Source organism: Trichosurus vulpecula, chromosome 1 (genome assembly GCF_011100635.1).
Source record: "Trichosurus vulpecula isolate mTriVul1 chromosome 1, mTriVul1.pri, whole genome shotgun sequence".
NCBI lineage: Eukaryota > Metazoa > Chordata > Mammalia > Diprotodontia > Phalangeridae > Trichosurus > Trichosurus vulpecula.
The window spans coordinates 59063878-59208056 of record NC_050573.1 but is presented as its reverse complement, the minus strand read 5'-3'; the positions used below and the strand labels follow the sequence as shown (position 1 = coordinate 59208056).

The 144179-nt window shown below is 43.1% G+C and overlaps 2 protein-coding genes across 7 annotated transcripts; one reads left to right on the top strand and one right to left on the bottom strand.

The window, feature by feature from the left end:
* Positions 1–37826: 37826 nt before the first annotated feature.
* SPPL2B (signal peptide peptidase like 2B) lies at positions 37827–100605 on the bottom strand. Of its 6 annotated transcripts, XR_005010256.1 has the most exons (16): positions 100358–100541; positions 85162–85281; positions 68803–68985; positions 67129–67218; positions 65924–66063; positions 60844–60986; positions 59965–60061; positions 58742–58858; positions 54923–55004; positions 52448–52522; positions 52289–52351; positions 51003–51102; positions 49046–49123; positions 44261–44474; positions 43169–43329; positions 37827–41129 (listed from the first exon to the last, which is right to left on the bottom strand). XR_005010256.1 is itself a non-coding variant. In XM_036757399.1 (15 exons), exons 1-14 carry the CDS (start codon positions 100403–100405, stop codon positions 43148–43150), a joined length of 1518 nt encoding a protein of 505 aa, XP_036613294.1. In that variant the 5' UTR covers positions 100406–100605; the 3' UTR covers positions 37827–41129; positions 43102–43147. The 6 variants fall into 6 exon arrangements, 5 of the variants coding, with proteins under 5 accessions (XP_036613294.1, XP_036613276.1, XP_036613268.1 ...); XM_036757399.1 differs by lacking the exon at positions 44261–44474 and having other exon boundaries at positions 43102–43329; positions 100358–100605; XM_036757381.1 differs by lacking the exon at positions 44261–44474 and having other exon boundaries at positions 37827–41042; positions 100358–100605.
* A 227-nt stretch (positions 100606–100832) lies between these two features.
* Positions 100833–111480, top strand: LSM7 (LSM7 homolog, U6 small nuclear RNA and mRNA degradation associated). Its single transcript, XM_036740992.1, has 4 exons — positions 100833–100913; positions 101050–101140; positions 108264–108335; positions 111146–111480. The coding sequence occupies exons 1-4, from the start codon at positions 100908–100910 to the stop codon at positions 111286–111288; spliced, it is 312 nt and encodes a 103-aa protein (XP_036596887.1). The 5' UTR covers positions 100833–100907; the 3' UTR covers positions 111289–111480.
* Positions 111481–144179: the final 32699 nt, after the last annotated feature.

The window sequence follows — 144179 nt, the reverse complement described above, 5'->3', positions numbered from 1 at the left end:
TGATGGACTGCGCTGTGTCCTTTAAGGGTCACCCTGGGTTGTGGCCAATCATGATTAGTCCAGGGAGTTCAAATCTAGCCTTAGATACTTACTAGCTGTGTGACCCTGGGCAAGTCAGCCTCTGTCTTCCTTAGTTTCCTCATCTGTAAAACCAGGATGATAGCAGCACCTACCTTCCAGAGTTGTTGTGAGGACCAAATACGATCTTAGCACAGGGCATGGCACACAACAGGAGCTTAATAAATGCTTATTTTTAAAAAACTGAGTGGCTCCTTTCTGACTCAGAGAACAGTGTTCATACTTTGTGAAGAGGTTATAGATTGTTAACACATTAACATCTCATCATCTCTGATTTGATCCTGTGACTACATCAGCTGAGTTAGAGGGGGACCCCCTCCCCGATGCACATGTAGGCGTATTCAAAATGTGTTCAAATTCAGAGTAAGGCAATTGGGGCGGGAGGGAGGGGAGGTAAAAAAACTTATAGGAAGGGTATTCATACAGGAGGTGACCCTTGAACTTACCTTTGAAACTAAAGATTCCAAGAGACAGAGGGGAGGAAAGAAGGCAATCCAAGCTTGGGGGACAAGCAGTACAGAGGCATAAAGATGAGAGATGTGGTTTAATATTTGAGGAAGAGTAAGAAGACCAATTTGGCATGTGTAAAGAGACATAATGTGTAATATCACTAGCAAGGTAAACTGAGGGCAGGTTTGGATGCCAAACAGAAAAGGTTGTATTTGATCCTAGAGGTAAGAAGGAGCCATTGGAGCTTTTTGAGTAGAGGAGTGGTGCGCTCAGACCTAATGGCTCCTGGATGTTGAAAGGCCTGAGGTAGAGAAAGACTTTAGGCAGGAATACCAACTAGGAGGCTGAAGACTGGAAATGGGATGGGGGCTATGAGGGTGGAGCAGTGTGAGAAGACCAGAATGGCACTGGGCTTGAAAGCTTGGAGACTGGAAGAATGGTGGCACCCTCAACAGAAAGAGAGACTTTCAGAAGAGGGGTGAGGCTTGAGTTGGGTTCTGGACACGTTGAGTAGGAGCTGTCCAGGGGATATCGAGTTATAAATGTCCAAAAGCCTCTTGGTGATGAGGGACTGGCACTTAGGAGAGACTAGATCAACAGACACATAGGTTTGACCATTATCTGCACAGAGGTAATAGTAATTAAACCCAAGGGAGACGGAAGAGTAATCAAAAGAGGGAGAAGAGAGAGAGCAGAGGAGCCAGGATGGTTCCTTGGGGTGTACCCCATTAGGAAGCAGGACACTGATGACGATCCAACAAGGGAGGAGTCAGACAGGTAGGAACAGTGCAGGAGCCAGGGAGGTGTCAGGGGCCACAGTCCAAGGTTCTAGAGGGAGGAGGTAGAGATGAGGGCCACAATGGAGGTGGCATGGTTTGGAGCTGGTGGCAAAATGCCGGTCACACAGTAGGCACTTAAATGCTTTTTGATTAAGTGATAAAAACAAACTTTAAGTTGACACACATGAGAAATTCTGAATGGCATGTAAACACACAAACATATTCACATGTTCTCCCAATCATTCATCACTGGGCAAAACTCAGAATCCTACAAGTCCTGGTCATTGGAGTAGCTCTCTGACCTGAGGCAGCTAGGGGGTGCAGTGGATAGAGTGCTGGATCTAGAGTCAGGAAGATCTAAGTTCGAATCCTATCTCAGACACTTCCTAGCTGTGTCACCTTGAACAAGTCACTTAGCCTCTCTCAGCCTCAGTTTCCCCATCTGTAAAATAAGGATAATAATAGCACCCACCTCCTACAGGGTTGTTATAAGGATCAAATAAGATGATAACTGTAAAATGTGTTATGTAAATGCTAGCTATCATTATCTCTAACAACAGAACTCAAATTTGGGCCAATTTGCATGTGTTTGTGGCTCGCCAGAGTTACCAGAAGTTTGCTAACATGGCTTCCCTAGCTGATGAAGAAGAAAAAAAATTGAAGATAATAAAAATGCATTTAATAGCTATAAAAAGCCAAATGAAAAGCCCCAAAGTGAGCATCCCAAGACATGATCTACCCAGCTCTCTGCATACAGAACTTCTCCATAAAGCTTCATGTTGCTGTTGCATAGAATGAAAAGGCCACAGTTTCTTACAGTTACCAGACTCGCTGCTATAAAAAATTAAAGTCAAGTAAGTGCTGTAGGGGACAGGAGAATCCCAGCAAGATCTAGCAAAGGGAAGTTTTTGGAGAGATCAGAGCTTCTCAGAACTGGAGAGCTGGAAAAAAGGATCAGCCCCTTCATTTTGCAGAAAAGAAAACAAGTCTAGAGAAAGATACTGTTTTGCCCAAGGTCACCCCGGGAGTCAGAAGTCGGTCACAGAGCCCAGGTCTCCTGACTCCAAGCTCTGCATTTCTAGGCACATCTTGGTACCATCAAAATATAGGGGAGGCTAGAAAGCGAGCTTGGGGGTGTTGACAGCGGCATATGGAGTTATGATGGCCATCTGGAGTGTAATTCACAGCACAGTTTGAGCAGATTGTGAATGTTTCCATACAGAAATGTTGAGAAGTTGGGGAGCCAGATGCATTAGTGAGTAAAACAGGCTCAGTCAAGAGGGAGGAATATCCGAAAGGAGAGATGAGAGGCCACTTCCACTCCTTTGCCTTTGAGCCTGAGTGCTTTTTCAGTAGAAACCATTCCAGCTCCATTAAAGTCATAGCAAGACCGACTCTCTTAAAGGCTCAGAAGTGTCATTCCCAGGGTGTAGTACTGGGTAGCCGTGACTGAGAATTGGTAAGATCGAGTCATATTAACCTTCCCTTTAGAACCAAGATCAACTTAAAAACAATCGTGGCCATTTTTAGAGTGATTTAAAGTTTGCAAAGCCCTTAGGCTCCAAGGATCAGAGAGTTAAAGCTAGAAGTGGGGGGCTCAACCCCCATAGTATGCAAATAAGGAAACTGAGGCCCATGATTAAGTAACTTGCCCAAGGTGATTGGATGATAAGTGGAAGAGTCAGGCTGCAAACCCAGGTCCTCTGGCTGCAAATGCAACACTTTTTTCCACTACACATGTTGCTTCTCCTACATTGATCAACTTTAAAGCATTTATTAGAGGCCTACTGTATGCTACCATAGAAGCATGCAAAGGCAAAGCTGAAGCAGTTTCTACCTTCAAGGAGTTTATATTCTAATAATGGGAGACAAGGGTGGAGGGGGTGGGACTTGAGGAGTCACAGGGATGGTGAGTTGAGCCATAGGGCAATTGATGGCTATGACTTTTCCAGAAGCAATAACTAGTACTAATGAACTCTGAGTGCAAATTAAAGTATAATTTTCTCTCTTCATTTTTCTTGCCTTTTTTAAAAAATATAGCTTCTACGGAAGTATGTTTAGCATGATTTCACGTGTATAATTGCTTGCCTTCTTGGTGGGTGAGGGAGGTAATGGGAGGGAGGGAGGGAGTTTGGAACTAAAATTTAAAAAGAAAAGGATGCTAAAAATAATAATAAATTGCAATTAAAAACCCCAACAAACCTAGTACTGGTTTGGTGACTGTGCCCAGAAAAGTATAAGGCAATAACCTGAGGAAGGGGCAGTTGTACATTGTCACTTGGTGTAGCTGATATCTTTGGAGTAGCAAAGGTAGTAATGATACAGTGAATGAATTCAATTTAACAAAGAACATTAATTTCCAAAATATTTCCTGCCTTCAGGCCTTTGTACAGGCCATCCCCTGTGCCTGGAATGCTCTCCCTGCTCAACACCACCTCTTAGAAGGCTTAGCGTCCTTCAAAGCTCAGCTCATGTGCTCGCATCTCGGGGAAACTCTTCCTGATCCTCCATGTTGTGAGTACTTTCTTTCTCTTTAATTTATTATTTATATACAATCTATTTTTAGGTTGTACCACCCCCCCCCGCCCTCCCCAGTAGAACATAGGCTCTTTGAGAGCAGACTGTCACTCATCTTGTCATTGAATCCTCAGAACCTAGCATAGTGCCTTCGTACAGCAGGAGTTTAAAAAGTATTTCCAAGTGGGGATCATTGGATTAAGTGTCCATTATATGCAGCTACATGCAAGACCCTAGGGGAAACATAACAATACATAAAGCAGAGTTCTGATCGTGTCACTCCCGTGCCAAAAGCCTTCAGTGGCTCTCTATTGCCTCAAAAGGGGCAGCTAGGTGGTGCCATGGTGCATAGAGTGCCAGGCTTGGAGTCAGGAAGATTCATCTTCCTGAGCTCAAATCTGGCCTCAGAACTTAATAGCTGTGTGACCCTGGGAAAGTCTCTTCACCCTGTTTGCCTCGGTTTCCTCATTTGTAAAATGAGCCAGAGAAGGAGATGGCAAACCACTCTAGTACCTCTGCCAAGAAAATCCCAAATGGGCTCAAGAAGAGTCAGACTGAAACAACTAAACAACAGAAAATCGCCTCTAAGCCAAAATATAGACTCCTTAGCTTGGATTTAAGCCTCTTGACATGCTCTCTTTTCCAGTTGGCTGTTCCCCAGGTTAGGCTAGCACTCTGGGCAGCTCCTTGCCTCCTCGGCTGTCACTGGCAAAACTCCATTTCCACCACTGTCAATCCCACACAGCTCCTGGGGCCTCCCGCCTCCCGAACTGCTTGCTCTTCCTCTCCATTTAACCGTCTCAGCCAGCTCTGCCTGGACAATCTCAGCTCCGGACAGTCGTTGGAAATCGCTGCCCCTTTCCTCCCTCCCAGGCTTCTTTTCTGCAGCCGCGCCAAAGTCTTCTTTTAGCTTTAGACCTCCAAGGCTGCATACCTCGGGTCTATAGTTTTGGTGCTTTTTAAGAGTCTAGCAGCAACCATTATAGCCAGCATTTATATAGCACTTTTAGGTTTGCAAAGCAAATTTACAAATATTATCTCGTTGGATCCCCGTGACAACCTTGGGAGGTCGGTGCTGTCATTATCATCCCATTTTACAGATGAGGAAACCAAGGTAGACAGAGGCAAAATGCAGGTACTCAGACTGTTTCCGGTCTGCTGACTTGAGGAGGATTCTTTTCAGTTGGGGACTGAGTCCAGGGTCAGACAGCTGGAAAGTATCTGAGACTGAGACTCCAGGCCTGGGGCTCTATCCACTGTGCCACCCAGCTGCCTGTGAATGTAGGTCTCTGCATTTGTCCTTTCCTGCTTCAGCTAGGTGGTGCAGTGAATAGCATGCTGGACCCAGAGCTTAGTAGCTGTGTGACCCTGGGCAAGTCACTTGACCCTGTTTGCCTCAGTTTCCTCATCTGTAAAATGAGCTGGAGAAGGAAATAGCAAAGCATTCCAGTATCTCTGCCAAGAAAACCCCAAATGAGGTCACAAAGAGCCAGACACGACTGAACAGCAAAAGGTTTTAGGTGAAAGAGCGCTGAAGACATCTATGATTTTGTGAGCCTCCAAAGGTCAGAATCATGAGCCATCAGAGGTCTAGGAGCCAGTATTTAGCCAGCCAAGCCCAGTCTGCCACCTGCTGAGCAGTGCAGTGGATAGGACCCTGGGCCTGGAGTCAGGGAGGTTTGAATTCAAACCTAGCCTCAGACACATAAAAGCTGTGTGACCCTGGGAAAGTCATTTCGTGACTTCTGCCTCTATTTCCTCAACGGTAAAATGGGTAGCCTTGCAGGGTTGTTGGGAGGACCAACGAGTTAATATTTGTAAAGTGCTTGGCACAGCACCTGACACATAATAAGTACTTAAGAGATGCTTGTTAATTGATTGCTTGATATTTAACCCCAAGTCAGCCACTTAACTTCCTTGTACTTCAGTTTCCTAATCTCGTAAATGAAGGACCTGATTAGATGACCCTTTCTAGCGCAAATTCTATGATTTCAGTAGAGTGAAGAAGTTCGTCCTCACGTTAAATGGCAGCCCCCCCCCCCCCCCCCCCCGCGCACCCCCATCCTCACTCCTCCGCACACTCCCCCAGTTCTGTCCTCTGGTGCCAAGCAGAACAAGTGTCATCCACCTTCCACATGATGAGCCTTTAACAACGTAAAAGGTGACTGCTGCGTCTCCCCTAAACCTTCTCTTTCTCAGGCTAATCATTCTTGGTGCTTTCAAACAATCTTCATCTTTTCTTCAACACGGCCACCCTCCTCTGGACCTGCTCCAACTTGTCAGTGCCCTTCCTCAAATGGGGCATCTAGAGCTGAATTCGATACTGTCGATACGGTTGAGCCAGGGCAGAGGACAGTGAGACTGTCACCTCCCTCATTCTGGCAGCCTGAGATCACTCCTATGATCACAGACCAAGCTCCTCCAACAAGGCTTTTCACTGGGATTTCATCTGTAGTGAACTCCCTTCCAAGGAAAGACAATTGCCTTCAGTGAGATTTTGTGTCTTCTTTCATTTGGGTCTTTAATTGGCTGATATCTTGGAGTGACTTCGGAAACAGACAAAGCAAAGGGACTGTTTCCAAGTTGCCTCCATGGCCTAAATGCATATCAAAGCTCAGTTCTCCTTCTCTTGCTCCTCCCCAGCTCACTATCTTCCTCTCCTACTCTCTCTCTCCTACTTTCCCCCATCTCTGATAAGGAGGTGGTCTTCTCTTTGCCAATCCTATCCCTTCCCAGCTTCTCTGGTACATTGCATTTTCAATCATCCCCTCCCCTTTGAATCTTCAACCTCCTCAATTAACTGGTTCCTTCCCTACTGGGTTTGAACATGCCCAAATCTCCCATTCTCAAAAAAAGATCCCTTATATTAAACTACTTTGTGTATATATATGTATATACATGTATATATCATGTATATATGTATATATGCATACAAAGTAGTTAAATACAAGGATCCTTTTCTGAGAATATATATGAGTATATATTATTATATATAATATATGTGTATATATACACACATACATACATATGTGTATGTATTCACTTTTTATTCATTATGTATATACATTAATATAAACTTATCTCTCCATTAAAATATAATATAATAAATATAATATAAATATAATCTCATTGTGAATCAGCATAGTTTAATTTTTTTGTATTTGTATTCCATGGTACACATGGAGAAGGAAATAGCAAAGCATTCCATTTTTTGGGCTAAAATATAGGCTCTTAATAAGTCAAGTTAACAAACATTTATTAAGTACCTATTTAATACAGCTAATAAAGACATGTTGATTGATGGGTGGATGGATAGAGAGTAAAAATAGAATCCATGTCAGGCTTTTGATCTTTCTGACTTTAAGCGCCCGTAAGCTGTGATCTAGTGGAAAGAACAAAGGACATAAAAGCACAGGACCTGGGTTTGACTCTCAGGTGTCATTTACTAGCTGTGTGACTCTAGGAACCTCATCTCCCTTCTCTGAGGGTCAGTTTTCTCTTCTGTAAAATGGGGATTATGATATTTATGCTACTCAGCCCCCACAGGGTTGTTGTTAAGAGAGTGACTTGTGAACTTGAAAGTATTATGTAAATGGGAGATAAGTTGTTCATTTACAGAATCACAGTTTGAAGGATTGAAGGGTCCCCAGCAGCTGCCTAGTCTGATCCACGCCCCAAAAGAATCCCCACCACAATAGAGCAGAGACATGTAGGTTATTCAAACAGCTGGCCGGCAGTTTCCAATGGGGGCTCACTCACTGCCTCCCCAGACAGCCCATTTCACCATGGGATAGGGCCCTAATTGTCAGAAAGTTCTTGCTAATTACTCAGATGGATCTATTATCTTCTCGATGTGGAAGTTTGGTCCAACAATGCAGGGAGAACCCCATCCATGGCCAGTCATCCAGTGAGACTGTTTTGTCTAAATTCTCCCATAAAGGTCTACACCATGCTGGGGTCCTTCCTTGGTTTCGACATCAAAATAATGACAGTGATAATAATAATAATAATAGAATTTATATAGCTCTTTAAGGCTTATAAAGTGGTATACATACATTAGGTGACTGGATAAAGGGTACCAACCTATCTTCCACATCTTAATACAAGTCATCAATTCAAATGTTAAATAGTAAAGGGCTAAACACAGATGCCAGCATACTCCATTGAAGACTTCCTTTCAAGTTGACATTACCATTACGCTTTGAGTCTGGCCACTGAACTGATTCCAAATCCATCTGACAGTACCATCTGGCCCACATGTCTCCATCTCTTCTACAAGAATAATTTAAGATATTGATCAACACAATGGCCAACCATGGCTACTGAGGACTCATGATGAAACGTCCTGCCTACCTCCTCTTAGAGAGGTGATAGACTCAGAGTGCAGATGAAAACTTTTTTTTTAACATGGCCAACATGAGAATTTACTTTGCTTGACTATACATATTTGTAACAGGGGATTTTATTTTTGTTGCTTAGTCAGTGGTGGAGGGTGTAGAGAGGGAGTTGGCAGAAGATGGAAGGGAGAGAAGTGATCTTTGTTTAAGAAATATGAGATATTTTTTTGGCTAAAATATAGGTAAATTATAGCTACACTATGCTTCTGATCTGTTTGGTAGGCCTATCAAAAAAGGCAATCTGGCTAGCCAGGCATGACCTGTTCTTGATGAAATCAAGCTGCCTCTTTGTAATCATTTCTTCCTTTATTTTTTTCCAGATGTTTACTATTTCTTTAGAGAAACCTGGAAAGACTTGAATGAACTGATGCTGAGTGAAGTGAGCAGAACCAGGAGAACACTGTACATAGTAACAGCCACAATGTGTGATGACTAACTTTGATAGACTTATCTCTTCTTAGCAATGCAAGGATCCAAGACAGCTTCAAAGGACTAATAATGGAAAATGCTATCCACATCCAGAAAAAGAACTATGAAGTCTGAATGTAGATTGAAGCATATTATTTGCTCTCTCTTTTTTTCTTTTTTTTTGTTTGTTTCTTCTTTCTAGTGGTTTCTATCATTGGTTCTAATTCTTCTTTGCAACATGACTAATGTGAAAATAGGTTCAATATGAATGCATATGTGGAGCCTTTATCAAATTACATGCTGTCTTGTGGTGGGGGGAGGGGAGAGATGGGGAGAAAATTTGGAACTCAAAATCCTATGGAAGTGAATGCTGAAAACTAAAAATAAATTAATTAATTTTAAAGCTAATCTATTCCAGAATTTCCCCAGGAATCAAAGTTGAGCTCACTGGCTTCTAGTTTGAAGACTTCATTCTTTGGAAACTAGAACATTTGTCCCTCTCCAGTCCTTCAACACCCATCCTATTCTTCATGGTTGTTCATATATCGCTGAGATTGTTTCATTGTTATATGTCTGTGAAACCTGGACAGTCTACCAGCACCACTCCAGGAAACTGAATCGCTTCCATTTGAATTGTCTTAGGAAGATTCTGAAGATCACCTGGCAGGATAAGATACCAGACACTGAGGTCCTCACTGGAACTAAACTGCCAAGCATTCAAACTGCTTCAGAGAGCGCAACTCTGAACGCAAAATGTCTACTTTGCCAAAAAGACTTTTATGGAGAACTCACACAGGGCAAGTGTTCACATGGTGGTCAGAAGAAGCAATACAAGGACAATCAAGGTCTCTCTTAAGAACTTTGGAATTGATTGTGTGACATGGGAGACATTGGCACAGGACGGCTCAGCATGGTGTGCCCACATCAGAGAAGGTGTTGTGCTCTATGATCCAAGCAGAATTGAAACAGCTCAAAGGAAATGCAGGATGCACAAATTTAGAGAATCCACCCCAAATGTTCACATGGACTATTTGTGCCTGACCTGTGGTAGAACACTCTGAGCTTGTATTGGTCTGGTCAGTCACAGTCAGACACACTGAAACTTGACTCTACCATGGTGATGTCATTTTGGTTCTCTTCAAGAACGAAGGACAACAACCAACCAACTGACGTTGGTTCAGCACTCATATCTCCCAGTTCTTTCTCCTTCTTTATCTTTTTCTGGGATATCATCTCTCTGTTGTCCAAATTTTGTTCTCCTTGGCAGAGAAAGCAGCAGCAAAAATAATAACTGATAGGCTTAGTTCTCTTTCTATTTTTAGGCATCCCCACCCCATCCAATCCCAGGCAGTCAGTCTACTCTCCTTTTGATCCCCTTTCTCAATCTAGCTGAAAAATTGTTTCTTCTTGTCCTTAGCTTTCCTCACCAGCCTTAGCTCGTTCTGATCTTTAGCCCTTCTGACACTATTACAAGAACACACTACACTTTTATAATCATCCTCTCTCACCGTCCCTTTTTTGGTCTTATATACATAGCTTAAAAATCAAAGTCAACTTGTGAGTGCTTCCACATGGCTATTTTGAGTAAATTGCTGGGTTTTTTCCCCTTGTCAGAATAATTTTCTCTTGTGTAAATCTGTGAATTTCTACAAGTCCATAAGCAACTATGCAAATGAGGTGCTTCTGAAATGTTCCATCCCCTCACGTGTCAGGCACCCGACCATATCGCCAGGAGAGACAGAAAGGGGGACTCCACTGGAACTCACCAGCTTCTGCTCAAGCTTCAGGGTCATTGGATTATAGATTCAGGTCTGGAGGCCACTGAGTCAAACCCTTTATTTTACAGATGAGGAAACTGAGGCTCAGAAGTGAGATTGACTGGCCAATATATAGCCCAAGCTCCACATATACAAACTGTAATTTCTCATAGTCCACAAGAGGCTCAGGACCTCTGAATATTGTGGGGCTATTTGAGCTTGACACTTTCACCCAGAATAACAGAACTCAGCCATGCCCCAGTCTATCATAGGAACTAGAAAGGACCTTAGAGGCTATTGACTCCAAACCTGTTTTATAGATGAGGAAACTGAGGTATACAGAGGGAAAGTGACTTGCCCTGGGTCGCACAGATGGTAAGTATTGGAAGCAGGATTTGAACTCTGGTCTTCCTGACTCTGTGCCCAGTGCTCTATCCACTGCGCCCCCAGCTGCCTCCTATTACTCACAGATTTCTATGCTAGTGCATCATCATGACACGATGTGGCTTGACCTTCCCTTCCATCATTCCCTTGCCAAGACAATAATCAGGGCCTTTGGAATCTCATCTATAAAATTTAATATCACAGTCCGTTAATGTCTGATCTGATTGCTTGTAGACTATTTTTTTTCCTGTTCAAAATTCAAGGCAGGTGTTCATGACATGTGGCTGGTCAATCAACAAGCATTTATTAAATGCTTGCTATGTGCTAGAGGCACAGTGGGGATAGAGAAATGGTCTTAGAATCAGAACGACTCATCCTCATGAGTTCAAATGCAGACTCAGACATTAGCTGTGTGACCTTGAGCAATTCACTTAACCCTGTTTGCCTCAGTTTCCTCATCTGTCAAATGAGCTAGACAAGGAAATGGCAAACTACTCTAGCATCTTTGCCAGGAAAACCCCAAATGGGGTCAGGAAAAGTCAGACATGATTGAAAAATGACTGGATAACAGCAAAAGGTAAAATGGCCAGATTAAGACTAAATCAAAAGAAAGTTGAGAATGAATGGAAGAATCATCCTTTTTTTTTTGGAGGGGGGGGAGACAGGGAAATCGGGGTCAAGTGACTTGCCCAAGGTCACACAGCTAGTAAATGGGTCAAGTGTCTGAGGTTGGATTTGAACTCAGGTCCTCCTGACTGCAGGGCCAGTGCTCTATTCACTGCACCATCTAGCTACACCAAATGGAAGAGTTATTTAAAACTGTTATCTATAGTTTTAAAGATAGCTATCATCTATCTATCAACCAATGAACATTTATTAAGTGCCAGGGACTGTGCTAAGTGCTAAGGATACAGAAAGAGGCAAAAGACAATCCCTGCCCTCAAGGAGTTTACAATCTAGTAGGTGAGACAACTCGCAAACAAATCTATAAGCAAGTTCTATACTGGGTAAATAGGAAATGATCACCAAAGGGAAGGTGCTAGAACTAAGAGGAATTGGGGAAGGCTTCCTGTAGAAGAAGGGATTTTAGTTGGGACTTGAAGGAAGCCAGGGAGGTCAAGAGTAGTCTGTCTGTCTGTCCGTCCATCTATCCAGCCAGACAAGCTTGTGCTTGTATATTTTCTGTACTATTGATGTGGTGTGACTCTAGATTGGAAGAAAGAACTTTGACATAAGGCTGTGTATCTGCCTGAAGGTGCTTTGAAGAGGAAAGACCTTTTCTTTTTTCCTTCTAAAGGACAAACATGGTGTGAGACCATCTTCAGAACTGACTCCGGACCTTTGTAGAGGGAACGAAAGACTTTAGAAGCTGTAGATGTGTAAGAGAAGGTGGCTTCTCCACATGTCCCTGATTTCTGGCTTGCATTCCTAGAGAATTCCTACTTGGGTGAGACCAGAGCTTCTTGAGGTGAGATCTCATCTCTCACTCATTTACTCTGTATATTTCTGGCATATTCTAATCTGTATAACTTCTCTGATTTCTGTTTGTTATTTGCTTGGCTAAAACCAAGACTCCCTGTTTGCCATTTATGGTGGTCTTTTGTGTAATTAGCATTCAGTGAGAAGGAGTCAAACTGGCAAGTGTTAGCTAAGGACCAATGATTGGGAAAGTGGCTTTTTGTTTTAAACCAAAATCATTTCTCTGGACCAGCAGTATGTAGTGGGGCAAATAGATATAACTTTTGTTCTATGTCCCTCTCAGAAGAAAGAGTACCCACCTTCATGGCCCCTTTTCTGCTCCCCTAGAGGCAGGAATCTCTGTCTCTCTTGGAGAGAGGTGAGCAAGATTCTAGAGATATCAATGCCTTTCATAAGTCACATTTAGACAAATTATGTGGACATATTTACAACATGTATATGTGTATATACACACACCTTACATGGGCTCACACACATCTTACACACATACACATAACAACATTACCAGGTGTCTGTTTTTGTACTTTTTTTGTTTTCTTTTGGGCATTTGAAAATGTTTTACTGCTCTGTATTTTTTGTATATCGGTTACTCTCCTTAACTCCCTCCTTCTCCCCAAATAGAAGCCCTCCCTTGTAATAAACATATAAACATATAAAGAATTCTTCCATTCTCAGAGTTGCTCAGAGAACAGGGAAGTGAACAGGAAAAGCAGGGAGAATTTAGGTTGCTCCTAAAGTTACTATTAAGACAAAAGGGACCCACTATCTGAGAGGTGTAAAAATCCAGAGGAAAAGGTCTATGTCTTGAGACTAACTGGCTTACTAATGAGTTCTAAAGTACACATGTATTTCTCTTTAAAAAAAAACACCCTAATAACTTAAGGAGACAGATAAAGTATTGGGTGATTATTCACTTAAGAGAGACAGCCCATTGTAGAGGATGGAAGGCTGGACCTAGAGTCAGGAGGACCTGGGTTCAAATTCTGACTATAAACACTTATATTGGAGTGATCGGTCACGGCTGAACACACCTGTACCCTGACCCCAACATAGTGATGGTCCTCTTTGAAAACAAAGGACAAACAACAATAAACGTATACTACCTGTGTGACTATGGTCACTTAGGTTCTCCGAACTTGAGATAATTCTCTAAGACTTATCTAAGTGAGAGATGGGTTGCAGTCTATTTGGGTGGAAAGGATTCCCACACCACCGAAATCCCTGATCCCTGACTTATTTATACATTCACTTCACAAAAGAGGTCAGTATTTGAGTTCAAGGTGACTAATCACCTGGTAAAAAGGATTCCCTGTGTCTAAGCTTAATTTGAATGAATGAATGGACCCAAAGAATAGTTATGATAAAGAGAAGTCACCTTGGTGGAGGGGCTCCAGGGGAGTGGCCCAGAGATCTGTTCTTGACCCTGAGCCTGGCAATGTTTTTATCAATGATATGGATGAAGTCATAGATTACACGCTTCTAGCAGGTGTGAGCTGAACACTACCTCACGGAGCTGGGAGTTTGCTCTGATTCCCCTGGGGAATGGGACTTAATGCCCTTGCTCACAACACAAAGACATTGACTATCTTTTGGTCCCTAAGATTAGAGTGCTTCGAAAATAGTTGAGTCAAGAGGAGCTGCCCACTGGTAGGTTTTAAGAGGAACAGAAGAGAAAAGTTACAACCTACTCTGTGCTCATCTCTCTCTCTTTATCTCTATCTCTACGTCCCCACTGTGATCTCATCACTCTGGGACTGTGCTAGCTCTGTCTTGGACTTCCAAAGGGGGGTGGAGTGGGGGTGGAGAATTTCCCTCCTCTCCCCTCCCCCTCCTCCTAGCAGGCATATTGCCTCCTTCCCCCCCTACTCCCCCCATGCTCACTTAACTTGAGGATTTGCATAAAGCTAGGGCTGGGGTGGGGGAGGGGAGGAGCAAGGAACAGCTGCTTCAAGTTGTAGCCTACTCAGGAACAAAAAAGTCCTTGCCAGGATAGAACGCAGAGTATGATGAAATTTAGGAAGGATAATGCTACACTTGGGTTTTAAAAACTCAATTTCAGAAAGACGGAGTGGAGGAGACAGGGTGAAAAGATCTGGCGACTTTAGCGGGCTGGAAGCTCAATATGTATGAGTCAATGATGCTAGGTAGAGGCCAGAGAAATGCCTAGGACCTGAGGCTGCATGAAGAGGGGGTAATGTCCAGGACTAGGGAGGTGATGGGCCCATCGCGGTCTGGCCGGGTCAGCTTTCCTGTTGTTTGTGCTCAAGTCTGGGTGGCACCTTTTAGGAAGAACATTGATAAACTGTAAAAGTTAACCAGGCATGTGAGGACCAACTGAAGGAAGAGGAGATGGTTATTCTGGAGAAAAGATTTGGGAGGGACTTTATTGTTGTCTTTTAGTATTAGAAGGGTTGTTCTGTGGAAGAGGCAAGGCTTTGTTTTTACTCTATACTAGTTGTCATGCACTTGTTTTTCAGTCATGTCCTACTCTTCGTGACTCCATCTGGGGTCTTCTGGGCAAAGATTCTGGAGTGGTTTGCCATTCCTTCTCCAGCTCATTTTACAGATGAGGAAACGGAGGCAAACAAGGTGAAGTGACTTGCCCAGGGTCACACAGCCAACAAGTGTCCGAGGGCAGATTTGAACTCATGATGAGCCTGCCTGACTCCAGGCTTTGCACCCTATCCACTGCACCACCTACTTCCCCCCCCCATCCCACCCCCTCGATCCCCCATGCCAGGCACTGTGCTAAGGGCAAGGGATACAAACACTAGCAAAAAGAGGCAGTCTCTGCCTTCAAGGCACTTACATTCTAATACGGAAAAACAACACCCAAGGGGAAGCTGAAGGGAGTTTGGAGTCTGGAGCAGAGCTGGGTAGGGAATGAAGGATGGCCAGCCTGGGCCCCTGTCTAAAATAGAAGCCCCCGGAGGAGCTTACCAAGGGGAGAAGGGGCCCAGAGGCCTGGAGGAAAGTTCTAGAATGAAAAGTTGATCCAGGAAATGAAGATTTCTCTATTTCCTCATCTTCTCCTTCTCCTCCCACATCTTTTGCCCTGATCTTGGCCCTGACTTTGACTGATAAACTTGCCTTCCCACCTCCCTTCTTTGGAATTATGGGAAAAAAGAGAGGCACTGGTGGAATGGAAATGACGGAAGAGCTGGCGCCACAAGGTCACAAATACTGGATGACTGAGCCAAGGCAGTGTGGGTGAACCAGGTCCAGGGCTTGTCAGAGGGGATACTGCATTGCTGCAAACCATTCAGATGGCAGATCGAAGGCAGTGATTCTTCTTTATACTCTTCCCCTTTCTCTTGTTCTCCTGACCGAGTGGATTCCCATCTGTGAGTTTGATGTTTCTCTTGTGCCAGAAAGCTTATCCTTGTTTCTTATCCCTCTGAGATATTCCTACAGTTTGCAGGTTGGGTCCCCAGAGGAGTGACTATTCTCAGAGTACAAGGGCGCATCCTGTAGAATCTGTCTTCTAAAACTCTAGATCTAAAGCCCCTACTGACGTTCTTTCTTTTAATAACCAGCCAGTAGAATCAATTAGCTCTTAGCAAAGGCATTTACTCAAATGGTATAGCAAAAACGTCTCTCCATCTAAATGGAGTATACTGGAATACATTCGTCCACAAATTCATACTTGGTCTAAGGAGGGAGTAAGCACAAACTTGAAGTGAAATGGTAGTGAGGAATACATATAATTAAGACAACTAACAACTCTAGAACTGCTAGACTTTGGTATCTTTCTTCATAGAGCCCTCAGGAAATTAATTGCTGAGCTTCTGCATTGCACTAGACTGCCTAGCTTGATCCTTAGTGGGCAGCATCTCCAACCTTGTCTTGTGCTGGGGTATTACCTAGGCCCTCTCCCTCAGGGCCCAGGCCCTGAGGTTTACCACCTCTCATAAAGGAGGTAGGAAGGCAAATTACCCAATCATATAACCTTTCCTTTGAACAACTCTTCCAGGCTCAAGATATCTTTCCCCTTGGGGAAATGACTTCTCCCTAATTTTTGGTGACCGTGATTACATTTCCCAAATCTTTACTAGACCATTACCAGGCAATGGTCATTTCCCCAATAATCACCAAATAGCTCTGGGGTTCAGGGTTCCTTCACTGTTGTTGTTTTAAGCTAAAAGTCTCCCTTTCATCTATGCAAATGAGTGATTGGGAAAAAAAATACAGAAACAATACATGTCCTGGTGGCAAATTAACAGTCTCAGCTGGCTTTTTCATATGCAAACAAGCCACTCAAAGCGGCACACTCTTTATAAGGCTAGAATGATCCACTCACATCTTTACTAGGCTAGAATGATCTACTCACATCTGAAAAGAGGTTCGCTTTCTACAAAGGGCAAATGTAGTCTAAGGGGGATGCACCCAGACATTTCTTCGTGTAACTTGCCCCCAAAGACCTACAGTTTTGCATAAGTCAGAAAGGGGGCAAGTGCTTTACTTAAAAATATTTACTCTTTTGTGTTTAACGTTTCACTTTGTCTCAAGCCAGTGACAGTGCTAAAGTTGTTCCTAAGTGAACAGCTAAATTGCAGGTGGTAGTATTGAGTGCCATGTAGACAGGCTGTTGGTAATGCTGGGGAGCAGAGGGAGATAGATTTAAACCCAGATATTTTCCTGAATGCTGATTCTGGCTGGGGAGCTGTAAATGAGAGTTATTGACTCATTTTTACAAATCCCTAAGGCAAAGAGGCATTTACTGTGCTTTCTCCCATTTACAAGGGTAGTGACCGGCTACGCTGGTATTGAGGTAGACCGCTGCCATTCCCGGTGGCATCGTGGATAAAGTACTAGGCCTGAAATCAGGAAGACCAGAGTTCAAATCCAGCATCAGATGCTTTTAGCTATGTGACCATAGGCAGATCACTTTGCCTCAATTTCCCCAACTGTAAAATAAGAATAGCGATAGCACCTACTTTACAAAGTTCCAGCGCCTGGAATGTAGTAGGTGCTACATAAATGCTTTTTCTCTCTCTCTCTTCTTCCCTGGTGTGGAAAAATAATTTTAATAGCTTGCATTCATATTGCACTTCAAGGTTTGCAAAGTGCTTTACATATATAATTTCATCTTACATTCACAACAACCCTGTGAAGTAGGTGCTATTTTATTATCTCCATTTTGCAGATGAAGAAACAGGCATACAGATGTTAAGTGACTCACCCAGAGCCACACAGCTAGGAAATATCTGAGGCAGAATTCAAACTCAGATCTCGCTGGCTCCAAGCCTAGCTCTCAATCTATCAGAATGGCAACATTGCTGCTACATACTATTCTTCGTTATATCACAATTGCTACAACAAAGTCTTTGAGAGCAGGAAATGTTATCTTCTATTACTTTTTTTCCAGAAGAGCCTGGGGATTGGGGAGCTCGAGAAAGACTCAGTTTCCCTCCCTCTGGGAGCACGCCACAGTTTGCTCTGTTGCCCCGACATCTTCCCGGTCTACCTCTTTTCCTCCTTCCCAAGCCTTGTACCCAGCACTTTCGAAAGTGGCTCAGGAAGGGGAGGAGCAAGCCAGCCTCAGCTGCTTCCCTACCTACAGGGTAATCAGGTGAGTGTAGTGAACACAATGAGAGGAGACAAGAGAGAGGTACTCCTAGGGAAAGTCCTGTTATTCCGCCCTCACCAAGCCTCAAGGGGAGTTGTTAGCTGAGGCGGTAGGTGGTGGAGGGAGGGGTATGGTTGGACTTCAGACTTATCTACCCTAATGACCCAGGGATAGAAAAAAAGTGTTAGGAGCCACAGGCTGATTTTCAAACAAAATGAAAGTAAAGCATTTCTGAAATTGTAATGTAAAGTCAAAGGTAAACTGTGGTTTGATATAAATACATTTCTCACTTATTCGGATTCAGAGGAGGAAATCCAAAGTCCTCATTTTACAGCTGAGAAAACAGCAACCTAAAAGAGCAAAGACTTTCCCAAAGTCACACAGACAATAACTAGCCTAACTTTGTATTGTGGTTAGGAAGCTGACCCTTAAAACCATGAAGACTTGAGACCTGAGTTCAAATCCTTCCCCCCCCCCCATCCCCCAATAAATCCTGGCTATGTGACCCTAGGGAAGTCACTTAATTTCTATGTTTCTCAGGTCCTCATCTGTAAAATGAGGTAATAATAGTACCTTCCTCCCAGCGTTCTTGTGGGAATAAAATGAGATCACATTTGTAAAGTAGTGAAATCATAGGTCTAGACTTGATTCTGACAAATTCCGGAATTGGTCAGTTCTTCCCGAAACCTCCCTTGTGAGGAAGGACTCACGTTCCTCTTTCGTCCCTCTCCAGGACCAGCTCCTGCCTCTCTGGACTTTTCTCTCCCCAGAAGCCTTGTCCTGAAGATGCCTCCCTCCCTCCCCACTTCCTTTGATTGGTCAGTTTGTCCTAGAACCTCCATTTTGAAAGCAGTAACGTTCACTCCCTCATTCCTCTCCAAGGTCTGCTCCTGATTCTCTGGACATTTTTCTCCTTCATATGATATCTTCTCCTTCCCCAGCCCCACCTCTCAATTTCAGCTCCCTTTTTGACATTTTCTTCCCTCATTAGAATATAAGCTCTTTGAGGGCAAGGACTGTGCCAGACACCCTGCCGGACATGTAGCGATAAATGCTTGCTGGCTTGACTTGACTTATTTTTCTGTCCCCAAAGCTCTTACTAGTTCATCTTCTTAGTAGTAAACTGCTTCTCTCCAGAGTACAATTTGTCTTTGCCTCTTACTGGGTGACTATGGGGCTTTTCCACAGCTTCAAAAAAAAAGTAAAGAGAAGAATCCCTATATCTCTAAAATTGGTCAAAACGGTTTTGTTGGTGTTGTTGTAGAGACAAAAAAACAAGACAAAACACTGGTCCACTTGAATGGAATTGAATATTCCATCACAAACTCTGTTGGAGGCAGGTGACATGCAGTGTATAGGTTTTGGAGTCATATGACTTCAGTTTATTCAGCCTTTTGCTCTAGTATGACCTTGGCTAAATCAGCAATATAATACAATACAACCAACAGTGGGACCTAGTGCATGCAAAATACTCTGCTAGAAGTTTTGTTGTTCAGTCGTGTCTGACTCTCCATGAGGAGAGTCCATGACCCCATTTGGGGTTTTCTTAGCAAAGATACTGGAAGGGTTTGCCACTTCCTTCTCCAGTACATTTTACAGATGGTGAAACTGAGGCAAACAAGGTGAAGTGACTCACCCGGGGTGACACAGCTAGTAAGTGTCTGAGGGTAGATTTGAACTCACGAAGTCTTACTGATTCCAAACTCAGTGTGCTATCCACTCCACCACCTAGCTGCCTGCTAGAAGTTAGTGGGATATAAAGATAAGTCACATTGTCCTTAAACTTATGCATCTCACAGTCTTTAATAGAGATTCAAGACACCAACACAGATAACTAGAATATAATACACAATATTACATGATAAATGCACAGGTAGTTACAAGGCAGTGAGATGTGAGGGCCGAAGGGAAAGGTTATTACCACCTAGAGATATTAGAAAAGGTTTTGTATAAGAGGTGCCTTGAACTTAAGGAATGGGCAAAGAGAGTACACCAATTTTCTCATCTACCAAATACAGATAGTCCTATTTGCATTCTACTAGGACAGGCTTATTATGAAGACAAAATGAAATAACTGAGTGTAAAGTACTTTGTTAACCATAATGTGCTATAGAAATAACGTGAATGAGATTATGAGCTATTATTCTTTAAGAATAGTGGAAAGTAGTGTGCCGTGGTGGAATGGGCATTTGATGGGCAATTTGGGGACCTAGTTTTGAATTCTATTTCCCAAACTTACTAGCTATGTGACCTTGGGTAAATCACTTAATTTCAACCTCAGCTTCCTCATATGTAAAATGTCTGTAGCAGTTGCGCTTGTAATCTAACCCATCATGCATTTATTAAAACAGAGCCTGTGTTCAGGAGACTGTGCTAGGTTCTGGGGGATAGAAAAACAAAATGATGTATAGCTCTTGCCTTCAAGGAGATTATATTCTATTAGAGGGATGCCGTTTTTTACATTTTTTTAAAATTTATTTTTCCCTAGGTACATGTAAAAACAATTTAAAATGTTTTTTTGAGTTCCAAATTTTTCTCTCTCCCTCCCTCATCTCCCCGCTCCCTGAGACAGTAAGCAATTTGACAAAGGTTATAAATGTTCAATCATGCAAAGCATTTTACCATATTAGTCATGTTGTAAAAGAAGACACATACCCAAAGGGGGGAAAACATGAAAAAATAGAGAAAGTGAAAAATAGAATGCTTTGATCTGAATTCAGACTCCATCAGTTCTTTCTCTGGAGGTGGATGGCATTTTTTTTTCCTCATGAGTCCTCTGGAATTTTCTTAGATCATTGTATTGCTGAGAATAGCTGATCATAGTTGATCATTGTACAGTATTGCCGTTACAATATTGTCCTGGTTCTGCTCACTTCACTCTGCATCAGTTCATGTAAGTCTTTCCAGGTTTTTCTGAAATCAGCCTGCTTATCATTTCTTATAGCATAGTAATATACCATTACATTCATATATCACAACTTGTTCAATCATTAATCTCCCAATTGATGGGCACAGGGGGATACAATTTGTAAGAAGATGAATATGTGTACAATCATCTGAGGATGAAGAGTGAGCCCCAACAACCAGGAGCTGAGGAAAGCCTTCCAATAGGAAACAGCACATGAGCTGAGCCTTGAAAGGAATGAAGGTTTCTGGGAGGAGGTGAGGAGGGTGCTCTGTGAACCTATGAGTGCATGCCAGTCATGGAGGAACAGCTTACGCAAAGACCCAGAGGTAGGATATGGAGTGCTAATTTTGTGAGTAAGATGGTTTGGCTAGAACCTAGGATAGGTGGAAGAGAATCATCTACGCTAAACTTAGAAAGACAGGCTGAGGCCAGGTTGTGAAGTTCCATAAATACAAACATTTATTCAACTCCCTGCTGGAGCGCTGGGCCCAGCTGACCTCTAAAAATTCCCAGGTTCCTTCAGGATGCAACTCAGGTGTCAATTTCCTACAGCTCTGAAGAAAATACTTTGTAACCTTCATGGCACTAGAGAAAGATGAGTTATTGTCATTCAATTCAGACACAAAACATTTTTCAAACTTTCATTGCAAAATTTTGGTGACAGAATAAGATAATACATGAAGCCAATAACTACCCAAAAAAGTGGGAATCATTCATTCATTGTTTAGCTCCGTTATGAGAAAGAGCAGATTGTTGGGTTCCACAGAGCGCTTGGACTCAGAGATGGCATCTGACAGGATGAAGCATGTTCCCTTGTAGAAAATAACAGAAGATACCATTGGAGCTCATTAGGTGCCTGGGAAGGCTGTAGACAACTGTGACTAACAGCCCAGAAATGAATGAGCGCTTATTTAAAGGAGAGGAGGAGCCACTGGCCTTTTCCTTGCTTTATTGTTCAGTCAAAGGAGGACTGAGAAGGAATGAAGCCTCAGGCTGGAGACCAGAACAGAGATACACTATGAACCTGGGATTTCATCACTGAGGGAACTCCCTCAGAGCATGAACATGGATCATAACCCCTGTTATAACTTCAGGCAAGCAATCAATAAGCGTTTACATCTTCGATCCTTTGCTCCAAATTCTGCTTCTGGGATCAAACAGAACAAGTCTTATCATTTTTCCACCCAACAACTAGTCAAATACTTGGAAAGCTACCACGCCCCTCCCTCAAGTGTTCTTTTCTCCAACCTAAACATCTGCAGTCCCTTCAACCAACTGAAACTGAAAGTGAGTATAAAAGAAAGCTAACCAGGCAACATGGAGTGCTCTCTGAACTCGGTGATCTATTTACAAAGTTCCCAGCCCCCTGAGTGCAAACACCCCTGGTACCATGCCTCATCACGCTGTTCCTATTCTCACCTCCCGTTAAGAACGACATCTTCTTCACCTAAACACCCCTGGCCAAAGTGAGGTTGAGGCTGAGACTGCAGCACCCAGTGAGAATGCTGACCCTCATGGACTCACTCTCAGTCCATCAGGGAATCTCTGGCTGAATTGCTGCAAGCTCTGAGTGTTTGAGCTGGTTGGTTGGTTAGTTGTTGTCCGTTCTCGAAGAGGATCAAAATGACATCGCTATGGTAGAGTCAGGTTTCAATGTAGCTGACTGTGTCTGATCAGACCGCTACGAGCTCAGAATGCTCCACCACAGGTCGGGCACAAATAATCCGTGTGAACATTTGGGGTGGATTCTCTAAATTTGTGCATCCTGCATTTCCTTTGAGTTGTTTCAATTCTGCTTTGCTCATAGAGCACAGCAACTTCTCTGATGTGGGCCACCATGCTGAGTCGTCCTGTGCCAATGTCTCCCATGTCACACAATCAATTCCAAAGTTCTTAACAGAGACCTTGAGAGTGTCCTTGTATTGCTTCTTCTGACCACCATGTGAGCACTTGTCCTGTGTGAGTTATCTATAAATAGTCTTTTTGGCAAGCATTCGAACAACATGGCCAGCCCATCGGATTTGCACTCTTTTGAATGCTTGGCAGTTTAGTTCGAGTAAGGACCTCAGTGTCTGGTACCTTATCCTGCTAGGTGATCTTCAGAATCTTCCTAAGCCAACTCAGATGGAAGTGATTCTGTCTCCTGGCATGGCTCTGATAGACTGTCCAGGTTTCACAGACATACAACGAGGTCAGCACAATGGCTCTGTAGACCTTCAGTTTGGTAGTCAGTTTAATATCTCTTCTTTCCCAAACTTTCCTTTGGAGCCTCCCAAACACTGAGCTAGCTCTGGCAATATGTGCATCAATTTTGTTATCAATGTGTATATCCCTAGAAAGGACACTGCCCAGGTAAGTAAACTTATCCACAGCATTCAGAACTTCTTCATTTGCTGTAACAAACATTCCACATATGGATGTTGTTGTGGTGGCTGATGGAGCACCTGGGTGTTTCAGCTACATCCCCACTGAAAGGCTGGATAACTAGGCAGCTCACATCTCAGCTCTTGGGAAGGAGGTGAGGGGTAAGATTTCCTAAATGCCTATTACTGATGCAGAATAATGGGATTTCAGAATTAGAAGGGATCTCAACAGTCCATTTAGTCCATCCCTGACCAGTGGTCAGCCAACCTCTGCTTGAAGGCTTTCACTGTCTCCAGAGGCAACCCATTCCTCTTTTAGGTAGTTAAGTGGCTCAGTGGATAGAGTACCAGCTCTGGAGTCAAGAAGGACCCGAATTCAAATGTGGCCTCAGACACTTAGTTGTGTGACCCTGGGCAAGTCACATCATATTGTTTGCCTCAGTTTCCTCATCTGTAAAATGAGCTGGAGAAGGAAATGACAAACCGTTCCACTATCTTTTCCAAGAAAATCCCAGATGGGGTCACAAAAAGTCGGACACAACTGAAACAACTGAACAACAGTAACAAAAATGTTTTGGGGAAGGTTTTTCTGTTATCAGATGAAATCTGCCTCTTTGTACCTTTGACTCCTTAGGTCTGATTTTGTCCACTAAATATGGGTGCTCTATGGCAAAACCCTGATCACTCTGCTCGAATGACAGCAAGGAACATAGAGCAGTGATGTTTAGGTGATTTGGCTACTGATTGGAAATCTGGGATGTGTGAGAGGGGGGAGTTAAGGATGGTACCAGGGTTGTCAGTTTGGGTGACCAGGAGGCTGGTGGTACCCTCCATAGGAATAAGGAAGTTTGGGGCTGAGGGGAAGAGAATGGTTCTGGTTTGGACTCATTGAGTTTGAGATGCTTATTGGACACATACTTTGAGGTGTCCAATACGCAGGCCATGAAGCTCGGGGACTCTAGGACTGGACAAATAAATCTGGAAATCATCAGCTCCTGTCCCACATTGCCAGCTGCCTACTGGACATCTAAAACCGGATGATCCAAAGGCATCTCAGGCTCATCATGTTCAACACTGAACTTGTTATCTTCCCTTCTACCCCCCACCCAAGCCCCAACTATTCCCTCTTCCAAACTTCTTTATTTATGTAGAGGGCACTGCCATGGTCCCAGAAATCACTGACTATTCTCTCTCCTCTTTCTCTCCCTCCTTCTGTGTCTCTCTCTCCTCCCTCTCTCTGATTCTGTCTCTCTCTCTTTCCCTTTTTTCTCTTTAATCTCTCATCTCTCTCTCTTTTTTTGGAGGGGAGAAGGCAGGGCAATTGGGGTTAAGTGACTTGCCCAAGGTCACACAGATAGCGTGTCAAGTGTCTGAGGCTGGATTTGAACTCAGGTCCTCCTGATTCCAGGGCCAGTACTTTACTCACTGTGCCACCTAGCTGCCCCTCTCTCACTCATCTCTCTCTCTCTCTCTCTCTCTCTCTCTCTCTCTCTCTCTCTCTCTCTCTCTCTCTCTCTCTCTCTCTCCCCTTTTGCTCCCTCTTTCTGTGTGTGCATCCCTCTGATTCTGTCTCTATTCTCCCTCCCTCCTTTCTCTCTCTCTCTCTCTCTCTCTCCCTTCCTCTCTCTCTGATATTTCTCTCTTTTATCTCATCTGTCTCTGTCTCTGTCTCTCTCTCCCTCTCCTCCATATCTCTCTCTCCTCTTTTCCTCCCTCTTTCTTTGTCTCCCTCTCCTTCTCTGTCTCTCTCCCTTTTGCTGTGTCTCCCTCTCTCTGTTTCTGTCTTTTTCTCTCTCATTTACCCTACTTGTCTCCACTCTTTCAATTCCCCCACAGCCAAAGCCTGTTTGTGAAACAGTTGTCTTTTGTACAGGTTGCAGTGTCTGCCTCTCCAGTTTCTTCCTTTCTCCTCTCCCATCAGGCTATAGTCTAGTCATGAAAACCTTCTCTCTCCCCTTGCCTCAACTCCCTGAAATAAATCAGTCAACAAGCTTAATGGAACTGGAAGAAGCCTGAGCTCTCTTTTCTATAACTGATTGTTAGATTTTCATGGGAATGTGTTTTTGTGGGGAAATGGTATTTGTAGCCATTAGAGCCTTGGGTCTTTTCAGCTCCATGATGTGTCCGACAGTAGAAGGGCCGAGGAATAATGTTCACTGTGGGTGAGGCCAAAGAAACTAATGAGAGCTTTTATATTTGCTTTAAAGTACTCATAAAAGTGTATGCCAACATAATAATGCTATGCAGAAATGCATTATCTTCTATAGAAGGCAGCTTGGAGGCACAGGGGATAGAACACTGAACTCTGAAACCAGAGTTTCAGAGTCCAGACCCAGAGACTTTACTAGCCTCACTGGTTGAGTCATTTTACCTCTTGGGCCTCAGTTTCCTTTTCTGTCAAATGTGAAGAGTTGCACTCATTGGCCTCTAAGGTTTCTTCCAACTCTAAATCTATGATCTTATGGTCCAAGATCCAATCCCTGATTTCCCCCCAGCCAGAAATGATTGCTGCTCTCAGCTGGCCTCAAAGTACTTTGTCTTCCTCTTATACAAATATCATTTTAAAACTTGTGTTCTATTTAGAGGGGCAGCTGGGTGACACCTATCTAGTGGATAGAGTACAGGGCCTGGAGTCAGAAAGACCCATCTTCCTAAGTTCAAATCTGGCCTCAGACACTTATTAGCTGTGTGACTCTGGGCAAGTGGCTTCACCCTGTTTGCCTCAGTTTCCTCATCTGTAAAACTGGCAAAGTATTCCAGTGTCTTTGCAAGAAAACCCCACATGGGATGACAAAGAGTGGGACGTGACTGCAAAATGACTGAACAACAACCAGTTCTATTTAGAGGGGTAACGAGACATTTTTTCAGCTAAGGCAATAGTGGTCGGGGGAACATAGAAACACAGAAGATAAAGGTATGTGTGTTGGGTGGGGGGGGTCTATCCCCCATCCTCTCTAGGGCTTGTAGAATGTGGGAATTGTGAGAGAGGACCATGGGGGATGGCATCTATGCCATATGGCAGCCTGGGCCAATGGAGGTCCATGGGGAGAGGTACAAGGATGCTGAGATGGAAGCCTTTCCCCTAAATGTCAACACCCTGGGAGAGAGCCCTATTTGCTCCTTCCTAGTTACAGCTCTCATATTATTTATCTGTGTATGCATCTTTACAAAGGCAGCTAGGTAGATCAATGGTTAGAGCACCAGGGCCTGGAGTCAGAAAGACCCGAGTGTGACCCTGGGCAAGTCATTTAATCTCTGTTTGCCTTAATCCACTGGAGAAAGAAATGGCAGACTCCATTTTTTTGCCAGTATCTTTGCCAAGAAAACTCCATGGACAGGCATTGGCATGCTATAGTCCACGACTGAACAAGAACAATGTCTTTAGTCAGTCAATAAACATTTATTAAGTGCCCACTGTATGCCAAGCACAGGCTAAGTTTGGAGGAGAGGGGGATACAAAAAGAGGCAAAAGACAGTCCTCGCCCTCAAGGAACTTACAGTCTAATGGGGGAGACAGCGAACAGATAAATGCAAACAAAGTATACACAGGATAAAGAGGAAATAATCAACAGAAGGATGTCACCAGAATTAAGAGGGATTGGGAAAGACTTCTGTAAGAGAAAATATTTTACGTGGCACCTAAAGGAAGACAAGTAGATGAGTAGGACGAGACAAATGAATTCACGATCAGGTTCCTAAAGGTTTTTATGGGGCCGCATATTCAGAAATGTCTATCATTTTAAGTAATTACACATTGATTTGAGGCTTTCCCCCCTATATTTCTATAAAGCCCTTGACTCATTATGGAGTGGAAGTAGCCCTGGGTTCTCAAAAGCTGTTCCAGGAAAATAGAAATCTAGCGCTTAGCAAAGCTTCCAGAACATTTGTTTGTTGTTCATGCATCATTTTTCAGTTGTGTCCAATTCTCCACAACCCCATTTGGGATTTTCTTGGCAAAGAGCTTGAAGCGGTTTGCCATTTTCTTCTCCAGATCATTTTACAGATAAGGAAACTGAGGCAAACAGGGTTAAGTGACTTGCCCAGGATCACACAGCTAGTAAGTGTCCGAGGCCAGATTTGAACTCAGGAAGTTGAGTCTTCCTGACTTCAGGCCCAATAACCTATCCACTGCACACACCAGCAGCTTAACAAAGGCTTGCTGACTTGACAATTTTTAGCAGGTTTTATCAAACTGGAAAAGCTTCAAGTCCAGGCCTGGTGAGAGATTCAAGAAAGCTATCTCCCTCCTAAGATGTATGTGCAGAGGCTTTGATCTGGGGAAATGGAGGAAGTATCCAGGTAGATCGTCAAGGTACTGAGAGATAGACTTTACCTCCCAGGGGTTCGCCACACTGGTGCCCAACTAAGTGAGGACTCCTGATTGGCTGTAGCCCTGTGGCAGCTCAGAACTCCCGAGCTCAAGCAATCCACTGGTGCCAGGCTCCCTCAGTAGCAGGGGATTATAGGCTAATAGGTGCACACCACTGCGGCCAGTGTCCAGGCTTATTTTCTAACTGCTATTTGGTGCCAACTTGTCTTAGGTCTGAAGGAGCCAGAAGTTCCTCCCCTGGCTCACATCCAAGGGTCAGAGTCTGCCTTGAAGAAGAGAATGTCTTCCATATTTCAATGTAATCTCAACATCAAAATCCTAGATGTGCCTTTAGCCCTCCACAGAGACCCATTAAAATCCATAATGGGAGACCTCTATATTAGCAGAGAGCCCAGGATGACTGTGATTATCGGCACCCATTTTAAGGAGCGAGTAGAAGAAAACATAAAATTAAATGCGGTGATACATGGCATCTACAGTTAGATGCCCCAGTGCGCATCAGAAATACGGACTGGATGCTTAAAAGGCAGCTAGCTGGCATAGTGGATAGAGCACTGGGCCTGGAATCAGGAAGACCTCAGCTCAAATCCAAACTCAGATACTGCCTAGATGTGTGACTGTGGGCAAGTCATTGAACCTCTGTTTGCCTCAGTTTTCTCATCCGTAAAATGGGGATAATAATCACACCTACCTCCCAGAGTTGTTATGGGAGCTCTGTTGAGATAATAATCGGAAAGCCCTTAATGCACAGTAGGTTCTATATAAATATTAGCTATTATCTGAACAAAAAAGGGCACTTGGGACTTAACACTGTACTCTCTGACATAAGGAACTGTTGCCTGTGTAAGAACATGGGCCCCAGAAAAGGACTGTCAGAGACCAAAAGGCCAATACTCTTTGTCTCAGGTTCTAACCACTCAACTGATTTTTCTACCAAAACTCAGAATGTTAAAAATGATAGAATTCTAGAATCCCAGAGAAAGCGGGAACTTCCAAGGGCATCAAATGCAACCTCCTCCCACCCCCAGGCAGGAATTCTCCTCTATCACAAAGTTTCCCAAGCTGTGTTCTGGTGACGCCCACCCTCTGCATTTCATACAATATGAACAGGATTCCATGAGAATATTTTGGGATTTCTTATAATCTGTCCTTCTAAAATTAAATATGAAAGTGCATATGCCATCAACTTACTTTCTTTATAAAAACACTGAATTTCTATGGCAATTCACTTCCCGTTTCTGGGACTCAGTTTCTCCATCTGTAAAATGAGGGGTTGTCTAGATAATCATTCTAATTCTAAATCTTACAATACAACTTAGTTTCAAAATGTATAATAATATATAATTTATATTTTAATTCTAAGAACTCTAACCTTCTCTAACCTTACATTATCCCGGAGGTACTTCAAATTCCCAGACTTCTCATGTCAGCATTTATAGATCTTGTCCACATATTTCAAGTCTAGTTGTGTTTGGGGATCAAGTTTGCTTGGGAAACATTGCTATGCAGCAACCCTGATATGTCACAAATGGTCACTCAACCCTCTGATGATTGGGAGAGTTCACTTTCTCACAAGGCAGCGCTTTTCCTCTTGTTCGCCTCAAACCTTCCCCTCTTCCTCGCTTCCCATTTCCTGCTGTGGATACCACCATGCTCCCATTCATCTACCTTCACAGTGTTGGAGTCCTTCTCAATTCTCCTCTCTCACTCTAGGTTCATATCTAATCAGCTGGGAGATCTTATTGATTCTGCTTCCATCTTTATCTTATATCTGTCCTCATCTTGCCACCCAAATGGCTACCACCCTTGTTCAAGCTCTCGTCACCTCTTTGCCTGTGTGAGGGTGGAAGTCAATGAATTCATTGAATAATGACCCCAAACTACTTAAAATGAATGTCAAGATACCTTAGCAAGGTATCAGATGAGTGTGAAAAACCCTGGAAAGCTATTTACACACATGAACCGGAGTGCCACTGATGATAGGATGTCCATTCTAACTGGTTGAAGGACCTGGTAGATCTCATGAGGCTTGTATAAAATCAGATGCCATTTTAGAATCAGAAATTATATCTGGAAGGTTAGAGTGGAAGGCTTCTGAGAAGGAATCACCTGGGGCAAGAAAGAGAGGAGAGTGCTTTGGCCTCAGCTTCCTCCCTACTTCCTTGACCAGAAGAGGACCTTGGGAACTTTGGAGGTTCAGAAGATCCCGACTCTTCTATCAGCATCCCAGCAGCATCTCCAGGACAATAGTGGTTGGTGGTCAGTAGGTGTTGGTACTGGGAGCCAAGCACAGACTCGATGCGATGAGGGCAGATTCAAGGTTCTACCAGGATCCCAAAAGAAAAGACACCCCATACCTATGGAGAACAGCCTGAAGACTCTAGCAAAAGGATTTCTGAGAGCTGGGAGTAACCCCTTTGCAAACATGTGCTATCTAAGCTAGAACCCACTTTCTATAGACTCTGTACATGTTGGTGAGAAAGCGTAAGACTTTGGGGTGCATGTTTTGTAACAATTGTCCTCACAATATCAACCTATTAAATATTCATTTCTCAAAACTAATGAAGTCTGGATGACAACAACAACATACAAAACAAGGTCCCCATTGACCATGTCCCACCTTAAATCCCACCTTCTTTGGTAAGCCTTTCCTGATCTTCCTTAAATCTAATGCTTTCCCTTTGCCGATCATTTCCAGTTCATCCTGTTTATAGTTTATTTGTGTGTAGTTGTTTGTACGTGGAATGTTCCATTAGACTGGGAGCTCCTTGAGGGCATGGATTGTCACTTGCCTTTCTTTGTATCTTGGAACACAGTAGACGCTTAATAAATGTTTATAAACTGACTGCTTATTATTATTAGTCTTTTGGAAATATGGCTCATCATTAAGTTGATGAGAGTTCCATAAGACTTCCAAAGTTGTTTGTCTTTACAATTATGTTGTAATTGTATAAATTGTTCTCCTGGTTCTTCTCCCTTCACTCTGCATCAGTTCGTAATTGACTCCATCATAATTTCTTTTTTGCGGGGGGCAGGGCAATTGGGGTTAAGTGACTTGTCCAAGGTAGTACATGTGTCAAGTGTCTGAGGCCAGATTTGAACTCAGGTCCTTCTGACTTTAGGACCGGTGCTCTATTCACTGCACCATCTAGCTGCCCCTCCATCATCATTTCTTATAGCAGAGTAGTATTCCACCACATTCCTATACCATAACTTGTTCAACCATTGTCCAATTAATGAATATTCCTTCAGTTTCCAGCTCTTTGGCTCCACAAAAAGAGCTGCTATAAATATTTTCAAACACATGGATTTGTTTCCTTTTTCTTTGCTCTCTTTGAAGTATAGACCTGATATTGGTATCATTGGATCAAAGGGCATGAATAGTTTAATAACTTTGGGGGCATAGTTCCAAATTGCTTTCCAGAATGGCTGGCCCAATGCACAGCTCCATCAATAGTGGGTTAATGTACCTGTTTTCCCTCAGCCCCTCCAGCAATGGTCACTTTACTTTTTTTGGTTATCTTTGCTAATCTGATGAGTGTGAGATGGAACCTAGGTTGTCTTAATTTTCTCTACTTATTAGTGATTTAGAACATTTTAATATGGTTATTGATAGACTGAATTTCACTCTCTGAAAAGTGCCTATTTATATCCTTTAACTATTTATCAAGTGGGGAATGGCTCTTACTCCCAAAGGGATATTCCCTAACCACAAGTCTGACTAGGTCAAAAAGCTCCAGTGGATCTCTCTTGTTCCTAGGAAAAACATATGAAGTCCTTTGTTTAGCATATAAAGTCCTTCACCCTCTGGTTCCAATCAGCCCTTCTGGGCTTATTGCATGCACATTGGTCTCCTCCACCTATTCTGTTTCAGCTCTATATCTTGCTGTTCTTCACATACAACATTCCATCCTATGTATCCACAGCAAAAGCTATCTGTTCCTTGGAATGTACTCCCTCCTCACTTCTGTCACAGAACCCCTAGCTTCTTTCAAAGTTTAGATGAAGGGGCATCTAGGTGGCACAGTTGATAAAACACTGGCCTTGGGGTCAGGAGGACCTGAGTTCAAATTCAGCTTCAGACACTTACTAGCTATGTGACTCTGGGCAAGTTAATTAAGCCCAATTGTCTCAAAAATAAACAAAAAACAAAGTTTAGATGAAATGCCACCTTCTAAAGGAAGCTTCCACCCATGCAGTGCCCTCTCCCTAGAAATTACTTCGTGTGTTTTTTATTTATTTATGAGCAGATCTATTCTTGCACCTAATATAAGCTCTTTGAAGGCAAGGACTATTTCATTTTTGTTTTTGAATGCTTAGACCCTAGAGCCTAGCACAGTACCTAGTACATAGTAGATACTTAAGGTATTTATTATCTGTGGCTCCTCACTATTTCTCATCCCCTATATCCAATTGGTTGCTGCCAAAACCTGTCAATTTCCCCTCCGCAATGTCTCACAAAAAACGTTCCCCTTTCTCTCTGATATTGCCACCATCGTGGTGCAGACCCTCATCACCTCTCCCTTGGACTGTTACAGTAGCCTGCAGGTAGGTCCACCTGCCTCAAGTCTCTCCCCACTCCAGTCCATCCTCTATAGAGCTACCAAAGCGATCTTCCAAAAGGGCAGGTGTGCTCTGACCACGTCACCCCTCTAGACAATAAACTCTGGTGGCTCCTTACCTCCAGGATCAAATAGGAAATGCTGTGTTTGGTATTAAAAGTCCTTCCTTAACATGTTCAGTAATTGTGAATTATTAATATTAAATTAGTGTTCTTATGCCTAGAGTTTGCCTTTTGGAGATACAAAGAAGATAACTAATTTTCCCTTCTCCATGAAACCTTTTTCAGATAAAGACATAACTGTTACCCAAGTCTTTTCTTCTTTAGACCAAATATCTCTACTTCCTTCACCTAGTCCTCATGTGACATAATTTATGTCCCTTCCCCATCCTGGTCAGCCTCCCCTGAACATGGTCTGACTTGTCAGGTGAGCACAGGATTTATAAGTAGATAGGATCTTGGAGATGCCTGTGTATGATCCGATGGAACAGCAGGATGTTTGCGTGTACACTTTGGGGGGGGGGCAGGAAGAAGTTGGAAAATGGGAAAAGAAGTAAGCAAATAATTGAAAGAAAAGGGTGGAAATTAATCTCAAATCCACAGGATTACAGAGCTGAAAAGACTTCAGAGGCAAGCCCCTTGTCTTCCTAGGCTCTCCAAGTTCTTCCTAAAATGTGAAACCCAGACTTGCCAATGATTCTCTAGGTGTGCTCTGATAGCTGTTCTAGTCTGGACTGGGCTAGCCTGTTCTATGCTAGGCTAGGCTATCGATAGATATCCTTCATTCTGGACCCCAAGCCTCTCTCAATGCAGCCTGAGCTCACATTTAGGCTGATCCTTGCCAACAAAATGAAATCTGTCTTAAAACACAGCAAAGTCGACAATTTTCTTAATGCAGACTAAGGATGTGGACCATCCCAGGACACTTTGCTACTCTCTAGGGAGTCTCACCTTTCCCTGTCGCATTCTGGAGCAACTGGCCCTTCCTTGTCTCATAAACAGGTAAAACACAGATCCATGTCCTGCTTTTCTAACCCATCTGCCCTTCTTCTGCTCAATTCAACCTAATTCCTTCTTTGTCAAATTCATTTTGGTCGTGAATGTGGAAATGTTCTCACTCCTGAATACAGCCTTCCATTAAACTGGTTCTTGATTTAATTCCTAGGATCATGGACCAAAAGCTGGAAGGGACCTTTGAGGTCATCAAGCCCAACCTCCTCATTTGACAGTTGAAGAAAGTGATGCCCAGAAAAGGGAGTGACTCGTCTGGGGTCACACAGTTTACAGTCAGTGTCCATGGCGGGGTTCAAACACTTCTTGACTCTTCCTGGCTCCAAGTCCAATGCTCTATTCCCATTTCTGGGTGTATGAGTTTGTGTGGCTCAGGAAAGCATCATGAATACTCACACAGATGCTCAAGGCTCATAAAGCCAGGAAAGGTAAATGTCCAGGCTTCAGTTTTAGGCTCTTAGACTTACCAAACAGCCATAAATTTGATAACTGTTATGAAATCCTTCTCTGAAAAGGTCCAAGCTTTTCATGCGCTCTTCTCCTTAGGTTAGCTAAAAGGATGAAGTCAGCAAAGTGTGGAGGATTTGAAGAGAGAGCACCTGGATTCCAATCTTGCTGACTGCCATTTTCTAGGTGTGTGACATTGAGCTAGGCACTCCCCACTCCTCCTTTCTCAGTTTCCCAATCTGTAAAATGAGGGGCTTTTGGATGAGATGACCTCCAGGGTATCTTCCAGTGCTAAGACTGCTGTAGTTCTCCCATGTAAATCATTTCTCAGGGTCCCTTGCTTCCTGTCTTCTAAGTCACCCCTGACAAGATGGGTTAACTCTGACTCCCAAATCTTCTCTTCTTCCCTATTACTGCTGAGGGCACAATCACTCAGTCTTGTGACTTGGGAATCTTCTTTGACTCTTCCCTCTCTCTTACCCTCCTATATCCAATCTGTAGCTTAGTCCTCTCCATTCTATCTTCCAAGCATTTCTTCTCTCCTATATGCCCCTTTCTCTCCTCTGACACTGCTACCTGCTGGTGCAGGCCTTCATCAGCTTAAGCCTAGACCATGGCAATAACCTGCTGGTCTGTCTACCTGCTTCAGTCTCAGCTCACTGCAATCCGTCCTCCATTTGGATATCAAAGCAATCTTCTTAAAGTTCGTATCTGTATCCACCCCCTGCCACCCCCATTCAATAAACCCCAGTGGTTCCCTATTATCTCCAGAATCAAATTTAAAATCCTCATTGGCTTTTAAAGCCCTTACAACCTGGCCCTTTCCTACCTTTCTAGTCTTTTTACACCTTACTCCCCTCTCATGTACTCTGGGATCCAGTGACACTGGCCTCCTTGCTGTTCCTCACACAAGACTCCATACATCCCATGCCTGGATTGCTCAGGCATCCCTCCTCATCTCTGCCCCGGGCTTCCCTGGCTTCCTTCAAAACCCCGCCTTCTGCAAGTAGCCTTTTCCATCCCCCTTAATGCTAGTGTCTTCCCTCTGTTAACCGGCTCCGATTCACCCCACCTATAGCTCGTTTGTACACAGATGTGTGCATATTGTCTCCCCCGTCTGCCTGGGAGTTTCTCTGTCCTGCCTTTCTTTGTAACCTCAGCGCTTGGCACCAAGGGCGCCAAGCACACTGACTCGCCCTTGCCTTGGCTCTGCGTGCCTGGAGTGAGCAGGGATGCCCCAGAAGTCGGCTTCTCCCCCACCTGGTTTTCGGAGTGGATTCCCGCCCAGCCCTTTAAGGATGCTTGTGCCTGGGGCCGTTCCTGCAGCTTGGGAGCCCCTCCTGGGCCGAGCCTACCCCTGCCTTCCCGCCCCTGCCCAGAGAGAGACTCACCCCGGGCCGCTCCCGGTGCCTCCCGAGGCCAGACGGGCAGGCAGTCGTGGTTCACTCGCCCCGCCGGGCCGCCCCGTCAGCAGCTCTCTCCCGCTGCTGCTGCCACGAGTGGCTGGCTCTGGTGGCTGCCTGCCCGTTTTTGTGGGGTAGGGGGCGGGAAGGAACTGCCTGAGGGGAGCGGCCCCGGCCCTGCCCACCCGTCTCTCGGGTCTGGGGCGCCCCTGCTCGCCCCGTCAAGGTTAGAACCCCGGCCTCCCCGCCCCCTCAAGATTAGAGTCCCCTCAGGATTCCGGTTCCGTCCTCCTCAGCCCCTCGGGATTAGGACCGACACTCCTCCTCCTCGCCCCACCTTGTGTTAAAACTCCCTCCGAGTCAGGACCCCTGTTTCCCCCTTTCACCTTGAACTTCCCCTTCCCTTCTCCTGGTCCCCTGGGGATCAAGTGCTTCATCCCCTCCTCCCGCCCTTTCCCCTCCCCCTCATCCCAGACAGGGTTCCCGGTCTCCGTGGGGATGCTCGCTATCTCACCAGAGGCCCGTGGTCCAACCCCGGGCTGTTCTAACCCTGGGTTGAGCGCGAACCTCACTAGGTAGCAGAGGTGAGCCAGAGCCGGGAGCCACAGAGCCTTGCATCAAGATGCAAGGATACTGCACATAAAGGCTTGGCTCGCTCTGATAGCAGCTCACTTCACCCGGGTTTCACCGGCTCCCAAAAGGAAAACAACCCGAGAGCCTGCTTTGCTTTTCTGCCGCGACTCCACTGACAAGTCCTCTGACTTTCCCGTGATAAGGAGTCCCTCTTTCAGCAGCAGATTGCAATCCCTCAATAAACCAAAGTTGGAGGGGGGAGCTTTTTTTTTTTTCTTTTGCTTTGTAGGCACTCCCTCCAATTATGACTGACCCAGACCATCCAATGGAGTTTGCGGGTTAGAGGTGGGAGGTTTCGTGTTCTTGATATTGCCTAAATACCCTAAGAGCCCAGGAATTGTCTGTGCCCCTATTCAGCCCGCCCAACCAACCTACCCAAGCTAAGTTGCTGGAGACAAGTCCCCCCAGCCCCTTCTCCAGGATATGGGATCACAGGGCCAGCCAGTCCAACCCTGCTCATTTCACAGACCGGTAAACCAAGGTGCAGAGTTCTAAGTGACTTGGTCCAAGTAGCAGGGTTAGGATGCCACTGGTTGTGACTCCAAATCCAGTGATCTACGCTAGGTGCATCATCAGATGGCACCTTTATGCAACCCCTTCCCATAATTCACTGTAATTTCTAAGATACACCTGCAAATGAGTGGGTCTCCTTGCCCCCCAGAGGCCTGGAGGCTTTTTGAGAGTAGAGAATATGCTTTTTAACTTGCAGAGTAGGATCAAACTGGAAACCTCTACAAGGAAAGGTTCCTAGGTCTTCATGACCACATCCCAGCCTAGTTCAGCTTCCAAGGTACATTTTATAACTAGAAGCACTCCACTTGAATGTCTGCTTTCAGACTATACTCCATTTATATGTTACAATGTGTTATCTGAGGACAGAGTATTATTCTGCTGCAAAATCCTTTCTTCTAGCCTTTTCCCCCAAAAGAATCCTGATGCTCTAAGTTCTGTTCCACCCCTGCCTCCCCACTGCCCCCCAAAACTTCATGTCATGTTGTCAGTGCCCAATTTTAGCAACCTGTAGCTGTTTAACTCAGAGAAGGTGCATTTTCCTTTGCAGGGGCCTTTAGAAGAGTTTTCCTGAAAAGTAATTTGATCTTCCTCCAACAGGAGGAACAATGGAACTTTTCATGCGCGTTCAGAGCCATCACAAGCTTGTGATTTTCTGCAGGACACCAGAATCATTCCTCCTCTTGGACTCTGTACACTCCATGGGCTGTTCCATTCCCACTGAAGGGGGAGTGTCACTGATAGAGGGAGTGTAGGAGGGAAAGTGAAAATCTCTCAACATTCACAGATTCTCTTCCTATCAATACTTTGAAGTAAATTCTGAAATTCTCATAAGCCACTTTGCAGGAAGTTTACACAGAAAGCCCTATTAATTCAGAATTTCATTAAAGACTGAAGTTAACATCTGCTTAGAAATTATTTTCCTCAAATGAAGTACACATTATAAACAAACATGAAGGGGATACATTTGAAAACATTTTCAAATGACTTGAAGGGTTTTAGAGGGCTATTTATATACAACTGATACACTGCTTACAAGTAATTCTCATTCTTTAAAGTGGACCCTCTAAGGATCTTTATTAGGCTCTATTTTCTTAGCCTAGTGTTGTCATATATACCTTTGAAAATGTTATATATATGTATGTACTTTGAAAATGTTTTACATAATCCAAATGTCAATAATTTAGATGAACTCCACCTCATTAATTTGATATTTAGTTCTTATGTGACTTTATTTAGTTACATATGATCTTATCATTCTGAGTGTTAAAAAGGCAGAGAGTGCAAAGAGCCCTGGCCTTGGCTGCTAGCTCGTCCTCGTTCAGTCACTCACTGGGTGGTTTTGGACACATCACTTCTGAGCCTGTGACTTGTCTCTCCCTTCTTTCTCCTCCATTAGATAGTGCATATCCTAGGAAGCACTCAAAATCCTGCTGGACAGATTCTCTTCTAACGTTTGCTAATTGGTTCATTAATCGACAAGATGTGGCCATCTCAAAAACTAGCCACAAAATCATTTCATTCAGAACACAAAGATAGTCCCTAACAATATGGCACAGAGCAGAGAAAAGCACACTGGCCTGGGAGTCAAAGGATCTGCCTTGATGACTTATCTTTATCATCTCAAGCAAGTCCCAAATACTCTTGACTTCAACTTCATCTGTAAAAGGAAGGGGCTGGACTAGATAGACACAGAAGGTCTTGTCCAGTGGGAAATCCTGGGATCCCCACAAAGCACTTTATCTGGGTAATGGAATCTTTATTTTGACAGCAAACTTGATAACGGATGATGAGGACAATTCTCTTCCCTACTGCTTCACATTAAATCTCAAACACCGAGTATTAAATATCAAAAACTATGTTTAATGATAAGGTTAAACAGAAGCAAGGCAAAAAATATGAAACTCAAACTTTAGGAACATCTGCCTTTAAATTCCTTAACATTTTTCTAATTAAAAAAACAAAACAAAAAACAACCAAACCCACATTTACCATACACAAGTATAAAATGGCTTAAATTAAGGCATAGTCCAATTGGCTGAAGCAGGTTCCAACTCAGGTCTCTCCCTGGCACAGGAGTTCACTTGCATCATGATATCCCATGGCAACATGCTTACAAAAGGACAGGAACACAAGGAGGGAAAGGTCCATTTGGTATTGTTCCCAGGTTGTTATCAGTTCATTTTAACCCAAGAGAAATACACAAACAGGTTGAAGGACTCCGGAGACATTTTTTTCTTCCTTTAACTAGAAAATCCATCCCTCCTCCCCAGAGAATTCATGGCTGACTAAGGCTGTTCATAAATCCTCAATGCTGGTATTTTTTTCGGAAGTTTATGATTTTACCCAAAGCCTCTGATATTCTGGGAAGCTTGGCCAAGAATGAGACAATGAGAAGGTATACCTGAAAGGCAGAGCCCTAAACAGTGTTACAATGCTGAAAAGTCCTAGTCTTAAGACTGGTTGAACAAAAAATAAGTATGAGTGGCTGTCATTCATTACCCACTAACTGGAAAGTTTTTCAAAGCTCAAATTTGAAAAGGCTGCCTAGAGGGCTGAAGACAAGATTAGAAGAGTAGTCAAGTATAAGGTTGCCAAGATAGCCCCAAGTGACACTTCATCCTATCAGGCATTTGGGCTGGAGAGAACTCCAAACCCTGATGTACAAAGACATTTTAGCTCCAACTTTCCGAGCCCAAGCACAGCTGAAGGAACACCTTGATGCTTCAGGGAAGGTGGTGAGTTAATAAGTGGAACCCTTTTGAAATAAAGGAGTACCTGAAGGACTCCAATCTCCCTGAAGAGCCCTTTGAGGCTTTGTTTTAAAGCTTAAGTCTTTTAGCTACCTTACTGTGACTTGGGACAGGGGCAATGGCATCATCAGGGTTTCCTGTGTGCTGGGGTGACGGGGTAGGAACCACCCACTCTTACACATTAGGAGCCTTCTAAGTATATAAAAGGGACAACACTCCAGTTGTTTTGGGGGTAAAAGAGGGTGGAAAGGATAGGTATGGAGTGAGATGGGCAACCCTGACCTTCAGCCACAGTGGCCATGGTGTAATGGAACCAGTCACCAGTGCCTCTCCACAAACGCCATTTGGCAGCCAGACTTTACTTGCCCCTCTCTGTGTGTGTACCAAACACCACAAACTCTGAATGGTGTCTCTCTAATGGTGTTGTGAGAATCCTATCAGTGAGGTAGAAGACAGAATACCATTCCAGAATATTCCCATATATTGCAAAAATTCCTCAGCTAGATTTTAAATGCATTTCTTACTACAAGGTGCAGGACTTAAGTTACTTTTATGGACTGGAATGTATAGTGTTAAAAAACAGGAATACTTGAGTCTTAAAAATAAAATTTAAAGCCCCTGGTTTCTCGTTCAAAACAAAATGGATCTTATGCCTAAAAAAGTAAACAAATGCTGAGATGCTGCTTCTTCGAAAGAGGCTGAAGAAACTGACCCACTACACTGGTTTGTGCTCAACAACAGCTGTAGCCAGTTGCCATGTATGAAGGAAATGATAGCAAAGAGCAACATCCTCACCCAAATCCCCTTTCAAGGGCAAAGGGGAGGAAGACATAAAACCACAGGTCTACAACCTAACTGTCCAATGATAGAAAAAAGGTCACCTGAATTGAAGTTCAATGAGTTAGGGGACTCTATGCTAACCCCTAGCCTAACAAATTTACTAGAAACCCAAAATCCTATTTTATTTTATATAAAGTGAGATTATAGCTTCCCCTCATCTTTAAGTTCTGAAACACAGTCCCATAGAGATGCCAAATCTCCAGAGGCAATACTGCTTTAGTTCTTAATGACTTAGAAAAACATGGAACATTACCTATAAGACCCTGGTTCTCAAAAGCATGGGGTGGGGAGGTAGCCAATTATTTTCAGGAAAACAGACTAGGCATATTTAAGAGTTAGGACTAAATATCCAGGTTTCTGAACATGTTCTCCCACTTACTCATCTATCCAAGGCTCATAAGACACAATCAATTAAACGTAACAACACCACCTTCTTTTAACACAAGAGCCACAAAAACTTTAGGGTCTTTTTCACTTTCTCTATCAACCAGCTCCTCCAAATTCCTGCACCAACCTCTCCTTGATCATTTATATATAACCATAGTCCTTTTCCTAATTACCTGGACACTAGCATATGGTGATCGTGTTTTCTTATCTCCTGAGTAACAAAGAATTTAACATACTACGATGTGGACAAGAGGTAGTCTATTCAGTGAATGCTTACCTAGAAAAGCCTTCTACTTTATAGAGTCTTTGACCAGATCATCTTTTAAAGAGGGAGGGAAACCCTAGAGAATCATGATGCACTTCCTGCACCAGAATAGAAATGCTTATCCTTTCAAAAGGAGGTGAAATGATGGACCATTTCTTGCTTCTTAAACATCTGATTACACTAAATCATTCATCTGTAACTAAGATATCATAAAGAGAAAAATCAAATGTTAACTGCTAGCTAAGAGAAAGTGCTAACAATGACTTCTCCCAGCTTTTCATGTTAGCTAAACTGTCCGATGCTTCCCTGTCAAGATTAACCAGTCTGGCTAGAGAAACACAGCAGTCACGCAAGCACAGGGCAATGCATAAATAAAACCCCTTAATACAAGGCGGGCATGAGAAGGAAGGCAGGAGCGGAAGAAGAGAAACCTATTCAAGTTCTCCCTGAAATGGGCATCAGAAGGGAATGAGAGCACCATATTTCAGAAAGAGGGGGAGGGGGACCTAACAGGTATCAGCAATTGTAGGAGGAATGATGCTGTAGGGCTCTTTAGTGAAAGTTAGAACCAGTTCATGGGCACTCAGGGCCACGCAGCAGGTGCCACAATTCTTGTCTCCATTCTCCTCATCTAGTCTGATGGGCCTCTCCAATCTCCTGATGAGGCTGGTCCTTATCTTGATCAGCTGGTTCTGAAACACAAGGGGCAGAGCTCAGAGGTCCACTGGCACTTGCTGTTTTCTCCAAGGATGTGGGTGTATCAGAGAGTTGGTCAGCTTGGAGGGTGGGGTTGATCAAATCTTTGTTTGGCTCCTGTTGAGAAGGGGAAGCATTTGAATCTTTTAGGGGTTGAGGACATTCAGATGACGCCATCACCCAGGAAGGCTGAGGCAGGTCTTTCTACAAAAGAAAAATCATAGGTAAGGCGATGTATACATATCCAGTGAGACCCCTGACATCATAGACCTGAAAAAAGGCTACGCTAGAAGAGACTGCACCTCAGGAAAAACACTGATGGCTGCTGGGTGACAGACACCTGACAGAAACAGAAATGGTAGTAAAGAAGGTAAGGCAAGTCAAACTTTTTCAGAGCAAAATAACAATAAGCCCTGAAGCTCAAACTCTTCTCTCAAATGCTTTGGAAAAGAACATATGCAGCTGATTCCAGATTAAAATAAATTTGAGCCATTGAAAACGTTTTATTATTACAGCTACTTGAATCCACAAGAATTGTGGCTCCTTAAGATGCGCTCATCAACCCACAAATCACACAATCGCAGAATCAGAATGGAGCCAGTCCAACCTGCAGGTGAACAGAATACCCCTATAACACCCCTGTAAGGTAAAGATGTGGGGGCTGCTTACAGACCTCTACTGATGGAAGATGTTACCTCCCCTACTCCTGGACAGGTCCAATTGTTAAAAAAAAAAATTACAACAAAGCTTCCTGAATCAAAAGGGAATGTTAAATGCCCAAATCCTTCACAGTAGTTCAGACTGAGAAAGAAAATGGCTGTCCAAAGTGCCACTCTAAAAAGAGCTGAAGATTCCTTACTTCTGGGCCCCTTCAGCTTAAGAGGCTTTGCTGTAAACAGCAAAAAAGAGTCTTTCTTTTTGTCCAGGATTCCTTTTTTCCCCTTTCTGAAAGCTTCACTTGCCTCACCTGCTCATAAATTGTCATGTTCCCTTCTCCTATACTCAACCTTAACTCAAACAAATCATTCTTTTAATGTCAGATCAACAGCTGGATGAGAAGCACACCAATCAGAAACTTCTATCAGAGGGAAAGGCTTTGAGGAGGCCCTTTTAATTCAGTTTTGAAATTCAAGTAATCTTCCCCAAAAAACCTGGAAAAAAAAAGTGACATGTGGTTGGGTACAACTCAGAAATGATGATGATATGACAGAACAAGTTCTAAATTAAAATCTAGGCCCACACTTCCCACAATGCTTTTAACAGACAGAATGACAAAAAGGGATATTGTTAACCTCAAACCACAATAGAGTAATGGCTCATATATCCAACACTGCTGGGGAAGGAGGTATTATTAAACATAAGTGAATTTTCCAGATTAAGTGAAGTTTGGATTCTTAGAATTGAAAGGAACCTTAAAGGTCATCTAATTCAACCCTCTTGACATCCCCAACTACTAGGCATCTAAATAAAAGTGCTGAAATCTTATTTAGTGATTTTTGATGGAAACTTTTCTAAAATGTATTACACATGTTCCTGTTTTCTTAAGAAATGAAGACTAAATATAATTCCACACGGTAACCATATTGAATTGCAATTACTGTATCGTTCAGGGAAGTTTCTCCCAGAACTGGAAGACCTCTGCAGGCTACTGCTTCATCAAGTTCTTCTGCCCCCTCGTTCCACAGACAGAGCCGCCACTTACCACGCTATCAGGGGATATTGCTGCTTCTAATATGATGCCCTGTATTTCACTCACCACTCTGGTCTAAAAGTGGCTGGCTCTACCTACTTTACAGAATCAAGAATCCGGGCTTTGTGACAGCTATTATCCCTGCTGCAGAAAGGCCTACTTGGACTTACTTCCAGATCTGCAGCTGGGTTCCAGGTGGCTGAGGGTGCCACAAGTCTGACCTCCAGTTAAGTGGGGAGGGATTATACTTTAGAATTAATAGAACTTTTAAGAGAGAGAGAACATTAGCATCAAGCAAAAGTTAACATGCTATCTCAAAAGTTCACTATACATCTCTATATTGGCCACACCAAACTTCTAATGCATTCAAGGGCCACAAATATAACTCCTAAAATTAAATCATCTTTTTGTAATCAGAAAACAAGTATTATGGCAAAAACATCAGCTGTATGACTTTGATAATAAAACTACAATATTTTACTCAACTTTAACTTTAGTTAGGATTTCTAATATTAGTATTTCTTGAAGACAGTCATATCAAACTGGTATTCACCGCAAAGCCGCTGCCTGTCCAGAACATTCTCAGCTCCTTGCGCCATAAAGCTATCACAAAGCTTGTGATCACAGTGCAGGGCACTAGGTAGAGGAGGGCTGGCTGGCCTCTCTGCATCCATGCCAAAGCCACAAAGGTGATCAGAAGGCCAATGCCATAGGCTAAATCAGACAAAGAAGACAAGAATTAAGTTATTTCAATGTACTGTGTCATTTGGCATTTTATTTAAAACAATAGTTTAGAGCTAAAAGACAGAAAACACATATCATTCAATCTCTTCATTTTACAGATGAGGAAACTTGTATACATTAACACCTGTATTTATTAATTAATTCAGCAAAATTTATTAAGGATCTACTGTGTGCAGAATACAAAATGAGACGTTAGGGCAGACACAAAGCTTAGATAAGACAGGGTCCCTTCCTTAATGGAGCCTACAGTCTAGTAGAGGGATAACATACAGACCCTATGATATAAAATGACACATTAAGTACATTGAGATAAAAAACAAGTGCTAGATGAGGTCCCAAAGTACTACTGACCATAGGGATAAAGTTTTGTGGACAACATGGGATCATATAAGTTAGATTTTTTAAAAGTGGGTAGGGAGTTAACAGGCAAAGTGAAAAGTGGGAGAGGAAGGCTATTCCAGGATTCAGGGACTAGTAGGGATAAGAACAAGGAGGCAGTTAAGTGTAAGTTTTATTTCAGGGACAAAGAGTTACCAAGTTCATACATTTAAGAGAATAACATAACAAGAGAAGTGGGTTCTAAGAGGTGGATGGTGCATGGGGCTCGTGTTTGTCCTACGATAGGTTCCACTTGGGCTATCCTTTCCCTTTCAGGAGATTCCCTGGCACCCTGTCTTTGAGAGGGGTAATATGGGTCATGCATACATGTATAGAGGCTGGACAGCAGAGCAAATCAGAGATAAGGGCACTGAGATATGACATGAAAAACTTTCTAATTAAGAGTAAAAACAAAAAGGCATTGGGGATGCTTCAAGCCAGGACATAAGGGAAGGGTTATCGAAATGACTGTATCATTAAATATTAATTAAGGTCAAATGTGCCAGAATAACAAATTATGCACCTTGTAGTCTTGGGTCAGAGGGAGATGAGGAGTTAATGATGAGAGGCAGAGAAAGCTTGATTTGTGTTCAGGCAGGGAGAGGACAAGCCAAATCCCAGAAGTCAATGATGATAGGACACATTCTTCTGCCCCCAAAGAGCTCTTGCAAACAGGCCTCAAACAGCCAGTGCTAGACCAGTTCTTGCCCTACCTCCAAGGAGGAGGGTAGGGAAGCCTAGTGGGGAAGAGACCAATGACTATCACTTCTGAGGCCTAAAAGTATCACAGAGTTTAGCAAAAAAAGGGTGGCTGGGATTATCTAGTCCATCTTCAATCCTGGCTCCGAAACCTACTAGCTCTGTTTCACTTGGTAGAATGGAAGCTCTAAGAGGGCTGGCAGAGTTTCATTTTAGTCTTTGTATTTTTGGCACCTAGTACAGTGCCTGGCACATAATGACCCCTTGCTGAATGATAGTGTAATGATGATAAGCAAATCATGGTTTCACTCTGAGCCTCAATTTCCCTATGTATAAGTACGATATGTAACTTGGCACTGGCTATCCCATGGGGCTGTGACGAGTTCTCTATAAACCTTAATACTATATAATCATGAACGATCATTACTAGCATCGTTTTATGGAGAAGACAACCTGTGCACCAGACAAGTGAAATGTCTTATCCTAAATCATGTTATGCAGAAGAGCCAAGATTCAAATCCAGGACTTTGTGACTCTGCATCCAGTACTCTCTCACTACAGACACTAGGAGGTCCCCATCTGCTTACTGATTCTCTTAATAGGGGACAATGGCTTTTTTCCACAACTAGGTGTAAAATACATTTAAAGTAACCCACTGAGTGAAGTTCATTCAAACAAAGTGTGACTCAACCAACTACTATAAATGCATGATATCAGATCTTTTTCTGCTAAGATAAGAGGAAAAGTGGAAAGGGCAGGAGGCTGTTGGACTCCAGAAGAAGATGAAAGGGTTGGTAAGGAGGAGAGGAAGAACTTAGCCCTGGATGTAAATCTATGCAGACTTCACATTTTGGCCCAATGTTCACCAACTAAACTGGAACCAGTGCAGCTCTACATTTATAGTCACAGAATCTCAGGGCTGGAAGGACATCAATCCAACTCATACCTGAAGAGGAAAACTTGCTTCCCCCTACGGCAGACAAATACACTTTCATACAGCTTTGGTATTAGAAATTCTTCCCCCCCATTGTGCTAAAACCTACTATTTCCTGCCCATTATGTATAAGAACAAATCTAACCCCTTATCTTCCACAGAAAAGCCTTGAATTACTGCAACTAGTATACCTCCATCTTTTCTTATTCAGGCTAAACACCCCTGGTTCCTTTGACCAATTTGTTTGGCAAAGCCTTCAGGCCCCCATCACCCTGGTCACCCTTCTTCTGGATAGTTAGCCTCTATCCCTATGTTTGATAATCAAAAATTAAAAAGTCTTTATTAAAAAAAGTTTGAAGACTTTTATGATTATTTTTTAAAATGCAGACTTAATATAATAAAGGAATTTCATTCCCAGGAAACTCAGACAAAGTACTATGTCTACTAAGTATGTTACCTTACTTAAGTTTTGTATTCCCAAACACAGTTGCCTCTCAAGTATCTTTGGTATTATCTATAGTACCTAGAACCATGTAGGCCCAACATTCAATAAATAACCAATGACCAACTGATTCACTGTTTTTCTCTCATGATGGGAACAACTACATTAAAAACTTCTGTAGGCCATGCCTGGAATGCCCTCTCATCCTCACTGTTGCAATACTACTTGGTCTCAGCAAGCCACAGCCTTGCCTTTCCAATGTGACCTTGAACTTTCGTTTTCAGCTCTTAACGATGACCAGGTGTCATTTTTATTGGCTGTTTGTTTCTGTAGCTCCATAAAGGTTCCACTGTTGAATGTTCCTAGCACCCAATGCTGTGCTCTGCACAAAGTAGATGCTTAAATGCACTTTGGTAATCTACACACTGTGGATGAATCCCATTACATACATCACCCTTGAGGGTGAAGCACAGTAGCCGTTTCACCACTCTGGGACTCAGTTTCCTCAACTGTACGGTTGTGCAAATGTCACTTACGCTATGCTTCCTTCACAGAGCTGCTGTTTAATAAACAAAATGGGAACTGTTGCTGCTGCTGCTCTCATTATTACAACACTCTCCTAACAGGCTGGGTGAAACGAGCGACATCTACTACACCTTAAACACCAGCAGCAAAGTATGCTCAGATTCTGTTCTACTTCTTCCCTTTAATGTTCCCATTTGTTGTTTAAAAAATGCTGACAATGCAAGGCAGAACTATATCAAACATCACACAGCACCACCCCAACCCCAATGTTATGGACAGGTGACCACTCATTCTATAACACAGGAAGAAGACTGGGACCAAGGCAGCTTGGCTCTGAGCCTACACTTGGTCTTTGGAACAATGTGAAAAAATATACATTACTTCCTCCTCCAGGGAGCCCTACCTGATCCGGAGGGCCAGCCCCCCCTGCCCATCTCCGTTTCACTCACCAGGTAATAGTATGTCTCAGAGTGGTACCCTGTCTTATTTTCCTAACAACCTGTAGGCTTATCTAAGGCTTCATATCTTTCCTCAGCATCTAAGGCAACATGGATACTTAATGGAGGTAGAAAGATTTGGGGGAATACTTTTTAACATTTCCTAAAGTAACGGGCATGGCTACATGCACCTTGATGCCAGCACAAGGAAAGTGCCACCACACAGGGAAAGCAAGTGTTCTCCCTTTCCTCTGAATGCCAGTTACTGCTCCAAATCCTCATCTGGCCCCCACCAGGAGCTGTCTCATATTAAGCACACTGTGCCAGGCTAGACTGCCTCTTAAATAAGGTCATTTCTTTCTACCTGGGAGACCTCTGAGGAGCCTGGCCAGCTGCTCAGTGACCTGAGGGTGGGTGGCAATGATCATGCCTACTCTGAGGAACAAAGCGGTAGAGGCCTGGTTGAGAACAACCAGGGGGTTGACAGATAAGATGGCACAAAAGGATGTCCAGTTACTTTGCTGACTCCAGGAAGGATGGCCAGAAACTCTCCAAGTCTTGACAACATTCTCTGGCAACACCTAGATAGTTCGGTGGATAGAGCACTGATCCTGGAGTCAGGAGGATCTGAGTTCAAATCCAGCCTCAGACATTTGACACTTACTAGCTGTGTGACCCTGGGCAAGTCACAACCCAGACTGCCTCGCCAAAAAACCCCAAAACACCTAATATTCTCTCTGGCTCTCTGTCCTCCCAGAAAAGCTGATTTTCAATTAACAGCAAGGACACATTACCAACTCAATTAGACCAGGATTTGGAGTAACCCACACCTGGATGCTTGTCACATAGAGCTAACTGGACTTAGATAATGAGCAATAACGTACAGGTGGTTTTATATAAGCTAAATACTACCATTCAGACTCAAGTCTACAGATATCACCCACTAGTTCTGATGTGCACTTCCTTTAACTGCAGCGTTCTAAGCCTGGGGTGTGGTCTGTGGTTCAAGGCACCCATGCTACAGTAACTCAATACACTACCCCGCCCCCAATCAGCTGTTCACAACATTTTTCAAACTTCCTCCTTGCAGTGTCTCCTGTTCCTTCTCCATTCTCACTGCCACCACCCTACTATAGGCCTTCCATTTCATGTCTACAACAGCTTTCTAAGTGGTCTCTCTGCCACTAGCTTCTCCTGCTGTCAGTCTCATCTTCCTCAAACTTTCAGTCTATCATTTGACCTGCTCAAAAATCTCCACTTCTATTTCCTATAATTTCTCTAACTTTCAAGACTTGAAACCTTCCTCCCTTCCCAAAAGGCACTCTGCAGTCTAGTCAAATCAATATCCTCAGTACCCTCCAGGGCATGCTCTTTTAATTCCAGTCTGTGCTTTTAGCTAAGATCCACCCTTACCTTGAAAAAGGTGGCTAGGTGGCGCCATAGTGCACAGAGTTGGGGGCCCAGAGTCAGGAAGACTCATCTTCCTGAGCTCAAATTTGGCCTCAGACACTTGCTAGCTGGGTGACCCTGGGCAACTCACTTAACCCTGCTTGCCTCAGTTTCCTCATCTGTAAAATGAGCTGGGGAAGGAAATGGCAAACCACTCTAACATCTTTTGGGGTCACAGAGTCAGACACAAGTGAAAAATGACTGGATAACCACTTCTACTGAGCTTCCTTCTCCTCCTTCCTATCTTATTCAAATAGTGACCATCTCTCAAAGACAAGTTCACATCAGTCTATTCCTCTGCAGTCCTCTCCCTCTGGACATGGTACAGCCTGTTCAGAGCTGGCAAGGGACTCTAGAGATCATCTCGTACAAGCCCCTCATTCTAAGGAGAGTTAGCAATGACTTGTTCAAGGCCATATGAGGTAGTAAGGGGCAGAGCCAGGATTAAATTCAGTTTAAACTTAAACTTAACCTTTTAAAACTTCTTTTATTTGGGGCACCCAAACAAGAATGAGAAAGAAATGATGTCACACGTGTGATTTTCTGACCCTGTGTAGAAAATAAAGCAGCCACTTTTTATGTCCTTGGTAGGTAACACCACAGTCACCAAACAAACAACATAAAATGAAGAAGAGAAAAAAAACTAAGATTTTATCGCAGATCTACCACCCTAAATTCAAAATTGTGGAGACACCATAGGGTCTTTAAAGTAAAAAAAAAAATGAAATAACTGAGTTGCACTTTGCTCCCAAGATTAAGCAAACTGATCACTGAGCTATAGCCTAGTTGTTTGTAGACTTGCTACAAGACATTCGTACCTACCTATGGTACAGGCTACAAAGTAGACCCTAGAGGACTGCACCTGGATGTCAAATCTGTGGCAATACGCTACCAATAACCCTGGAAAAGAAAGAAAACACATTATTTTTACATTCCCTTGCTGAAAATTTAGCAAACTATTGTACTTAGTTCCTACTCTAACACACTTCCAAAGGATTTACAGTCAGATGATACTCAAAATGGAAAGCATCTTTAATGGTCATTAAATTTACCCCAATCTCTCACTCTACAAATGAAGAAACTGAGACCCAGAGGAGTATAGGCTCTCCAAGTTGGAAAGGAGCTCAGAGGACATTTAATCCAGCCTATACCTGAACAGGAATACCCTCTACAACATTACCATTAAGTAGTTTTTCAGTCTATACTGGAAACCCTTCAGTGAGGGTAGACTACTACCTCTCAAAACAAGTCATTCACTTTTGGAGTGATTCCAATGGTTAGAAAGGAGCTTTTGAGAACTAAGCCCCATAGCTCCTGACTCCTACTTAGTATATTTTTCACAACTTCACATCTCTTCCAACTCTAACAGCCTATGAGACTATCAATTTTAAATAAATACATTAAACCCACAATGGAATTTAAAACAACCCAAGTGAGAAAAGGAACCAAGCGGCCATAAGAATGGTTCTAGATTACACTTCAACAGAGCTGAGATCTCACTGGTGTGGGTGTGGGTGCAGGTCCTTCCTCTACTGGTACATATTACAACCCAACCATCCATCTTCTCTCTGTGATTCTCGTCCATATCTTTCCATAGTAAAATAACTGTGTATCAAAAGGACTGGAAGGGCTCCAGCATGGTGCAGAGACCATTCATGGAGGATTTATGGAACAAGTACTCACTAAATTATAACAATTCACAAAAACATAATTGAAATTATCCCAATGGGGTAAGTGGAGTTTCACAGAAAGTCAGGCAGGCCGAATAGCAACCATGGCAAAGAGACTTTTCAAAAGTTCTCTCAACAGCCGCACCAAGAGCACTGGCCCATTGGGGGTGTCACCCCCTACTGCTCGCCATGCATGCATGCATGAAGAAAGCAAACACAAAAACCGGATCCTGAGCATCTGTTACATGCAAGGCACTGTGCTATCCACCATAGGGACATGAATGGGATCAAGACACTGTCCCTATCTTGGGGAGTTGGAAAGGCATCAAAAATAATCAGGTAACAGTTTAAAAACAATGGAAGTCCCAAAGTAGTATGTGCTTTATTTGCCCAAAGTAGACCAATTATGAAGTGTCATAGCAGTTCAAGGGAGGGACACAGCACTTTAGGCAGGGATAACCTCGAAAGGCTTTGCAGAGGAGGTGAGACTTGAGCTAAGCTATTTGAGGGCTAAGGAAGATGTGGAGAAGCAAGAAGTAAGTGGAGTAATAGTATGAGAAAAGGAAAAAAGGACAGATGTGTCTGAGCTGGCACAGAAGATTCCAGTGGAAGACAGCAAGATGAGGCTAAAAAAGCAGGATGGAGCCAGATCACAGAAAGCCTTGGATGCAGGACTCTTGAGATGCAACTGCACTGTCAATCTTCTCTCTCTTGAACTCCTATAACAGCTATGGTATGCAGCACACAATTTAGCACTTAAGGAACATTTTGCTGATTGTTTCAAGGTTGTGTTTTGTTTCCCCAAATGGACTGTGAACTCCTTGAGGACAGGGACTTTGTCTTAAACTTCATCTTCCCTCACAGTGCCTAGCATAGCATTAGGGGCTCCAATCAACACTTTCTTAAGAGGTGGAAAGGACCTCCAAGTCATTTAGTCAACCCTCATCTTACAGATGGGGAAGCTGGAGGTCTACAGAAGTGACTTGCCCAAGGTCACATAAGTAATAAGCAGCAGAGCTGGGATTTAAACTCAGGTCCTCTGATTCCAAAATCCACTATACCACATTTTATTTTGGCTCATTAACCTGCAAGCTTAGTAACTGAAATACCTGGCACTAAGATATCTCCAAAGCCTAATAGAGAAAATGGCCTGTCACAGAGTGCTAATGGTGAAGAGTTTAATCTTGGGACCTTCAGCACCATGGGGAGCTAAAAAGAGGGGAAGAAATAACATGTTTTTAGTGTAAAATCTGTACATTTATAATCAAAGTCATGAAAACATGTACCTCTTTCTCATGACAATTCTACAAACATCAAACAAGTTATGGGAAAATTGGAAGCTAGAGTGTCTTTCCCTAACAAATGGTAGTTGACAGTTTCTCAACCTCACAGAAAATAGTTTCCTATAACGACAGAGGGAATGTCCATAAGGCAAGTGTGCAATTAGAACAAAGGGCTCCATATATAAAGTATAAAAACCCTTTTTGCATCAGTCACAAAAAAGTGGTGATGATCCCAGCCAAGTCTGTGAGGGTCCATTTGGGGGGAGTATTATCAAGCCAGCCATCCTTTGCCAGAGTTAACAGACGGTGGGAAAATTTCTGGAAATTCTGAAACCATGGTTTTGGAGGGATGGGGGGGGGGGGGGGGGACACAAACATACACTTGTTTGTTTGGGCTGGTTTTTTTTGGTCACCACCCAAAGTTACTTTAATTCAGAAATACAAATCACAGGATGTTAGCAATGAAAGAGACACTAGAGGTCTTCTAGTCCAACCCCTTCATTTTACAGATGAGCAAACTCAGACCCAGAGTGGCAGAGCCTGGATTTGAACTCAGGCCTTTTAAGTCCAGGGCTCTTTCCATTGTACTACAATTCTTCCCCAAATGTCATATACAACTTGAGTTTGCTCACAAAATCATGTTTAATCTATGTAGAAATGCAACAGCCTAAAAAAGAAAAGCAAATTAAAAAACCCAGCAAATCTGAGGAGGGGAAAGGGGGGAAAGAGGGGAAAAGTCCTCGGGGGAAAGTGTCTCCATGGCCCTCTCCAGACCCATTTCTCTAGGGTTCCCTACCTCTGTTCTTAGCACACATGTTGTGTGCTCTTTTTCTCTTCCCTTTGGGCTTAGTCTTCGGGGTCTATCACCCAAAGCAGACCCACCTGAGTCTTCTTCAGGCTGTCCAACACGTACATATGTACCTTGCCCACATACGTACCTTCTTCACAGGCTTGGCATGGGAGTTAGGAGCTTTGAAGTCACCATAAATGTTGGCACAATTTGTGAGCTCCTATTCAAGTAGCTCTTTGTAGTCTAACCCTCTCTGGAGATGAAAGCATTCAGAGGTTAAGAGCAACAAATTCACCTCACATCACGAAGCTACTATGAATACCTTTTCGTGAGTGGTAGAATCCGAAGGGCCAGCAGCCACTTCCACCATTATGCTGTTCCCACTCTAAAGAAGAAAAGGACATGGGAAACTTAACTATTCTGGAACTCTGGGATAAGTCTTGCTCTGTTCAGGTGACAGAACAGCTAGAACAATTCCTACCTTTGTAAGAAAGGGTGTGATGAATACGAAAAATACATCATAGATGAAAAGCACTAACAGAAGCAAAGTACAAGCCTAGGAAAGAAGAAAAAAATCAGTCATTGAGGTGGGGGGAAAAGCTCTTAAATTCTATGTCCAACTATGAAGATCTATCCAACTTACACTGTATGAATTTTTACAACTGAATGACTTTGTCTAAACTAGAGGAATTCTGTAAAACACTAACACTAAGCCAGAAGCTGATCTCAAACCAGTTCCACCTCTGGGCTTTGCCTCTCACCCTTTCTTTGTTACTGCTCAGTTCCTTCTCTTCTCTCCTCAAGCCACCAAGGCCAGCCTGGCCTCAAGCAAATGCCATGCTAGGAAGGAAGGAGGTCAGCTCCTGATGCTACACTCTTGACTCAGGTGCAACTGCAATGTTGGTTTTGTTTTGTTTTGTTTTTTTAAATTAAAAAAGGAAACGAAAAGCCCCATGTATGCTAATATGCATACAGACTACAAATTTGCTTTTAAACTATCCATTTTGCATTTCATAATGTTCTCTATCTCGTTTGGTCATAAATTCTTCTGTTCTCCATAAATCTTGCAGGTAAACTTCTTGCTCTCCCAGTTTGCTTATAGTGTCAGCCTTTATATCTAAATCTTGTACCCATTTGGACTTTATTTTGGTATATGGTATAAGATACTGGTCTATGCAGTTTCTGCCATACTATTTTCCAGCTTTCTCAGCAGTTTTTGTCAAATAGTGAGTTCTTATCCCAGGAGTGGAAGTCTTTGGGTTTATCAAACAGTTGACTACTATGTCCTGTGTACCTAACCTATTCCACTGATCCACCACTCTATTTCTTAGCCAGTACACCAAGTAGTTTTGATGACTGCTACTTTATAATACAATTTAAGATCTGGTATGGCAAGGCCACTTTTCCTAGCATTTCTTTTCATTAATTCCCTTGATATTCTGGACCTTTTGTTCTTCCAGATGAATTTGGTTATTATTTTTTCCAGCTCTAGGAAATAATTTTTTGGTAGTTTGATTGGTATGGCACTGAATAAGTGAATTAATTTAGATAGAATTGTCATTTTTATTATAGTAGCTTGACCTACCCATGAGCAGCTAATGTTTTTTCAATTATTTATATCTGACTTCGGGTGAAAAGTGTTTTGTAATTGTTTAACTCTTTTTTTAAAAAAACCTTTTCAGACCAAAAATTTCCACCCCAGGTTTCAGCTCAAAGATAAACCCCTCAAAAAAGCTTCAATGAATAAACTGAAGGAAACTACCCTTCTGGGTTTATGTCAGCTTTCAAATGTCTCAAGTTTGGGGCTTAGCCTGGGGGGGAGGGAGGGAAATTAAAACTTTTCAAGTTCTAAATAAAGAAAAAAGAAAGCAAAATGGGCCAAGTAACTGAGATACATTTTCTGTGAAATTTCAGCTGCAGGTTTTTGTAGGAGAGCTGACTTTGCTTTTTAGAGACTTGACTTTTTTCTCTAGTTCTTTTTGAATGGATTTTTTTGGGGGAGGGGGCTCTTTTCTCCAGAAACTGAAAGTAACATTGATTGTAACATTTCTAGTATCAATTTACATTTCACACAATTCTTCACAATTTAAAATGTTCCTTTACCTATATAAGCCTACTGAATCCTCACAACAGCTCTGTGAGAGAGAGGCAAGGCAGGATTGTCTCCATCAGGGAGACTGAGGAAACCATATTTAAATACATGAAGTGAGCTGTCCCTTGTCACAGTGCTAGCGAAGGGTAGAAACAGGCTCTGAACCTTGGTCTTTTTTGACTCCCAGGTCAGTTCACTTTCCACTACACGATGTTGCCTTGCACCATTTAAGCTACTCCTCGCAGATACTTAAAACTCTCTCCATTGGGGCTGCTTGCTTCTCTAGTACTTCTGCCCTCAGAATGACAGTTAGGTAAAATCAGATGGAGCCAGCCTAGATAACTGAAAACCACAGGTTATGTCCAAGCATATTTCACCCTTCTCCCCAGCCAAACCTTCCCAAATCTGTTCTTAAAAAGTAATGCTGGCTGGAGTTTTCATTTTTCCAATGCTCACACTAATCAATCATGGGGCGGGTAGCCAAAAGGAGTATGAAGAAATAAGCCAAAGTCCTAATTGAGCCACAAAGTAATTAGCTCCTGAATAATTGAGAGATGACAGAGCAACAATGACGATATCCTGCTAGCGGAAGGAGGATATACAGAACTGCAGCTATTCTCTGGAGACGTTCTTCTCTCATATGCCTAGTCTTGTGAAGAAGGAAAAAGGGGAAAATATAAGCTAAAAGGACTAGGAGTCAAAACAAGATGATTGACAACTGCCCTAAAAACATGCCCATTAAAAAACCCCCAAAACAATAAAAACATGCCCATTTTCAAAGATCATCTCCAATCCACTAGTCACAACCTCTGCGTGGAAGGTGAATTCTAATCTACCCCACTGGCCCTCTTCAGGTTCCCATACCTTGAAAGTTGGCAGGCGAATGGTTTTTAACATGTAAAGGCAGAAGGCAATTCCCAGAGCATCTTGAAGAACCCAGGCCCACCTAGAAAATAAAAGCGCTAAAATCACCACCCTGAAAACAAGAGGCTCTGAGATGGGCACGTCACATCAGCCCCAAAGTAGAGTGCAAACACTGGCCTAAGAGTCAGAAAGATCCAAATTCTCAGCCACCAACTACGTGACTCATCTAAACTCTTGATGCCTCAGTTTCCTTATCTGTAAAATGCAGATAATATTTATTTCACACAAGTACAAGGATCAAATGTGGATAATTATGTTGTACAAAGTATAAAGTAATATATGCTGCAGAGTTAACTAAGTTGAATTTTCTTTTATCAGAGACATTATTTATTTAAATCTACTCCTAAAGTCTTCCTGTGATACCTCCTCATAACATGGAGAGGGCCCTGGGATCTTGCAGATCATGCCAACAAAACTCAAGCTCTGGTAGGTTCCTACCAAACTAGGAAAGATTTAGGAACAGGCCTGACTAGTCTATATATCTACAAGGCAAGGATCAGCTTGATCAAGTTTGGAGAAGGCTCACCACCACTAAGCAATGGATATTTTTGTGCCCACAATAACTTAAGAAAACCATACACTAAGGCATGGAAGAATCCTAATCTGCTTCAGTACAGAGAATGCCCACAGAAACAAAGTCACAGCTCTTTGGAAATGCTAAGCACTTCTAAAAACTTATCACAGAACAATGACTTGAATGACTTTGTAACCTTTCTGGTTACAAAACATTTTCTAAGCATCATTGCTTTTGATTTTTAAAATCCCTTTGGAATATATGTCTGAATGAATGTAGTAACTAAGTATCATTATCTCCATTTTGAAGGTGATGAAACTAAGGCTGGGAGAGTTTGCTAAGTGACCCCAAGCCTTGCGTCTAAAGCCACCGCTCTTTCCACTAGAATCCACTCATTCATCTTTACTAGGGTTCACTGCCTTGGTCAAGAGTTCACAAGTAAGTATTCTCCAGTGAAGATGTCCATTCTCATGTCCATTCTCACAAAGCCTCCAACCTTTCAACAAACAGTGCCTCGAGAGATCTGTCATTAAAACCACAAGAATTCCTGCACACATCACCACATCCCACCTGGGTACTGCCTACCCAAGCATTCCAAGAGCTCATCAGTGGCAGAAGTCACAAAGGAAGGGAAAGGCTAGATGCCTCATATAATTCAGGAGCAGCGCCCCCCCCCCCCCCCGCCCCCAATCTGCTCTAATTCCTTCTGACAGACTTGCCTGCCCCCAAGCAGCTCAATCAAAGGAAATGGGGTTGTTTAGCCTGGAGAACGAAGACTCAGTAACAGCATGGTGTATCTTTAAATATTTGAAGAGCTGTAATGTATCAGACAGATTAGACTTTTCTGCTTAGTCCAATGCGTGGAAGAAGATTTCAGTTTAACCTAAGGAAAATCCTCTTAACAAACATGGCTGTTCAAAAATAATGCCCCACTTTGGGTGATAGTGAACTATGGATAGGTCACTGGAGAGAAGACCAGATGGTCACTTGTTAGGGTCATTGTGGACAAGATTCATGCTCCAGCACAGGAATTGGACTAGAAAACTTCTGAGTATTCTCCAAACCCCACACTTCTGTGATTCTTCAAGCTCATCCCTGAGTATCACATACATTTTCCACCTTTTGCACAATAAAGGGGTTGAACTCCAAAGTTCTATGACTAAGAATTCTGAGTTTATCCTAACGTATTAGGCAATATGACAAACACTTATTGAGTGTCTTTATGTGCTCAACACTAGAAGACAGCAACTATCAAGACAGAGTGCCACCCCTCAGAGAGCTTACAGTTTAGCTGACATCAGAAGGTTGGGCTGACAGTGTTACAGGCAGCCTCCGTCTGTCCCAGAGAACAAGACGACCCAGTTCCTCCTGAGTGCCTGCATGTGTTTGTGTGCTCCTACCAATTGTGTCTATGTGTAGTTACTGCAGGCCCAGGTAACATGGTCAATACATGATCAGGCTCATCATCTGATGGGCCTCATGATCCTCACTTCTCCTGTCTCCCTCCAATCCCTCACGATTCCAGTCAAAGGCAATTTCCCCCAGTATTTCTCATAGTATTGTGCTTCTGTATTTCTCACTCACTCACTATCATAGTTTTTTGTATACGTCTTATGTCCACATTTTTAATGGAAAAGTTTTTTGGGGAAAGGCTTGTGTCTTATACCTTTGCATCTCATTGCTTATCATAGTACTTTACACAGAGCAGATTCTCTTCATAATTGTTCAGAGTAAATGAATTTACCCAGTCCACAATGAGATCACAAGAGGAGGATATAGTTGAAAGGACACTGAATTTGAAGTCAAAGGACCAAGATCCCTACCTGGCCTCTAGAGGCTACTTTCCCTCTCTGAACCTCATTTTCTTCCTTTGTAAGATAAAGAGATTGGATTCTCTGATCTGAAAGCTCTCTTCCAGCTCTACCTCTGTGGTCCTAGGGAACTAGATGTCAGGAGAACAGTATGGAAGGGAGCAACTAAACAATTCAAAGTTTAGAAAACAGACCCCAGGAGAAGGGCTAAGAAAGGCTAATATCCCTGGACCAGCGGCAGACGGTGAGTACAGGAGAAAGACCATGGGGGTGGTAGAATTTAGAACTAAAGGGCCCTCAGTGACTTTCTGGTCCAAGCCCTTCATCTTATAGAGAAAAAAACTGTCTGAAGAACAGTGCCAACAGATAAGGGGACATCTTATTTGTTATTAGGGAATACACCATCCTGGCTGGAAGGTAATGGGAATAGTCTTTTTCTGTGTAAAAGGCATTCTCAAAATATTTTCAGTTTTTCCATCTGCTAAAGTTTCAAACTACACAAATGCCAAGATTTGTTAACAACTTGAGAGAAAGGTCCGTAAGAAAATAGCAGATGGTGTCACTGATAGCAGGGCAGACAACACAGTATCCCTAGAAACAAGTAGTCCTGTTCTCCTCCCATTTCTGTTGCTCCTGAGGCTTCCAGCTCAGTGCTGAACACATGGTGCTCCTATCTGAAGAACTCAAAAATTTTCCCTAAGAAACCACTAGTCTTTCTCCTGTAGAATCAATGCACCCAGGGGAAAAGTTCAATGAGCCTGGCAAACCACTGGCAGAAAGATTCCTCTCTTTCCCTTCACAGGCCAAGGGGCAGAGTCATAAGCTGGAATCAGAGACCAAGAGAACTAAGACACTCCAGCAGCAGCAAAAGTGGAGTGTTTGCAGTATTTTCTCCCCAGATTCTAATCTCAATTCATGCAGCAACCAGATAAACCTGCCCAACTTGTTTCAAACTGGACTGAAACTAGATGCAGTTAAAAGCAAAGAAGCCCCTGCCCAGACATTCCTATCAGATATGCCTAGATTTTAGCTTTGGTGCCAACATCACTGAAATCATTTTCATGAAACTGAAAAGGCAGGGTTTTTAATAACAGTGAAACCTAAGTGGCTCCAAGCCTCATCAGCTCATTGCCTCTAGGGAAGTTCAGATGAGGCAGTGAGTCTGGGAGCACCTAAGGATAAGGCACAGATGAGGTTCTGAAGTCTGTACAGGAGGCAAAGAGCAGTATGTTCTAAGGATAACTAGCCTCCCGAAATCCCACAGCCATGTGAGGTTGTGTGTGTGTGTGTGTGTGTGTGTGTGTGTGTGTGTGTTACGAGAGCAAGAGCGAGAGAGAGAGAGAGAGAGAGAGAGAGAGAGAGAGAGAGAGTGAGAGAGAGACAGAGAGAGAGACAGAGAGGAGAGAGAGAGATAAAGGTAAAGTCTAGACTTACTGATCTTCATTTCGGAAGATTCCCCAAATTATACTGACTGCAGTGCAAAACACTGCCAGGAGCAACATCCGAACCCGTGGGCGCTTGTGAAAATATGGTAAATTGTTGTCTGGAACCCTAGAGAAAGGAAATCATACCAGAAAACAAAATAACCAAAAGGGGACTGAGGGTCAGTTATACCCCAACTATCATGGGGTTCTGCTGAAATTGTGAGTTAATACTTATCCTCTCCAAAAGCCTTTCTCAACTCTTCCTACTCTCCAACCATGCTGCATTTGGCAGCTACCCCCAGCTTTGCCACTTAGGTGGCTGTGTGATCTTGGATGTGATTACTTTAAATATCTACAGAGCTTTCATATGGAAGGGAGATAAGATTTATTCTGTTTACCTTCACAGGGGAAAAAATGAGAATCAGTGTGAAGTTAAAGGGAGGTATGTTTCACCTTAACACAATTAACTTTCTAATAATCAGAAATGCCCAATAAAGAAACAGGCTCCCACCTGGGTAGGTATTGAGTGCTTTGTCTCTAAAAGGATTTAAGTAGAAGCGGGACAATCCACCTAGCAAGTCACTGTACGAGATTCTTCCTTTAGGTGACTTCTAATGTCCTTTTCCAACTCTAAAATTCTTATATTCTAGGACTATATCATCTTAGGTAATTCTCAAATTGCTTCAATAAAGCTAAGCTTTATTTTCCCAACTAGAACACAAGTTCTTTCTATTTTCTCTTATAAGGCAGAGTTGGGTCACTGTTTAGTTGGGCTAAGTCTAGAGGTTCCGCTCCTGGGCCCACCTCCATATCAATTAACAAGTGCTTACTATGTACCCATTATATGTGCAAACTCATCGGGGTAGGGAGGCACTACAAGAGATACAAGGAATGCATATAAGACATTATCGCTATCCATATGGATCTTACCATTTAATTGGAGAAGCAAAACATTTACACATGAAACAAGGCAGTAAGTTCTAAGAGCTAAATGAATGTTGGAAAAATAAGTGAGCAGGAAGTTTCCTGACAAACTCAGGAAGCAGTAAGAAGACTGACTTAAAGTGGAGGGTTCTAGTATGGGAAGAAGAATTGTGGCAGATAATGCTGGAGAGCTAAGTTGCAGACAAACTAGGAAGTGCCTTGACTGACAAGTTAAGGAGTTTGGACTTGTTCCTACAGACAGTATGATATTAAATCCATCTTACTTTGAGGACAGCTAAATTTTCTTACCTGCATTTTCCAAATGGGAGTCTTTTTATACAAGGAGAAAGACAGCTATAGAGGCTAGTAGATGATGCCAAGCAGAATATGGTTATAATCATGTATACTGCAAGAGAGAAGAATAGGTACAGGTAGCCACGCTGAAAACATTATCTAGAAAAGGACCTATACTATAAATGTGATAAGCACAGGCTAGTCTATTGATCAGTTTCATTTCTTTTTTTTTTAAATGTGATCTTTTAAAATATATTTTTCGTTAAATATTTCCCAATTACATGTAAAAAGTTTTAAACAAATTTGAATGCTAAATTTTCTCTCTCCCTTCCCCTCACCTCTTGAGAAGGCAAGCAATGTATCAATTACACATGTGAAGTTATACAAAACACATTTCTGTATCAGCCCCAAGAAAAATAAACAAAGTACAAATATGCTTTAATCTGCACTAGGAGTTTATCAGTTCCCTGTCTGGAGGTAGATAGAATTTTTCATCATGGGTCCTTTGAACTGTCCGATTGGTTTTATTTCAAAGGACAACAGAGCCACCTCAAAAGATGGCAACTCATAAAGGGAAGTGTCCTTCTCATACAATTAATTTGTAGCTCCATACCACACGCTAGCTAATGAAAATCAGAGGGTTTATATATTTGAATAATGTATCCTGATTCAGGAGAGGGAAGGAGACAAAAAATCCCTGGTAAAGCAACCTCCATTCAGGGCTCTGACTGACTTAAATTTTCAATCACTGGGTAGACCTAGTTCAATGTGCCCAACATAAAGATAGGAAAGTTTGATATGGTCACACCTGTTGGGGAAATGGCACTGGGATCTAGCTTAAGGGCTAGCGAGGCAACTGGTTAAAAGAAACAAAGATAGTCATTGGATACACACCAAGGTGATCATAGAAGTAATAGAGCAAGACCAACATGGAACAGCACATCACCACAAACACCCCAATCATTATGGGAGTCACATCCACTGTCTCATCATCATGTTTTTCTGCCCCATCATCGCGCTTGTGCTTCATGGACCTCCTAAAAGACAGAGGAGTTCATATACAATCAAGTATGGTCTAATGACAAAAGCCCTGGATTCAGAGTCAGAGCCACTGGGTCTCAAATGCCACTGTGGACAACATTAAGCTGCGTAACCTTGGGCAGATGACTTCACTGTATGGGGATCGTTTATTCATCTGTAAAACTAGGAAAATAATATTCACACCACCAGCTACACAAGGTTGCTGCTGAGGATAAAAAAAAACCCCGGGAATGGTAAACTTCTAATGTATACTATTCAAGAGCCTCACAACACAGGCAGAAGAAATGCCAGGAGCAGGGAGAAATTAACAAGGAGGGGGGCACATTCCATATGAGAATTCATTCCAGCCTGAGTTATCAAATCTATTAGTTTCCCCCTTTTCCTGACCCATAGAAGAGAATACTCCAGGAGAGCCAATATCTAGTTATTAACAGATTCACTATCCTTCCTCCAAGCAGACGGAGTCTGTACCAACATGGAAGAATGCTTTATCAAGGAGACATCATGAACCTCCAAGAAGGAAGAGGAATGGGAGACTTCAGAATAGTAAAATTAATCAATTGATAATTAACTAGTGGTGCTAAGCACTAGTGATACAAAGACAAAAATTAAATATACCTTGCCCTCAAGGACATTACATTCTAACAGGAGAAACTAAATATATAATATATGCAAAATGAATACAAGGTAGCTCTGGGAAGGAAAGCACCAGCAATTTGGGTGAATCAGGAAAGGATTCATGTAAAAGGGGAATACTTGAGCTGAGTCTTAAAGGAAAGGTCTTGATGGAGATGTATTACACAAAGGCAAAGTACAGCTATACAATTAGAGCTTATATGTAGATTCTGAGTTCTTCCTGAAGAGAAGAGAGTTGGAGTCTATGAGGAAGAAGCTGCTTGTCTTCCCAAGAATGATATAACAGAAAAACAGAAGCTATCATAGAAGAGATCATCCACTAAGGGGCACAACTGGAAAGAATCTAATCCATGAAGATGAAGTCTTGGGCAAGAGACCATAGACCACAGAGGCAAGGATGTGTTTTCCCCACTGTTGTCCAGTGAAGGCAAAAGAAGCATAAAGGAAAATTTAATTCAAGAAGTGAATAGCTAGTGAAGATGGTAGCGTCTGAGAAGGTGGTTTGCATTTTTGAATCCTGGCTTACAATATAGGCTTGACAAATTCCTGGCCAGAGGATAGAATTGTTAGGCATATAACAAAAGCTGATAATATGTTTGCCAAGTGTCTTGTGGCCTTAAACTAAAAAGGATTGGGAGGGGGCCCCCCTAGGGGAGAGAAGATTGCTTGTGTATATCTGCTTGTGTATATCTAAGTACCATGGAGAGTGGCCACAAAGAAGGAAGAAGAGTGGTGACAGACCTAAAAATTCACAAGGAACAAAATACAAGAAAGGGAGCAAGCAGTAAAACACATAAGATCTTAAACGTCTCTTCACAAATGCCCAAAGTTTAAGCAACAAACAGGAGGTATCAATTGAGACCCATGAAAACATGACTGACTCTGGATGGATATACCTTATGCAAAAGAACAGAGAAAGGGAGGTCTGGAGGAGGGGAGGTTAGAGAAGGAGAGTAGCACTGTATATTAAAAAGGGAGGAAAGTATGATGGAAAATATTTGGGTCAAGGTCAAAGGAAAGAGAAATAGAAGTAATTTTATCACTGGAGCATTGGGCCAGTCAGACAGAAATCACAAACAGATGAGAAATTTGGGAAATAGATCACAAACCTAATACAGACGCATGAGATAGTAGTGATGGGGAACTTCAATTATCCAAACATCTGCTAGAGCTCTTTCTGACAATAGCAGAGCAGCTAATAAATTCCTGACTTGCTTACGTGACCTTGGTTGTCTGTCCTTTGTTCTCAAAGAGGACTATGACATCAGGAAGGTCATGCCATGACATCCAAGTGAACTGGATTTCAGTGAGGGAAGGCTGTGCAAAGTCACCAGCTTCACTTTCTCTTCTGGAGCCATCTGGGTCCAGTGGACAAATGTAGATCAGGACGACTGGAGATGGCTCAGGATGCAGTGGAGGACCTTGGCCTTTTCAAGCTAGGTAAGCTTGAAAGGCTAGGTAAGAAATGAGGGAGAAAAGGGCCTTTTTGCCTAGTCCAAAAAAAAAAATCTGTCTAGGAGAAGACCCTCAAGGTTTCTGACCGAAACAGAAACAATTGCTATTTCATCATTATGAGCCAATCAGGGTCCAAATAATGACCAAGTAGGGCTTGGCCTGGGACCTATTGTTGGCCAATTAATGGGAGCCAGAGTAATCTGGAGTTAAGGCTGGTTCTTAAGAAAGAAAAAAAAAGTTTCAGAGATTAAATTTTACATTCCCTTTGGGCAGAGCACCCATAGGTAAGGAAGTGATACTCTAAGTGGAGGGGAGGAGGGAGGAAAGAAGAGAGGGATAGAGGAAGGCAGGGAGGAAGGGAGGAAAGAAGGAAGGCAGGAAGGCAAGCAGGCAGGACCAGTTCCAGTTTGGTCCCCAGTGGGCAGCTCCTTTTCTACTCACAGAAGCTGTGATAGTTTATCCTTCAAAAAGTAGAGGAAACAAAAGAGAATTATTCTGGATCTAATTCTCACCAAGAGAGAAGAACCGGTTGCTAGAGTGGGAAAAACGGAAACCTTGGGGGGAAGTTGACCACATTTTAAGGTTCAAGCTAAAGGAGGTTAAGAAATCTAGGCACACTATAACATGCACTCTAGATTTTATGAAAGCAGACTTCAAGGGATTCAGAAGAAAGTAAGACAAGTAAGAAGTAAGAAGAAGTAGTAAAATGCCTTCAGAGGAAATCAGATGTGGGACCTTTCCAACAAACTTAAATTTTAAAAGGAAATATACAGACGATAAAAGCAATTCCAAATAGCAGAAAATGACTATGAAAGTGTGGCATAGCCTTATAAAAATAGTCAGGAATGATGAAGCTTAAAATAAGCTAAGCCTGGCAAAGGGATGGGCAATGAAAAGGGGGTTCTGGTTTGTTTTATTTATTTTTAAAAGTTATACTGAAAAAAAAAACACTCAAAGACCTTTGCTTGGACTGAATGGGGTTGTGATAACAGTAGAGCTGCTCAAGTTTTATCTGGATCTAATACTCTTTCTTTTTCTGTTTTCTGGAAATGACTGAACAAAAATTACTAATAGGGAGCTAATGTCCAAGATTAAAGGAGAGAGTAAGAGAGTTGCTATCTGCTCTTGAAGAATTCCAGTCATCTGGTCCCAATGAAATGCATCCCTGGTTCTCAAAGCAGTGGAAGATGTGATGGCCAAGGCACTGTCCATAATATTTGAAAGATATGGAAAACAGGAAAGGAACCCCAAAACTGGAAAAGGACAAATGTCAAAATTTTCAAAAATGGGAAGAGAAGACTCTATAAACTACAAGCCAGTAAGCTTAAATTTCAAATCCTTGGAGAATTCTAGAAAAGATCATTAAAGTAATGTTTGGCATATATCAAGAAAGGGAAGGGGGAGATTACAAAAAGCCAGCATGGCTGCATCAAAAACAGGTCATGGCAGGTTAAGTTAATTTCTTTTTTGGGAAAGCATTATTACTAGCAGATGCAGGGAGTACTATGGATACAGTTTACCTAGATTTTAACAAGCGTCTCACATGATTCCTGTGCTGAAGATGAAGATACATGGATTAGACAATAACAGAGTCAGATGGAGTTGTAACTGGTTAGATGGCCAGACTCAAAAACTACTTTTTAATAGTTCCATGTTAAGTTGGCAAGAGGTCTCCACTGGAGTGCCCCGGGGACATGTGGATGCCCTATGTTAATCTTTTTATCAGTGATTTGAATAAAGACACGGATGGCATACTTTGTCATTCTGCAGTTGAAACGAAAGCTAGCACGGTAGATATGACTATCAGGATACAAAAGGATCTAGGATAAGCTATAGAACTAATTGTTATTGTTGGTAGTGGTGGTGGTGGTGGTGATGGTCGTCCTTTGTTCTGGAAGATGATCATGACACTCGTGACTTGCAAGTGAATTAGATTTAAGTGAGGGGGGGCTATGCAGCCTCACTTTCTTCCCTGGAGCCAGTTGGGTCCACTGGCAAGATATAGATTAGGACAAATGGAGATGGCCCTGGATGCACTGGGAGACCTTGGCCTTTTTAAGTTAAGGTCTTTCTCAGGTCTAATAAGAAGCAATTCAAAAGGGATAAATGCCAATTAGCCTTGCACCTGGGTACCAAAAAATCAATTTCATGCATTTTTATAGATGAGGTAACAGAAGGTCAGAGAGGAGAACTTACTTGCAGAGTTAAAGTGTTAAGACCCAGGATTCAAACCCAGCTCTTCTAAGGGCAAGACTCATTCCACTATACCACACTAACCCAAGCTTAAAAAATGATTATATTAAAAATGAAAATTATTATGGCACTTCACTCTCCCAAAAAAAAGCACATGACGTTGGTATGAGAGTTTCATCATAATTATCTCAAGCACACACAAACTAACTTAGTGTCCCAAATTTAGAGATACTACCCCCTCATTTTCCAGATGAAGAAACCAAGGTCCACAGAGGTGGAGTGACTTGCCCAAGGTCACATGGGTAATAGAAGAAATACAGGCAGGATTTGAACCCAGGGCTCTTTGAGCCTCTTCCATTTAGTTCCAAGATCAAGAGTGGTATAGATCCAGGTGACTAGAGGTTTGTGCCTTCAGCAAAAATTGGGGTAATTGCAAGCCAGATCAACTTCAGATGAATGAAATGCTCTTCTGAAACCCTCAGATTCCCTCCCCCATAGATGGTTCATGGGGTATTCTGATTTTCTTCAGTTTTTGCCTTAGAAAACATCTATAAAAACTTGACCCTTCAGACTGGATTATTAATTCTAGGACCAGTGAGGATTGGGCCCCACCCAGGGAACACAGTACCTACATATTCAGAATACTTACTTCTTCACATCCTGGCTTCCTGCCCAGTAGCCTCCAACTGCAACTGTCCCCACAGCCATGATGAAGATGATGACCATGTTGTAATCAAGGACAGGCTCCTTGGGGGCATACATTGCCACTCTCACTGACTGACCAAAAGTCTGTCTCAGAGAAGACATCAGAGTTCAATGACAATGTGAATTTTTCCCTTAAGTCCTAAATAAACTTATCCTTCAGTTTACTAACCTGCTTGCAGAGGGGCAACTAAAGTACCTTATTATTTTAAAGGGCAATGAAAATTTTTTTAAGTCTTATTACTGATTTGTTTAGAGCATTCTCCTTATTTTTAAACCTTGAATCCCAAGTTCTCTTCCTCCTCCACCAAGAAGGCAAGCAAAATGATATCAAATTACATGTGAAATGCAAAAAAAATTTCCATATTGCAAGAAAGGAAAAAGTGAGAAAATTATACCATAATTTACTACAATATACTATATTACTATATATAATATACATACACTATAATATACTATAATTATCCAGTCTGAAGTTCTCTCTCTGGAGGTGGACGGCATTTTTCATCACAATTCTTGGATCACTGCATTGGTCAGAGTATCCAAGTCTTTCACAGTGCATTGTTACAACACTGCTGTAACTACCACAATGATCTCAAAGGGAAGCGAAATCTTGAAGATTAAACTACCTCCATTCTTCTCTTGGAGTAGGGAACTAAAAAATAAAATAGGACCTACATATTTCTGGATTGCAGAGGGAACTTCATCTATCTAAAAGGCTTGCAGATTATTTCTCAGACTGGTAGAAATCTTTCCAGCCCATGAAACAAATTCTTAAATTATAGATGAGAACAAAGATTTCTTGAGGAACTTAAGATTTCACTGGTAGCTTTGATTCTCGTCTCCAAACAGCTGCATTTCAGAACAGAAAATAATGTGGGGTAGAACACTGAGGTAGTCTTGGGTGGCCACAATGTCAGTGCCTAGCATTTCAAATAGCTTTGCTGCAGCAATGATGTCAGTGCATGCTTCTGAATAAGACTTTTACTTTTCACACATTAGGAACCAACCAGCTGGATTGAAAGCAATGAGAAACTGATGCTCTGGATGGCTTATTTCCTGAGGACACTCAAACCCCTACTTTGAACACTTTCACACTTCTCTAGAGAGAGAATTTCAGGACACACTGGGCAAAAGAAGCAAAGTGCCTACCCTGCCAATGTCAAGCATGTCTCTATAGCTGAGGAGGGCCACAGGAATACCAATCTCATCATATTGAGTCTTGTTGCCTCCTGGAGGAACCTGGGTACAAAAAAAAAATACACCAAAAAACCAAAACACAGAGAAAATTATTTTGGCCATCTTTTCCCTGACCATACCAACTGTCTTGGAGAAACTTTTGCCCTGGGACTCAAATGCTCTGATTAGCACCTGCCTCTTCTAGACCACTACCTTCAGGAGGGCTTCAGCTACCACATTTCACTTCACCTGACTCCAGCCATCTCTTCCAGCCTCATCAACTATCCTGTACATACCTTTTCACTTCTCTAATTACTATGCATCCCCTCCACCCCTTGTCTAGGTCCAGAACCATAAGCAACTGTGCCACTGAATCTGAAACGGGCAGCAGCATCTCCCTGACCACCTTTCCTCTACATGTGTTTGTCCTCCCCTTTAAATAGAAGGTCCTAGAAGGCAGGGATGATCTTTCCTTTGCATTTATATGCCCAGTGCTTAGTGCATATAAAGACTTATTAATTAATACAAGACTTTTCCATTCATTCATAAAACTGAGTTTTTCTGTTTTGTGCCCAAGTATCAAAAACATTAAGAAACACTGATAAGGGAACTGACAGAGGTTAAGGAACCCAAATTTCTTGTGCAGTTCTAACAGAGGAAAGCAGGCTACCCTGCAACCAAGCATACAAGTTATTCTCCTACTCCTCCCTCAGAGCAAAGTTTCTGCCCTAGATAATGCAGTATCCCAGACAGATCTACCCAAGCATCTTCCTGGCCACAACTCCCTCTTTAGAGTGTAATGGAGACCATGTCTGCCCTTAGGAAAACTGTGGAGAGTGGCTGGCCCACGCACCTGATCAAAACCTGTCCTGGGGCCCTTTCAAAAGCATCTTTCTCTTAGCTCATTCACTGTTAGCCAATCCCCAACGAGGTATTAGCTGACAATGGTGCAAAAGGTTCAGTCCCCTTCCCCTCTCCATTGAAGTGGGCACTTCTGAAGTGACACCTGAAGCCCAAAAGTTTCCCAACACCCGTAGCTAATGGTGGAACTTCAGATGCTATGAAAAGCAATGATAGAGACACTTCTGGGCAAAGTAGATCTATTCATTATTAGCACATGCTAGACCACCCATTCACCAATTTGAGATGGGTCCTTGTTTTTATTTATTGGTACTTCTGTGATAGTAGTTCACTCACCCCAATGAGGGAAACTTCCAATTTGTTACTCTAAACCAGGGATTCTTAACCTTTTTTCTCATCACACTGACTCCTTTTGCATTCTGGTGAAACTTATGGTCACCTTTTCAGAATAATGTTCTTAATGCATGAAATAAAACACACAGGGTTATGAAGAAAACAGATTATATTGAAAAAGATGCAATTTATTTTTCCCTTCCAAATTGCTCCTGAATCTATTCACAAACCCCCAAGGGGTCCATGAAGCCCAGGTTAAGAATCTTTGCTAAACAGACTTATCTGACTCAAAAATAAAAGGTTTAATCAACTGAAATACAACTTGAAATAGTGTAGCTACTAAGGAATGAATAATTTCAGAAAAAAAGTTCTTTCCCTCATTCAACAGTTTAAGTAAAAACAGTGATTTTTTAGCATTATCTTAGCAAGAGAGATGAAGGAAGTATTTCATACCAGTTTTTCTCTGCTAACTACTAGCAGCCCGCGTGCCCCATTCATCTGGGCCAGTTTCACTTTCTCATAGAAGGTGCAGTTTCCACGCAACACCATAGGGATTCGGTTGTTAAATCCCCCACTGGGGACATCAGATTGAGAACATAAGACAGATGTTGTTTGGTCTTGAAGCTGTAACAAAGACTGAAAAGAAAAAGGTGTTAATGAGTCTGTTTCTGTAACATAGCCCAACCCACAAAACAAGGTTTTGTACTGGGAAATGGCTGGGCAGTTTCCTGAAATAAACTCCCTTATACCCTTTTCTCATGGGGGTTGGGGGGGGGTGGCAGGAATTCTGTAAAAGAAGAGGGGGCAGGGATTTTGTCATAATCGATGCCTACTTATGTCTAGCACTGTGCTTTGCATATAATAGACACTTAATGCTTGCTCAATCAATTAAAAAATTATTCTAGCTCCATCCCAGCCTAAATTCACTTCCACAAGCCTTAGCCTCTAAGCCTCTGTGTTTGGAGATTCAATTCCACAAACATTTATTAAGCATCAACTCCGCATAAGGTTCCTATGCTGGAAAGTGGGAATATGAAAATGAAAAATGATATGGTCCCTGCCTTCAAGGAACTTAACATCTAGTGGCAAAATAGAAATACAAGTTAGAATGTGGTAAATGCTGTACTGCATAAGAGACAGAGAGAGAGAGAGAGAGAGAGAGAGAGAGAGAGAGAGAGAGAGAGAGAGAGAGAGAGAGAGAGAGAGAGAGCGCCATCATTCTAGATGGGGGGCCCAGGGAAGGCTCCATGGAAGAAATATTACCTAAACGAGGCCTTGAAGGAAAGGAAGAATTTCATCAGGTGGAGACTGGCATAAGTTGAGGATAGGACTGGAAGATCCAAGGACAGGATACTATTAAAGAACAGAAAGTAGACTACTTTGGCTTAACTATAAAACTGCATGAAGGGAACTAAGACTGGGAATGTAGGGAGGAGCTAAAACTATGGAGGGATTGAACAGATCTTTTTTTGTACTTCACTCAGTAAGCAATGGGGAGTCATTGATGATGTCTGAGCAAAGAGACATGATCAGATTTGTGTAATAAGATTACAACCAACAGTGTAAAGAAGGGATCAGAAAGGGGAAACAAGAAGCAGTGAGGCTAGTTAGGAAATCTGTTATGGCATTGCAAATGAGAAATAATGAGGGCATAAACTGGATTAATGGCAGGAGGGATAAAAAGGAGATGCATTCAAAAGATATCACAGCAGGAAAATGTCATGGATTTGACAACTAATTGGAGGTGGGGGTGTAAGAACTGTCTCATTCCACTGAAACCAATAGTTTGCCTCTGATTCTATTTCAGTGTCTACCACCTCCGAGGGTAATGAAGGTAGTGTTTACTACCTATTGTGTTAAGAAGGACTTACTTTTATTCTGAATAAACTTTTATTTCTTCCAAACTTCAAAAGGATAATCTCTGGTTTGGGGGTGGGGTGGTGAAGGAAATCAGAGGCAAGGGAGGAAATAAGAGAAACTAAGAGTCACAGAAATGTCAAGCTAAAAAATCATCTAGTCAAACAACTTCATCTCACAAAGGAGGAACCTGAGATCCCAAAATGGGAAGTGATCACTGTGTGCCTGGTGCAGAGTCAGAGCCAAAAACTGGGTCTCTTAACTATGAACCTAGGAGCTTTTCCATGAATCCATACCACTCCAACTTCTTTCAAGAACTAAAAAGTTACTCTGTTTCCAGGAAGTGACTCACAAATTATCCATCATACAAAATACACCCCCAAATTATCAACCTCAAGTAAAAATTCCCATAGGATTCCCACTCAACTTGTCCTGTTTGGCTGAAATGAAGAATGGCAGGGAGAGAATGGAAATGGGAGTATAAAATTAGGCCAGAAATGTAGGTTAATGTTTTATTGCCAGTGGGCAAGAGAGCCACCGTGATCATTTGTAGTCCTCTTTTTTTAATTTTTAGTCTTCAGCACTCATTTCCACAAGATTTTGAGTTATAAATTTTCTCCCCATCTCTAACCCTCCCCGCCTCAACCCCAAGATGGCATGTATTCTGATTATCGCTTTCCCCAGTCTGCCCTCCCTTCTATCACCCCACTCCCCCCCACCCTTATCCCCTTTCCCCTTATTTTCTTGTAGGGGGACAGATTTCTATACCTCATTGCCTGTATATCTTATTTCCCAGTTGCATGTAAAAACAATTTTTAACATTTGTTTGGAACTTGGAGTTCCAAATTCTCTCCCTTCTTCCCTTCCCACCTACCTTCCTTGAGAAGGCAAGCAATTCAATGTAAGTTATACATGTATCGTTATGCAAAACACTTCCATAATAGTCATGTTGTGAAAGACTAACTATATTTCCCTCCATCCTATCCCATTCCCCATTTATTCGATTTTCTCCTTTGACCCTGTTCCTTTTGAAAAGTGTTTGCTTTTGACTACCCCTCCTCCAATCTGCCCTCCCTTCTATCATCCTCCCCTTATCTCCTTCCCCACTACTTTCCTGTAGGGTAGGATATCCAATTAAGTGTGTATGTTATTCCCTCCTTAAGCCAAATTCAATGAGAATAAGGTTCACTCATTCCCTTTCAGCTACCTCCTCTTCCCTTCCATTATAACAGCTTTTTCTTGCCTCATTTATGTGAGATAATTTACCCCATTCTTTTTTTATAATTAAGATTTTTTATTTTTAGTTTACAACACTCAGTTCCACATAACTTTGAGTTCCAGGTTTTCTTTCCCCCCATCCCCAAGATGGCATGGAATCTGATATATCTCCTACACATAACTTCACATTGAACTTATTTACACAACAGTCAAGTTGTAAAGAAGAATTATGACCAATGGAATGAATCATGGGAAAGAAGAAACAAAACCAAAACAAACATACAAACAAACAAAAAAAGACAAAAACAAAAGAGAAAAAAAAAAGGGGAGAAAGGCAAGCATAAAGTGTGCCTCAATCTGCATTCAGACTCCATAGTTCTTTCTCTGCATATAGATACCCCTCTCCATCATGAGTCCTTTGGAGTTGTCTTTGTACCTTGTATCGCTGAGAAGAGCGAAATCTATCAGAGTTAGTTATCACAGAGTCCATATATCTGTGGTTGTGTATAATGCTCTCCTGGTTCTACTCCCCTCGCTCAGCATTATATTGTGTAGGTTTTTCCAGGTTATTATGAAATCCGTATCTTCCCCATTTCTTATAGCATAGTAGTATTCCATTACCTTCATATACCACAACTTGTTCAGCCATTCCCCAATTGATGGGCATCCGCTTGATTTCCAATTCTTTGCTACTACAAAAAGATCCGCTACAAATACTTTTGTACATATGGGTCCTTTTCCCACTTGTGTGATCTCTTTGGGATACAACCCTACAAGTGGTATTGCGGGGTCCCAAAGTATGAACGTTTTTTATAGGCTTTTGGGCATAACTTCAAATTGCTCTCCAGAATGGCTGGATCAGTTCATAACTCCACCAGCAATGTAACAATGTTCCAATTTTCCCACATCCTCTTCAGCATTTATCATTTTCCTGTTTTGTCATTTCGGCCAATCTGACAGGAGAGATGTGGTATCTAAGAGTTGTTTTGATTTGCATTTCTCTAATCAGTAGTGATTTTGAGCATTTTTTCGTATGCCTATAGGTATCTTTAATTTCTTCCTCTGTAAACTGCCTGTTCATATCCTTTGACCATTTCTCTATCGGGGAATGACTTGTATTCCTATAAATTTGGCTCAGTTCCCTGTATATTTTAGAGATGAGGCCTTTATCAGAGACACTAGTAGCAAAAATTGTCTCCCAATTTTCTGCTTCCCTCCTAATCTTTGTTGCACTGGCTCTGTTAAACAAAAACATTTCAATTTAACATAATTGAAATTACCTATTTTGCATTTGTAATGCTATCTATTGTGTCATGAATTCTTTGCTTTTCCATAAATCTGATAGGTAAACTATTCCTTGCTCTCCCAAATTGCTTATAGTATCAGTCTTTATCCCTAAATCATGAACCCATTTTGATTTTATTTTAGTATATGGTGTAAGATGTTGGTCTATGCCCAGTTTCTGCCCTACCATTTTCCAATTTTCTCAGCAGTTTTTGTGAAATGGTAATTCTTAGCCCAGAAGCTGGATTCTTTGGGTTTATCAAAGAGTAGATTGCTACAGTCGTTCACCACTGTGTCTTGTGCACCTATCCTATTCCACCGATCCACCACTCTGCTTCTTAGCCAGTACCAGGTAGTTTTGACGACTGCTGCCTTATAGTACAATTTAACATCTGGTATGGCTAGGCCACCTTCCTTAGCATTTCTTTTCATTAATTCCCTAGATATTCTAGACCTCTTGTTCTTCCAGATGAATTCTTTTATTATTTTATCCAGCTCTGTAAAATAATTTTTTGGTAGTTCGATTGGTATGGCACTGAATAGATATATTAATTTAGGTAAAACTGTCATTTTTATTAACTCAGCCTAACCATGAGCAACTGATATTTTTCCATTTATTTAGATCTGACTTTATTCACATGAAAAGTGTTTCATAATTATGTTCATATAGGCCCTAGGTTTGTCTTGGAAGTTATACTCCCAAATATTCTATAGTGTCTACAGTAACATTGAATAGAATTTCTCTATCCCTTGCTGTTGGGCTTTGTTAGTAATGTATAGGATTGCCGAGGATTTATGTGGGTTTATTTCATATCCTGCAACTTTGCTAAAGTTGTTTATTATTTCAAGTAGTTTTTCACTTGATTCTCTAGCATTCTCTAAGTAAATCATCTTATCATCTGCAAAAAGTGATAATTTAGTTTCTTCTTTGCCTATTCTAATTCCTTCAATTTCTTTTTCTCCTCTTATTGCTACAGCTACCATTTCTAGTACCAAATTGAACAGTAGGGGTGATAACAGACATCCTTGTTTCACCCCTAATCTTATTGGGAATGCTTCCTGCTTATCCCCATTACATATAATGCTTGTTGATGGTTTTAGGTAGATGCTATTTATAATTTTAAGGAAGGCTCCATTTATTCCTATGCTTTTTAGTGTTTTTAATTGGAATGGATGTTGTATTTTGTCAAAGGCTTTTTCTGCATCTATTGAGATGATCATATGGTTTCTGCTAGTTTTGTTGTTGATATGATCAATTATGCTGATAGTTTTTCTAACATTGAACCAGCCTTGCATTCCCGGGATAAATCCTACCTGGCCGTAGTGTATTATTCTCGTGATAAGTTGCTGCAATCTTTTTGCTAAAATTTTATTTAAAATTTTTGCATCAATATTCATTAGGGAAATTGGTCTGTAATTTTCTTTCTGTTTTGACTCTTCCTGGTTTAGGCATTAGTACCATATTTGTGTAATAAAAAGAATCTGGTAGGACTCTTTCACGTGTTTTCCCAAATAGTATACAAAGTACAGGAATTAATTGTTCTTTAAATGTTTGATAAAATTCACATGTAAAACCATCTGGCCCTGGAGATTTTTTCCTAGGGAGTTCATTGATGGCTTGCTCAATTTCTTTTTCTGAGATGGGGTTATTTAGCAATTTTTCTTCCTCTTCTGTTAACCTGGGCAATTTATAGTTTTGTAGATATTCATCCATACCCCTAAGGTTGTCAAATTTATGGGCATACAATTGGGCAAAATAATTCCTAATTATTGTTTCAATTTCCTCTTCATTGGAGGTGAGTTCACCCTTTTCATTTTTGATACTGGTAATTTGATTTTCGTCTTTCTTTATCTTTAATCAAATTGACCAAATGTTTATCAATTTTATTTTTTCCTAAAACCAGCTGTTTGTTTTATTTATTAATTCAACAGTTTTCTTAATTTCAATTTTATTAATCTCTCCTTTGGTTTTCAGTATCTCTAATTTGGTATTTAATTGGGGATTTTCAATTTATTCTTTTTCTAGCTTTTTCAGTTGCATGTCCAATTCATTAATCTCCTTTTTCTCTATTTTATTCACATAAGCATTTACTGCATTTGCTGCATCCCACAAGTTTTGTTATGTTGTCTCATTATTGTCATTCTCTTGAATGAAGTTATTAATTGTTTCTATGATTTGTTCTTTGGCCCATTCATTCTTTAGAATTAGCTCCCAGTTAATTTTTAGCTTATTTTTCCATGACTCTTTATGACAAATAATTTTTATTGCATCGTGATCTGAAAAGGTTGCTTTGACTACTTCTGCCTTTCTGCACTGGATTGTGAGGTTTTTATGCCCTAGTACATGGTCAATTTTTGAGTACGTGCCATGTACCAGTGAGAAAAAAGTATATTCCTTTTTATACCCATTCAGTTTTCTCCAGAGGTCTATCATATTTGCCTTTTCTAGAATTCTGTTCACCTCCCTAACTTCTTTCTTGTTTATTTTGAGGTTAGATTTATCTAGTTTGGAGAGGGGGAGGTTGATGTCTCCCATTATTATAGTTTTGCTGTCCATTTCTTCCTGTAACTCCCTTAACCTCTCCTCTAAGAATCTGCATGCCATACCGCTTGGTGTGCATATGTTAAACAATGATATTGCTTCATTGTTTATGGTGCCTTTTAGCAGGATGTAGTATCCTTCCTTATCTCTTTTAATTAGATCTATCTTTACTTTTGTTTTGTCTGAGATTAGGATTGCTACCCCTGCTTTTTTTACTTTAACTGAAGCACAATATATTTTACTCCAGCCTTTTACCTTTACCCTGGTGTGTATCCCCATTTCAAATGTGTTTCCTGTAAACAGCATGTTGTAGGATTATGGTTTTTAATCCATCCTGCTGTCCGCTTCGGTTTTATGGCAGAGTTCATCCCATTCACGTTCACAGTTATAATTACTACCTGTGTCTTTTTCTCCATCCTATTTCCCCGTTTGTGTTTTTATTTCTCCCTTTCCCCTTCTACTCAAAGTTTTGCTTTTGACCACTGCCTTCCTCAGTTTACACTTCCTCTTGATTCCCCTCCCTTACCTTACCACTTGCTACTTCTTCCCTCCCTTCTGACCACCCCCCTCCCTTTTTTCCCCCTTTCCCCTCTTACTGCCTGTAGGACAAGTTAGATTTCTATACTTATCAGGGTATTTTATTCCCTCCTTGAACCAAATCCGTTGAGAGTAAAGCTCAAATACTGCTCTTCTCCCTCCCCTTTTTTCCCTCTACTATAATGTGTTTTTGTGCCTCTTCATTTGATGTAATTAACCCTTTTCTACTACCTCCTTACCTCTTCTCCCAGAACCCTCCCTTTACATCTCTTAATTATGGTTTTTATCCTTATATCAGTTATTTTATACAGACATTCACTATGTGTATCCCTTTTCAATTATCATAATAACTGTACTATTGTCAAGATTGACATATAGACGTACATATATATACATACATACATATATATATAAAACATACATAAGATGATATAGTCCTACATAAAGATGTAAATAACTTGCCCTTATTGATTAATAAGATTTGTGGGGGGGGTTTTCCCTGTTTACCTTTTTATGTCTCTCTTGAGTTTTGTGTTTGAAAATAGAATTTTCCATTGAGTTCTGACCTTTTCATCAAGAAGGTCTGGAATTCCCTTATTTCACCGAATGTCCATCTCCTTGCCTGAAAAATTATGCTCAGTCTTGCTAGCTGGTTGATCCTTGGTTGTAGTCCCAGCTCCTCTGCCCTTTGGAATATCATATTCCAATTTCTCCTGTCATTTAATGTAGAAGCTGAGAGATCCTGTGTGATCCCGACTACGATTCCACAATATTTGAATTCTTCTCGGCTGCTTGCAATATTTTCTCCTTGACTTTGTAATTCTGAAGTTTGGCTACAATATTTCTTGGCGTTTTCAATTTGAGGTCTCTTTCAGGGGGTGATCGGTGGATTCTTTCGATGACTATTTTACCCTCTGGTTCTAGGATCTCTGTGCAGTTATCTTTGATAATTTCCTCAAAGCTACTGTCAAGGCTTTTTTTTACATCGTGGATTTCCGGTAGACCAATAATTCTTAGATTGTCTCTCCTGGATCTATTTTCCAGGTCAGTTGTTTTTCCCATCAGATATTTCACATTTTCCTCTATTTTTTCATTCTTTACATTTTGTTTTACTACTTCTTGATGCCTCATTAGAGTCATTAGTTTCCACTTGCTCAACTATTAATTTTTAATGAGTTGCTGTCTTCATTTTGCTTTTGAGTCGCCTTTTCCAATTGGTTGATTTTACCTTTCAGGGTGTCATTTTCTCTGTTTAGATTCTGAATCTCCATAGCCATTTCACCGATCTTTTTTCTCGAAGAGTTGATTTCATCAGTTTTTTTCTTTTCATTTTTTTTTTTTACCTCCCTAATTTGGTTTTTAAAATCCTCCTTCAGTTCTTCCAGTAATGCCTTTTGGGCTTGAGACCAGTTCACATTTCCTTTTGAGGTATCAGATGTGGGTATAGTGTCAATACTATCCTCTTCCAAATTGGTATTTTGATCATCCCTGTCTCCATAAAATGAATCAATGGTCCTCATTTTTTTCGTGTTCCTCTTCATGTTGGTTAGCTTTTTCCTGGCTTTACAATGGATTTCTGCTTTTGGGGCTCAGGGATCTCTGTCCCAGATTTCTCATTCTGGGGATTGTGAGTCTATTTACTGGCTTTGTGTATTATAGCCTTCAGTTTCCTGAGGTATGGTGGAGGGGTCTGGCTACCTGAATTCTCCTTTTCCCCTGGGGCTGCTCTCCAGTCCCGTTGCTCTTCAGCAATGGTCTTAGCTGTTTGTTGTCTATGCTGGGGTCTCTGCTACTTCTCCTGGGGGTGCTAGGGTATGTCTGGGCTCCTGGTGTTGACCCCTGATGGCTCTGCCCCTCTGGGACTCAGGAACTCCCACTGCTTGGCCACTGAAGCCCCATTTCTGTCTCCTCTATTGCAGCGTTTTTCCCCCAACGATGAATGCTCTGGGGTGGGGGGGGGGGGGGGATTAGAGCTGTTTACCTGGCCATTACGTTTCCCCGAAGTTCAAGAAGGAGCGCTTCAATCCTTTGGGCCGCAAGCCTCAGGAATAGATGTCTCACAGCCAGAGGCGTTGCGCTGCTGCCTCAGAGTCCCGTCCTGTGTTGGGAGGCCTGGGGATCTCCGCCGGTTTTGGGCTCCCAGCCTGTCTCACTGGTTGGTTTCTGCAGCTGCTTCCACTTTGGTGCTGTCTAGTGCAGCTCTGCACGCCGAGCACTCTCCCAGCCTACAGATCCATCCCGTTGACCTTTCGGACTATCCTGGCTTGGAAATTTGCCCCACTCAGACTGCTGGCGGCTTCTAACTCTCTCAGATCTGCTCAGATTCCCTTTTCTGGGGAATCTGAGAGAACGTGTAAGAGAGCTCCAGTAAGATGCAGTTTTCACGTGGCCATCTTGGCTCCACCCCCAATTTACCCCATTCTATCTCTCCCTTTCTCCTTGTCCCAATATATTCCTCTTTCATCCCTTAATTTTATTTTTTTAGACATCATCCCTTCATATTCAACTCACCCTGTGCCCGCTGTGTGCATGTATGTGTATGTATACGTATATATGTGTATACTCCCTTCAACTACCCTAATACTGAGAAAGGTCTCATGAGTTACAAATATCATCTTTCCATGTAGGAATGTAAACAGTTCAACTTTAGTAAGTCCCTTATGATTTCTCTTTCCTGTTTACTTTTTCATGCTTCTCTTGATTCTTATATTTGAAAGTTAAATTTTCTATTCAGCTCTAGTCTTTTCATCAAGAATGCTTGAAAGTCCTCTATTTCACTGAAAATCCATTTTTTGCCCTGAAGTATTATACTCAGTTTTGTTGGGTAGGTGATTCTTGGTTTTAATCCTAGCTCCTTTGACCTCCTGAGTATCATATTCCAAACTCTTCGATCCTTTAGTGTAGAAGCTGCAACATCTTGTGTTATCCCAATCATGTTTCCATGATACTCCAATTGTTTCTTTCTGGTTGCTTGCAATATTTTCTCCTTGACCTGGGAACTTTGGAATTTGGCTACAATATTCCCAGGAGTTCTCCTTTTGGGATCTTTTTCAAGAGGCAATCGGTGGATTCTCTCTGGTTCTAGAATATCAAGGCAGTTTTCCTTGATAATTTCTTGAAAGATGATATCTAGGCTCTTTTTTTGATCATGGCTTTCAGGTAGTCTAGTAATTTTTAAATTGTCTCTCCTGGATCTGTTTTCCAGGTCAGCGGTTTTTCCAATGAGATATTTCACACTGGCTTCTACTTTTTCATTCTTGTGGTTCTGTTTTGTAATTTCTTGATTTCTCATAAAGTCATTAGCTTCTAATTTTTAAGGCATTATTTTCTTCAGTGAGCTTTTGGACCTCCTTTTCCATTTGGTCAAGTCTGGTTTTTGAGGCATTCTTCTCCTCATTGGCTTTTTGGAGCTCTTTTGCCATTTGTGTTAGTCTATTTTTTTTTTATTTATTTAACATAGTTTTCAGCATTGATTTTCACAAGAGTATGAATTACAAATTTTCTCCCCATTTCTACCCTCCCCCCACTCCAAGATGGCGTATATTCTGGTTGCCCTGTTCCCCAGTCAGCCCTCCCCTCTGTCACCCCACTCCCCTCCCATCCCCTTTTCCCTTCCTTTCTTGTAGGGCAAGATAAATTGCTACACCCCATTGCCTGTGTATCTTATTTTCTAGTTGCATGTAAAAACATTTTTGTTTGTTTTTGAACATCTGTTTTTAAAACTTTGAGTTCCAAATTCCCTCCCCTCTTCCCTTCCCACCCACCCTCCCTAAGAAGTCAAGCAATTCAACATAGGCCACATGTGTATCATTATGTATAACCCTTCCACAATACTCATATTGTGAAAGACTTACTATATTTTGCTCCTTCCCAACCCATCCTCCTTTATTAAATTTTCTCCCTTAACCCTGTCCCCTTTCGAAAGTGTTTGTTTTTGACTACCTCCACCCCCATCATCCCCCCCATTTTTTTTATCTTCTTCCCTCTTCTTTCCTGTGGGGTAAGATTCCCAATTCGGTATGTATGGTATTCCCTTCTCAGGCCAAATCTGATGAGAGCAAGGTTCACTCATTCCCCCCTCACCTGCCCTCTCCCCTCCTCCCACAGAACTGCTTCCTCTTACCACCTTTATGTGAGATAATCCACCCCATTCTATCTCTCCTTATCTCCCTCTCTCAGTATGTTCCTCTCTCATCCCTTAATTTGATTTTATTTCTTTTAGATATCTTCCCTACATCTTCAACTCACTGTGTCCACTCACTCTCTCTCCATATATATATATATACACACACACACACACACACACACACACGTAGATATATACATACATACACATTCACCTATATATATATATATATATATATATATATATAAAAACATATATGTATGCATATTCCCTTCAGCTACCCTAATACTGAGGTCTCATGAATCATACTTGTCATCTTTCCATGTAGGAGTGTCAACAAAACAGTTCACCTTTAGTAAGTTCCTTGCAATTTCTTTTTCTTGTTCTTTTTCTTGATTACCTTTTCATGCTTCTCTTGATTCTTGTGTTTGAAAGTCAAGTTTTCTATTCAGTTCTGGTCTTTTCACTGAGAAAGCTTGAAAGTCCTCTATTTTATTGAAAATCCATATTTTGCCTTGGAGCATGATACTCAGTTTTGCTGGGTAGGTGATTCTAGGTTTTAATCCTAACTCCATCGACCTCCAGAATATCGTATTCCAAGCCCTTCGATCTCTTAATGTAGAAGCTGCCAGATCTTGGATTATTCTGATTGGGTTTCCACAATACTCAAATTGTTTCTTTCTGGCTGCTTGCAGTATTTTCTCCTTGATCTGAGAGCTCTGGAATTTGGCGACAATATTCCTGGAAGATTTCTTTTTGGGGTTTATTTGAGGAGGCGATCGATGGATTCTTTCAATTTCTATTTTGCCCTGTGGCTCTAGAATATCAGGGCAGTTCTCCTTGATTATTTCTTGAAAGATGATATCTAGGCTCTTTTTTTGATCATGGCTTTCAGGTAGTCCAATAATTCTTAAATTCTCTCTCCTGGATCTATTTTCCAGGTCAGTGGTTTTTCCAATGAGATATTTCACATTGTCTTCCATTTTTTCATTTCTTTGGTTCTGTTTTATAATATCTTGATTTCTCATAAAGTCACTAGCTTCCACTTGCTCCAATCTAATTTTTAAAGTAGTATTTTCTTCAGTGGTCTTTTGGACCTCCTTTTCCATTTGGCTAATTCTGCCTTTCAAGGCATTCTTCTCCTCATTGGCTTTTTGGAGCTCTTTTGCCATTTGAGTTAGTCTGTTTTTAAGGTGTTGTTTTCTTCAGTGTATTTTTCAGTATTTTTTTTGGGTCTCCTTTAGCAAGTCATTGATTTGTTTTTCATGGTTTTCTCGCATCCTTCTCATTTCTCTTCCCAATTTTTCCTCTACTTCTCTAACTTGCTTTTCCAAATCCTTTTTGAGCTCTTCCATGGCCTGGGACCAGTTCATGTTTTTCTTGGAGGCTTTTGGTGTAGGCTCTTGTATTTTATTGACTTTTTTAGGCTGTATGTTTTGGTCTTCTTTGTCAGCAAAGAAAGAATCCAAAGTCTGAGACTGAATCTCGGTGCGTTTTCGCTGCCTGGCCATATTCCCAGCCAACTAACTTGACCTTTGAGTTTTTCAGTGCTTGTAGACTAGAGAGTTCTATGTTCCACGTTTGGGGGGGAGGTGCCAGCTCTGCCACACCAGCACTGCTCCTTCCCCAACCCCCAACCCGGACTGGGCTTAGATCTTCAGCAGGCTGCAGGCACTCCTGCTCTGATCCGCCACTGAATTCCTCCCACCAGGTGGGCCTGGGACCGGAAGCAACAACAGCCTTGGCTGTCCCACCTCCGCTCCCCCGGGGCTGGAAGCCGAACCTCGAACTCCTTCCACTCCCGCAGCTTTTCCCACTAACCTTCTCCGCTGTCGTTGGTGTTTGTGGGTTGAGAAATCCGGTAACTGCCGCAGCTCACTGATTCAGGGCGCTAGGGCATGCTCTGCCTGGTTGCTGGTCTGGTTGGTCCACGTCGCTCAGGCTGGGCTCTGCTCCACTCCGTTCCCAGCTCCCAGCTCCGTGTGGGATAGACCTCACCCAGAGACCATCCAGGCTGTCCTGGGCTGGAGCCCTGCTTCCCTCTGCTGTTTTGTGGGTTCTGCCGTTCTAGAATTGGTTCAGAGCCATTTTTTATAGGTTTTTGGAGGGACTCGGTATGGAGCTCACGCTAGTCCCTGCTTACCAGCCACCATCTTGGCTCTGCCCCGCGCCCCCCCCCCCCCGTTAGTCTATTTTTTAAGGTGTTATTTTCTTCAGTATTTTTGGGGGGAGGGTCTCTTTTAGCAAACTGTTGTTTTTCATGATTTTCTTGCATCACTCTCATTTCTCTTCCTAATTTTTCCTCTACTTCTCTTACTTGCTTTTCAAAATCCTTTTTGAGCTGTATCCATAGCCTGAGACCAATTCATATTTTTCTTGGAGACTTTTGATGTAGGATCTTTGGCTTTGTTGTCTTTTGTCACCAAAGATTCCATAGTCTGAGTTTGTTTGTTTGTGTTTAATGTTGTCTGTTCATTTTCCCAGCTAGTTACTTGACTTTTGAGCTCTTTGTTGAGGTATGACTTCTTCCAGAGTGGAGAGCGCTGTGTCCCAAGCTTCAGGGGTTTTGTGCTGCTGTTTTCAGAGCTACTTCTAGGGACCTGTAAATTTTCAGTTCTTCTGAGATGGTATGATCCAATGAGAGGTGTTTACTCCTTTCTTGGCCTGTGCTCTGGTCTGTGAGTGATCTTAAGCACTCTCTTCTGCAGTGTAACTACCAGGAAGACTCCTTCTCCACACCCACCACAAGCTCTGCCACACCAGTGCTCCTCCTCACCACAGGACAGCCATCCAGGACTGTGATCCAGATCCAAGCAGGGCAAAGCAAGAGAATCCTGCCTCAGTGCCAGCAAAGAGACCCGTGCACTCCTGCTCTAAACAACTGCTTAATGCCCCCCAATGTCTATGGGCCTAGAGCTCCGGAAGCTGCAGCCGCTGCCCTAGGGCTGAAGCACCCCCTTCTCTCACCCACGTCCAAAAGAGTTTTCCCACTGAGCTGCTAAGCTGTCTTTGGCATTTGTAGGTTGAAAAGTTTGGAAACTGCCACAGCTCAGTGATTCAGTGCCCTGAGGCCTGCGCCGCCCACTCTGCTTGGGACTGATCTGTGCTGGTGCAGCTCAAGCTGGGCTGAGGTCTGCTCCCAGCCTAGTGCAATACACCTTTCCCAGCAACCATCCAGGCTGTCTTGGGCTGGAGACTTGTTTCACTCTGTCATTTCATGGGTTCTGTAGCTCTAGAATTTGTTTATAGTCATTTTTTACAGGAATTTGGAGGGATTTGGGGGAAAGCTCAATTGAGTCCCTGTTTTCACTCTCCATCTTGGCTCTGTCCCCTAGTCCTTCTCTTTCTACTCCTATTTCTCCCAGTTCAGTACCTCATTATCTATTATAATAGCCTCCTAACTCACCTCCCTATCTTCTTTCTCTATTCTTTCCATCTTCTGGAATATTAATCATGATATAGACAAAAGGGCAAGGACCTTGGGGTTAAAAAAGATTCCCAGACTCAATTTCTGGCTCTATCACCCAGTTGCCAGGCTAGACCCACTGGGAGACTACTGTATTCCCTCCACCATAACAGTCTTCTAACTACCGTTAGATACAACTACTAAGCAGCCTCACCTGGGGTGCATGGTGACTCTGGGACAAATCACAGTAACCTACATCTTCTTTTGAACACTATTTCCCAGGAGGGGGGGGGTGCCCCCTGCATATTTACAAACATTCAGGAACAGAGTTCAACTGAGATGAGTGACAAAACAAATGACATGAGGTGATGAGAGCCTGAATCAGAGCGGGGGCAGTGTCAGAGAAAAGAAGTGGGACTTTCTGAAAGATGCTGCAAAGGTGGAATGGACAGGTAACAGAATGGAAATGGAGGGGAGGGGTAGTGAGAGTACAGAGTTGAGGATGACACCTATGAGACCAGCCTGCATCTAGAATGATGGTTGTCCCCTCAGTAGTAATAAGGTAGTTTGGAAGGGGGGAAAGGTTTGTGGGAAGAGATAATCAGCTAGGTTTTGGACATGTAAGACTGGAAGTCAATAAAGAGGTTAAGTATGGATAAGCAGACTTGAAAATCATCAGCGTAGAAGATGATAACCAAATCCATGGGAGAAGATGGAGAAAACAAAGTGGCCCAGGACAAAGTCTTGTGGAACATGTGACCTGCTTATGTCACAGGAAGCCTAAGTTACATGGTGGGAAGAGCTTCCTTACAGGAAAAGGAAGTTTTGTCACAGAAAATGCTGAGAGTGAGAGAGAGCAAGCGAGTGCGAGCAGTTATGGCTGCTGGTGTTTGCTGCTATTGGCTGCCCTCCTGATTGCTAGAACTGAAGAGGATGACTTAACTGTACTGTGAGTTTGCCTTTGGGAAGACTCCAACAGGGGGTTGTAGAGGTTTTGGCATGTTGAGGCTCCATGTCGTGATATTCTGTATCGAATGTTTTGAGCTCCTTGCTGTTATGATGAAGTGGACTGACTGGCTGTGGGAGTTGAGCATTCGGTCATGGGATATAGTTCTCTGGCGTCTGAATAAATGGTTTACTTCTTCTACCTTCTATGTGGAGAGTCTCGTACACTTTGCAATACAGAACTAAATATGCATTTTGACAATTATCATCTACATTGTTATTACTGCCTTACTGTTTCAAGGGCTAGCAGGTATTACAATCCCAATTTTATAGCTAGAGACACTGAGGTTCAGAAATGACTTACTTGCCCAATACCACAGAGCAAGTCAATGGACTGGACCTGGTCTCCCAACTTCAGGATTAGAAAACTGCCCTAAGCAGACAGTATAATGCAGTATAATGGGAAAAAGCACTAAAATTAGAGCCAGTGAACTTGGGTTCTAGTTCCAGGTCTGCAATGTATGATATTAGAGAAGTCACTATGCCACTATAGGCTTCATTTTCTTCATTTTTAAATGAGGGGGCTGGGCAAGATGAACTTCAGGGTCTTCTTAACAAAAAGATAATATAATTCCATAACTATGATTTTTACGTTTCAACTTCCTAACTGGTTTTGTTCTCGACTTTAATGAAGTACAACTTCTAAACTGGCTAACTGCATGACACACACCAACACTGGAGGGCATGCTTCCAACATGAGTAGGAATCAAAGGCAAGTGGAACAGAGAACCTTCTGAAGTCCAGTAAAAGCACTAGAGGTCCCATGAGAAGGACCACTCAGGCCTGTGGACTACCTATGGCACAAATGAGTATCTGATGCCCCATTCAAATACTTACTGCTTTGCCGAGGCCAGGTGGCAAGTGGGCCCATTGGGAATTGTACAGTATACAGTAGTCTTTTTCTTTGCCAGTCCCTGGCTCAGCGATCACATGGACCATTCCATACTCACAGGTCACCTGAAACCATAAGAGATAGTTTTAAGAGAACAAAGATACAGGAGGCATCAGGCAATGAACCTTCAAATTACTCGTGGTCACACACAAACACAGGCCATTCCCGGTCATCCAGTCTATTCCAAGTCCAACTGCCCCACTTGCTATTTCCTGTATGGGACATTCTACCTTCTACTTCCTTACCTTTACATTGGCTGTGAGCCATGCCTAGAATGTTCCCTCTACCTATCTCTGCCTCTGGGAATCCCTAGTAACATTTAAGACTTCAGATCAAGGGCCACTTGTTACAGCAGACCTCTCGTTGTGTCCTATACCTGCTCCCTCCCCAAATGCCCCTGTGAGCATACTTCACATTTACTGATGTAAGTTTCTCAATTTCTGGCACCTTCTGGGTAGGCCCAGATTTGTGACTGTACTCCAGAATTGAGACTTCTCAATGGAGAAGCTCCTGGCACTAATGAAGATCTTACCCATAACTTATGGTATGGAGAGAGCTACCTGGGGCACTGTCTAAGTTAAGTGATTTGTCCACACTTCCACAGAAAACATGTTCAGAAGCAGGACTGATTCAGGACTTCTTAACTAAAACTGTCCTCTATCCACCATGCCACACTGCCTATGACCACCTCAGCATCTGCACATAGTAGATAAATATAGTGAAAGGACCTCAAAGATCAGCTTGCCCAATTATCTCATTTTATAGAAGGGGAAAGTCAAACACTGAGAAAGTAAGTCTCCGAGGTGGTGGGCAGTAAGGCTGACATTCAAACTTAGCTATCTCAATTCCAAATCCAGTGCTCTTTCCACCGTATCACATTCTCCCTGCCAGGACACTTTACCTTATACTAGATACTTCTTGTGTCTTCCCTAGTGCTTCTTATCAGAACATCTGAGATCCAATCTGGACTCTGCATTCATTAGCTACGGCGATCTGAGATAAACTGGTTCATTTCTCTTCACTTAAGTCGCTGTGAAATCACATTGTAAATAACAGTATCTAACATTTATACAGCAATTTAAGGTTTACAAAGTACTTTACATGTCATATCTCATCTGATTCTTACAACAACTCTGTGACTCAGGGTGCTATTATCATCCCCATTTTACAGATGAGAAAACTGAGTTAGGTGACTTGCCAAAGGTCATGCAGTCAGACTTAGGTCTCCCTGATTCTGAGTCTGACACTACTACTAATTCAAGAGCTGACTCCCTCTTTGCTTCTCAGTTTTCAGTCTAATATTTCACTTTAGGTCGCATTATTGACCCAAGAAACACAATCCTTTACTGGTTATCACAAGTGTAAAGCATTGATGTCAAATATTACCCATGATACGGAAGCGAATCACAACAAAGCTCCTAAACTATTTATCACTGCCTTTGAGATGTTTTTTTACATTAATATTTGAGTATGGTTAAGACAAATGTTCTGTAAATTTACAGTTCATCAAATAATAAAGTCAGACCTACTCAAGAGCAACTGGAATGTCATTTGGCTTCCATAAATTTCAGTTCAACCCTTCCCTATTCCCCTCTACAGTAGGAAAATGTCTAACAAAATACCTACCAGGTAGGGTTACCTTTTCCCTCTAACTGTTTTCAGGTTTACATCTTGCTAGGATCAGGAAAGTGGACCAGGCAGTCCATCTGAAAAGTCTTTCCTTTCCAACTCTTGGTTGGGCTCCAGGTAAGAGTAAACAAAACTTCTGGTATCAATAAGATGATTCAACGAAAATGTATGTGGAACACTAATACCAAAAAAACTGTGAAAGACTAAGTTTGGGAGGCAGAATGTAACACAATGTAAAATGCACTGTCTTTGAAGTCAGAGGACCTGGGTTCAAATATTGCTTCTGGCACACTCTCTGTGACCTTGAGTAAGTCACAACTTCCCTGGCCTCCATTTCCTAATTTGGAAAATGTAGGGATTAGACTAAATAGATCCAAGTTCCTTTCTAGCTCTAGATCTATGATTCCATGATATTATTCTATGTATCACTAAAGTTGATTTTAGAGATGATGGTACGAAAGGAAACACAGCTAAGGTATGCTATTTAGGAGAAATCAACCCATGCTTCACTACTCAGTGAGCTTCTGTTTTTGAAGTCTAAGCAAGCCCAAGAGATGGGAGAATCAGGAGTAATTAAGGAAGGTAGAAGAAGGCATTAGGGAAGTGAAAGCTAAAGGAGGATACCACAGAAAGGACAAATAAAGAGGATCAACAGAGAGGACAGCACTCAGGACAAATGCAGGCCAATGTGGGCTTTTAAGACCTAGCTGACTTCAAGAGGGTTCAACTGGGGCTTCCCCTAGGACAGCTAGATGGCAAAATGTTCTTTCCAACTCTGATTTCTGTGATGCTTAGAGCTTCTTCTAATCACTACTAGACTGTTTATCTATGAGAGTACTGACTTTTTTTTTCTGCCTTTAAATGTAGGTATCTCCTACTTTAGGTAACAGAGGCTGAAATTAGGTTACATTTATTTTGTTTTTCAAATTAAATTGCTAATGTGCTTCCAGGGAAGAAAGCCAGCATGGCAGCAATAGCCTCAGTGACCACCTCCCAAAGGAAGCTTTAGCGGTCTGCACAAACTAGTATGTGGCCTATGTGACATTTGCTGGGAAGAATAGTTTATTACAGAAATACTCACCACATCTTCCTCTTTAAATAGAAGGCAATTTTCTGACCGGACAGTTTTAAATTTCATTTTCAATTAATTTTATTTTCAGTTGTCAAGCATTTATTTTTTTCCTCCCTCATACCTCCTCTTTCCCTCTGAGGAATATGGAGTCAAACAAAACTAATTCCCATACCAATCATGTACAAATGTGTGTCTCATTTTTTATTTTAGTCTATCACACACCTCTCTCTGTCTCTCTCTCTCATAAGGTAGGTGGCATTCCTTATCACTGGTCCCCAGGAATCATGGTTGATCATCCTGTTGACCAGAGGTAAGTCTTTCAAAATTGTTCCCTCTGAGGTAAAGCGGCTTGTCAATGATCACACAACTATTAAGTGGTTGAGCTAGGACTTAAACTGGTCTTTGGACTCCAAGTCCAGTTCTTTTCCATCCATGACGGGTTATTAAGGGAAACTTAGGTGCCTTTGGTTACTTTATGTCTAAGCTATGAGGCTGACATTCCGCTCAACGAATCCAAGGCATTATACTAGATACTGGGAACACAAAGACAAAGAATAAGAGATTCAGGGAAGGATCACTTCCACCTGGGTATAGGGTAGGTTCACAGAGGAAGTACACCTGAGTACCTTGAAGAAAGAGAAGGATTTTAATGTACTGTACAGGGATGTGAAAGGAATCTATTCCATGTAAAAGGAAGAGATAGCATGAAAAAGTGGTAGGGGGGAGCAGGATGAGATCTGAAAATAGAAAAGTCTAGTATGGCTGAAAGATAAGTGCTTAAAGAAAAACTGTTGGGGGGAAAAAAGCTGGAATTTTTGTACGAAAGACAACCATGCCCTCCCAACTGTCTTTTGTTATACCCCTGTCCAAAGCTAGATCCTGGTTTGGTGGAGATGTGGCTGACCATTTTTATGATCTTTACATACAGAGATCTGAAGAAAGGGATAACCAGTTGAATTACAATTAATAATAATAATAATAGCTAGCACTTATATAGCATTTACTATGTACCAGGGACTGCATAAGCACTTTACAAATATTACACCCCTTGATTCTATATTAGGTAGATGCTATGATTACCCCCATGTTACAGGTTGAGGAAACTGAAGCACTGAGGGTTGTTAAGCTGCTTGAAGCCCAGCTAATTTCTGAGGCCAGATTTAAACTCCAGTCTTCCCGGCTCCAGGTCCAGCACTCTATCTATCCACCTTGCCAGCAAAGAATGAGCTACTCCAGATGACTACAGTGGTATTGGGGTGGGGGGGTGGGGGGACGACACACACGACACTCCTAGTATGTAAACTCCCTTCTCTGATACAGATAGACCACCTGTAATTTAGCAGTTGCCTAAGGCAAAGAAGTTAAGTAACTTGCGAAGGATCACACAACTAGACAATTCTGAGTCAAGACTTGAAATAAGGTCTTCCTGACTCCCAAAGACAGTCTTTTATCTTTATACTTTATTACTCTGTCTCTCCAAATAACAGTTTAAAAAAAAAGATGAGAAAAGACCATTTGACATGGAGCAGCATAGTATCCCTTCTAAATAAAAAGCCTTAGACACTGGTGTTAGAAGACCTATGCATGATTCTAAACAGATCAATCCCCTCTCTGAACCTTAGTTTCCTCATTTGTAAGACAAGAAGGTTGGCCTAGATAGTCTTTTGTCATTCAGTTTTTTCAGTTCCTAGCAACTCTCCATGACCCACCTGGGGTTTTCTTGGCAAAGATACTGGGGTGGTTTGCCATTTCCTCTCCAGCTCATTTTATACATGAGGGAGGAACTGAGGCAAGCTAGTAAGTGTCTGAGGCCAGATTTGAATTCAGGAAGGTGAATCTTCCTGACTCCAGGCCTGACACTCTATCCCCTGTGCCACCTTAGTTTAACTTTAGGTTTTATCTGGCTCTAACAGAAACAGAAAATGTGCTCCCTAGCAGGAGTGGGGAACCTATGGCCTCAAGGATGCCTGTAGTCCTCTAGGTCCTCAAGTCCTTAATAAAAGGATTTGTTCTTTGGATTCAAAGTGCCGCACTTGAGGACCTTGAGGCCACAGGTTCCCCACCCCTGGATACTATATTGTCTAAAGGCCCCTCTAGTTCTTACATTCTATTATATGACCATTTAAAAAAAATCAGTAGTGATTTTAGAACAGTTTGAGTTGAGAGATGAATTTATAAACCAGATTATGAAGAACTGAAGATCATAAATTGGAAGGGACTTGAAAGGTCATCTATTCAAACTGTCATTTTAAAGATGAGGAAACTAGTCCCAAGTGAGTAATTTGTCCAAGATCACACAGTCGTCATATTAAGTGTCAAAGTCAGAATTAGCATTTAAATCCTTTCACTACAAATCTGACATTCATTCTATCACACTGTCTCTGCTGGTACTTTTCAGAGGAAATAATATTGAGAAAATGGCAGCAAGAAAACAGACCAACATATTTAATTAGTTTAACTATGAGAACTAAGATAGAAATGGGATGACAACAAAGTACCAGCTAAGGTGGAAAAAAGGGTTTTTCAATGTGGAAGAGAATTAAAGAATACTTGAAGGCAAAAGGAAAGCAGCCAGGGTATAATAGCAGTAAGAAGTAAGTGAGAAGTTAAATACACTTGTAGAGGAGGAGATATGGAGCAGGGCAGGAAGGAATTGGAATCTGAATACAGATAGTGGTGAGTGCTTTGGAGAAGACAAAAATCTCTGCGTCTACAAAAGAAAGGATAGTTGCAAAAGTAGATGCTTGAATTCAATGGCCCCTCATCATTGGCTGATGAACCTCAGATTTACAATCCGGCCCTAGTCTTTCTCTAGAGCACCAGTCCCACGTTTCTCCATAGGTATCTCATAATCAGCATTTCCAAAACACAACTCATTCTCTTTCCCCTCAAACCCACCGCCCTTCCAAACTTCCCTGTTTCTAGAGAAGGTACCATCATCCTTCTAGACATCCCAATTTACAACCTTAGCATGTTATCCACTACTCTTCATTGTCAATCACCCCCAACACATTCAATTAATTGCCAAACTTGTTATTGCTACCACTACAACATCTCTCCCAACTGTCCTCTTCTCTACATTACCCTATAGTTTGGGTGCTCATCATTTCTCCCCGGGACTACCGCAACAGCCTAGTAACTGACCTCTCTGCCTCAACGCTTTCCTCACTCCAATCCACCACCATACACAGGTCTGACCATGTCTCTCTCCAACTCAATAAACTCCAGTGGGCTCCCCCATTCTCTCTAGGAGACAGATAGACAGACAGATAGATACATTCATTTCTGTTTTGGCATTTAAAAGTACTTCACAACCTGGCCTCAATCAACCTTCCTAGTCGTAGGCATTTCTTACCTTTAGGATGATTACGGTCCAGCCAAACTAGCCTTCTTACATCTCTTGTGTCTGTGCCTTTGTGCAGATTGTCACCCACATCTGGAACATACTACTTTACTCAGCTCCACTTCCTCCCCTAAGTACTGATGCCTTCCTAAAATGATCTTGTACCTATTTTCTAATATACCCGCATATGTAGATGTTGTGTCTTGTGTCCCAACTAAGCTCCCCAAGGGCATGTTTCTGTCTTTTTATCCCCAACACCTGCACAGTGTCTGGTATAACAGTAGGCGCTTAATAAATATTTGATTGAGTGAGACTGAAGAGGTTCATCAGTGTAGGAGAAACAAGTGCGGAAACAAATCTACAATCTTAAGAATCTCCTGAGACGTTCTGGGGGTGGAGCCAAGATGGCAGCTGGAAAGCAGGGACTTGCATGAGCTCCCCACCACGTCCCTCCAAAAACCTATAAAAAATGGCTTGGAACAAATTCTAGAACTGCAGAACCCACAAAATAGCAGACGGAAGCAGGGATCCAGACCAGGACAGCCTGGATGGTCGATGGATGAGGTCTATCACGCACGGAGCAGAGGGGAGCAGAGCTCAGCATGGGAGGCAGCAGGACCAACCAGACCAGGAGCCGGGCAGGACAGGCCCTAGTACCCTGAGTCAGTGCACTATGGCAGTTACCAGACCTCTCAACCCACAAACACCAAAGACAACAGAGAAGGTTGGTGGGAAAAGCTTCGGGGGACAGAGTTCTCCGTTTGGCCACTGCCCCAGGGGCAGCGGGGGAGGTGCAGCTACAGAACTATAGCTGCAGTTACTTCCAGCCCCAGGCCCACCTGGTGGGAGGAATTAAGTGGGGGATCAAAGCAGGAGTGCAGAGCCTGCTGAAGATTTGCGTCAGGTCCGGGTTGGTGGTTCTTGAGGAAGGAGGAGTGCTGGGGTGGCAGAGCTGGCTGTATAGAAATAGCTCTGAAATCAATGGTGCATTCCATAAAGCTTGGAACAAAGCACTCTTTGCTCTACAAGCAGTCACACCCCAACGAAAAACTCAAGGGTCAAGTAAATTGGCTGGGAACACGGCCAGGCAGTGAAAACACACCCAGATTCAGTCTCAGACTTTGGAATCCTTCTTTGGTGAAAAAGAAGACCAAAACACACAGCCTAAAGAAGTCAACAAAGTGCAAGAGCCTACACCAAAAGCCTCCAAGAAAAACATGAACTGGTCCCAGGCCATGGAAGAGCTCAAAAAGGAGTTGGAAAAGCAAGTTAGAGAAGCAGAGGAAAAATTGGGATGAGAAATGAGAATGATGCAAGAAAACCATGAAAAACAAGTCAATGACTTGCTAAAGGAGACCCAAAAAAATACTGAAGAAAACAGCACTTTAAAAAATAGACTAACTCAAATGGCAAAAGAGCTCCAAAAAGCCAAAGAGGAGAAGAATGCCTTGAAAGGCAGAATTAGCCAAATGGAAAAGGAGGTCCAAAAGACCACTGAAGAAAATACTACCTTAAAAATGACATTGGAGCAAGTAGAAGCCAGTGACTTTATGAGAAATCAAGATATTATAAAACAGAACCAAAGGAATGAAAAATTGGAAGACAATGTCAAATACCTCATTGGAAAAACCACTGACCTGGAAAATAGATCCAGGAGAGATAATTTAAAAATTATTGGACTACCTGGAAGCCATGATCAAAAAAAGAGCCTAGATATCATCTTTCAAGAAATTATCAAGGAGAATTGCCCTGATATTCTAGAGCCAGAGAGCAAAATAGAAATTGAAAGAATCCACAGATCGCCTCCTTAAATAGATCCCCAAAAGAAAACTCCTAGGAACATTGCCACCAAATTCCAGAGCTCCCAGATCAAGGAGAAAATACTGCAAGCAGCCAGAAGGAAACAATTTGAATATTGTGGAAAAACAATCAGGATAACACAGGATCTGGCAGCTTCCACATTAAGGGACCGAAGGGCTTGGAATATGACATTCCGGAGGTCAATGGAGCTAGGATTAAAGCCAAGAATCACCTATGCAGCAAAACTGAGTATCATGCTCCAAGGCAAAATATGGACTTTCAATAAAATAGAGGACTTTCAAGCTTTCTCAGTGAAAAGACCAGAGCTGAATAGAAAATTTGACTTTCAAACACAACAATCAAGAGAAGCATGAAGAGGTAAACAAGAAAGAGAATCATAAAGGATTTACTAAAGTTGAACTGTTTTGTTTACATTCCTACATAGAAAGATGATGTGTATGATTCATGAGACCTCAATATCATAGTAGCTAAAAGGAATACGCATATATATATGTGTAAACATATATATACACATATGTGTGTGTCTATGTGTGTACATATATAGTTGAATATGAAGGGATGATATCTAAAAACAATCAATTTAAGGGATAAGAGAGGAATATATTGAGAAAGGGAGAAAGGGTGAGATAGAATGGGGTAAATTATCTCACATAAAAGTGGCAAGAAAAAGTGGTTCTGTAGGAAGGGAAGAGGGAACAGGTGAGGGGGAATGAGTAAATCTTGCTCTCATCGGATTTGACCTGAGGAGGAAATACCACACATACTCAATTGGGTATCTTACCCCACAGGAAAGAAGGAGGAAGAAGATAAAAAAGGGGGGATGATAGAAGGGAGGGCAGACAGGGGGAGGAGGTAATAAAAAACAAACATTTTCGAAAAGGGACAGGGTCAAGGGAGAAAATTCAATAAAGGGTAATAGGTTAGGAAGGTGCAAAATATAGTTAATCTTTCACAACATGAGTATTGTGGAAGGGTTTTACAGAATGATATGCATGTGGCCTATGTTGAATTGCTTGCCTTCTTAGGGAGGGTGGGTGGGGAGGGAAGAGGGGAGAGAATTTGGAACTCAAAGTTTTAAAAACAGACGTTCAAAAACAACAACAACCAAAAAAAGTTTTTTCATGCAACTAGGAAATAAGATACACAGGCAATGGGGCATAGAAATTTATCTTGCCCTACAAGAGAAGAAGGGAAAGGGGGATGGGAGGGGAGTGGGGTGACAGATGGGAGGGCTGACTGGGGAATGGGGCAACCAGAATACACGCCATCTTGGAGTGGCGGGAGGGTAGAAATGGGGAAAAAATTTATAATTCAAACTTTTGTGAAAATCAATGCTCTAAACTAAATATATTAAATAAATTAAAAAAAAAAAGAATCTCCTGAGACACTGAGGTAACTTGCTTTCTCTCATACAATCAGTTTACATCTGAGGAGGCACTGGAGCCCAGCTTTTCCAAACTCTAAGGTTAACCCTTTATCCACTTAAGCCACACTCCCTCTCATTAATCAGAGTTGTGTTTGGTTTCATTAAACATAGTTATAATTACGTGCCCAGCTTTCTGCTAGGCCTTGCAGTGAGGTCAGACACATAAAGCATGGTCAGGAGGATGACTTGTCTGTGGAACATCAAGGTAACTTCTTTTAGCAAATTCTGCTCTTCATTGATCAATTTATTCTCCCCTTTCTTACAAAATTAAAAAAAAAAAAAGGACTTCTACTAGCTACTCCTGCACATTCCATTTTCCCACAAGTATACTACTGCAACATGCTCATTCCTTAAACCAAACTTTTCCTCCCACCTTTGTCTTCACATTCAGTAAATTTCCAAACCTTCAATGATCAGCTAAAGATCCAACTCTTATGCTATATTGACTACTCAACCCAAATGGAGTAATATTCCAATCCACATGGAATACTATTTTGGTCCATGAAACATGTACTACAGGAAATCTCAGATTTACAAACACTCCACTTTTGAAAAACCAAAACCTAAGAACAAGCTACAGAGGAGGTCCTCAATGGAAGCAATAATACTTTTGTTTCCCACTTTAAAACACTTGGAGGATAAGGAGAATCACTTTTTCTTATGCAAACATATTGTTAACACAATCACATGGAAAGAGAACTTTCTCAAGAAACCTGGGTTGAAATCCCAGCTAGTATTTGCTAGCTTTATGGCCAGAGTCTTAGTTTCCCATCTGTAACTCCAAGGATCTGTGATTCCATGAAGATTTCCTCCAATTGTGCCAACAGCAATCCATCAGAGCCTGCCCATCCTGTCTGACACTCCTCCGTGGCCTGCTATAAATTCAACACAAGGGATCCACCCAATGAGACAGCATCCCTCCTCTCAAATTCTCTTCACAATAAGCTAGAGGCTTTCCTTAGGTTCTCTTCATATTGTGTGGATACAAAGGGAGAACACAGACTGTCCATTGGTTCTACCTTGGTCTCAACATGTGAATGATTTTACCAAATTTTTTATTTTGCATTCTAATTGACATCTTTTGTTTTTATAGCACCTTCATTTCCAAATATATTCCTCCACTACCAATAGGGCGATCTCTTATAACAAAAAATAGAGGAAAAAAGACACTTCAATAAAAATACACCAACTGAATCTGATCATATATTTAACATTCCATACCTATAGTCCCCAATCTCTTTAAAGAAGGGGGGGTGGATAGAATTTTTCACTTCTTCAGGACAAACTTGGCCATAGTAACTACACAGCATTCAACTGTAGGCTTGGTTTTCATGTTTTGTTTTTCCTCTTTCTGTTTACATTGTTGTGGTAACTGTTATGCAGTTTTCTAAAAGTTCTACTCGCATTTAAATAGTCACTCTCCATGTCAAACCCCATCCCTCCCCAACTGAATGCTTCCTTGTCCCAAATAAAAACAGCTGAGCAAAAAGAATCAACACAAAGACCACGTTCGACAGCATTCTACAATAGCAGTGCACTCCATCTCCACTGAGGGGTTTAGTCCATTCGGCTCTCTAATCAAGGTTGGTCATTACATTACTTAATTCTCAGATTTAGCATTGCTTTCCTTATATCAATTCTGTTGTTATATATACTGTCCTTATTTTCTGTTTACTTGCTCTGCATCAATTAATACAGGTCTTTCTTAGAACCACAAGTCTTCCCAAGAGTCTGAATTCTTTGTTATTACTTTGCCCCCCCTACAACAGAGTGTTATAAATACTTTACTAATATATGGGACCTTTTTTTCTTCCCCCTAGAATAACCTCCTTTATAGGATATATGCCCAGCTGTGGGATAATTGCTACCTGGAAGTCGACAAAGAGTTTGAACATTTTAATGACTTTTTTCACATAGTTCCAAATCTGCTTTCTTGATGAGAGGGACTAATTTCACAGATTCACCAGAGGTATTGTATTAATGTACTTGTCTTTCCACAACCTCTTCAGTTACTATTTCCATTTTAAGAATCAAATTTGCCAATTTGATGGTGAAACCCTATAAGTATTTTAATTTGCATTTCTTAATATTAACAGTTGAGAGCCATTCTAGCGTAGTCAATAAAGAGCTGGGCCTCAGAACTACAAATACTTTAAGTCGTGCCTCTGTCACATATGCAGCAGGCAATGAAAGCTTGGGCAAGTCAGCTGGCTTCTTGGGCCTCCGGGCCACTCTCTAAAAGACTCTAAGTCAAAAAGAACGTGCTTGCTTACTTGTACTAGCACAGGGTTTCATCTGGAATGATTCAGGTCCAATCCCCATCTTATTAATTTAGAGCAGTGCTTCTTTAATTGTGAGAAAATCGGCAACAGCAAAAGGTTTCTGAACACACAATGACCAAAACTTAATTAAAAATCAAATGAGTAATGACTTCAAGGTGTTTCTGGCAGCGCTTGCCCGTGTTGCATCATGCAACTTCACTGCAGCCTTGGTTGTGAACACACAACATACGCACTTCGCACGCCTTCAAGCCCACAAAGAGTCAGGAACATTTCAAAAAGGGGTCAAGAGTGGAAAAAGTTTAAGAAGCCCTCATTTAGAATACCTTATAGTACTTGCATTTCTTTTTACCACTTTATTAGGAAATGGTTTTTGATCACATGTATTAGTTACTGATGTATCTTAAACATCAGGCTTTTATCAGATACTTTGTACAAAGATTTTTCCCCCCAATTGACTCTCTCCAAAGTTTCATTTTTGCATTGACTTTGCGCAAAAGCTTTTTAATTTTATATGATCCAAATTGCCTACTTTTACCTTTTAAGATCACCAGTATTTCTTGGTTGTGTGTTAAGATTCTTCCTCTAACTACAGATCTGAAAGGTACCTCCCCTTCTATTCTCTTTTTCCTGACTTTTTACATTTAGGTTTTTTTTTTCCCCCAAACAATCTGGAGCTTCTTGTAGCATGTAGTGTAAGATGCTGATCTAAATTTAATTTCTGCTGAATTGCTTTCCAAGTTTCCCAGCAAGTCTTGCTGAATTTCTCTTTCCTCCAGTGGTTTGTATTTTGGGTAAATGGGCTGTGTTCAACTGCTTCTGGGTCTTATCTGCTACCAAACTGTTATCTACATTATTTAAACTACTAACTAAACTACCAAATAGTTTAGAAGTTTATGGTACTTTACAATACAGTCTGACATCTGGTATTAATCATACATTTTCACGGATGGTATCTTTTACACCACTTCTCTTGCATAATTTGTGATGAATTATGGTCTCCATTGCTCCTTGTATGATCTTTGAGGCTACAAAATATTCCATGACTAGCAACATTCCTCATCACTGCAAGAATTTTAAAGTTAAAACACAACAGTCCTTTGTCCTGGCAGGAGATCATCAAAAAAAACTGCACAATCACCCAAAGGCAATACTGCTGGCTCTCCTATTCCAGTTCAATTCTTAGCCAAACTCATCCATCTGCAATATCTGTCTCAGATGTATGTACTCCTTGGTGGTATGCTGGATCCAGATCAAACCTGCGCAGGAGATCTGGCTGTTACATTTTCAATATAAGCACTTTATACACCTCACAAATCAGAAGATGCTATAAATCAGAATTTGATTTCTTTGTTGTTGTTGCTTGTCTGGATTTAAGGAAGTAGTGAAAATATTAGTAATATTAAACTCAAGTGTGTGCCACAGGCATTTTTTTTTTTGGAGAGCCAGTTGTTAAACATTTCTCAGTACACTACTATACATACTGATGAATGTGCTCTAATGATTGCCCATCCAATTGCAAGTCTACCAATTTGAAAGATGACAAAAATCACTGCTCAGAGACATTTAGTAGCTTTTCCACGGTAATCCAGGTAGTAAACATCAGTCAAGATTTGAAACCATGTCTTCCAACTCTGTCTAGTGTTCTCTGCTCTAAACCACATACACTGTCTCAGTAAAGGAATAAAAGATTTAATGGAATATTGCACACAAACACAAAATATACATGAGATTCAAGGTGTAACTTTGCCAAGCTCTTCTGAATTTGGAGAAGTGTGATGTGAGATAGAATTTACCCAGACCCTGTTAGTGAATTTCAGAGAAGACTATTTCTCACCCTGGTAAAGCAAATCACCAGGACAAGGGGACTCAGTGACCACTACAGCTCCAGAGGGAATCCAAGTACAGATTACTAGCTGCCTGTTAGTTGAAACAGTCCATCAAGTAGTGACTCCCAGCCACAGTTTTGTGAAATCACGTGATACTGTCACCAAACATGTCCACAGGATTATAGATTCATAGACCATTTAGTCCAATTCCCTCACTTTACAGTCGTAAAAAAAACCCACGGAGGCCGAGAGAGGTGAAGTGACTTGCCCAAGGTTTGAGCTCAGATCCCAACTACAAATTGCATACTCTTTCCACTGCATGTGGTAAAATCTTTCCTCAAAACAGAGTGGATTTTAACTCACTTTAATTTAGATAAGTAATGAGTCACAAAGGACGGTGAATAATTGCGTGCTAGGCAATCACCGTATAAATCCCCAAAGGATGTCAGGCTGGACAAACCCTTAGAGAACAGGTAGTTTAAACTCCCTAATTTTGCAGGGGGAAAAATGAAGCTTTGCTAGTACCATTCCATAACCATAAGCAAATTACTTTGCTTTTCTGTAAAATAGGTATATTTGTATGATGTCCCTCACAGAGCAAATTAGATAACATACACAAAGTACTTTCTAAAAGGTATAAACCATAACTTTCAGAGTAAATAAGTGTGTTATTAACATACTGCTATTATTGATTCTGGAAGCGCTAGCCTGGGAGAACTGTGGGTGGGATTATGAGCTTTTGGAAAGAGGTCTACAACCAGTACAGGGAAATATGGGGAAAGTATTATTGGAGGTGGAGTTAGGAGATTTACAAAATCTTCAAATGCTGGGAGTCATTTATGTGAGTCAGTGTCTCACCTTAGAAAAGTCTGGGATACAGTAGGTATTTAATAGATGCTTACTGACAGTGACTGACCTTAAGCCAGTTGTAAAAGGGGCGGGGAAGAAGTGTGACTCCTGACCAAACAGCTTATTTATTAAGTCACTCCTGTGTGCAAGGTGTAAAAGTTCAAATGCCACGTGACAAATGCGCACCTAAGAGGATAAACACCAATACACACCTGTGACAGAGTATTTAAATGATGGAGAGGTTCAGGGCGCTGGGAGGTCCAGGGGCAGGCTAGTTCTCATGGGGGGGGGAAGAACTGTGTTAGTTTTATGTAAAAATACATTTGTGTCAAGCTGTTCTGTACGTATATTTATACAACACACAGAGTGTCCCAAGATTCTCATTGGGGTAGTTTTAGGCAGTTATTAGTCTAAGATTTTTTGGACCCCTTATCGACTTGCTTCATGCTTATACGAAGTGCTGAGTTTATAAAAATGGGTAGGAATTCAAGAAACGAACAAGAGGAACGAAGCAGCGGCACTGGGGCACAGGCTGGGGGGTGGGCCAGCTTGCCTGCGCTGACTCAGTTTCCTCCTCTGTGAGAAAAAGGCGGATTAAAGACGCCGGCTAGCCAGAGAGGCGGTTGCACCTGGTCTCGCAGGAGCCCCCCTCCCCCTACTTAGGGTACGTCTGGGACTCAAGGTGCTCCAGTAAGACGGGGGGCCTGGCGGGTCAAAGGCGGAGGGGGTTCGCCGGCCCCAGGGTCTCGGGGTCGCACCGGGCTCTTTAAACTTGGAGAAGTTAGAGGAGAAGTGGGGGGAGGGGTCCCGCACCGGGCCGTGGTTGGGCCCAAGGGCCGGGCCGCTGAGGGGAGCTGGGGGAAGAAGGAGCCAGGCCTCCCCCTCACCCTCACCTGTGCTATAAGGAGAAGTCCCGGCAGGAGCCGCGCCAGCACCGCCATGTTCGCCCAAGATCCCCGTCACAGGGTGAGGCAGGGTAGGACGGCTCAGGCCTCCCTTCGCCGGAGCCGGAGCCGGACTCCGCAACCACAGCCTCAGCCGCCGGACGTTACCCAGCAACCCCCGGGCCCCGCTTCTTATCCCTCTCCTGCCTCAGCGCCGCTCCGCGGCCGCCCCGCCTGCGCACGCGCCCTACGCTTCCGCAGGGCCCCGGCGCAGGGTTAAAGGCCGAGGCGCGGCTCGCGAGGCCAATTGTGACGCAAGCAAGATGGCGGTGAGCCGGCGGTGGGGAGGAGGGAAGAGAAACACACCGCCCCCGCCGCAGTAGTGCCGCCAGACGTTACCCAGCAACCTCCGGGCTCCGCCCCTTCTTACCCTCTCCCCCACCGCCCCGGGCTCCTCTCCCATCTGCGCAAGCGCCTCCTTGACGTTAGCGCCGAAGCGTTCTCCCAGAGGTGAAAGGGCGCAGGCGCCGGACGCAAAGGGGACCCGGACGGCTGCAACATGGCGGTGAGCCGAGGGGGGATACGCTGCTGCCGGCCCGCCGCCGCCGCTGCTGCTGCAGCCGCTGGGGCGGGAGGGGGACGGACTGCCGGATCCGGCACTCGGAGGCCCGGGCCCCTGATCCGCTGTGCTTTCTCTGCAGGACAAGGAGAAGAAGAAGAAGGAGAGCATCTTGGACCTATCTAAGTACATCGACAAGACCATCCGCGTGAAGTTCCAGGGAGGCCGAGAGGGTAAGAGTAACCCCTCACCCCCCCCCCCGTCGTCCCGTCACATGGTCTGGCCCAGGGTGTCCGTCCTCCCTCCCCCCGCCTGCCTCGCCTGGTGGTACATTCCGGTCGGACCTCTCTGTAGCGCCCTCCATTCATTCTTTTCCGGGACGTTGGCTAGATCCGCACTTTCTGGGTTCCTGGAGCGGCCTAGTGATCGGGGTTAGGGAGCCCCTGCCCCCAGGGAGAGAGCTCACCTGTCTAGGAGGGCAAAGAGCCCCGAAGATAGATTCAATCTAGTGCACATTTATTATGTGCCAACTGTGTACGTGATAGAGAGGCCTCTCTTGGGCTAGGAGTCTGGAAGGCCTGGGTTCAAGGGCTGCCTCTGACAGACACAGACAAGTCACAACTTTTCGGTGCTCATCAGCCGTCTAAGACCAGGAGCTGCTGATCTGCATTCTGGAAGTCAGTCGGTCAGCAAGCATTTATTAAGCACCTAGGATATGCAGTCTTTAAATCCCGGAGCAAATACTTACCAGCTGTGTAATTCTGGGCAAATCATCTAACCTTTCTCTGCCTCAGTTTTTTCTTCCATAAAATGGGGAACAAATGAGCCATTTGTACATGCTTTGCAAACTTAAGTACTGTATAAATATCGTCATCAATACATCAGACACTGAAGTGACAAAGAAAAGCAAAGACAGCCCCTGCTCTCAAGTATCTCACAGCCTAATGGGGGAAGTTAATATGAAAATAACTGGACAAACAAAATCCAGCCAGGATAAATTGGAGATGTTCAATAGAGGGAACGAGTTTACTTCATTAAGGGGAGTCAGGAAAGACCTGGAAAATGAGATTTTTGCTGAGATTCTGTTGGTCAGATCACAGATCACAGATCTAGATCTCTACCCTCCACCTGTACTTAGGAGAGTAGCTCAGTTGACTCAGCCAGAAAGAATCCTAGTTGCCAGCCTCTGATACATACTGGTTTTTTGGCTGTGGATAAGTAAGTCACTTATCCATGCCCTAGGCCACTCTCCAAGTTGGGTGACTAGTAGTCTGGTGAAGCCTACAGACCCCTCAGAATGATATTTTTAAATGCACAAAATAAAAGGGGATTACAAAGGGAACCAATTCTGTTGAAACAAGCTATCAAAGAATTATTTTTTTAAAGTTCACAGACCATAGGTTAAGAGCCTCTTCTGTAAGTTACTGTATTTCCCCTGTATAAGATGGTCCCATTTTGGGGCCCAAAATTTGAAAAAAAACAAAAAGTGTTAAATAAAGTTATTGAACGCAAGTTTTATTCATCATAAAATTCACACAATGATACGATGAAATTCAAGGACCTTCTGCTCATAGCTTTCAGGCATCTTTTGGGCAAGTCTGGTGCGTGTATGCATGCTTAGTCCATTCCCTTTCATGAACATGAAGCACCAATTGTGTCCTCCTTTGAAATCAGTAACTTCTTTTTCATCAGCAGTTCTTCCTGCCTCATGCTGAACCATCTTTGTGGAGATAGGAATTCCAATTGCCCTTTGCTCTTCAATTCCTCTCTAAATCAGGCCATTTTGCTCACTTGCCTCTCATGGTCTTCTTCTGCTGTGGCGTTTTCAGTAGGGTTTCTTCTTCTCATAGCTAGTCTCGGATTGTTTTCTCAGTTGGAGGAGGACCAAACTTAAGTTCAGCAGCACGATTTCCATTCACTTTTGCAAACTGGATCACTTTTAACTTGAATTCAGCACTGTACGAAAATCTTTTCTGAGCCATTTCTGGGCAGAACGTGGCAAAATGTAGCCTAATGTACCAGTAACAAATGCGAAACAATGAGCACAAAGACAACAAGTGCAAAAAAGTGGGAAATGCAAGTAAAAAAAAATCTGCAACCGCTGTATGACATACCCAGTTTTTTAGACCCCAAATTTTTTGAAAAGGGATACGTCTTACACATGGGGAAACACGATATTACAGGTGAGTTGTTGCCAGTTAATAGCGAGGGAGGCAGTTTCCATGTGGAAAAAAATGCACAAGGACAGTGTTGGTGCCTCAGGAGTATAAAAATAAAAAAGTAGCATGTTATTCATTCAAAAACATTGATGAAGCACCTGCTGTGTGCCTTTGCACAAATTTACACAGACCCTATCCTTGTGGAGCTCGAAATCCAATAGAGGGAGGAGACATAAGGGTAAGTCATCACAGTCATGAAGCTTGCTCTGACTACCTGCTGCTTGACCTGTAGTAGTTAGATAAGACACGTAATCATGATAGATAATAGTCATTCAGTAAACACTGGATAAGTACCTACACACAGTAGGTACATACAGTAGTAGTAGAGTTCCTCCCTATAGTTCTGTAGCAGTGGCAGGGCAGGGTTTGCAGTTTGTGATGCAAACACAAATAACTAATGTCCAATGTCTTGTAATAGATAGCCCTTCAACAAACCTTAGTTTAAGTGTGTGCTGTACTTCTCCCCAGTACTCCAGTACTGTGTGCTGATCCCTGTCTTGGGGGGTGCTGGGGGAGATAACGCATCTTAGCTAAGATTGGGTCTAGGATCCTAGATAGAGAGCTGTACAGAACCTCGGAGATCATCTGGCTTCATTTCACTGATGAAGAGATGCGAGGTTCAGAGAGATGGTTGTTAGTAATAAAATTGGAGCTGAACTGGCTCCAGACCCCATGTCCCTCCTAACGCAATAAGGCTTGAAAATATAAATTATAAAATAAATCCATAAGTGTATAAGCAAGGTAAGGGAGGGTGTTGGCTTCACGGATAGGAAGCTGGTCTTGGAATCCACATGACCCAGGCTCAGGGCCAGCCTCTGGCACTGCCTCTGTGACCAGGGCAGATCATTTAACTTCTCAGTGCCCCTAATCTGCGTCAGGAGTTCCCAATGAAATTACAAACCTGTTCCAAATTAGGCAGGTGTAAAGCAAAGCATCTCCTATTAGACTGTTTTGGAGTCTGCGTTTTTGAGAGTTTTATTTTCTGTTCAAAGGGATCCAATTTATTTTTAACATGTATTTATTAAGGACCCACCCCTGCGTGTGCGCGCACACCCACCCACCCCCACCACCACGGGAGGACTTGTGTTTCAGGCTAGGAAAATACAAAATTTTCTGTAACAGCGCCTACCCTCGTGTAGCTGACAGTCTGTCAGGGGAAAGAAACAAGCAGAAATAACCATAATAAGTACATTAAGAGAAGTTCAGTGCGATAGATGACATCTGAGAAAGAAGTTCACCGAAGGAACCAGGGATATTCTACCTGGACAAGGAAACAATAATAACTCACATTTTTATACTTCTTTAAGGTCTGCAGAGTGCTTTCAGCTTTACAACAAGCCTGTGAGGTAGCTTGTGTGACTTATTTTATAGATAAGGAAGCTGAGCACCTAAAAGATTAAGTGACACATCTGTGTTAGCAAATAAGTGCTGAGGCAGGATTCGAACCCAGATTTCCTGATCTCTGTAATACCTTTGCTGCCTTTCAAGAAAAATCTAGTGGGATGTAATTTCTGCCTAGAAGTATTAGTAGTATATGAAAGGGGATTAGGCTTCCCCTCCTCTTCTCCCCTTCAATCCAAATTATTCGAGAAGTTGCAGTGGTGTAGTGGAAGGTACTCGTGTGGACCCAGAAGGCCAGGATGGCCACTGAGTGGCTGTGTGGCCTTGGACAGGTCATGTGCCTTCTCAGCCCTGGTTTCTTCATCCGGTAAAGCGGGAATAATACCATTTGTAGACTGTATCTCACAGGAGAGTTCTGAAGAGCCTGACTCTAGAGCTGGAAGGGCCACAGATGAGGAAATGAGGCCCAGGGAGGTTGTAACACAACATCAGGCCATGGGATCTGCTGTATGAAGCCTCCATGCTGTGTCAGGCGCTGGGGAGGCATAGACAGAAATGAAAGCCTTCCGCCTCAGAGTTGGCATTCAGATAGGAGAGATGACCTATATGTACATAGACAGAACACATCAGCTTCAAGGGGCAGCCGGGGGAAGGCTCTAGCAGCTGGGGTCCCACAGTAGGGGTGTGCTTAGAGTTAAGGAAACCAAGGATTCCAGGAATGGGGGACAGCAGAGGCAGAGACTGGAGGTGAAGCATCATCAGTGAAGAACAGCAAGTGTGGCTAGTGCACACTTGGAGAGTGGACTCCACAGTGGAGTTGGGCGGCGTGATGTTGAAGAACACTGGAAAGATCAGAAGGGTCCTGCTTGTGTAGAGCTTTAAGTGACAGAGGAGTTTTATTTGATCCCAGAAGTGATGGGAGCCGATAGAGTTTACTGAGTAAGAAGGAGGGGCGTGTGACATAATTGGCAATTGTGTAGAGGATGGGACTGGTGCAGGGAAGAGACTGGAGGCTGGCAGTCCGGCTGAGAGATAATGAGGGTCTGAACCAGGGTGGCAATTGTGTGAGTCTTGGAGAGGGAATATAGAGCCAGATGTGGAGGTGACAAGATTCAGCAGCTAGTTATGTGGGCTGAGGAGTTGAGGATGGCACCCATGTTGCAAACCTGGATGACTGGAAGGATGGGAGTGTCCTCAGTAATAATGTTTGAAAGGGAGGAGGGTTTGGAGGAAGAGTTAATTTTGGGTGGGACAGCTTAAGTTGTAGATTTCTATGGACCTTCCAAGTTGAAATGTCTAACAGGCAGTCAGTGATGCAGGACTGAAGCTAGGGCTGGACAGAACAGATCGGGGTGTTGTCTACATAGTGAGATGATCGTGGAACCCGTAGGAGCTAATGAAGTCACCAAGAAAGAGAGCCTTGGAGAGACACCACAGTTAGCGGGTGGTGAACGACCAATAGAGCCTGGGCAGGAGCCTTCAGAGGAGAACCGGGAAAGCAGTGTTAGGGAAACTGCAGGGGGAGGAACGTATCCAGCAAGCTGGGGTAGGTGTGGCGCTTGAGAGATCACTAGGCACCTGGGATGGAGCAATTTCGGTTTGGTGAGGTTGGAAAGCCAGATTGCAAAGATAATGAGAAGAAAGGGAAGGGCGGCAATGAGTATAGATGGCTTTCCCAGAGGGTTGAGAGAGAGAGAGAGAGAGAGAGAGAGCAAGCTCTCAGATGGCAGAATCTAGTGACCCCATGTCCAGGTTAGCTGCAGAGGTTGGTACACTATTGTGGATCTTTCGAGGCCCAGCTGAAGTTCTATCCTCCTTCCTTCAGAAGTCTTCTTTGGTCTCTGCCCTGTGACATTTCTAACATACTGTAGTTTATACAACATGACTTAGTGCTCTGTTGAATAGACTGTCCCAAAAGTCTTGGTGTGGTTTTAGGTTATTAAAGCTCATACTTTAATAGCATACTCTTATAAAGCTGAACCCTGTCTTACATTGTTCTCCAGAGGTAATCATCGATCCTTTTAGAAGGTACTATCTTAGATTACATTCCAGTAGAATGTAAGTTCCTTGAGGGTAAAAGACGGTTTTAGTTTTCTTTTTATCCCCAGCACCACATTTTGTGTATGCTGATGACTTAACCAGTTTTTGTTGAATTGGATTATGGTCAAAACACCCTCATTTTACAAATGGAGGAACTAGTATGTAAGAGTGTGAGAGCTCTCTTTCCACAACTAGATTATAAACTTCTTGAAGACAGGAGCTGAATCTCAAGTCTTCCATGGCATGTAAATTGACAATCAAACATTTAAAAAAAAATAGACTTCATAATGGGAAAGGATATTAGACATTCCCAGAATTCTCTAGCCAACAGGTATCATAGATGTCATGGATTGTGACCCCCATATTTTATGGATTACCCAATTCAAGCCCCCAGTTTTAGTAACCTCCTTTATAGATGAGCCTCAGAGAGGCAACCTTGCCTGAGCTGAGATTCAGATCCAGGGCTTAGCTCTCCATCCATTGTTTCCTCCCCTACACCAAGCTCCAGGGCCTGGCATTCAGAGCCCTCCACAGTCTGCTGCCTCACCCCTCTCTGGGCTCATTTCGTATAATCGTCTTTCATTTATTTTGTGTCGCAGCCCACTGGACTCACTGGGCTTCTGTCTCTTCCCTCGCTCACCATTCTGCCTCCAGCTCTACTCTGTGAAATCCCCAAGTCCTTCAGAGTCAAACCCCACCTCCAGCCTTTCCTGGGTCTCTTCTCCCCAAATGAGCTTCTCTTTTCTTGTGTGTGCATACATGTTGGGTTCTTTGAGGGAGCCAAAGGTGGGGCCTGTGATTTTGTGCTTGTATTCCCAGTACCTGGCCCAGGGCTTTGAGCATAGGAAACACCTAGTAAATTTGTCAGCTTACATTAAATTGGTTCATTAGCCTATGGTCACAGTGAGATTGCTTCTCTACTCTACACATAACGTATAATCTACTCTTGGGGTGACCCCTTTGAGCTACAGTTCATCCAGCCATCATTAATGGCTTATGCGCTCCCGGCACCAGGGATGCAGAGATGAAACCACACCATCTCTTCTTTCAAGGAACTCACAATCTACCCTGGGGAACAAAACAAATTCAGAAATAGCTATGGATTAGGGTATGATAAAATGCCGTGAACATGGGTGCGTGGCATCTGAGGCAGGAGAGATCACTCTCCTGAGAGGAGCAGGGCAGAGCTGTAGGAAGAGGCCTTACGCTCATATTCTGGCTCTGCTCTTGGCTTTCACCTTGAGCAAGTCTCTTCCCCTTTCAAGGCCTCACTTATCTATATTAAATGAGGGGCTGTACTAGATGGTTTCGAAGGGTTCTTCTAGGTCTCCATCCTTTGAGAAAGTAGGGCTTAAATTAGCCTTGAAGAAATGAAAATATTTCAATGGCTACCCACTGAATGGGGGCCATGAAGGATGACCTGCTAGGAAGGAGAGAAGGCTGGCATGGGCCACGATGAGTTATCCTGGTTTACATGAAGGGGAGAACAATGTGATGAATCTGAAAAGGTAGGCTAGAAGCAGATAGGGAATTCTGAATGCTCTGGTGTCTCTTATCTGCCCAGATTCACCATCCCTGGCTCCAGGACACATGTAGGGAGAGCTGGGGTTTGGCTAGGCAGGCAAGCATTTAGAGGTATGGGGCGGGGGTATTGGGTTTTTTTAATGCAGCTTATATGATTGCTTTTAATATATTGTTTTTATGTACCTGTGAAATAATAACTCTCCTTTTCCTCTTTCTGATTCATCTTTGCCAGCCAGTGGAATCTTAAAAGGATTTGACCCTTTGCTCAATCTGGTACTTGATGGCACCATTGAATATATGAGAGGTAGGTGGGCAAAACTTTGAAGCTTGATTGCTGATAAATCTGGTTGGCTAAAATTGTCATTTTATTTAGGAAACTGATACTTTTCTTTGTTAATTATACAACTGACCACTCTTTCTGATAACCTTATTGGGATCCAGTCATTCATTACCCATTAAGCTTTAGCAGCAGGTTTTCTTAGGAATGTAGACACATTCTATATTCGCTAATTCATTCGCTGGATGTTTTAAGTTCCTGCTGTAGTAGCCCCTCTAAGCCCTCCCTTGGGGAAGGGAAGGGGAGAGGGGCAAACTTAGCCAGGACCATCAGGTCCACAGATTTAATCTGGGTATGGTATACACTTTGATTGTCACTCATTCCCATTCTTCTGGTTTATGCACTACCTAGGCTGTGGGGCAATGTGAACCTGAAGGTCCCTTCTAACACTAGATCCCATGAGAAAGTGGCCTAAATTTTCCTTGAACAAATGGAAGTATTTCAGCAGATGGAAAAGGGGCCAAGGAGAAAAGCCCATTGCAAACATGAGGGATAGTTTGTGCTTCCAGCTATGACCCTGGACCAACATACTCAGGAATAAAGAAAGAAAGTAGGTTAGGTTTGGTTTCCACAGCCATACTTAGCAGACCCAGTAGCCCCTTTGTTGAGTGACTATGGTTCAAATTCTATTAATCTCTATTGTAGCCAGTTTGGCCACTCATCTGGGGTAATTCAAACCAGATTCACACTAAGGAAGCAACAGGAAGCTTTTCTTTTAGCATGGGAGTGTTCTGGTCCAATAGAGTGGTTTGGGAATTTACAGAAGAACTAGCCTGGCCATTCAGTGTTCAAAGCAGTAGGCCTTTATGTGGCATATTTAAGGGAAGGGCAGATGTAATATTAATTAAGTTGGGACTTTTTTACTGTTTTAGAATGCTAAATTAATTAAGTGTCTTTGATTGAGCCTCACTAGGTACAAAGCCCCAGGCCCAAAACCCTAATTACTAGGTGCTAAGCTGATGTGGGCGTGAAGCCCTCAGGACCCTAAGGGGAGTTGCTAAGACCAGAGGCGATAGTAGGAGCCTAAGTTCTGGTCCCTCAGATGACAGTTGATGACGTCCAAAGACTGTATAAAAAGAGAGAACAGAGTTGTTTGCTTGAGGCTCTCACTCCTGGAGGAGTGTTGGCGGACTCTGGGCAGCAAGAGCCTCCCAGCTCATCAACCCAATATTGATGGTTTCTTGGTACCTGTGAATTGCATTTGGTCTGTTTATAATGTGTGTTTGTAATTTGTTTGTATTTGCTCTGAAGTTCAGGGTGCTGGCTTTTTCCCCTGAGCTAAGTGAATGATATTTGTATGTTGGATTGAAATAAGATTGGTAACCCCCTAAAACAAAATAGATCAAAAGAACCTGTGCTGGCACCATTCTTGTTCTTGGGCTTCTGTTGGTCTTTTACCCCCACAACAGCTGCTAGCCAAATTGTTGCAACAGCAGACTAAGCCCTGGCTTACCCAGAAATACTCAAGGCCGGGGAGCCAGGAGCAGGGAGTGTAAGAGCACTATGGAATCGTCTGCTCCCCAGACACTTCCAGAACAAGTTGGGGGAGGACAGGGAGACATCCCCTGGGGGGTGCTGCTGGGCATGGCAGAGGAGAAGGAAGTCTGATGGCATGCCAAGATGCTGCTCCCCAGATTTGGCCTGCGGTTACACCAGTCTTTTCCCACTGCTCTGAGGCTCAGTTGGTAGGATTCCTAAGTCGCCATCATACTAGGTGGAGATGTGAGAGAAAATTGGGGCGCTGTGGGGAGGGGTCTGGAGCAGGTCTATCCAATTGGCTCCCCAATTCTGATTCCACAGACTGGGAGCCTCCACAGAAGCTGGACATTTCTAACAAATAGGAACTGTTGAATTATAAGTTGTCTTGCATTATAGACAGAGCCCGTCAGGATTAAAATTTGACCCAGAAAACTAGCAAGACTTCCCGGGCTGCCACAAAGCATATCGAGCCCTGAAAATAAATGAAATCTTCCTGCTTTAGTTTACAGCTTTGAACATCTACAATGTGTGGCACCATCGCACACAGCCAACCTATGGCCCCCAAACACTATAGTTGCAAGGCCCCATAGGCCATTCTGTGATAAGTGTGCTACCGTCTAGCTGTAGGCTGTGCAACAGGCCCCAGGCTTTCTCATTAGCCCTCGGGTGGAGCTAGTTAAGGGAAGCTTGATTAGGGGAGGCTTGTTTGTAGGAAGGCCCATACCTTTTTGCTAAGTAGGTGTGAAGCCCTTGGGCCCTAAAGAGGATATATATGTATGTATGTGTGTGTATATATGTGTGTGTGTGTGTGTGTATCCATATCCATCCTGAGGGTAGCTGTTAAGCTCAGATTAGAGAGAGCTTCAAAGAAGACAGAACTGTGAGAAGAAGAGAGAACTTCAAGAGATGGAGAGACAGAGAGAACTGCAGGAGGAGAGGACCCAGGCAAACAGGCAGTTAGGATTCATGAGTGAGTGTTTATGGGAAGGCCCTAGCAGAGGGGAAGGTTACAGGATGACTTGGCTCCTTGCTGTGATATTGTATTTTAATTTCCTTGCTGTTATATTGAAATAGACTTACTGGTTTTGGGATACAGTTGTTGCTGTGTCAAATTGGAATTATTGATTTTGGGATTTGATCCTCTGGTATCTGAATATGTGTTTTACTTCTTCTGCCTTCTATAGAGAGAGGCTCTTATATTTTGTGATTCCAAACTATGCAGGCATATGCATGGTCACCATCGATATCGTAAATCTTGCCTTACTGATACAGGCTCCTCTTTTGTGGTTGCCTTTCAGATCCTGATGACCAGTACAAGCTCACTGAAGACACTCGTCAGCTGGGGCTCGTGGTCTGCAGAGGTACCTCAGTAGTACTGATTTGTCCTCAGGATGGCATGGAGGCCATTCCAAACCCTTTCATCCAACAGCAGGATGGATAGCCCTAGGCTGTGTCCAGATATGCCTGGGAGCTTTGAAGCAGCTCTGTTGAACAGGGCTTTGAGTTTTCATTTCAGCAGGGAAATATCTTCCTTTTCCAAAAGGACTCATTACAATTTGCCAGCGGGGACAGAAGAGACTTTTTTTGTTGTTTTTTTTTTTCTAATAAAATTGCAAAACAAATTGGTTAAGCATAAGCTCTTCCTTCTCTTATCTTTTGGTATTAGTGGGACGGATCAGAATCACAGGCCAGATTTGACAGAATCCTTAGTACTAAAGATGAATCTCTGGGTCCTCTGAGCTCTAGAAAACGGAACTGCCTTGTCATAAAGTTGTTTGTACTATTCTGGGATATAGACCTTAGAAATGAGAGTTAGGATTCAAAAACATCTTGGACAGGTTACAACTCATGGGGTGGAAGTTAGCATAAATATAGGGTGCCCCAGAAAGTCTTAGTGCAGTTTAAAGCTCGTAAAGCCTTAAATTGCACTGAGTTTACGTTTGAACTTCTTGGGTTCAAGGCATGGGAGAGGTGTAACAAGATAGCAGTTTGAAGAAGATCTGAGGTTTTCAGTGGTGGGCTAGCTCAGTAGGAATGACAGGGATGTAGCAGTCAGGATGCCTAGGGAAGTCTCAAGCTGCAGTAAGAGGCACTTCTGTTGTCCAGGAATAAGAGGAAATTCCAGTGCAGGCCCTGTGCTGTATGAGTGAGACAATATCTGAAGTGTTATGTTTGGTTCTGCAAATCGAATACGAGGGAAGACGATCAATTGGAGAGTGTCCAGAGAAAGGCGGCAGAGATGAAGAGGGGCCCTGTTTGTGCCATGTTGATGGGCTGGAGAAAGGAAGGCTTGGCATAATGGGATGGCTGCCTTCAAAAGGTTCAGATGTCGAGTTCTTTGTGAACCTTAGAAGTGCAGGTCTGAATGAATAGAAATAAGGAATATCAGGAGTTAGGATTATGTCAAATCTGGTCCATCCCAATGGAAATTAGCTAATTCAGATAATGCTAGCACTAATTCCTATTTAGCAATAATTAGGGCCTGGCTGTATAAAATCAGCTCTTAGATGCATTGTGTGGAGAGTTATGGGGACAAGGAATTAAAATTGTCTTTCTTGGCCCCAAAGGATACTACTAAGAGCCATAAAGGGAAGTTACAGGGAAAAAAAGACATTTAGGTTTGACATAAGAAAAATGCTAACATTAAAAGCTATCCCAAAGTGCAGTGGGCTTCCTTGGAAGGTAGTGGGTTTCCTCTTCACTTGAGGCCTTTGGGCAAAGGATGACAGAGATAACTCCTCTACAAGCTGTTAAATGCTTCCTAGGCCAGATGTGCTAAGTTGAGGTGAGAAGGCCCAAAAGTCACACAGGTAAGTAAAGCCCAGGTTCTGACTCCAGATGTTCTTAGGTTACAGCTATAGGACAATTGGGCTTAGCTATTCCTTAAAGTCGTTCTCGTTCTAAAAGCAGGGCTGTGCTAGAATCAGCTCGTCCAAGCCGATGGGCAGATGGTTGAATTTTCAGTATGAGCATTTACACCTAAGAAATGGGCTAACTGCAAATGAGGGCTTGGTTTATTGTTTCATTAATTGTCTCTAATTAAGAAAGTAGTGGAGAAAATGGCAATAAATATGTGCTGATTAAACTTAAAAGCATGGCTTGCATTTTTGGAGAAAGTTGTTAAGCATTTGCCAGCACACCCCTGTCTAAAGGGTCTCCTATTTTCCAGCTTTTTATTGTTATACAGTTCCAGTTTAGAGGCAACTGGGTTCCATGAAGTAGGTTGAGCCACAAACATCTGGATTTGAATCCAGGTTCTATCACTTAGCCTCGTGGCCTGGGGCCAATCATTTAACCTTCCCGAATTCAATTTCACAAAATGAGGATGTTAGACCAGAAAAGCTACCTACAGTTTTCTGCAAAGTACGCTAAGGCTAGCAAAGAACTGGAAACGAAATAAGCATCCATCAATTTGGAAATGGATAAACAAATTGTGGCATTATGGATGTAATATAATGTTATTGTGCTATTAGAATGACGAATATGAAAGATTTAGGGAAATAAAGATTTTTATAGATGGATGCAGAGTGAAATGCAAAAAAGAAAAGAACAAAGAATTTCTGACCCAAGCATCAGCCAATCACAGTGTGAAATACTCCTTTTCCTCTTGGCAGAGAGGCGATAGATTGCCCACGTTGCGGAATTAGATACATCTCAAACATGATTAGCATATCAGTTTGTTTGATTGTACGTATTTGTTCCAAGGGTAGGTTTCTCTTTTGATTTAGTAATAATAGGTAACGTTTATATAGTGTTCGCTATGTACCCGGCTCTGTGTTATGCACTTTACCATTATTATCTCATTTGATCATCACAATCACCCTGGGAGGTGGCTGCTGTTATTATTCCCATATTACATATGGGGAAACTGAGGCAGAGAGGTTAAGTGACTTGCCCAGGGTCATACAGCTAGTAAGTGTCTGAGGCTAGATTTGAATTTGGATATGCCTACACCTAGCTGCCGTTATAATTTGGGGAGGAAGGAAAGGTGGGTTAGTAAGCAGTGACAAGTATGGGGAAAAGGCATCAATAAAGTGTTTTTTTTAATACAAGGAAGGGGGGGGGGAAGGTACCAAAGGAGAGCAATTTTATAACTACTTTGTCAAGTTCGACATAGCGCTTGTTTTTTAGAAAAACCACACACCAGAAGTTCAGTTTCTAATGCAATCCTCTTTTCCTGTTCTTTGTATCTTCAAATATTTATAATTGTTGATGATAGATTCACAATTTTTAAAAAAGGTGTAAAGTATTTACCAAGGAACCTATGAATGTATTCATGTGGCTTTCCTTTGTCCTATCATTTACACCTTTCAGCCTGAGTGGCCCCCACCATCTGTCTACCTTCCCTAATCCTACCATGCTGTGGCTGAACAAAATGGAAGTCACAAAGCCATGCCAACTGGGTCCACCACAAATACATGACAATCCTGCTGTTCTTTCCTGGTTGACTCATGCTTCCCACTGCCTATCTCGGACATCCCCTTATGGAATCACCTCCCTTCATACTCTACCAAGAAAACTGAAGCCATTTCTTGTGAATATCTTCACTTCCCCTACCAGATACCATGACATTTCTCTAAATTGTCCCTCATCCTTTGCTGTAGCTTCTCAGGAGAATGTGATTCTTCTCCTTGTCAAGGATATCCTCTTCTACTTGTGAGCCCACAAGCCCATTATGGCGAAATGGATAGAGATGGACTAGGGGTCAAGAAGACCCGAGTTCAAATCCCATCTCTCACATTGTCTGACCCTGGGCAAGTCACTTATTAGCTTCTTTAGACATCAATTCCTCATCTGTGCCAAGTACTGTGCTAGGTACTGGGAGAATAAATAGAAAGAAAGCCTTGGTCTTAGTTCATAATGTAATGGGGGGAGGGGGGAGAAGAGATGATGAGACATAAAGGTTCAGCTGCATCACGAGAAGAGAAAGGAAGTCACTTCTCAGGGACACACAGGCAGCAAATACCAGAGCCAGAATTCTAGCCTTGGCCTTTTTTTTCATCATTAAGTTCAATTTTATTTTATTTTCAGTTCCAAATTTTCTCCCTCTCTCTCCCCCACCCACTGAGAAGACAAAAACAAATTAAATCCCTTACAAAGATGTATAATTATGCTAAACAAATTTCTGCCTTTTTTAAAGAAAGAAATAGAAAAAAATTAAGCTTCTATCTGCATTCTGAGTTCATCAATTTTTTCTGTGGGGCTGGATACCATGTTTCATCATGAGTCCTTGGGAGTAGTGGTTTTTTATTATGTTGATCTGAGTTCCTGTCTTTTGAAATTGATCATCTTTACAAATATTGTGTTTACTATGTACTTTGTTCTCCTCCCCCTTCATTTTGCATCAGTTCATACAAGTCTTCTCATAGCCTAGGTCTTCTCTCACTCTTTCTACTTTGCTTGTATCCTTCCTTGGCACTGATCTTGCCTTCTCTTGTATCATTTATCTGTGAATCTGTCCTCTTTGGAAGGAGGGTGGGGAAGGAGAGAATGTTCAATGAGTGAGTGAGAAAAGCATTTATTAATAAAGCAATTACAGTGTGTCAAGCATTGGGAATACCAATAAAAAGCAAAGAAAATCTCTCCCCTCAGAGGATCTCAGGGTCTAGTTGAGGGAGCCAACAAACTGTTTGCTTAATTAGGAGATAGTCTGTATATTGATTAGCTTGAGGGGGTGTTGCCAGTGAAATTCAAGCATATTGCTTAAAAGGGGAGAAACTTTTGTCACTGAGTCCATGAACAAGTGTAACTGAGTGCTCCTGGGTGGCATCAGGGAAAGTGGGTGTATTTATAACTGGAAAGGACCTTAGAATTGCCTCCTCCTATCAGGATGTGTAGGGTAGGGACCATTTTGTCTTTGTGGGTTTTTTTTTTTGCTGAGCTCAGTGCATGGCACATGTAAATGATTGTTGACTAATGAGAACTAGCATTATATACAGTGCTCCAAGGTTTATAGATCACTTTACCCATAATTTTGCCCTCATAACAACCCTGTGAGATAGGTGCTGTTGTGGGTGGTTTTTCTTGGGGTTTTCCCTGGGGCTTGCAGGGACCAGGTGCTAGGTCTGACATCTGCTCCCCTTTGGCCCTCTTAACTTGGGGGTATGTTAGGCCAAGTCCATTGGCAGCTGGGGTCCAGTGAAAATGGAGCCTGTGGGCTTTGCTCCCTTCAGAGGCCTGGATCATTCTAGCTTAGAAGCTCTGACCAGGGGCATTAGGACTTCAGGTGAGGAATTACCTGTTCCTGACACTAAGCCCTGGGGATCCTGTTTCCCTATTCTTTCTCCAAGTTTCTACAGAATGAGGAAACCAAGTCAGGGTCACACAACTAGGAAGTGTATAAAGTAGAATTCAAACTCAGGTCCTTTTTCAGCTCTATATACAGACCCCTATCCTAGCTGCCTAATTGACCATTGTTAACTTCTTCATTTTACTGAGAAGGAAACTGAGGCCTACAGAGCTTAAATGATTTGTCCAAAACTACATAGAGAGTAAACAATCAAGCAGAGTCACTAAGCCAGGTACTGAAGACCCCAGTGAGACAGGTCTTTGTCCTTATCATCCTCTCCTAAACCTTAGTTGAACAATTCACTTTAGTGAGAGCTGAGTGGATCCATTTCGGGATGGAGGCAGGGATGAGGTGCACCTGAGACAGATGCAGGAGTCACATGGAACAGGAAAATGGGGTCAGGCAGGATGAGGATAACCTGGAGAATGGGAAACAGGATCCCCAGGGCTTAGTGTCAGGAACAGGTAATTCCTCACCTGAACTCCTAATGCCCCTGGTCAGAGCAACTAAGCTAGGATGATCCAGGCCTCTGAACGGAGCAAAGCCCACAGGCTCCATTTTCACTGGACCCCAGCTGCCAATGGATGTGGCCCACGATACCCCCAAGATAAGAGGGCCAAAGAGTAGCAGATTTCAGACCTAGCAGCTGATCCCTTGCAAGCCAAGAAAAACCACTCAGAACTAAGGAAAATGTTCTGTTTTTGACATCTTAAGAGACCTGGATTAAAGTAATGGGTCTGCCACATGCTGAGTATGTGACCTTGGCAAATACCTTTTTCTTCTGAGTCTGTTTCTCCAGTGGGCAAAATATTCATCAACACCTCCCTGGCCCACCCCTACCCCCCTTTAATAACTGCTTATCAGTTCTCATCACCCTAACCAGGAGTGGAGAACTTGCAGCCTTGAGGCTACATGTGGCCCTTTAGATCCTCAAGTGCAGTCCTTTGACCGAATCCAAACTTCACAGAACAAATCCCTTTAATAAAAGGATTTGTTCTGTAAAACTTGGACCCACTCAAAAGGCTGCATCTAAGGATCTAGAAAGCCACATATGGCCTCAAGGCTGCAGGCTCATCACCCCTGTGCCTAACTCTCTCTAAGACCTGTTTTACCTCTGCCTTTTTTGATAGTGGATAGAGAGTTAGTAAGGTTTAGGGTCAAGACCTGCCTTTGACACACACTGGCTGTGTGACCCTGGAAAAACCAATTAGCCTCTCTGTGCTGTAGGCATCTCTCTTTTCCGCATCACGAACCCTTTCTCAGAGTAACTTTTTTTTTTAAATCTAAGGAAATGCTACATTTCATTTAGAGATTAGTGAAAATAAAGGTATATTTTTTTCCCATACACATTCACAGACCACCTCCCATGCCCACCCCCAAATCTATCCATTGATCTAGGGTTAAGAATTCCTGCTTTAAGCTGCTGAAGTTACAGAGTAGTTACTGACTCGCATTTGTCCAAGGGAATTTGCTCATCAGGAAGTTCTCTATACTGATGAAATCAAAGGTCTGATTAAAACAACAACAATAAAACAAAAAAATACCCAATTAATTATCTTTTGTTTTTACATCACCTTCATTTGCATATCTCTCCCTTCCCTCTTATTTCTCTAGAAAGTCACTCTGTTAGCAAAGAATAAAAAGGAGAAAAAATAATTCAGCAAAAGTAACCAAGAAACCAAGTGAGTTGACAGTATATGCAGTATCTTGCTTTGGTAAATAAGGGGAGGGGGAGCATTTTCTTCTTTGGGAACAAGCTTGACCATTAGAATTACACAGTAGGGGCAGGTAGGTGGCACAGTGAGTAGAGGCCCTGGAGTCAGGAGGACCTGAGTTCAAATGTGACCTCAAACACTTGATGCACTTATTAGCTGTGTGACCTTGGGCAAGTCACTTAACCCCAATTGCCCTGCCTTCCTCCCTCAAAAAAAAAAAAAACAAACCAGAATTACACAGTGTCACAAAATCCAGTTTCCTTTCCTTTTTTCTTTCTATTTATGTTGCCATAGTCATCGTATATCTCATTTTCTTGGTTCCACTAATATCACTTTGCATCACTGAATGAGTCTTCCCACGCTTTTCCCCAGTTCTTCATCTCTTAAGACAAAGCAATATTCTGCATTCACATACCACAGTTTGCTTAACCATTCTCCGATCTGACTGTCAATGGCGAAGCCTTGCTCTGTCTGTGTCTCCTTTCTCCCAACAGCCAAGGATAGGACAGTGGCTAGAATCGTAGAATATTAGCGCCAACCCATACCTTCTGTAATATTCCCAGTGTCATCATCTGGCCCCAGCTTGAAGCTTGTTTGACAACGAACAAACTGCTTCCAGATATGTGCCGTTCCATTTCCGGACAGCTCCAACTATTTGTGAAGGGAAAACAAAGATCTTGGTTATGGATGGAAAGTAAGGCAAAGGTTACCAGCCTTTTTTTGATCTTCTTCAACCAGCCTGGATAATTTACAGGGACTGTGAAGGGCATGATAGAAATGAGGATGTAGTTTGAGAAGAGTCTCATTTACCTCCTTTCTGCTTGCGTTGAGTCCCTGGACATGATTTATTCAGATCAGGGGTTAAATAATAGGAATTAAAATCCACACCTGTTGGGGATATATGACCTATTTGTGCCTGACCTGTGATAGAGCCTTCTGAGCTTGCGTTGGTCTACTCAGCCACAGTCGGACACACTGTGCCTTGACCCCACCATAGTGATGTCATTTTGGTCCTCTTCGAGAAGGAAGGACAACCACCACCACCACCACCGGAATTAAAATAGATTTTCTAGCCATAATTCAAATGCATAACTAAGGAAGCCCAAAAGACTGGGGAGAAAACTGAGTTCAAAACCCACACTTAACAAAACTAAAGGTTCTTTTGGTTAGGTGAGCAGATAGGTGGTACAGTGGTTAAAGAGCCCTGGACCTGGAGTCAGAAAGACCTGAGTTCAAATCCTGCCTCAGACAGTAGTTGTGTGACCTTGGGCAAATCGCTTAACCTCTGTTTGCCTCAGTTTCCTCAACTGCAAAATAGAGATAATGACAACATCTACCTTGCAGGGTTATTGTGAGAATCAAATGAGATAATATTTGTGAAGCTCTTAGTACAATGCTTGGCACACAGTTATTGTTTGTCCTTTGTTCTCGAAGAGAACCATGACATCAGGAAGATGATGCCGTGACTTGCAAGTGAATTGGATTTAAGTGAGGCCGGGCTGTGCAGAGTCACCAGCCTCACTTTCTCCTCTGGAGCCATTTGGGTCCAGTGGCCAGATATAGATCAGTACAACTGGAGATGGCCCAGGCCCACAGAAGGTATTCTAGAAATGCGAACTTATTCCCTTTCCCCTTTCCCTAGTTGGTTGGGAGAGACTAGCTCAGGTTTACAAAAAGAGCTAGAGATGGCCTCCAGGGCTCTCCAGCTACTGAGCTGGGCCAGACCTTGGGGGATGAGCTCACCATGGCAGCCCATCCCTGATGAATTGCTATTTCACTTGCAGGTATAGGTGGCTATTAAGGAAGAGCTATATGAGGAACATTATATATTGCAATACTCTAGGAGAATCTGTGTATTCCACTTTTTTGAAGTAGAAAAATAAGAATATTAACGACCAAATCAGCGACAGCCTCAGAAGGCTTCAGAACAGGGTCTCTGGCAAGTTTAAATCAAAGACACAATTTCTAACAGAACTTGGCCATCTTTGTAGGATAACCTGGAAATAGATGTCAGAGAATAGATGGTTTCTAGCTGTGTGAGAGGATAGTTGGTGGGAATCAATCAACCAATTGATAAACATTTATTAAGCACCTACTATATACTATGCTGTATATACATATGTACTGTGTGTATATATATAGTGTATATATTATGTATATATTGTGTGTATCTATATATATGTATATGTATACATATACATACATATATACACGTATATACATACACACACACACACACACACACACACACACACACACACACATATATATACTGTAGTAAGTGGCACAGTAGAGTGCCAGGCCTGCAGCAGACTCATCTTCTTGAGTTCAAATCTGCTCTCAGACACTTACTAGCTATGTTACCCTGGGCAAATCATTTAACCTTGTTTGCCTCAATGGCAGACCACTCCAGTATTTCTTCGAAGAATATCCTACATGGCATCACAAAGAGTTGGACAGACTGGAAACAAATGAACAAAAAGTAACTGAACAACAACTATGTGCTAAGAGCTGTGCTAAGTGTGGGGGATACAAAAAGAGACAAAAGACAGTCCTTGCCCTCAAGGAGTTAACAATTTAATGGGACAAAGACAAGCAAACAAATATATACAAAACAAGCTCTATACAGACTAAATAGGCAATAATTAACAGAGGAAGGTACTAGGATTAAGAGGGGTTGGGAAAGACTTCTGTAGAACATGGGATTTTAGTTAGGACTTCAAGTAAGCCAGGGAGGTCAATAGGCAGAGAGGAGGAGGGAGAACATTTCAGTGCACCCTGAGACAAGAGATGGAGGATCTTGTTCATGATACAGCCAGGAGGCCATTGTCACTGAATTGAAGAGTACGTGTAGCAGGGTAAGGTGTAAGAAGCTGGAAAGGTAGGAGGGGACTAGGTTATGAAGGCCTTTGAATGCCAAAGAGCATTTTGTATTTGGTTCTGGAGGTGCTAGGTAGACATTAGTTTATTGAGTAAATAAACTAAAAATGAATAAATAATAATAAATGAAAATATCCTTGGGAAGCCACCCATTTTGCATGAAAAGCCATTCACAATACCCTAATCTGAAGAAAGCAAGAGTGTAATTGAAGGCTTATTGATACAAGAAGAATATGAAGAAATCATGGTTGAGTGCATTAATAACCCAGAAACATCATGAAGATACACAAAATCAAAGGCAACTCCACAAATCCCCAGGTGCTCAAGGCTTAACCTCTGTAATACTGTCCCATTGGACAGAATAGTGAGATGACTCATCATTTCTGCCTCCCGGTTACGGGATGGGTGGGCTTTGGTTCCTGGCCATCTTTGCCAGTGCATCTTACATAGATTCCCCTAGGTCATCTACCCTGGATCATTCCATCTGCTCTGCCCATGAATTCCCTTCCTCACCAATTTTCATTCTTTCAAATAAAACAGAACCAAAGGGGGAGTAGCCGACATTATTTATATAGTATACTTCTATGTTCTTATATAGTATGTTCTTATATTTGCCTCACTTTGATGTAGCAAAAGACCTCCCAGGCCTCCTTCTTCACCAGCTTGTTTGCTACCTCCAAAAACTCAGGACAGATGCTTTGCCCAATGAGCCCCTGCCCGGGCAGAGAATGGGAATGCAAGGAGGTAGTGGTGGACTTCTATGTCATCTGGTCTTAGAAGGGAGGGGTAGACCTGCTATTTCGTCAATGTAAGGACCTCCTCCCTCTACCAGTGCAGACTGGTACCTGCTTGGTAACTTGAGGTCTTAGAGAAGTTGTGATATTCCCAGAACAACACATTTGCCTGTGTCAGAGGTAAGACTTGAACCCAGCTCTTCCTGGTTCTGAGGCCAGCTCTCTCTATCCACTTTGCCATACTGACACTGTCATCAGATCTTCAGTGCGGCTTTGTGTGCTCCCTTCCCTTCCTTTGTTTTTGTGGTGGTCTCCCTTTTTCATTTATTAGCCACCTACTATGCGCTAGGCACTGGAGATACCAAAAGAGGCAAAAGACAGTCCTTGCCCTTAAGGAGCTTACAATCTAATGGGAGAGGCAACATGGAAACATACAAACCAGGTACAGACAGGATAAATGGGAAATGATTAAGAGAAGGGAGGCACTAGAATTAAGGGGTATCATGTTGGCTTCCTGTGGAAGGTAGTATTTGGTGGAGGCTTGAAGGAAGCAAGAGAAGCCAGGAGGTGGATGAGGAGGGAGAGCTGTTTATTTGTTACCTTCAGAAAAAATACCTGGAGCTGAGAAATGGAGTGTCTCATTCCCGGAGGAGGCCAGTGTCGCTGGATCCAAGAGTACATGGTGGGGAATGGGGCATAAGAAGACTGGAAAGGTGGGGAGTGGGGTGCTGGGTGACAGCAAGCTTTGAATGCCAGAGGATTTTGTAGTTGATCCTGGAGTGATGGGGCCCTCTGGAGTTTGGGGTGTGTGTGTGTGTGTGTGTGTGTGTGTGTGTGTGTTGGGGGGGGGTGACATGGTCAGACCTGAGCTTTAGGAAAATCACCTTGGTGCCTGAATGGAGGAGGGAGTGGAGTGGGGAGAGACCAGAGGCAGGCAGACCCCCCCCACCGCCACCCCAGCAGCTATCTCAGTAATCAAGGTGCCAGACGATGAGGGTCAGTACTAGAGGGGTGGCAGTGTCTGAGGACAGAAGGGGCGTATGTGGTGGGGAGTATTCAAGAAATGTTGCAAAGGTGAAATTAACAGGCCTTGGCACAGTGGGAGATAGTGAGGAGTCCAGGCTGACTCTAGGGTTGGGAGCCTGGGAGTAAAGTTGGTAGCAGATGAAATACTGTATTTGAAAGTGCTATGAAGGGTATCAAGCACGATCCCCGCCCCTTCTCTCTGCACACACCCACTCTCCCCACCCCAAAAAAAGGTCAAGAGCTGGGTAGACCCCTTCTCCCATTGGGGAAGAGGCCGCAGAGGATCACAAGACCAGTAGATGGCAGCAGAGAGCAGTAGCAGCAACAGTGGTGGAGACACCCCAAAGTAAGCAGCATCAGATCTTCCAGCTCAGCTTTTAATGTCTTTTAAATTCTCAGGTGCCATCTAGCTCTGACATCCTCTGTTGGGGCCCTTAGAATAATGACTATCAGAGCTGGGAGGGCCTTAGAACCCAGAATGTCAGAGCTGAGAGGGACCTTGGAGCAGAAAATGTCAGAGCTGGGAGGGCCCTTAGAGAACAAGATGTCAGAGCTGGGAGGGAACTTAGAACAGAAAATGTCAGAGCTGGGCAGGACCTTAGAACAGCAAGTGTCAGAGCTAGGAGAGCTCTTAGAAGCTGGGAGGGCTCTTAGAACACAGGATATCAGAGCTGGGAGGTACCTTAGAACAGTGAATGTCAGTGCTTGGAGAGCCCTGAGAACACAGAGTGTCAGAGCTGGGAGGGACCTTAGAGCAGAAAATGTCAGAGATGGGAAGGACCTTAAAATAGAAAATGTAAGAGCTGGGAGGGACTTTAGAACACAGGAAGTCAGAGCTGGGCGGGCCCTTAAATTTCAGTGGTGGAGGAGCACTTGGGGGTGGGGCTAGAGGTGGGTGTGTCAGGAAAGGCCTCCTACAGAAGTGGCACCCGGGCTGGACTTTGAAGGAAACTAGGGATTCTATTAGTGAAAGGGAGGAAGGAGAGAATTAAAGGCCTGGGGCACAGCCTGTGCAAAGGCAAAGTGGTGGGAAACGGAAAGTTGTTTATAGGGAACACTAAGTAGGCCAGTTTGTAATGTGTGAGAGGAATGCGCATCAATTTGGAAAGACCAACCAGAGCTAGATTATGAAGGGTTTTTAAGTACCTAAAAGAGTTTACAATTTACCCTAGAAGAACATGGAACCACTGAAACTTCTTGAGCAGGGGAATGGTGAGCATAGGCCTGTGTCTTAGGAACATGGCAGCAAGGTGGAGAACTGCTGGGAGAGGGGGGACTCTCGGAGTAGGAAGGCCCAGCTGGAGGCCTGATCTAGGCAGGAAGTGATGAGGACAGACCCAAGGGAGGCCGTGGAGGCAGAAATGGCAAGATCTGGCAGCTGATTAGATGTGGGGGGTGGGGTGAGTGAGCAAAGAATTGAGGGCAACTCTGAAGTTCTGAATCTGGGTGACAGGAAGACATAGGGAGGGTTTAAAAAAGAAAAAAATTCAAATTAAAAAAAAGAAATAATGAAGTCTGAAGGAGGAATGGGTTTGAGGGGAAGGTTAGATACCAGGTTTAGATGCCAGACAATTGTACTAGGAGCTGCTTTCTCTCTTCCCCTACTCCTTCTCTCCCCTGTCTCCTCTCTCCTCTTTCTCTCTCTCTGTCTCTCTCTCCCCCCCCCCCCCCGTCTCTCTGTTTGTCTCTCTTTGTCTCTCTGTCTCTCTCCCCTCTCTCTCCCCCCTATCTGTCTCCCCTCTCCTCTCCTCTCTTTCTTTCTATCTCTCCCCCTCTCTCTATGTGTCCTCTCTCTTTCTCTCTGTCTCTCTCTCTGTCTCTCTCTCTCTCTTGCTCTCGCTCTCTGTCTCTCTGTCTCTCTGTCTCTGTCTCTCTCTCTGTCTCTGTCTCTCTCTCTCTCTCTCTCTCTCTCTCTCTCTCTCTCTCTCTCTCTCGCTCTAGCTCTCTCTCTCCTCCTCCCTCCCTCTCTGTCTCTCTCTCCCCCATCTCTCTCTGTCTATGTGTCCTCTCCTCTCCTCTCCTCCTTCTCTCTCTCTTTCTCTCCCTCTCTCCCTCCCCTTCCCCTCTCTCACCCCTTCTCCCATTGATTCTCCCTCTACACTTCCTGCATTTACTGCCTTCTCTTCACTCACACAGCCCCCAGCCTAGTTCACACCCTCAGACCTAGACTATTATAACATCCTTTGACCCTCCCCTGGAGCCTCTCCCCACTCCAAAGCATCCCCTGCATCGTGGCCAAAGCGCTATTCCTAAAGCACGAGTCTGACCCTGTCACAGCCCTACTCAATAAGCTTCAATGGCTCCCTCTTACCTATAGGAGCAAGGATTAGCTTTAGGAATGGGCATTTATTAAGTGCCTACTGTGTGCCAGGCACTATGCTAAGCACTGGGGACACAAAGAAAAAGCAAAAATGGTCCCTGCCCTTAAAGAGGTCACATTCTAAATGTAATAGATTGAACTAATTGGCCTCTGAGATCCCTTCTAACTCAGACTCTGGGACTCCATGATCTCTCTCTGTCTCTCTCTCTCTCTCTCTCTCTCTGTCACTATCTCTGTCTCTCTCTCTCGCTGTCTCTGTCTCTCTCTCTCTCTCTCTGTGTCTTTCTCTGTCTCTCTGTCTCTTTATGTCTTTGTCCCTCTCTGTCTCTGTCTTTCTCTGTCTCTGTCTCCCTGTCTCAGTTCCTCTGTCTTTCTGTCTCTCCCTATCTCTGTCTCTTTGTCTCTCCGTCTATCTCTCTCAATCTCTGTCCCTCTCTGTCTCTGTCTCTCTTTCCCCCAAGGAACAGATTACCTTTTGAAGACCAGGTTCTGACCCAAAGGAGGGCCGGCAGCTTCTGGCCTGCTCCAGAAAGAGGAGAAGGGAAGAGTCTCAGGAAACATTTCTTTTCCTGTCTGTTAGCTACACTGCGGGATTCCAGACCAAGTCCAGTGCCTTAATGCTCTGGGTGAGTGAGCAAGGCCAACCCCAGAGCCCTGAGTCCGAATCATGCTTATATATCTAATGAGAGTTTCTCATCATCCACCATCAGGCTTAGGCCCTGACCCTCGGGGTGGGAAAGACTTCCCCAGGGCATAAAGTCCATTTAAGTCTCATTAAGGTTTAGGGCAGCAGGAATCTAAGCATCTCTCATATTTTTAAGTTGTATTAAGAGAGGTCTGGAGTCCAGAACAAGGGAGGGAAAGACAGTTCTGCTTCCTCTGGCCTAGTCTGATCACATCTGGAGTAGTGTATTCCTTGCCTGCAGCAGGGTAGTATGATGGATAGAACACTGGACGTGGAGTCAGGAAGACCCCAGTTCAAATCTGGCCTCAGACACTCACCAGCTATGTGACCCGGGGCTCTCAGCCTCAGTGTCCTCGTCTCTAAAATGGGGCGAGTGGTAGCACTACCAGGGTTGTTATGGGGATCACAGGAGATAATGTGTGTGAAGCGATCTTCAAGCCTGGAAATACTATATAAATGCCACCTGTTGTTATTATGTATTATAGGCATCACCTTTTAGGCAGGACGCTGATACACTGAGAATAAGAGACCTTATTGCTAAGTCATTTTTTCAGTCATGTCCAACCCTCCGTGACCCTGTTTGAGGTTTCCTTGGCAGAGACACTGGGGTGGTTTGTCATTTCCTTCTCCAGCTCATTTTACATATGAGAAAACTGAGGCAGAGTTAGGTGACTTGCCCAGGGTCACACAGCTAGGACGTGTCTGAGGCTGGATTTGAACTCATGAAGATGAGTCTTCCTGATTCTAAGCCTAGCCCTCTGTGCACTATGGCGCCACCTAGCTGCCCATAGGGACCTCAGAGCTCATCTAATTAGCCCTCTCACTTTAAAGATGAAGAAAGCCAGAGAGTATAATTGGCATATTTGGGATTTGAACTCAGATCACCACTACCACCACCCCAATGCCCCATTTCAAATCTAATGATTGTCCTATCTGTATCACGCTGGCAGATGAGGGTTACCAAACACAGTGAAGGGTTTAAGATCAAGCCCTGGGAAGGATTAGTTGAAGGAACAAGAAATCTGTATCCAGGAGAAAAAAAAAAGACTTAGCAGGGATATATGACAGCTGCCTTCAAGTATATGAAAGACTGGATTAGTCTTGTTCTGGTGGGGGTGGGGCAGAATTAAGAGCTGTGGGGTGGCAGCTGTGGAGTCAGACTGAGGATGGATGTCAGGAAATATTTCCCAACAATTAGGGCCACCCAAAAGGGGGATGAGTTGCATCAGGAGGTAGCAGGCTCCGCTCAATTCAACAAATGCAGGAGGTCCCAAAAGTCTTCATTCATTTTAGGCCTAACACTGCACTAAGACTTTGGGGACACCCTGTCTTTATTGAGTGCCTGTGGTGTGCCAGCTGCCATGCTAGACGAAGGTGATACAAAGACAAGAAATGAAAATCCCTGCCCTCATGGAGTTTACCCTCTACTGGGGAGCCACACCATGTACACAGAGAAACAGAGAGGACCGAAGAAAGCAGAAAGCAGTATTATTATCTGGGAGGGGCTGGGTGGGTCAGGGAAGACCATAGGGATCAATCAGAGGATTGAGGCTCTTTCACACCCTTTTACCACACCAGGCTGTGAAAGTATTTCGTAAATTTTCAAAACACTACATAAATATAATTTATTTTTGTTGCCTCTCATAGTTGCTTAAAAATCATTTTGTATTTTGTAGCAGAGTGATCTGCGTTTGTGTCTTACACACACACACACACACACACCCCACACACCACACACACATACACACCAAGCAAGAACCAAGTCTTATCTGAAATTATATTTTCCCTAGAGCCCCATTGAGGGTTTTTGACCACAGTACGTACATAATACATGTTTGTTAAACTGATTTGAAGTTGCCAGTTAGGGAAACCTATTTCCGTTTGAAAAGGGAAGGCAATGCGTGAGGCATATACCCCAAAGGGAAAGTCAAACACAGGAAGGCCCCGATATATGTGAACTTATTTATAGCAATACTTTTTATAGTAGCATTCATTCCCTCCTGGGGAATGAATAGGCAAATGTGGTAATAAGATATGAGATAATAATATTCCGTTGTGGAGTCTTTCAGTCCTGTCTGACTCTCCATGACCCCATCTGGGGTTTTCCTGGCAAAGATACCAGAGTGGTTTGCCATTTCCTTCCCTCACTCATTTTATAGATGAGGAAACTGAGGCAAGTGACTTAAGTGACTTGCCCAGGGTCACACCGCTAGTAAGTGTCTGCGGCTAGATCTGAACCCAGGTCCTCATGACTCCAGGCCTGGTGCTCTATGCACTGTAATGCCTGGCTATCGTATTGACTGCAGTGTAAAAGAAATGGCAAATATGAGAAGTCCAGAGAATTATGGGAAGATTTACAGGAACTGATAAAAAGTACAGTGAGCAGAACCAGACAAACAATAAGTGTCATGATGATAAAAAGCAAACAGAAGGAATAAAAAAACCTGAAATGGAATGCTATTTAACAGTGATGTTTATGTTCTATGCTCCGGGAACTTTGTTAAGTACTTTACAAATATTATCCCATCGAATCCTCACAACAACCCTGGGAGGGATGTGCTGTTATGGTCCCCATTTTATAGATTTTATAGGAAATTGAAACAAACAAAAGTTAAGTGACTTGCCCAGGGTCACCCAGCTAGTAAGCGTCTGAGGCAGGATTTGAACTCCGGACTTCCTGACTCCCCGCCCAGTGCTCTGTGCACTATGTTGCCACCCAGCGGCCCTAGCTGTAGTGATAATGAGCCAGCCTAGTCCCAGAAAATGTAGCTCTCTTGTATAGAGGGGCTGACTTGCTTGTCTTTTCTCTTTCTTTTTCTTTTTTTTATTACAAGGGATAATTCTCTGGGGAGGGAAGGGATATATTTAAAAATTTAGGTGATAAAGGAACAATTATATTTAAAAAATAGACATTGCCTACCTCCGAACAATGTTCTGATGCCCAGGAAGCGCTGCCATCTTTGGAGAGAAGGCAGCCAACGATCTGCTCTTATTGCTCCCAGGGCTGATCCTAATTTAATTTAATTTAATCATTAATTTTCATGATGGTGTTTGGAGTTCTTAAGTTTCACTGAAATGAAGCAAATTTCTAAGAGGATGGTGGAATTTGGTGTAAAAAAATGAATAAAATTGTGCTGATGTAAAGCCTCAACTTGAAAAGGGAAAGGAGAGCTTGTGATTATGCTTAGATCTCTATAAGCAGAATGTTTTGGGCTAGAGGATAAGAAAAGAGATAAGGACCCCAAGGGTGGTGACTTGACTGGGGGGCCCATATCCTGGAGCCAGGCTGTAATAGTAATTAAGGTGGGACTTTTTGCTGTTGACCTTTAATGATTCTGGCCTTTGTTTGGATGAGTCAGATAAAGTGGGATGTTTTTGTATTTCTCAGCACCGAGACAATTGGGAGTCATTGTTTTGTATCTGATGTGATATTGGGGGTAGGGAACTTCTCCACATCCAGCTTGCCTGAGGTCAGGGCCCTCGGGGCCCTGAACAGGATATATAAGCGCAGAGGTTGGTGTTCTCTCTCAGAGCTCTGTGCCACAGCAGGAGTGGCGTGTGATTCTGTGACTCTGGGCCAGCTGTTGTAATGAGCTCCCCGGCTGAACACTCAGATGTTGATAACTACAAATTGTATTTGGTCAGTAATTCACGGTGCTGGTTTTTTCCCCTGAACTAAGTAAGTGATATTTGTATGCTGGATTAACATAAGATTGTTAACTCCTTAACGTTGCTTTTCTTAGTAAAGCAGATCAAAAGGACCTGGGCTTGCAGCATTCTGTGAGCTGGTTGTGGTTAGCTTTACACCCCTGCAGCAGCTGCTAGCTGGATTGTTGAAACACTGGCATGATGTCCCATGGCTATAATCACTCATACTGCAGGAGGCTAAGGCTGGTGATCACTTGAGTTTGGGAGTTCTAAGGAGAAGTAGAGCTAAAATGTTGTTTACCCTAAGTCTAGTACTAACATGCTGAGCCCCTGAGCATGGGAGCCACCTGGATGCCTAGGGAGGTGAGAACCAGCCCAGGTCAGAAGTGGAATGGGTCAAAGCTGAACACGAGTAGGACTGGGCTTTTGACTGGCCCACTGTATTTCCAATCTGGGCAAGATAGGGAGTTTTTTGTTGTTGTTCAGTTTTTTCAGTCATGTCTGACTCTTTGTGACCCTGTGTGGGGTTTTCCTGGCAAAGATACTGGAGTGGTTTATCATTTCCTTCTCCATCTGATTTTACAGATGAGAAACCTGAGGCAAACAAGGTTAAGTGACTTGCCTAGGGTCACACAACTAGTAAGTGTCTGAGGCTAGATTTAAATTCAGGAAGATGAATCTTCCTGATTCTGGGACCAGTGCTCTATCCACTGCATCACCTAGCTGCCCCAGTGAGGGGCAGGGACAGGGAGAGCCAATCTGAAAAAATATATATACCTATATATCAGATATCATCAGAGCAACTGAATTTACTACCAATCAATCTATCAACAAGCATTTGTTAATAGCCTACTCTGCGCCAGGCATCTTGCCAGGTGGTAGGTATACAAAGAAAAAATTATAACAGGCCATGCCTTCAACTAGTTTATATACTACTGGCAGCAAACAACACATAGATAGATAGATAGATAGATAGATAGATAGATAGATAGATAGATAGATAGATGGATGATGGATTGATGGGTAGATGGATGGATGGATTGATAGATGAATGGATGAGTGGATAGATGATTGGTTGGATGGATGGACAGATAGACGGATGGATGATGGATAGACAGAGAGATAGGTAGATGGATGGATAGATGGATGGATAGATGGATAGATGGATAGATAGATAGGTAGATAGATAGATAGATAGACGGATAGATAGATGGATGGATGGATGGATAGATAGATAGACCAACCAGTAAATGAAAATATTTATCTGCTACATAATACAAAGCAAATACAAGGTAAGAGGTAGGGGAAGGAACCAGGAAAGGCCCCTTGAAGGAGGCAGAGTTTGAGCTAAGCTTTGGAAGAAGCCAGGGGTTCGTAGAGGTGCAAGTGAGTAGAGAGCGGATTCCAGGCCTGTATCCCTGGGCCCTTCCTTCCACTCTCTGGTCTTCAGTTTCTGCACCTGTACAATTGAGGAGGTAGAGGGGATGATTAGACTAGACAGTCCTAGGTCTTTCCAAACTCTGACATCCTGTGTTCTAAGGTCAAGCAGGACTGTGCTGGAACCAGGTCTAACCAGCTTGCTTATGAGTACCAACCTTAACTTTTCGGGGTGAGCATTTACTCCTCAGAAATCAGGCTTGATTTGCTGTTTTCTTGATTGTCTAGACTTAAGAAAAAAACAAACCTTAAAGTGTCTGTGAATCTGGAGAGCCCAGTAGTTAAACTTTTACCAGTACACCCCTGTTTTACTCCATAAACATTGCTTGAGCTCATCTGGAGCCTAGTAGAAGGCTTGGGATATGAAGATATCACTAGACCGGAGGTCTGATGACTATAGGCTAATAATAACAATAACTGGCATTTTATATAGTGTTTTAAGGTTCACAAAGTGTAAAGAAAATGGATGTAAATCCATTATCTCATTTGAGCCTCTCAATATCTTTGGTTCAACATCTAAAGTTCTTCCCAGCTCTGACATCCTGTGTTCTAAGGCTCTTCTCAGTGTTGACATTCTGTATTATAATGTCCCTCTCAGCTCTGACTTTCTGTGTTCTAATATACCTTCCACTTCTGCCATTCTGTTCTAAGGTCTCTCCCAACTCTGACATCCTGTGTTCTAAGTCCCTCTAAGCTCTGACACTCTGTTGTAAGGGTCCGCCCAGCCCTGAAACTCTCTTTTCTAAGGTTCTGCCCAACTCTCACATTTTATGCACTAAAGCTCTTCTTAGGATTGAGATTCTAGTTCTAAGATCCTTCCTAGCTGACATCCTGTGTTCCAAGGCACTACCACTCCCAGCTCTGACAGTCTGTGATTCAGCCCAGCATCCTTACCTGGACAGCCACCTACTTCTGCCTTCCATCCATAGGCCTCTAGCCCATTCCGAGGCCTGGGAGGCATTTGGCCCCTCCTGGCAGGCTGGCCCCATCTCCTGCCTCTCCTACTCCCAGCCTGGCCTCCTTTCAAGAGGCCTTAGTGGAGGAGGCAAGCAGCTGCCAGGGAGGGGAAATGTGGCATTCACCAGCAAGAAGCTGCTGCTGTTATTGAAGACATGGACTTCTGCCTAAGGAAGCAGGTGCCCTATGACCACAGGAACTGAGGAAGGTGGAGAGAGAGGCAGATGGGCATGGAGGGAGGGGAGCTGGAAATACCAGACAAACTTCTCCAAGAGTGACTCAAGGGGGTGGGGGCTCTGATAAAGGTGGGGTGGGCAACGTGGGTGGGGTAAAGCTAACATTCGGGTCGCCAGAGGAAGGGAGGGAGGCAGAGAGGGAGACATAAAGAGGCAAAGATATAAAGAGGTCAAAAGAGACTGAGAGAGCCGGAAACAATGAGGGCCAGAGGGAGATGCCATTATGACACGGCATCCAGCAAAAAAGAAAACGGGATTTCAAAATTTTTTAATTAGGCAGTCATCAATTGCAGTGATCTATCAATTGCTAAGTCCCACGGCCTTTTTCTCATTCCTGGGACCTCTCTGCAACATTTGACGATTGCTGACCACCCTTCTCCTGGAGGCTGTCCAGGTCTCTAGACAACAAGTTTGGCCTTCTTTTCATCACACCACAATTATCTCTTACCTGTCCGACCTCTCCTTTTCCTGTCACCTTCACTGAGATGTGTATGAATTTCCCCTAAGACTCTGTCCCCGGCCTCTCTCCATAATCATTCTGTGTTGCCGATCTCATCTGCGTCCTCAGCTTCAATTACACTCTTTGTGCAAACGATTCCCAAACCTATACCTTCAGCTTTCACTTTTTCCCTAAATTCCAGTCCCCCGTCTCCAGCTGTACCTGCTGCACATCGACACTGGCTACCCTGCCAGCATCTCAGACCGAACCAGTCCAAAACCCATCATCATCCCCCCAAACCTGGCCCTTCCTCCACTTCCCTGTCTCTGTGGATGGGGAGACCAAGTCACCCAGGCAGGAAACCTAAGAATTATCTTCTATTTATTAAACTCCCTGGCTTCCAAACGGTGGCCATATTTTGATAAGCCTGATTTAGTCTGTCTTTACCACTTAGCTACAGTATGCTAATAGCCTCCCAACTGGCTCCCAGTCCCTCCCTTTTCCAACTTATCCTTCACACAGCTGCCAAAGTCATCTCCTAAAGGTACACCCCTGACCGCGTCACTCCTTCGCTCCAAAATCTTCCCTAGCTCCCTGTTGCCTTGAGGACAAAACACCAACTCCTCATCCTGCCATTTAAGGCCTTCTACATTCTGGCTCCAACCTTCTTCCTCTTCACACATTTATTCTAGTCAAACTAGACTAGTAGCTGTCTTTCAAATTTAATGTTCTTCTACCTCGATGCATTCCTTCCTCATACTTAGGATGTCTTTATTCCTTCTTTCAGAATCTTTCTCCTTCACCTGGGCTCTTCAGTGAAGCTTTTCCTCATTAACCTCCCCCTGCCCCCGGCAGAAAGTTTTTTCCTCCTACCCTAATTTTCCTTGTTTTTTTTTTTTGTTTGTTTAGTCATTTCAGTTGTGTCTGACTCTTCATGACCCCATTTGGGGTTTTCTTGGCAAACATTCTAGAGTGGTTTGCCGTTTCCTGCTCCTGCTCATTTTTATAGATGAGGAAACTGAGGCAAACAGGGTCAAGTGACTTGTCCAGGGTCACATAGCTAGTAAGTGTCTGAGGTTGGATTTGAACTCAGATCTTCCTTATGCCAGGCCCGGCTCTCTATCCACTGCATTAGTGGTCAGTAAATGTTTGTGGAATTGAATTGAGCTGCAATAGACTTCCTTCATAGAGGCATATTATCCAAAATTCCAGTGAGGAGAGTCACATTATTCTCTGACCAATCAATCAATAAGTGTTATTTATTAAGAGCCTACTATGTGCAAGGTACTCTGCAAAATGCTAGGGATACAAAGAAAAGCAAAAACACATTCCTTGCCTTCAAGGAGCTTAAATTCTAATGGGAGAGGCAATGTGCAAAAAACCGTATGTACAAGATATGTACAGTGAAAATGGAAGGCAACGTAGCAGGGCAGATCCTAACTGGAGTATTGAGACAATACCTAGAAGGTGCTTTGCAAACCTTTACGTGCTTTAGAAGTCATTGTGTCCCACTCTGGGCACCTCATTTTAGGAAGGACGTTGACAAACTTGAACAGGTTGAAAGAACAAAGACCAGGATACCTAAGGGACTTATTTCTATGCCCTATGAGGATCAAGTGAAGGAACCGGGGGCACTTAGCTTGAAGAAGAGATTCTGAGAGGACATGATTGTCGTCTTCAATGAGTTGAAGAGCTAGCCCATGGAATAGGGTTTAGACTTGTTCTGCTTGGCCCCCAAGGGGAGAAGAGGGAGCAGTGGGTGTGCCAATTGGAAATCGTAGAGAGGTAAATGATGGGTCCCCAGGTGGGCTGGGCTGCCTGGTGAACTACAAAGTTCTGCTACACTGAAGGACTTCAGAGAGTATCTGAGTGACCATTTGTCAGGGCTGTGAGAGAAGGCACTTGTGTTCAGTATATAACTAGCCAAGAGGACCCCCGAGAGCCCTTCTGGTTCTGAGGTTCTGTGACTCTGAGGATGAGGGAGAAATAGGTTGGTTTTGCTTTGCTGTTCATCCTTTGTTCTTGAAGAGGACCAGCGACTTCACGAGGGTGACACCTTGACTTGTGTGTTAATCAGATTGAGGTAAACAAGGGAAGAGAAACAGGAGAGGCAGAGAGAGGAGAGATGATAGGAGAGAAAAAAAAAACCAAAGGCATGGCATAAGGGACAGAAGGATAGGCAGAGGGAAAGAGGAAGAAACAAGGACTGGGAGAGACGTGGAAACAGAGTTAGGAAGGAGGAATGGACAGGAGACAGAAGCACAGACAAGCTCACATTTATATAGTGCTTTACACAGATCTAAGCCTCACGACAACCCTGGGTGCTATTATCAAACCCTTTTTATGGATAAGGAAACTGAGACTTGGGTTAAGCGACTTGCCCAGGGTCACACAGCTGTTAAGTGCCCAGGCAGGATTCCTACATAGGTTCTTCTGCTGTCGAGTTTGGTCTCCTCTCCACTATAGCACACCGACTGCCTTAATGAAATTGTTCATTCTTCATTTTCGAAGAGGACCAATGACATCATGGGGTAATGTCTCAACTTGTGTGTGAATTGGATTTAAGTGAGGCAGAGTTGTGCAAAGTCGAAAACCACACTGTCTCTTCCAGAGTCATTGAAGTCCAATGGCAAGACAAAGGCTTGCACCTGTCACCATAGGACTTCAGGTATATACAGGGTGTCCCTAAAGTCTGGACACATAGGAAAAAATGCACATTTTGAAATATTTGGAATATTAACCGACCTTAGCCCCCTTGACTTCTTTTTCCAGGGTATGCTAAAGGAGAAAATCACAGATGCAACACACTTGATTGAACACATAAAGAGTGAATGTGCTAAAATTGACGGTAATATGGAGTTACTGCATCGAGTTCACGGGAATCTTGCAAAATGCATCAACCTTTGCATCACAAATGATGGAAATCATATTGAAGATGCTATTTGTTAATATTCCAATTACATAAAATGTGGTTGAAAATTTCATTCATTTCATTTCTTGCAAATATGCATTTTTGCCTATGTGTCCAGACTTTAGGAACACCCTGTAAAATGGTTCAGGGGATGTTTTTTGATTTGTCCATAAACTGGATTTAAGTGAGACAGTCAGGAGAAGTCCTCAGCCTCACTCTCTCTTCCAGAGTCATCAAGGTGCAGGGGCAGGACAAAAGTCAGAATGACAGGCGATGAACTGGGATGCAGTGGATGACCTTCAAGCTCTAAGCTGTCCACCTCGCCTGCTTCAGCCCCCTTCACTGCTGTTGGAACAGTTTGTTCTCATCTGCCTATTCTGCCAGGGCAAGTGTTCACATGCTTGGGATGGCCATCTCCCTAACTCCTTACCCTGGTTTAGCCCATCTGTCTAGATGGTTTTACTGGGGTGTGGCTGCTTCTCGGAGCCACAGGTGAGAGGTGGGTGAATCAGGTGGACACCAAAGGTGGATGAGCAGCCCGTAACACCATAGGTGCTAGTCCTCCTGAACACCCCAAACACCCTGACTCCATTAATACAAAGCTCATAACAGGAAAGTCTGGTGACCGAGTGAGATGGAGAAAAGACAAGTCTTGCTACATGTGCTGCTTTGTGCCAGGTACTATACTGAACACTGGCAAAACAAAGGCCAAGACAGCCCCAGCCTCACAAAGTGTGCCACCTGAGAGCCCAGAACTTGGAATCAGAGAATGCAACTTATGGGCTGGCCGTGTGGCCTTGGCAAGGCCCTTCTACCCACTCAGCCTCAGTTTCCATGATCTACGGACCTTGAGATCTTTTCCAGTTCAACAGCCTATGATCCCTTCTGAGCTCTGGACATGCAGCCTCCAACTTCCCACTCTGCTGCTTTCTACCTGGGTGACTTTGGGGCCAAATCCACCCCCCGCCCTGAATCAAGGTTAAGTGACTTGGCCAGAGTCACACAGCTAGTGAATATCTGGGGTTGGATTTGAACTCAGGTCAGGATGACTTCAGGGCTGGTGCTCTAACCACTGCATCACCTAGCTGCCCCCAAATCCCTTTTCTTTCCAGTCTTGGGCTGCAGTTTCTCCATCTGCAAAATGAAGTGATTGGGTTCTCTGACCTCTTAAGTGTCTTTCCAATTCTCATATTCTGTGATTCTAATGGAGAAAGACGGGAGGAGGAGGAGAAGGAAGGAAGTGAGACAGAAACACAGAGAGATAGATACAGAGACAGAGAGAGACACATAGCAATAGAGAGTCAGAATCAGAGAGGGGGAGGGAGGAAGGGAGAGAGAGAGAGAGAGAGAGAGAGAGGAGAGAGAGAGATGAGAGACAGAGAGAAAGAGAGAGAGGAAGGGAGAGAGGAGAGAGGAGAGAGAGGACACAGAGACAGAGATGTGCCCTTCTTCCATATATATATATGGACACACACACACACGCATTGTCTTCCCTGGCTAGTCTGTAAGCTCTTTGAATGTTGGGCCTGTTTCACTCCTATTTTTGTACCTTTAGCACTTAGTACAGTGCACACAGTAGGTGCTTAATAAATACTTGATGATCGAGTGATTGACCCAGGTTCTGGGGGCCCTGAAAGTCATAGCCATATCACTAGATTTTTAATTAAAGGGGCCTGGATTTGAATCCTGGATCTACCACTAAGTAGCTGTGTGATCTTGGGTGAGTCCTTTTCCCTCTCTAGGCCTCAGTTTCTTCCTTTACAAGATTGGGGGGAGGGGGAAGGAGTGGCCTAGGTGCTCCTTTCTTGTTCTAAATCCTCTAATCTGTGATCAGCTTTCTGTTCTGCAGCTTGGGGAAATAAGAACCTTAGTGGAGTAAAGGGAGGGAGAGTGGAGAGGGAGGTATCTTTTCCACTCCCTCCCTCCCTCCCCTTATGCCTTCTTCCCTCCCCTTCCCTTCTCTACAGAATTCCCATAGGGTAAGAGGCAGTGCGAATCACCATTGGCAGTCCAGCAGGGGGACTTGGGATGGCCTGGCAGAGAGCCTGGACAGGTATAAATACCCCAAAAGGTTAAGCTGCCAGGTTGGAACTCAGAGCTACCCGGATAGCTATGGCAGCCAGAGGCAGCCCCCAAGCTCAAGATGTCTTCAGCTTGCTGGTGACCCCTGACCGTATACCTCCTTTCACTATTCCCAAGTGGAAGCAGCCCAGAGGAAGAGGACAGCTGCAAGCACTACCCAGCCCTCCTGATCCCCACCCTGGGGCAGCCCTGAGCCTGGTCCACCTCCCCAAGGTCACCACGCCCTATGGCTTTGTGACCCTTGGGGAGAGGCCAGCTATGGCCAGCGAGGAGACCCTCCTGTGTCCCCTTGCTACCTTCCAGCCCCCCTATTCTTCCAACAGGCCACAAGAAGAAGCCAAGTTGGCTCCAGGCCAGGGAGGCTGCCTAGAGGAAGGCCAAGTCCATGTGTGCCAAGGACAAAGATCGTCTTCAATCTAAGGAAAAGCTCTGGCCCTCAAAGGAAGAGCCTTGTGAAGAACAACATGGTGACTTGGAAGTTCCTGGCTGCAGCTCTGGGCCCCTCCCAGGGGTCCAGCCCTAAGTCCTCCCCCAGCCACCTCCCCCAGAGGTCCCCAGACCCCACTGCTTCCCCATGATGTGGTGTAGTGCGGGAGGGTGTGTGGTGTGGTAGAAAGAACCCTGTACTTGGAGTCAGACCATTTGGAAGGGACCTTAAAGGTCATCAACTTCTACTCTCCTTATGTTATGGAAACTGAGTCCCAGAGAAGTTCTTAGGACCAGGGAATCATAAAACTGGTGGAGACCTTAGAAGCCATTGAATCTAACTGCCTCCTTTTACAAATGGGGAAACTGAGTTGCCCAAGGTCACAAAGGTGGTAAGTAGTGGGATAAGAACCCAGGCCCTCTGACTGTGTCCAGAACTTTCCTCCTTGGACCACACCACTTTTCCCTAGAATCTCTTCCTTCACCCAGTCACAGTCATGTGCTCTGGGGCTCCATCCCTTCTAACTGCGCCCCCTGCCTCTCACTTCAGTCTACCCTAAGAAGCATCCCCTGATGATTCCCCAGCCCCCTCCCCTTGGCCATCCCCCAGGGCTGCCTCAGCTTCCCCAGGCTGTCCCTCCTCCGGGAGTCTCTTAGGTTTTGCTGACCCACCATATTGCCCTGGACCTCTGCCACTGATGGCCACCAGGCATCCATCCTAAAGGCAGAGAGAGAGAGAGACAGACAGACAGACAGAGGAAGACAGAGAGAGACAGAGACAGAGAGAGAAAGAGAGAGAGATGGAGAGAGAGAGACAGAGAGAGACAGAGGGGGAGATAGAGAGAGAGATAGAGACAGACAGAGCGGGGAGAGACAGAAAGAGAGAGACAGAGACAGAGAGACAGAGAGAGGGAGAGAGACAGAGGGAGATGGAGAGAGACACAGAGAGAGAAACAGAGAGACAGAGAGAGATGGAGGGGGAGACAGAGAGAGAGAGAGAGAGAGAGAGAGAGAGAGAGAGAGAGATCCAACCACCAGCCCCCAGGATTCTGGATCCAAAAAGAAAAGCCTGGCTTCATCAGGAGGTCCCAGCATATTGTCTCTAGGCTGTGCAATCAGGACCCTCCAGAAGTCAGAGGCATGAAGATGGGAAGGATGTGGATTGACAGCAAGAGCAGATTGCCAGCCCTGGCTTATGTCTGAGAGGCCACATCAAGGCCCTCCCTAAGGAACAAGAAGAGCCAGAAGAGGAGGCGGGCTGGTCACATCTTGAGACTGAGGAATAACAGATGGCCAGCCTGGTGGAGGCCGTGGCATCTGTGAAACATTCAAAGAGAAGCTGGGTAACTACTCTGTGGAAAGACCAGCATGCCCAGGATGAGAGGGTATCAACCATCAGTGGGCTACACTGGCAGAATGAGGACCCATGCGGCAGACAGGCTGGGGTGACTGACATATTGAAGTGAGTACCGCACAGGAAAAAGTGTTTTGAGTTATTATCATTATTTGATATTGCAATGCGTTCTTCATAGAAAATAGACTTTGGGGACTATTGTGAGTACTAGATTTAAAATCAGAGGACTTGGGTTCAAATTCCAGCTCTGCTCGTGACTACCTTGCCCATGTTCTTTTCTGGAGCCTCAGTTTCCGTATCAGTAAAATGAGGGAGTCAGACTAGATGGTCTCCAAGGTTGCTTCCAGCTCTAAATCTATGATCCCAGGATAGAGATGTGACTTTATAATAACCAACATTCATAAGGAAATTTAGAGTTCAGAAACTGCTTTTACACATATTATCTCATGTCCTTGCAAATGACCCTGGGAAGAAAATATCACATGATTGTCATTTTACAGATGGGGAAACTGAGGGTCAGAGAGGGAAGTGACTTGCCTGTGGTCACACAGCCAGTTTCAGAGGCAAGAGCAGAACCCTCATCTTTCTGGCTCCAGGTCTGGTGCTCTATCCACTACACCATGCTGCCCAGATGGCCTACTTGCAACTCATTTTCAATGTGTTTATTTTATATTTAAGCACTGGGATATAAAAGTAAGTTATCATGACAGCTCCATTTCCCTCTCTTTCCTTCTTTCTCCCTTTCCTTCTTTCTTTCCTCCCTTCCTTTCTTTCTTGTTTTCTTTCCTGACTTTCTTTCTTTCTTTTTCCTTCCTTCCTTCTTTCTCTTTCTCCCTTCTTTCTTTCCTTCCTTCCCTTCCTTTCCTTTCCTTCCTTCCTTCCTTTCTCTCTCTTTCTTTCTCTTTCCTTCCTTCCTTTCTTGCTTTCCTTCCTTCCCTTCTTTCTTTTTATGCAACAAGAACATGTAAAGTCAGAAAAAAGAAGCTTTTATAACTGTAAGTAAATAGGGGTTACTGTGGATAGAGGACCAGATCTAGAGCAAAAGACTAGGACCAGTAGGGTGATCATTTGGGGATAGAGTGCTGGGCTTGGAATCAGGAAGACTTGAGTCCAAATCCAGACTCAGATACTTACTGGCTGTATGACCTTGGGTGAGTCATTTATCTCTTCAGCCTCAGTTTCCCCATCAGTAAAATGTTGATAATAATAACACTTACCTCCAGGGTTATAGTGAGCATCAAATGAGATAACATAGATAGAGTGCTTTGCAAATATTAAATCTTGTAGGAATGTTGGCCATTCTTATGAAAGGAAATATTGGATTGAGAAGACACAAGCATTAATAGAGATTTCATTGATAACAAGTTATGAGAGCTTATGTTATAGTTCTTTAAGGTTTATAAAATGCTTTCCTTTGAAGTTGGCAGTGTGAGAGCAAAATTTATTACCCTCATTTTACAGATAAAGAAACAGAGGGGAGGCTAGCTGGTGCAGTGAGTAGAGCACCGGCCCTGAAGTCAGGAGGACCTGAGTTCAAATCCGACCTCAGACACTTGACACACTTACTAGCTGTGTGACCTTGGGCAAGTCACTTAACCCCAATTGCCCTGCCTTCCCCCCCTGCAAAAAAAAAAAAGAAACTGAGGCTGAGACAGGCCCAAAGAATCACCCAGGGGCACAAAAGTAGCATGTGTTAGGGGCTGAACTTAAACCCAGACCTCCTCTTATGACCTGTGGGCCTCTCTCCACTACACCTATTGTCTCTTTCCAGGCCTTAGTACATGGTCTTTCTGAGTCACTGTGGTTGAAAAAATGATTCCTCAGCAGCCAATCTTGTGGAGCCTCTTGGCAATGAGTCCGTCTGGTGCTGAGACGACAGACACACAGTCGGTCCTTGAAGCCTCTCCAGCTTAGTAGGACCTGCCAGAGCTTTCGTTCCACTGGCAAAGCCTTGGAGAAGCTAAGGTCACCTGTTCACCATGATGGAACATCTGAGAAAGACGTGTCCAAGAACAAAGACCAAATGAATAAACTGGAAGAAGTGACAATAAATATAAATCAAAGAGCAGTTGAGCAAAGCTGGCAATGAAATGTGAGATCTTGACAAAATCTTGTACTTTCCCCTCAATGACATAAATATAATAGTGTCACATGTTAACAAGACCAAACCTGGTGCCGCACTGGAGGAGGCGGCTTGTAGGAATGGACAAAGAAGGGTGGGCCGTGACGCTAACACTGTGAAACCCAGGTCTGGCAATAGCAAGTCCAGGCTGAACGGTGATGAGGAAGAGGAGGAAAGCTGAGGGCATTGACCACCTTAGCCTATGAGCCCTGGGCCAGGTGAAGAAGACCAGGAGGCTCCAAAGCTGTGAAGAAGATCAGGTGGGAAAGGGGGATTACCATGTGTAAACAATTTCCACAAGGAGAAGTCAATCTCACTAGCCCCTTTGTCTTTATAACCTCATTCCTGCCCAAGATGTGTGTTTTCCTGAGGGATAGCCACATGGTACTTCATGCAGGGTAGTGGCAGGGTGGGGAGAGTGGGGGGAGATTGTACGGAACAGGGCAGGAGATATGATTCCTGATTGGCTGAGAGACCTTTGAGCCTTTGGTGCAGCATGTGTATGAGGTATAGGGATTTTGAAAGGAGGAATTTAAGGTACACAAGAAGCAATCACAAACTTTCAAGCAGAAGCCTAGAGACTGTCCTAGTAGAGGGGAGCTGATTATTAAATTTCCATTGTGAGCATTTATCCCTCAGAAATCAGGAAACTACGAATCACGGCTGGATTTATTGGTTTTCTTATAATCTAGACTTAAGACGGTGATGGAGAAAATGTTCAAAATACAGGTTAAATTTAAAGGTGTGTCAAGCATGCATTTTTGAGAGAAGAGCTGGTTGTTAAATATTTACCAGCTCACTTCTACTAAGAATGGATTGTCCCCACCCCCACCCCAATCATCCTTTCCCCTTGGTTGAGTTGAAGTCTTCTCTTATTCACAGTCCAAGACCCCACTTACGGTTTATATTCAGTCACCTGCTCTTTTCTGCATAACTTCCCCCATTTCTGTTTACTGCTTACATCAATAAAGACATTTAGAGCTGTTGCTGATTTGTCTTTATGTAACCAGCCTTTGGAGGAAGGGAACTAAATTAGTGAAAATAATCTGTTACTTTTCCCAGGAGAGTGATTAAGGAAAATGCCTTTTATTCTGAATCTCTAGCTCTCCTAGACTACCAGGATTTGAGATGGGTCAAGTAGATATAATTCTAGCCCAAAATCCCTCTTGAAGATAGCTGAGTGAAGGAGTGAGTACTCAGCTAGCCGTGCATCTCCTCCTGCTTCTCAACAAGGCAGAAATCTCAGTCTCCTTTGGAGAGGAAATGAGCCGGATCCTAGATCCTATTTTTCTCTTTCAGACGCAGGCCAGCTAGATCTATGTAACTTACAAGGTACTGCCCACATATATCTTACACCTCCTCTAGCCTTGGGGGCTCTGGGCAGGCATCTAACGTGTCTGTGACATAATTCAGTGCTTCCTAGACTTCTGTCTTTGCCTTTCTTTGCACCCGCACTGCTAAGCAAAGCACCTGATACATAGTAAGTACCTAATGCACTCATGTTTCAGGTTTGGTGATTGACTGATTGGTTTTACTAGACAGGAAAAGGCTAGTCTCTTCAAAGAAGAAATGGGGCAAGGAAGTGTGGAAAGAACCTTGGACTTGGGATCAGGAGACCTGGGTGGATTTATAGCTCTTCTCCTCTACTATCAAGGTGACCTTGGACATCAGTTGCTTCATCTCTCTGGGCTTGAGACTCCTCATTTATTAAATAGACATGTTGGGCTAGATGGCCTCCAAGGGTCAGCTAGAGAGAACTGGCCCTGGAGTCAGGACAACCTGAATTCAAATCTGACCTTAGATACTTACTAGCTGTGTGACCCTGGGCAAGTCACTTAACCCTGATTGCTTAAGAAAAAAAAAAGGAAAGAAAAGAAAAAAAACAGATAAATTCTAAGGTCTTATCCAACTCTAAATCCTCTGATACATGCCAATCTAAGACCCTTCCTCAGGAAGAAGAGCCAAGCTTGGCCCTACTAGAGGAATGAGACAGGGAAGTAGAACAGGTACACCTTACCTCTTCCACCAGCCTGCTAAGTGATTCTGGCCATGACATTCCGCCTCTTTGGGCCTCAGTCTCCTATCTATAAAGTGAGAGGATTGTAATCAGTCAATAAATATTTAGTACCTACTATGTGCCAGGCACTGTGCTAGGCACAGGGGATACAAAGAGAATCAAAAAATGGACCCTTTGGCTCATGATCTAATGGGGGAGACAACAAGCAAATGGTTATGCACAAACAAGCTATGGTCAGGACAAATTGGAGATCAGAGAGGGAAAGGGCTGGAATTAAGGGAGATTGGGAAAGGATTTCTGTAGGAAGTGGGATTTTAGCTAGGACTTGAAGGAAACAAAGAAGTGGGACAGGGATGAAAATTGATAGCATTTCAGGCATAGAGGATAACTAGGGAAATGTCTGGTTGGGAGGTGGAGTATCTAATTCAAGCAACAATAAGGCTGCAGGAGGCACTGAATACCGGAGTATGTAGTAGGAGGAAAAGAGTATACGGTGCAAGAAGATTGGAGAAACGAGGGTAGGACCAGGTAACAAAGGACTTTGAGTGCCAGAAGATTTTGTATTTACTCCTGGAGGTGATGGGGGCCAATGGAGTTTATTAATTAAATTGGGGGTGGGGGTGACACAATCAGACCTTCGATTTAGGAAGATCAATTTGCAAGCTGAGGAGGGGATGGACAAGAATGGGAGAGCCTTGTGGCAGGCAGCCCCACCAGCGGGCAATTGCTCGAATCCAAGCCTGAGAGGCTGGTGGCTGTGTTAGAGGAGAGGGGGTGGTATATGAGAGATGTTATGAAGGTAAAATTGACAGGCCTTAGCAACACATTGGCTATGAGGCTAGGTTGTGAGCCTGGGTGACTGGAAGGAGGGTGGTACCCTCAGCAGTAATAGTTAAGTTAGGAAGAGTAGAGGGTTTGGGGGCGGTGGCTGGGGGGAAGGTAACGAGGTCCATTTTGGATCTGTTGAGTTTAAGATGTTTCTAGAACATCTAGTTTGAGATGTCCAAAAGAGAGCTGGGAGTCAGCAGAGAGGTTAGGGCAAGATAAGTAGATT

Coding starts and splice junctions, on each gene's coding strand:
- SPPL2B (XM_036757373.1), bottom strand. CDS start 100,405: ATGGCGGTGCTGGCGCGGCTCCTGCCGGGACTTCTCCTTATAGCACAG. Junction 60,987..65,923: donor GGAAGCCAGGATGTGAAGAA/GTAAGTATTCTG, acceptor TCTGTCTTTTAG/GAGGTCCATGAAGCACAAGC. Junction 52,523..54,922: donor TTCGCCTGCCAACTTTCAAG/GTATGGGAACCT, acceptor CTTCTTTCCTAG/GCTTGTACTTTGCTTCTGTT.
- LSM7 (XM_036740992.1), top strand. Junction 101,141..108,263: donor GTTCCAGGGAGGCCGAGAGG/GTAAGAGTAACC, acceptor CATCTTTGCCAG/CCAGTGGAATCTTAAAAGGA. Junction 108,336..111,145: donor CACCATTGAATATATGAGAG/GTAGGTGGGCAA, acceptor GTTGCCTTTCAG/ATCCTGATGACCAGTACAAG.